The sequence below is a fragment of the Populus trichocarpa genome, chromosome 19 (genome assembly GCF_000002775.5).
Source record: "Populus trichocarpa isolate Nisqually-1 chromosome 19, P.trichocarpa_v4.1, whole genome shotgun sequence".
In the NCBI taxonomy this organism is placed as follows: Eukaryota; Viridiplantae; Streptophyta; class Magnoliopsida; order Malpighiales; family Salicaceae; genus Populus; species Populus trichocarpa.
Window position 1 is genome coordinate 10,060,042 of NC_037303.2, and position 143,609 is coordinate 10,203,650.

Genomic DNA, 143,609 nt, shown 5'->3' on the forward strand with positions numbered 1-143,609 from the left:
GGTGATTAAAATTTGGCATTGCTAAAATGAGATCAACCGCCTATCTGTTGACTTGTGCTTTGCAAGCTCCAATCAAGTGATAAGAGTCTTAAAAAATATACAGCCATATATGCTGGAGTAAGATTCAGAGGCTAGTTCACATAAGAACAACCATTCAGTCTGACAACCTTGTCCATTCACTACTAAAAAATGTAGTAATTAGCAACGGACTGGTCCGTTGCAAATAATACTAAAATCCTTTGCTAAAACAATTTAGTAACGGAATCAGCAACGGCAAATATCAGATGCAAATTTGTCGTTATTCGTTGCTGATTTCGCAGCAACGGAAATTCCATTGCTTACAATTAGCAACGGATAATCCGATGCTAACAACCAGCAACGGATATTCCGTTGCTAATTTTGGGAATCAGCAACGGATATTCCGTTGCTGAGTATATTATTTTTATTAAATTAATTTTTATTTATTTATTAAAATGACTTTTAATTTGTTTAATTAATTATTTATGGATATTTTAAAAGTTGTAGAATATATATAACCAACATAAATTAATATTAAAAATAATTGTATAACTAATAAAAAATGAAATAAAAATAATATTCATATTAAAAAAATTTAGTCAAACTTGCATTAATATAATTAAGTCGAAATACAATTAAAAAAAAATAACAAAAGATACAATCATGGTGTTGTTTGTTGCGCTACGTGTTCTCATAAGAAATGCAGGTTTCAACCAACTCGTTCTATTACTTGTTTCTTCTTCTGTATGGATACCTTTAGAAATCCCGAGGCCGCTAGCAAGCTCAGCCACTCCTGAAATCCCGTTACTTCTTTGGAAATGTTCGTTGAAAAAGTTAGATGTCAAGAAATTATATAAATAAATAAAAAGGATGTAAACTGCAAATTGAAATTCAAGCTAAACCTGCTGGCTTGAGGGTGATGCAGCATTACGAGGGGGCCTTTGAACCTGGGAAAGGGAAAAATCAAGGAAAGGAAATTGAGGTAATTATATTCTTAAAAGTGCTGGGAAGAGTTCCTGACAGAGAAGTTATCTTATGCTGTAAAAAACAAAACTAAAAAGGGAACATCAATCAAGCTATTAGCATGGAATAAAAGTCATAAAGAAATTCTTTAAACTTGTAAGATGGCTATATTAGATTATTCATGGACTGGAAAACAGGGTAAGTCACAATATATGAAAAATTGTCGACAATCTCTCATTGATGCTCGCAGAAATTTATTTTGGCCACAGGCAACAAATTTTCAAAAGTAAACAAACCTCTTGAGATCCAATCGAAGCAGGAGTTGATGGTTCACTTGATGGAGCAGGCAATGCCCCAGCCTGGTAAATAACAACACAAAAACTAGTGAAAACTTTAGGCACCAGAAACCATATTTGGAACATATGCAAGCACTTAAGCAAAGCTATTTTAAGCATGTGGCCTCTGGTTTGGGATAACAGAATGCTTCAGCCTGGACATGTCCAGTAAAAGTAATTAAATTCCAATCTTAAATAGATCTCCCCACTAACCAAGACGGTAAAATAGACAATATCTAGTTTAGAAATATAGATATGGTGTCTCCAATAACAAAAACAACTACTTTGTTTACAATGTTTTATCAGACACGTGCCCTAATGCAGAAGAAAAATATTACCTTTGATGAGAATGTTAGCCGTGAACTGGATGCTGAAGTCTGCAGAATTTGTGGACCATGGTGAACGGTAAAGTTCAGTAACAGAGTATTGAAAAGGCCAAAAGGAAACAAAAAGATGATGACATGCCTGGATATTCTCTTCAAGTAAGTTGTTTTCCAAACTGGAGGCATAGTCACACAACCTCTTTACTCCTTGGGTCGTAAAATCCTAAACATATATCAAAATCAATAACAGTTACCGCAGGTGCAATTAATAATATTTTCTGTTAGCACTGCATATGATGTTGGTATAAAATCAAAATTTATAACAGTAACCACAGGTAGAATAAACAACTGATAGCACTGTGTATGATGTTGATATGATAATTACCACACGTAGCGCAACAAACAATGTAGTGCATGCTCAATCAAATATTCACAGCAAGAAAAAAAGAAAAACTTGGACTGCTACAGAAGCAGAGCATCACAGGTTAACCAGTTGCTAGACTATCTAGATTTCAACAGCATCCATACACTCCTCTAACACTTAAAATTTATAGAAGTAGAGCACCACAAGTTAAAAAGTTGAACCAGAACGATAGCAAGTTATAACATCATGAAACACCTATGTGAAAGTGAAGAAATTGAACTGATACATAATTTCCATCAATCACTCTCTTCCAGACACATGAATTGCCAACATTTTTCCAATTGCCTAAAATCACTCAATTTGTGAACCGTAACCCTAAAAATTAAATTGGGGGTTTTCATAAATTTTCAATTAAACATGCATAATTAGGTTATAGATCATGGTAAAAACATTTCATAACCCTTATATTAGCGAATTAATAGCATAAAACCATTATTCAAAGTATCGATAAAAAAAAATTAGTACCTGTGTTCTTGAGTTATAGGTGAACGGGATGAATCTACAAGACAAAATAACACCTGAGATTGAAAAATTTAGATTAAAACGTTTTAGGGTAAGTTAGATTTCAACAGAGAGAAATATAAATCCTAAATTAATTACCTGAATTAATGAAGAAAATACTGCAAAACCCACCCCGTTTACGGAGAGAAGGGGTAAATCAGGATGTTCGTTGGTGATTATGCTGGGTCTGGTTCGATGTTGCCATGGGTCTGTGATTTTGATGGTTTACAGATAAAGATTGAAACTGTTAAGATGAAGGAGAAGAAGATGAAGAAAAAAAATTAGTGATATTGAAGACGAATGAGAAGAAGATGAAAAGTTTGGGACAAAGGAAAATCAAATCGATGAAGAGAAGGTGATTTTTCTACAGCTAAGTGTGTTATTAGGGACGAAGAAGATGGGAAGGTAATTAATTTTCAGCTGCTGGTTTTGTTGTTCTTTTACGTTTCTATGGGTGTGGGGTGGGGGGGAGTCGTCCAGGTGTAAAAACATTAGACGGTTGAGATTTTCTCTTATCAAAAGTAATCAACGGTTTCTATCATTTTAATTTTATATTAAAATTTAAATAATTATTTTTTCAATTAGCAACGGATTATCCATTGCAAACTTTACGTTGTCTTTAGCAACGGATTTTCCGTTGCTAAATTCTGTTGCTAATATTAAAAAAATAATATATGTTTAATCCGTTGCAAATCTGTTACTGAATTTAGCAACGAATAATTCCGTTGCTAAATTCAGATGCTAATACCCCTGTTTTTAGTAGTGATTGACAGATGGCCACGAGGAATCTCCAGAATTAAACATCTGGTAGATGAAAGATGGTTTAGTTTGACCAATTGAGGTAAGGAAACTTACCATCACTGTTTCTCCAGTCTTTCTTTTCTTCGATTCTTCATTAAAATCACTAGATGACAGTAAATTTTTCGTTTGGCGCTCTAAATTCCAGTAGTAACGATTTCTCTCTGAGTTCCTTTTTAGCAGATTCACTGCCTCTTCAGCAGATGTAGTAATGCCTCCATGTAATTTGTTAAGACGAAATAACCTTGACTCATATTCCTGACAAACAAATATAAAAATGTGATCACAGTGAATCCCCTCTCCCGCTTCTTCAACGTAATAAATAGTCAAACATCAAAGTAAACAGGCAGTTGACTAACATACCTGAAATGATTCCTCCAATTCACAATGAACACATGTGGGACCATTGTCAATAGCTTGGCATATTCGACAATGTCTCACACGTTCAATATCCTCTTCCTTTGGATTCGCCATTGTTTGATCAATTTCCAAAATTCGATCAAGTAACGTTTGTCTAGAAGCTTCCAATTGATCTAAATGAGTTTGGATGTGGTACTTCAGACCAGTAATGCTTCGTAAACTGAAGTGAGATCAGTATTAGTAAACTACCATAATTAGAATTGATATCCGGACCAAGACTGCATACCAGTCAAAGGTTTTCTAACTTAGCTTTGAAGTTCAATGGGGAGTATAAGTTAGCAAAAATACAAAGCAATTACATATTATGATCAAAGAAGTTGAAATAGAATGATATATTTATTCATTGCGCATATTTTAGACAATCACTAACCGTGATGCAATTCTTGATGATCTCGAATTGTTTAGAGTTCCGGAGACAGCCTCTTCAATCTTTCTTATCAGCTCACCTGTGGAATCCTTGTTCTGTTCTGCATGATTGAGAGCATCCAACCACCAAACTGTATGTAGATTTTTTCTCTCACCAAATGCATTACAAACCTTCAAAAGAATTATAATCTTGCTCAAGACCGAAAGACTGAAACCAAATAAGAAATGCAGAAAAAATAGACAATTTCTAGTTATGCCACCCCTTAGAATATGATAATCAATTCCTATGAAATAAACGTGCCATCTTTGTTTTAGATTTTTAAAATGAAAACAGTAATCAAGTTGTGGTCATCAACCGTAACAATGTTATCACCTTTGACAGAGCACACTAGAACATAGTGAAAAGCAGGCATTCTGCTTGCAGATCAATGAAAAGTCTGGTTCAAATTGTTAAAGTAATTCAGATCAAACATAAAAGGAGGCTACATTTCTCAATAATATGTTTTTATGAGTGCTTAAGTTAACCTAAATACAAAGGAATTATATATAGGTTAAACTGAAAATCCTATTCTATCCTTAATAAATAAAACTAGATAAATATTACTTAACATCTCCCATCAAACTCACGATGCGGCATCTACAAGCATCGAGAGTTTGCCAACTAAAAAACAAAAACGAGATATGGAATGTGTCTTGGTAAAGAAATCTGCAATCTGCAAGGAAGAATGAACAAAAGGCACAGTAATGGTGCCATGCTTGAGATGATGACGAGTAAGATGGCAATCGATCTCAATGTGCTTAGTTCGCTCATAAAAACCGAGTTGTGAGCAATCTGAATAGAACTCTGGTTGTCACAATTCATAGGGGTAGGATGAGAAAAGAAAACTCTCATATCAGTAAGTAACCAACGTAACCAAACAATCTCTTTGGTAGTAGATGTCATGACAGAAGCTGAAGGAAAGTTGAAATACCAGATTTTGCAGAAGCGGAAGACAAAATATCACTCCAAAATTTTTTGCAGAAACTTAACTCAAATACCAAATTGCAGAAACTGAAAAGAAGACGAAATACCAAAACAATTGCAGAGACAGAACAGAAATACCAAATTGCAGAAGCTGATACCAAATTACAGAAACTGAAGAGAAGATGAAATACCAAAACAATTGCAGAGACAGACAGAAATACCAAATTGCAGAAGCTGAAGGACAATCGAAATACCAGATTTTGCAGAAGCGGAAGACAAAATATCACTCCAATTTTTTTTATTTTTTTTTTGCAGAAACTGAATACAAATACCAAATTGCAGAAACTGAAGAGAAGAAGAAATACCAAAACAATTGCAGAGATAGAACAGAAATACCAAATTGCAGAAGTTGAAGGAAAGTCGAAATACCAGATTTTGCAGAAGCAGAAGACAAAATATCACTCCAATTTTTTTATTTTTTTATTTTTTGCAGAAACTTAACTCAAATACCAAATTGCAGAAACTGAAGAGAAGACGAAATACCAAAACAATTGCAGAGACATAACAGAAATACCAAATTGCAGAAGCTGATACCAAATTGCAGAAGCTGAAGAGAAGACGAAATACCAAAACAATTGCAGAGACAGAACATAAATACCAAATTGCAGAAGCTGAAGAATCTAAAATAAAGTTTCAGATATTAATTCTTCAGCCGCAAGCACAAAACTTGATCTTCATCCTCCATCTTTTAAGAGGTCAAACAACCCATGTCTGATGTTGTGAAAAATGAATCTGAAGTTAAGCTTCAAAGGAATGCATTGAGCGTGCTGGAACATCCTACAGGGAATGAAGTGGATGATGATAATGATTTTGATACGAGCAGTGACTCTGACATTGGTGAACATGATTTATACAAGGGCAGCGAGTTCCATAAAATTAACAAGTCAAGGGTTCAATCAACTAGGCTCTGATACCATGTTAAAGTAATTCAGATCAAACATAAAAGGAGGCTAGAATTCTCAATAATATGTTTATTATGAGTGCTTAAGTTAACCTAAATACAAAGGAATTATATATAGGTTAAATTGAAAATACTATTGTACCCTTAATAAATAAAACTAGATAAATATTACTTAACACAAATGACTAAGTAATACCTCACTCACCCAAATAGATGACAGAGGGTTCAACTACCAGAAAATAACAGATTAGGGCCTCTTTTTGTGTGAGAAAATACTAGCATGCAAGAAAACCTGGTAGACAATGGCAAATAGCATGGGTTTGAGTTAGAATCCTAAACACTGAATCATGATATACCATCATGAAAGGGAATTCCTATTACTCTCTTTGAAGGGGAATGGGTTTGAGGTGGGATTCTTTAAGGGATCATAAAAGCAGGCTGTTAAAGATTTTCTTCTCCTATATCAGTGTCTAATTTGTGTAGGAACTTGCTCGAATCAGAGTAGTGTTTGTGGGCAGAGAATGTGAGAACTGGTAGAAAACAATTCCTACTGACCAAAAACGCAGAGAACTTCTACATCTTGATGAAGTCCAATGAGCACAGGTTTCTGCTAATGAAATTTGTGAGTGGGGTGAGGTTCCTGAAGTTGTATATATCTATACCGGAACAAATACAGTTCCCTTCACTTTGGCTAATTATACAGATTTGGATTGGCTGCAATATAATCCAGCATGAGGCCAATCATGGAGGTTTAGTGTTGCATGAGCTAATTGTTATACACATCTATATAGTTTATCTGATTATTCAATAAAAAAAGGATTTCTAGATCAAATATATGTAGTCGTGAGATAAATCATGTAAACACGGCTCTATTTATGACATAACATTGCATTATGAGAAAGTTTATATCATGTTCCAAATGGAGGAAACATACCTGTGTGGATGATTTGTTAAAGTCTAGCTGAGCTGCAGAAAGTTTTGAACTAAACACAGACAAGTATTTCTGTTTGAAGTTCTCACACGCTGTTCTCAAATATTGAGTACTGAAGGATGTGGATGACATGTCATGATTATTTTAAGAAACAATTATTAAAACATTCCAATTACTTATTTATTTATTTATCTTTGAGTTTTTTTTATTTTTAATTCACACTAGAAAAAACTTTATTTTATTTTAAGAAATCAAAAAACAAATAAGAAATTGGTTAAGTTTTTTATTGTTAATTTTTTTAGTTATTTTTGTTGTTTTAAACTAATTAGCATGAATAGGTAAAAGAATTATATAAAAAAAGAATTAAATCCAACATGAACAAATAAAAATTACAAAAAATTAATATCGTTTGTTTTTAGTTTCTGAAAATAAAGTAAAAAGATTTCTAATTTAAATAAAAGGTTCGATAATAAAGTCTCAAATTGGAATCAATAAAAATATGTTATGTATCCCTTCTTCCCTACTACCTACAATTGTCCAAATCAAAATCATACAAATTTCCTTATCAAAATAGATATTATAATATCATCAAATCTATCTCGAGCTTATAAGTTAAGGTTCTCGAACTCGTGACTGATTTTTTTCAATATAGTTGATACCATCAGTACTACTCTTCAAAACATTTGTGCAAATTCACCTCTTTCTAAAACACCAACTACAGAGTTTGTAAGAACCTCTTCTGGAATCTCAGGACGTGCCTATCGCCTTCACGCCTATCAGAGTCATGCGAGAGGTCCTCTTTAAGATATTGAAGGAGACGACGGACATCGGCTAAGTGGGTTTGGCAAGGGGCCTACATAAACTGACTAACCTGTTGTACAACAAATGAGATATTAGGTTGAGTAATAGTCAAATAATTCAAACTTCCTACCAACTGTCGATACATGGAGGGATGAGGCAATAGATCACCATTCTCATGATGTAGCTTCAAGTTGACCTCCATAGGTGTAAGAACTGAGTTAGCATCTGAAAGTCCAGCTAAGGAAAGAAGCTCCTGGGTATACTTATGTTGATGCAAAAGTATGTTAGTTGGACAATGTTGGGCCTCAAGACCAAGAAAATACTGCAGCGGACCAAGATTTTTCATATGAAAGGAAGATTTGAGTTGTTGTTGAAGCTGCTCAATCAACTGGGAATCAGATCCTGTAATCACAATATCATCGACATATACAAGAAGTAGAACGATCCCAATATCAGTCTTGGGAAAGAAGAGAGAGTAGTCATACTGGCTTTGCGTGAAGGTGAAATCCAAAAGAGTAGTACGAAATTTCTCAAACCATGCCTGTGGTGCTTGCTTCAAACCATATATAGATCGCTTTAAGTGACAAACCTCAGTAGAAGAGGAAGAAAACAAGCCAGGAGGAGGAGTCATGTAAAGCTTTTCCTGCAAATCACCATGTAGAAAAGCATTCTTCACATCCATCTGACGAATCAACCATCCTTTCGAGACAACAATGGCCATAATAATACGGACAGTAGTCATTTTAGCCACAGGAGCAAATGTTTCCTCATAATCTAGGCCATATTGTTGTCAGTTTCCGAGTACCACCAATAGAGCTTTATGTCGGTCAAGAGATCCATCGGCACCCATCTTAATGGTGTATACCTATTTGCATCTAATAGGTTTTCCCTAGAGGGACAAGGAATAATGTCCTAAATATGATTATCCTGAAGAGCCTGAAGTTCATCTTGCATAGTTGTTGCCAACACTCTTGAGTAGAGGCCTCAAAATAAGATTTAGGCACATAAATAGTATTAATATTGGCCTGAAGAGCAGAATGTGAGAAGCCATACCTATCTGGAGGTTGTGAAACTCAAGTGGATCATCGAGGCTCTTGTAAAACAGGATTAGATGTTGGTTCAGAAGTAGAAAGAGGCAGTGGGTGACGTCGTTGATAGACAATTCCTGGCTTAAAATGATTAACAATGGTAGACACATCATCAAAAAATGAAGAAACGCAGAGGAAGAAACAAAATTGCCATGAGACAAAAAGAAATACTGATTTTCAAAGAAAACCACATTTCGTGAAATGCGAAACTTGTTATTTTCCGCATCATAACATACAAATCCTTTATGGGAATTACTATAGCCTAGAAAAGAATTATATATAAAAAAGAAGTAAATCCAACATGAATAAATAAAAATTACAAAGTTTGTGCAAAACATTTGTGCAAATTCACCCCTTTCTAAAACACCAACTACAGAGTTTGTAAGAACCTCTTCTGGAATCTCAGGATGTGCCTATCGCCTTCTCGCCTATCAGAGTCATGCGAGAGGTCCTCTTTAAGCACATCATATGTTGTCAAAACAATGTCAGAGTTGACAAGTTGACCAATATCGTACGCCTTCATACACATAAGTTTTTAAGGAACCTGGACGAGCATGCCTAAAAAAGGATAACAATTACCTAGTCAGTCCTACAATCTTGCTGCATCAGAAGAAAAAAAAAAGTACAAGACCACAATTCAATAAATTTCCAAATGAAAATGAAATTTTCCGCATCAAATATTCAATCCATATGTAGTAGGTAACAAATTCTTGAGTCTTCACCTAAAACAAGTGAACTGTTTATAAAATACAGAACACGCAGCCCATAGCTATCAATTTAGATTCCAATCTTGAATCAGATGTTAATACACAAGTTTGTGAATCCAGACATAAATAAGTAAAGTTTGTCTACTAATCTGACTTAAATGTGCACTTATGTACTTGAAAGCAAAAACACACACATGTTGGGTTTGTTGCCATTAATGTTCAGCAAATGGACGGCACCAACCGTTGACTATTGACAGCCACCATTGTTGAATGAGTTGGAGTTGGTGGCCACCAATGTTGACAACAAAGAAAGAAGAGTTGTCGTGGATGCCTATAAAAGAGGCATATTTTTAGAGAGCAAAATGTGCAGAAGGTTGTAAGAATATGAAGACAGTAGAGAGAAAGAGAGAGCTGCAATGGCAGCAGCCTTGCTGCCATTGCAGCAGCTGCATGTGTAGCAGTGTGTGAGAGTTGGGAGTTGACTTTGAGTGAAGTGATCCTCCTCCTCCATGTATTTGTATTATATCCTTTCTCTATCTCTAAATAATATGGACTCTCTCCCGTGGATGTAAGCGGTTTTGTCGAACCACGTTAAATATTGTGTCTTAGTGTGCTTAGCCTCCTTTGAGTAACTATCAAAACACCACTGGTCCGCGCATGGGGAGTCGGAATCCCGAACAATTGGTATCAGAGCATATGGTTTAAAGTGGTGTTTGATTTTTTTTCAAAAATAAAAGTTGTCCAAATTGTGTTTTGACAATACCACTGTGTAGAGGAGGAAGAGACGAAGCCACAGGTGAAAACCGCGTCGAAATCGAACGTTGGAAATGGCCGCACGCGTCATCATGCGCCAGCGGGGTGGCTGGCCACGCGCACAGACGCGCGCCACGCGTCACACGCGTCATCTTCGCCCGGATGGGCTGACCCGACCCGAATACCAGAAGACTCGACCCACGTGTCTGACCCGGATAATGATGACATCAACATGACGCAATTGGGACGTCATCATGCGCAGTAAGCATGCCAAGGATGACGTTAGCATTATGTAAATGTGACGTTAGCATGCACAGCAGGCTTGCCATGTCAGCGCCTAGTCATTTGACACGTCAGCACAGTAGGACCCATCGGCCACATCACCAAACTCGAGCCGAGCCGCGAGCCTAAGGACAAGATCCAGTGTAGCTGATCCTATGTGCAACCGGATCTGAGATTGAATCTAGGTCGTTCATCATGCCAGAATTGTTTTGATCAAATCTTAGCCGTCTGAAATGCGATTTGGACGATTTCAAACTTGTTTCTAGCTAATTTGATCGTTTTAGATGCAATGGTACGGTCCGATCATTGAGATTTGAGACCGAAAGTGGTGGTGGTGAATTAACAAAAGGAGATTGCCCAATCAGGAGGCATCTGAAGGTCATCGTGGTGGTCGATGGAGATGAAGAAGAAGAAGAAGAAGATGCACATGTTTACCCAATTGCATGAGCTGAACTGCTAAGTGGAAGAAATTTTAATTGCCTTGGTGGAAGGCAAAATTGGGACACTCTGGACACCCGATCATGTGGACAATTAGAGGTGTAGAGTGGAAACTGATGAAGACCAATCTTGACGAATCTAAGAACTGGTAGTCTCGCCAGATATTGAGAAATCAGGTATAAAACCAGGATATTCCAGATCACTTGTAAAGGAAAGCCGGGACAAAGTTAGCAAATGGTTGTGTATATGGAAAGACAGTATGATGGATAGATATGGCCTAAGAAGTTCTGTCTAGGAGATTGGGTTTTGAGCGGGACTAGTGTGACCCCTCCAATCTTTCTTGGGAACTTGCTTAGTGGAAGGATTATCCATACGGTACTATTTTCGTATATATAGCAGTTTGTAATGAAACGGATGAAGACTAGCAGGATGACGGCACAAGGGGAACAATTAAGTTCTATATGTTCAAGGATTTGATGGAGTGGTGATTTCTCCAAAGAAATTAGATTCGGTGACTGTGATTTCTCGATGGGAGAATTAATGAAGACCCTGATAATGGAAGAGAAATACAGCAAGGGGATAAAGATTGACACCCTATTTTGACTTGGACAAGTGTTGTGACAGGATGAGCTGCTGTCAAATATAAGCAAGGAATATGGAGAAATCTGGAGAACAAAAATTGCACGAGAGCACACAGAGATTGTGCAGGAGTACCCGTAGGATCCAACGAGGTACTATAATGAGACAACAGGCGCAAGGAGAAGAAGTGTTCCCAGATGAAGCTTAGAGCAGAGACTATGTGTGAAGGTTGTACAACAGGAAGTCTCTTGTGCTCTTGATGAAGACAACAAGTAAAGACTTTTCCAATGCATGCAAGGATGGAAAAAGAGCTGTTGTAAAAGCACCTAATTGAGGGGGTGCAAATGCCTATCATAAAAGGCGACCGCCTATGATGAAAGGCGAAGACACCAAAGAGAGTTGGTGTAGGTGGAGTTGTCAAGCAAAAAGGCGTAGAAGCTCCAAACATAGAAATCAAGGTGGAGGATTGCGAGGAGTATACCACAACTTTCTCTTTCTATGTAATCAGTGGTAATGATCTCCCATAGTGCACATGGTGGTAGAGACTTTTGGAGCCACTTTGAAGCATCTCAACTGAAGGAGGATGCGACCACCTATGAAAGGTGAAGACACCTTAGATGGAAGGTGTGTGAGGGCCTTGATATGAGCCTCAGTTCAGACCGCCCCATGACAACGGGCGAAGACACCTTAGAGAAGGTGTGAGGGCCATGATAGGAGCCCCAGTTCAGACCGCCGCTTGACGACGAGCAAAGACACCTTAGAGAAGGTGTGAGGGCCATAATATGTGCCCAGAACACCCATAGCCAATGTGATGGCTAGATATGAGTGGACAAATGTATAGCCAATGAAGTGGCTATGATGAGTATGAAGACAAATACAGGATTGACTTTGATGGATATTGCCCCCATGCTAAAGATCAATGAGCTAGAAGACATTTGCCTTGGACAATAAGTGGATGACTTGTGGAGCATTAAGACGCGACTGCTAGGAATGAGCAGTGGGCATGCGCAGGTTCCTGGAGCAAGTTGACTCTTGTCAAGGTGGTGTGCTCGGTGAAGGCATTGTAATACTCAGAGTATCAAGACATATATGGATCAACCTTTAATGGGTTTTCCCCATAGGTAAAGGTGGAAAGCTACCTAGACTCTTGAAACTAAGAACGAGAGACTCACGGAGAAGTAAGGCATGGTTCCTAGGGTGGAACAGAGGGCAGACGCAACTCCTGGATGAGTAGACTCTTGGAAGAGTGGTGAGCTCGTGATCATATTGAGATACTCAGATAATGACTGTCGCACTTGGGAATAGAAATTTCCATTTGAGGGGGTGTTGTAAGCCTTGGTGTAAGGCTTGATGAATCATTATGGACCGAGCATGGTTGATACGCTGGAAGGGGAATGTTGTGTCCTAGAGACAAGCGTTAACACTCTTCAGATGTGAAGTGGCAGACCATCTAGTTGTAGTGATCCTTTTGTGTGAGAAAAGGTGTGCTTTGGTGACTCTGGAGATTGAAAGGTGTGGCGAGTACCTGTAAACTTGGCCACAAACGCTCTCGGAATGGTAAGCTTGGAAGAGCTGCAAGATGCAAGCATGTGCTGAAGAAGCAAGCGGACAGTTGCCCCAAATGAATGGCAAAGGGGGTGATTGTTGGGTTTGTTGCCATTAATGTGCAACAAATGGACAGCACCAACCATTGACTTTTGGCAGCCACCATTGTTGAATGAGCTGAAGTTGGTTGCCACCAATATTGACAACAAAGCAAGAAGAGCTGCCATGGATGCCTATAAAAGAGACATGTTTTTAGAGAGCTAAATGTGCAGAGGGTTGTAAGAATGTGAAGACAATAGAGAGAAAGAGAGAGCTGCAATGGCAGCAACCTTGCTGCCATGGCAACAGCTGCATGTGCAGCAATGTGTGAGAGTTGGGAGTTGAGTTTGAGTGAAGTGATCCTCCTCCTTCATGTATTTGTATTGTATCATTTCTCTATCTATAAATAATATAGACTCTCTCCCGTGGATGTAGGCAGTTTTGCCGAACCACGTTAAATATTGTGTCTCAGTGTGCTTAGCCTCCTTTGAGTAACTATCATTACACCACCGGTCCGCGCATGGGGAGACGGAATCCCCAACAACACAGAGGTTAGACTACCATAGGGACAAAGTTAAATCTTTTGATTAAAATTTAAAAAATCTCATAACTACAGCTCCTGGCCAGCACTGGATTTACACGTCTCAGTAAATCTGTACCTAATAGATATTCAAGTTCTATTTTCTCATGGGACCTGGGAGTAATGTGGCACTTGGTTCAAGATTGAAATGTCATTAACATATAGCTAATAGCAAGGAAAAATCGTGTCACAAGCTTGAAAAAAAGTCAGTACACCCCTTCATGTTGAAAAATGATCGCTTGCATTGTCATTGTGATTGGTAAAGCCTGATATTTCTATTTCTTCCTCAGCCCAAAGAAATTATGGTGAAATAATGAATGAAAAAAGAAGAAGAAAAGCTCACATCCATATATATGATAAGCTAAGAATTTGGCAGTCAGTGCAATAAAACATGAAGGAATGCTGAAATTTGCATAGTGCACCAAAAGAACACAGTAAGAAGTTATACCGTGTGATTTCAGAATGCCATTGAGGCAATATAGGCGCTGGACAGACTATAAGAGTGGCACCAGTAGCTATGGGAGTGTCAGCCACTTCTACGAGTTCAGAGCACTTAGAAGTTAAGAGCTGGACAGACTTTAACAATTATGAGGGACTGATTAGGCATCCTTTCTTAATCTATGCTTTTAATAATTTAGCTGTAATTTGTCATTACATGTGACTAGCTATACCATAATATACTATAGAAAGAAAAAGAAATGAGAGAAAAATGTAAAATTTACTAACAATTGGATAAACCTGATAAATTGTTTATCAAACATTATTGTTGAATATGTATACGCTAAGTTAAATATCTCAAAAGTGGTGCTTCAATTTCATAAGCAACCAACCAATAGACTGTTCTTTGGGTTTGAATTTTCTAATGAAAAGATGGAAATTCATTTCATTAGAAAATTCAACATCAAGTTGGAAATTCATTGGTTGCTAGACTGTTCTTTGGGTTTGAATTTTCTATTGAAATGATGGAAATTCATTTCATTAGAAAATTCAACATCAAGTTGGAAATTCATTGGTTGGTAGACTGTTCTTTGGGTTTGAATTTTCTAATGAAATGATGATTTTGCCTATTGAAGCTCTTGTTTCAGTGATAACTTATTTCTAAATAATATCAGCCCATAAAAATTAACAATATAAAATCCAACTTCAACTTGTGAATATCCGTAATATTTACATAAAAATTAGTGATGTATATCCAACTTGATTGGATCATGTTTATATAATATATAAAATACTAAAAATTGAATTGAATATAATTATCCAAATATACTTAATTATGAACACCCTACTTACAATTCCTTAATTTCCTCAAGTTAATTACTTGATATTTGCATGCAATAACATAAGGTATACATATACGGATTGCAAGTCTCCCTTTGTTAATTTAGCAGGATTGGACATTCCATATTAGTATTTGCTCCAAGAATCTGTGAAATTAATGGGCACTATTAGGCATCTATTAGTCCAATGATAGTATTTTAAAAATAGTAGAATAATTAGCAAACATCCAAAGAGCCGAAAGCAAGCACAAACATTTTGCTAGCTAGCATACATAGATATTCTCGTTTATTTTCAAGGGAACACCTTCTTGAACATAATATGGCAAGATTTGTAAGAGACAAATGAAGTAAGCTATCAAGAACCGAAAGCATTGGCATCGTGGAGGCAAGATCAGTATAATAAGAAGGTGATGAAAACTAGCAAGGGAAACAATTTGGGAGAAGAAAACACTGTCAGCCTCGTGGTAATGTCTCCTCTCACTATATAACCAAATCGACACTTTGAATCTTACCTGCCCCCATTTGTAAAGCACCAAAAATCCCATTTAGATCATATATACATGCCTTTGATTAAGAGTTTGTTTTGCATCGCGGTGATAATTTAAAATCAAAATATTATCAAACCCTTCAAGCAAAGAAAAACAAATTCTAACGCATAAAACAGTGCCAACATAATTTGAAAGAAAAAAATTTCGATGAAAAATTCATATTACAAATAACTATTGTTCCAATTGATAATCGAATAGAAGTAGCTAGCTATACACTATGAGAAGAGATCTCCCAAACTTATTGTGCAAAATGCCTTAGGCAGTGGAGGCCACTTAGTTGTAAGCTCGAAAGAAATTTTTTCCATTGTAGGCCGAGATTGAGGATTGGCATGCAAGCATACAAGTGCAATTTTCATCATGTGGACAACGCCCTCTGCTGCTCCTTTTTTAGGAAGCGAGATGCGGTGGTCTAACACATCCTTCAATAGTGCATGTTGAGCAATCGGTGGCATCGACGATGATGACGAAGATCCTGGTGATAAGAGTGCTGAAATGAGATCGCCTGGGTGCCTTCCTGTCATCACCTCCATTGTTACCACTCCGAAGCTATAGACATCGCATTTTTCAGTCACCTTCATTGTGTAAGCTAGCTCTGCCAAAAAAAACTGATTATGCATGGTTTTTTTATCAAATAGTTGAAAGAAAATACTTTATAATAAAAGCTAAAAAAACACTATATATTATCTTCACTATTACACATTAGTAACTTAATGTTGAAATAAAGCTACGCACCTGGAGCAGTATATCCAAAAGTACCTGCAAATGAGGTCCAATTGGATGAGTCAGTCATCAACAGTCTAGCTGTGCCAAAGTCGGAGACGTGTGCTTCATATTCCAAATCCAGAAGGATATTATTGCTGGTAATGTCTCGATGAATGATCGGAGGAGAGCAAGAATGGTGTAGATAGGATAAAGCTCCACCCACCCCTTTCACAACGTTTAGCCTTCTCCTCCAATCGAACTCAATTGCTTGTTCCTCACTGGTTATAATCTTTCTCAAGCTTCCTCTTTCAATGAACTCGTAAACCAAAAAAGAATGCTTTGCATGTGAGCAAAATCCATACATTTTCACAATATTTCGATGTCGAATATTTGCCAACACACAAACTTCCTTTTCAAAAGCTTTAAAATCGGACAACTTTTCTGTTTGTGACCGGTGAAGTTTCTTCACAGCAACCACCTGTTCTGTTGGCATCACTGCTTTATAAACAGTTCCATATCCTCCTTCGCCAATGCAGTAGTTGGAGTTGAATTCCTCTGTAGCTTCGACGATATTCTCATACAACTTCTTCCCATCATGGCCCAATATCGTGAATGTGTTTCGATCTTGTTCATTTTCTGGCTCAGCGTTTCTCTTCCTAGCTCTTTTGCAGAGAATGAATAAAGCTCCAATCACAACAAACACTAAAAGCAAGCTTCCTAAAAGAGGGAGTGCAATCAAAACCACAAGTTTGTTAACAGTTTTGCTGCTTCTTGGAAGATTGCACGGCTTCAGACCACTGGCGTTGCCACATATACCCATATTATCCCTTAATGCCTCAAATGAAGCGTTGTGGAAGGCTTTGATATCGGGAATGGGGCCTTGTAGCTTATTGGATGATATATCCACAGTTGTTAAGCTTAGCATGTCTTTGAAAGTGCTCGGAATCCGTCCAGAAAGCATGTTGTGAGAGACATTCAGAGTTTCCAACCTTTGCAGTTGCCCAAGTTGCCTCGGTATCTCTCGAGTCAGGAAATTGCAGCTAAGATCAAGATCTTGAAGAGAAAGGAGAAAGCCTATCTCACCTGGAATGCTTTCTCTAAATTTATTACCGCTGAGGTTCAGCAACAATAAATTCGAGCATTCCCCAAGTTGTTTCGGAATCAATCCACTCAGATTATTAGATGCTAAATTAAGGATTTGAAGATTGGAAAGCATCTTAATATCTAAGGGAATGGCACCTGAAAGATGGTTGTTGTTAAGGAGAAGCTTGTACAACAACTTCAAACCCCCTAAATCTTTTGGGATGGCTCCTTTTAACTGATTTGATGACAGATCTATCAAGTGCAATTGAGTAGCCTTCCCAAGCTCTGGTGGTATCTCACCAGAAACATTATTGTTTGAGATTTTTAGGCTTGTCATGTTACGATAATCTCCCCATTTTGAAGAAAGCTCACCATAAAAATTATTGTAACTCAAATCAATATAATCCAGATGTGGATAGACACCAAAAACCTCAGAAATATTTCCTGTTAATTGATTCCAATCAAGGCTTACTCGGTATAAACTAGTGCAGTTTTTCAAGCTTTTCGGGATTGAACCTGAGAAATAGTTGTGGTCAACAATAAAGTCTTCCAATACTCCTCCATGGCATAAATCTAGTGGCAATTGACCCGTGAATTCGTTGATACCCAAAGACAAATACTTCAAATGGGTGAGATTGTTCATCTCTGAGGGCAATGGGCCGTGAAATTTGTTCTCATGTAATCTCAAGTCCACAAGGGATATAAGTTGTCCTATTTCTGAAGGAACACATCCAGATAAATTATTGTGACCTAGAAAAAGTTTAGTGAGCATTGTCATGTTACCAATAAAAGAATGGATGGTACCAGAGAGTTGGTTCCGGTAAAGGCCAAGAAAAGATAATTTTTTTAATTTTCTAATGGAATAAGGGATTTCACCAGTTAAAACATTATTTGACAAGTCAAGTTTTTTGAGAGATTCTAGCAACCCAATTTCCTGAGGAATGAAACTAGAGAGTTGGTTTCGATAAAGGTAAAGCAAAGATAAATTTCTTAATTTTCCAATAGAAGAAGGGATGGAACCAGAGAGTTGGTTCCTACAAAGACCAAGGACAGATAAATTTTTTAATTTTTCAATTTCACGTGGGATGGTTCCAAAAAGATAATTGTTCGGAAGGTCAAGACCAAAAAGATTACGGAAGGCCGAGAAGTTGAAATCATAAAGCGTACCTCTCAAGCCAAAGTCTGCAAGGCTCAAAATGGTGACGCTTCCAGAATTGTCACAGGTGATTCCAATCCAGTTAATGCAAGGGCTGATGCCGACCCAAGAAGAAAGGAGAGATTGGCTTTGGTTGTCAAGACTGGCTTTCCATTGGAGAAGAGCCTCAGCTTCTGTATTATTATTACCAAATGGTGAAGTTGGGGAGGAAGTGTGTTTAGCTAAAGCAAAGAAAGAAGAAAAGCTGAATATGTGAAGGAGCAAAAACAGGATGTGGAGAAAGGAGAAGAATGGTTTGTCTAGTAAGGACGTCGTCATGGTGTGTTTTTCAAGAGACATAGGATATGGTTTCCTATGGTAGATTAGGCTCTTCCATGGAGAGGTATTTATAGGCAGGAAAACATGATTGGAATTGTTTTTTTTTTATACAAATCATTGATTATTACATCTCTTCTCTAATAAGTTGAAATTAACTAGGCTAGTGATAGTGCATAAAATTTAAATAAATAAATTTATTAATATTTTCAATCCCTCTGTAAAATGAATTAAGCACTCACCCTGGCTTTAAAATAATTAATTAATCACTTGACCAATGTTGACTATGCTTGATTGAATTTTTTTTGTTATAGAAGATATCCTCTTTCTTCTCATTAAATTTTCCATCTTATCTTTTTTTCCCTTTTACTACTTCATATAAACACTACCAGAAATTCGCTTAATACCAACGGAATTACCGACGGAATAATTCTGTCGGTAATTTGAGGTCGCCATTACCGACCGAATTTAATCCGTCGGTAATTTCATCGGTAGCTAGCTACCGACAGCCAAATTCTGTTGGTAGCTACCGACAGAATGTTGAGAATATAAAAAAAAGGTGGTTCGCTGACGTGGAGGTTATTGCGGGTATTTTTTACCGACGAAATCACTGAGGGATTTAAAATGTCAGCTCCGTACGGTGACATGATTGATTCACCAATGAAAATGCCAACGAAATCACCGAGGGATTCAAAATGGCAGCTCCGTACGGTGACGTGCCCTATTTATCATCAGACGAGCCGACGAAATCACAGACGGAATAGGTCCGTCAGTGAAGCCGCCGGCAAAACTTAATATATCCCCTCTCTATCAACCCTCTCCTCCCCTATTTCTCCTTCTTCTTCTCCATCTAAACTCTCCCCAACTGCAAACAACCAGCCCCCACCCCGCCTCAAAAAAACCTCTCTCTCTTCTCAGCACAACAAGTCATATTTCTTGAAGTCTTCTTGTCACAACATCCATGTTCTGATTTACCAACGGATTTTTATCAGTTTTTGTAAGTAATTCTATCTTTTTAAATTTTAACATTTAAATGTGAATTTTATTGTTTTTTTAGTATATGTATTTTGTTAGTAGATGTACATGTTTTATTGTTATTTCTCAAACAAACTTGTAGTATATGAATGTATAATTTTATACTTGTTATGGCTTGTTTTAGATTTTGTAAGATTGTATTTGTTTGTAAATTGTTGAAACTTTATTGAATTACTGAATTACATGTGTTGTTTTGAAATAATTAATAGCTTGTTTAATGGGTCCGTTTTAATTTTTATCATCAATGGTATTGCGGAGTTGTAATTTCTGTAAATTGATATATATGTATTAATTTGTATGGACGTTGATAATTGATAATGAATATTTAATATTTATGAGAAGTTGTAAATGGTTTGTTGGATAATCTCGAGGTAAACCAATATTTTTGCAAATTTATTTACCTAACATAGTTAATTAATACATTTTTTCATCATAATTTTATAGAAATTCGATAGAAGTCATGAATGATCGTTCATGGATGTATCAAGATTCACCCCAAGGATTGCGGAGGATGGATTATTGTAACGGGGTTCAGGGTTTTATTAATATCGAGAAATTTTACTGGAGGAAGTATTAGGTATCCATGCAGGAAATGTTAAAATAAAAAGTATTTGCATTCATATGTTGCAACGATGCATCTTCTATACAAAGAGTTTATGGACAATTACCAGTGTTGGTATGCATACGAAAAAGTATTTGTTAGTAAGAGGAGAATGGGAGAAAGGTGGTTGTGTCAACTTCTAGTGCTAGCAACATGCATGAAGCGGCAAATGACAACACTAATCCTTACAGGAATATGGTTATGGATGCAATGAGAATGAATCAAGGTAATGTCAGTCAATGTCCAATTGTAGAAGAAGAACCTAATGCAAATGCAACTAGGTTTTTTGATTTGTTGAAAGATTCTAACGAACCATTATCAGATCACGGGTTAAGTGAGGCCGGGTATGACAAGATTATTGAATGGGCGAGAAGCATTTTACCTAAAGGGAACTGGCTGAAAGAAAAATTCTATGCTGCGAAGTCCGTTATGAAACCCCTCGGTTTAGGATACCAGAAAATTGACATGTGTCCTAACTTCTGCATGTTATACTCCCTTGAAAATGCTGAAATGACCGAGTACATGACATGCATACATTCTCGTTACAAACCCAGAACTGGTAGGGGAAAGACTCTAGTGGCATATAAAAAACTTAGATACTTCCCAATCACATCTAGACTGCAGAGGTTATTCATGTCACCAGGGACTACTGAGCACATGACATGGCACCAATCACATGATGCGGTTGATGGAGTGATGGTGCATCCTTCTGACGGCGAAGCGTGGAAACACTTTAACAGTGTGCATCCTCACTTTTCAGCTGAATCAAGGAACGTGCATCTTGGGTTGTGTACAGACAGATTCAACCCATTCGGGTCATTTATTGCTCCTTATTCTTGTTGGCCAATCATATTGACGGTTTATAACTTGCCACCGGGGATGTGTATGAGACCGGAGTTCATGTTTTTATCTATGGTCATACCAGGTCCAAGCAGCCCGAGCCGGAATATAGATGTTGTCTTCGACCGTTGATTGATGAGTTGGCATAGTTGTGGTCCTCCAGAGCTTTGACTTATGATATATCGAGGAAACAAAATTTTCTTATGAGGGCGGCTTTGATGCGGACTATCAATGATTTTCTAGCCATGGAATACTTTCTGGTTGGAGCACGCATGGGAAACTAGCATGTACATACTACATGAAAAACAATAAGGCATTCACCCTAACAAACGAAGCTAAAGCTTCTTTTTTTCTGTCACCATCGTTACTTGCCACATAATCACAGGTACAGAAAGAACATAAAAGATTTCTTTGTTGGCAGAGTTGAAAAGGATGTTGCATCCCCGCGTCTTTCTGGTGAAGAATTGCATGATGTTGTATCAGAGTACAGTGACATTATATTTGGTCTCCAATCAGGTAAGCAGAAGTTTCCTGGTTTTGGTTTGACCCATAATTGGTTAAAGCAAAGTATCTTTTGAGAGCTTTCTTATTGGAAGACCAATCTTCTCCGCCATAACCTTGATGTCATGCACATTGAAAAGAACATGTTTGAGAACATTTTCAACATCGTCATGGATGTGAAGGGGAAGACAAAGGACAACATCAAGGCTAGATTGAATGTAGCTTTGTTCTGTAACCGTAAAAATATGGAGTTGGTTTGTGATGAGTCACGAGTCACAAAACCAAGAGCAAGTTTCGTATTAGAGAAAAATGCACAACTACTAGTCTACAAATGGCTTAAGAGTCTGCGTTTTCTCGATGGACATGCCTCGAACATATCAAGGCTGATTAATATGGAGGAATGCAGATTGTATGGAATGAAGAGTCATGACTGCCACGTGTTTATGCAAACACTCATCCCATTAGCTTTTTGTGATTTGTTGTCAAATGGGATATGGGATGCACTCATGGAGATCAGTCATTTCTTTAGAGATTTATGCTCCAGCAAGTTGAATGTTGATCACATTGAGAGGCTTGAAACGAATATCGTCGAGACACTATGAAAACTTGAGATGATATTCCCTCCATCATTTTTTGACTCAATAGAGCATCTCCTCATACATCTACCGTTCGACGCAAAAGTTGGAGGACCGGTCCAGTATAGATGGATGTACCCATTCGAAAGGTTAGATATTACAGTTGCAATGTAATTCATATATAAAAGTATTTTCTTTGTTTTCTTTACTGAAAATATTTGATTAATTCAATGAAGGTACTTGTTCAATCTCAAGAAAAAGGTTAAGAACAAGGTGCATGTTGAGGCTTCGATATGTGAGGGCTATATTGTTGAGGAGATCTCAACATTTCTCTCGTACTATTTCAAACCTCATTTGAGAACGAGAATCAATCGCGTTCCACGACAAGATGATGGCGGTGAAGTGTCTTCCAGTGGGAACTTGTCAATACTCTCCAATCCTGGATGACCCACACCTAAAAATGTTGTAAGAGGAACATATTTGTCAGAAATAGAGTTCAAACAAGCACATAATTATGTTCTATTTAACTGTGATGAGCTAAGACCTTTTATTCAATAAGTGTATATATGTGTAATACTAATTAAACTTTGTCAATAATATACTGCTAATTATATATTGTTATATAATACACTCATTACCACTTACAGGGAATATCGACAATATATGTTGTCTAATAACTCACAGCTGACTGAATCCCAAATCTTTCAATTACAAGATGAACAATTTGCCACATGGTTCAGAACACATGTAAGCACTATCACAAACTCATTCTCACATGAAAAATTATTGTATGCATGTCATTACGTGATTCTCGTTTACTGTTCATTGATGTACATTATATACAAGGTTTATCAAATGAGAAAAAGTGTTGCTAAGTCATCATCTTCACTAAGCCTGGGCCCTGAAAGAAAAGTTAAGTGCTACAACGGGTATTTTGTCAATGGATATGTTTTTCATACTGAAGAATATGGGCATGGAAGAAAGACATATAACAACGGTGTTTATGTTAAGGGATCGACTAGTAGTGAGTTAGAAGTTGACTCCTACGGTAGAGTAGAAGAGGTCGTCGAACTGCAATATCATAGCGGGCAGAATAGAGTGTTTTTATTCAAATGCTATTGGTATGACACGACTGATAGAGAAATCAGAGTTGATCCACACTATGGTCTGGTCGAAATCAACTCAAAAGCTAGACTCCGCAACATAAACGATGTCTTTGTTTTCGCAAAGCAATGAGTCAACAAGTTTATTACACATACACCCCTTCTTTTTTAAAGGATCGATCAAGAGTGAATTGGTTGTCCGTTTTAAAAACAAAACTCAGGGGTCGTGTCGAGCTTGTTCAGGATGAGAACGAAGACACAAGTGTGCGAGATGAAGTCTTTTAAGTTAGTGAGTTGGTTGAACCATATCGAGTTTCTCCTTCGATTGACTTGGAAGAAAATTCAATTTTTTGCATTTTCGATGATAGTCTTATTGATGTTGACGCAGAGGAGTTGAATGTTGTTTTGAGCTCTAGCGGACAAGCAAATGTCGATGAAGATGATGATATCCATCTTGAAGATTGTGATGAAGGTGATGACTATTCAATTAACGACGAAGAAGAAGAAAATTCAGACTAACTATCAGAATGAAGCCCTGTGTAAAACATGAAATATGTGTTGTTTAAGCATTGTTGTTATTGTTTTGTGCGATGGACAGTTTAGCAATCAAAATAATTACTTGAAATGCCACTATCATCGACATCCATACCAACGGACAAACGTACGTCGGCATTTCACAGAGAGTTGAAAAATAATTACTTGAAATGTCATTATCACCGATGTCCATGCCGACAAATTCCAATCTGTCGGTATGTTGTCGACGAGTCACTATTACCGACAACATCATCGACGGACTGTGCGAATTCCAAAGAGCGGTGCATTAAATGCATCTCTGATCGTGTCATTTTGCCGATAGAATTACCGACACACCATAAAAAATATGGAGGGTAATACAAAACATTGGTGTGAAATTCAAAAATTACCGATGGATTTTCAAAACTTCACCGACGGAAAAAATTAAAATAATATTATTTTTAATTTCCGTCGGTAAAAATGCGCTATAAATCCTTGCGACCGCCCCTTTAGTTCATTTTTTCATCTTCTCCATTCTTCACCTTTTAGTTTCAATTTTTTTCCTCTCATTTCTTCAAGACTTTTACCTGCAATCTCTAACTAGTTTTCTTCTTAATCTTCATCAAATTAAAAGGTATGTGTTTCCTCTATTTCATTTTACGTTAAAGTTTTTTTTTGTTATGTTTTTCATTTTGGTGTATTTTTATAATGTAGATGAAGTCTTGAAATAAACACATTATTAAGGTAAGCATATTTCATTCCTAAAGTCTATAGTTTTTTTTTTTTAAATTATTCAATATATTTTATTGTTGTATTGGCATAATAATTGAATAATTTGTTGAATTATAATTGTTAATGTTGAATTTACCTTAGAATAAGTAATTGAATATGTTGGAATAATTAGTAATTTTACTATATTATTGCACGATTTGTGTTTAATTATTTGCATTAATTTTAATTGTTAGTCTAGAGTTTTGTTTTGAATTTATTGAATATTTTTTATTGTTTGTATTTATATAACGATTGAATAATTTGTTGAATTGTAATTGTTAATGTTGAATTTACCTTAGAATAAGTAATTGAATATGTTGGAATAATTAGTAATTTTACTACATTATTGCATGATTTGTGTTTAATTATTTGCATTAATTTTAATTGTTAGTCTAGAGTTTTTTTTTAATTTATTAAATATTTTTTATTGTTTGTATTTATATAATGATTGAATATGTTGTTAATGTTGAATTTACCTTGTAATTAGTATGAATGTTATATCTATAGATGTTATGTTATATACAATATTAGTATAGATGGAGTCAATTGGTTGTGGCTTTTGTCAATATTTGCAGGTTTGTGGATTTAGGTAGTATCCAGTATAGGGGAGGTGCTGTCGAATTTTTTTTAACATTCGAATTTAATTATATAATTATTCATATACAATTATGTAGATGCGTAGAACGAAAACCACAGCTAGTCGCTCATGTATGGTCACAGTTAGTTCTTTTAGCAGCGAGGATGACGTATCCTTAGGTGCCTCTCAAGAAGAAGCACCTATGCCACCTACGCCGTCAACCGATGGCCTCTTCCAGCGCGAGTTCACAGCGCAGAGGTGGCGTGCCTTCGCAGCAGAATCAATTCACCCGCAAGTACGAGGCACAGTGGAAGGACGACCTTTCAATGTAAGTTTGTTAAGGTTTTAGTTTTTTCTTTTAAATTATAACATAATTTATGAACAACTAATAAATAATTCATTAATTTATTTTATTTTTAGGTTCACAAACATTGAGGCTACCCGAGTAATATCATCGGCGTTTAAATTGTTGATAGAGATTCCATTATTTCAATGGAGTCAGGTGTCCAGACATCCTGAATGGATACCAGAAAATCGATGCATGGTTTAACATATTTGAGGTTGGTGTTAATTTCTAATTTCCAACTTATTTCTAATAATTTATTAATATAATTGTAAATAAATTATTATTTTTATTTATCTAATTATTTATATACAGCACAAATTCACCTGGGACAGGGCGCATGACAAAGTTGTGAGTAGGGTGTGGGAAAATCACGCGGCAAATAGGTAACATCGAAAACAATACAAGATTTGTTTGAAGGGATTTCGAGGCTGGAACGACGTGGCAGTTTGGAGAGATTTCGAACCGATATACATCCCGAAAGATATATGGCCACACTATCTTGAGCACGTGATATCTGAGCGATTCACACAACGCTCATAGTCCGGTGCTAGCAACCAAAATTGGCCAATTCATGGCTCGGTGACAACGCACACTGGCAGCTCCGTTCTGTTTGCTGCACATGCAAAATGGGTGGTAAGATTAATTTAAATAAAATATATCATTAAATTAATTTGTTGTTAATTAATCTTTTTTCATTATAGGTTATGTCTCTTGGACGTGAGCCGAGCCTGATGGAGCTATTCGTGGAGACGCACGTGCGGAGTCAAGACCGCCAAAAGGGGGCACAACAGTTCGTTGACAACCATTCTTAACACTTCGTGGTATGTTTGTTCAACTATTTTATTTTGTAAGTTATTATTTTTATTGAATTGAATATGATGATTACTTTTTTTTTATTTTCAGGAGACCTATAATAGCCGGTTGAGGGAGAGATATGGGGACGATCCTTTGACCCATCCGAAATTCGATTCGGATTTATGGATGGAGGTTGGATCGTCTGGTGGATCTGATAAAAATCAGGTTTACAGGCTCTCTAACAATACGACCGAGAACTTGCGGGCGGCCCATAGTGTTTCAACCGTTGGGAGCTCGCAATCAGTATCGAGCACCCAACTAAAGAGTTCGTGGCCTTGCAGCAACACATGGCTCAGCTCACTGAAAAATACAACCACCTATCAACGGAGTATGCACAACTCAAAGCGGAACATGCACAACAAAAAACGGAGTATGCACAACAAAAGGCGGATCATGAACAGCTTCGCGAAATGGTCATGAGCATGGCATCACAGAGTGGTGATACATGTTCGCCTCATCCTTTTTGGCTGTATAACCACCAGCCTCCTCATTCTCCTCCTCCTCCTCCAGCTCCACCTTTATATTAATTTGTAATAAATATTATTTACCTTTAATAGTTCATTTAATAGTTTTTTTAAAACACATTTCAGTTTGTAATGAATATTATTTAACTTTATTTTTTTTTGCTTTTGATGTTTAATAAAAATTTTATTTGCATAATTGATTTTTATTACCATTAATTTATATAATTTTATGTTATGTATTCTAAATAATTTTTTAAAAACATATTTAAAAATAATCACAGAGGGTTTTACCAATGGAATATATTCGTCGGCATTTGACAGTAGCTTCCATAGTCATCAACAACTTTACAAACAGATATATTTGGTTGGTATTTCACACTCACCGACAACTTTACCGACGCACTTAATCCGTCGGTATTTGACAGTACCTGCCACAATGATTGACGAATGTACAGACGGATATCTTCTGTCGATATTTCAAACACTCACCGACAACTTTACCGACGATATGTATCCGTCGGTATATCACACTATCACCGACGGGATAAATCCGTCGGTATATTTCAAGCGGGAAAATTTTTTTTTGCGCGCAATTTTTGTCTGTAAAACCATCGGCAAATGTTTTTTTTATGTTGCCGGCCGATATAGCGATGGATGGTGGTATTACAGACGGACGTATTCTGTCGGTAAGGACGTCGGTAAAAATAAATTACCAAAAACTCTTAATCACATACCGACGGAATATTTCCGTCGGTAAAACTGTGAAATCTTGTAGTGAAAGAAATAAAATAAATTGAAAAAGACCATGAAATGGAGAAAAAGATCAAATTACAAATAGATTTAAAATCGTAGGGATTAATTATTTATTTTCAAAGCTATTTCCAATAGCATCAAATTCTGATTTGAACTTTCTTTCCCCTTTCCATATCATAGTTTGCAACATTAACTGGAAAGTCCTACGTTCACATGCACACTGCCTCGTGTATACTATGAATGGATAAAAGTCTCTGCAATGTCAATGGTGACGAGCAGGCAGAAAAGTGAATAAAGGGTGATAAAAAGCAAAGAATTCTATGAAAGAAACTTTAATCTCGAAAGTTTTTTCTAGCAATTTGATCACTAATTCAATATATTCAACGGAAGATATTGTAATTGACGTCAGACAATTGTGGGTGTATCGCTTTGTAATTTCCAGTTCATCAATAATTTCTCCCCCCTTTCCATATTTTCCACTGAAAAGACAACGGAAAAGTGTCTGTGAGAGACTCACCAAATTTCCGTAACGGAGGGCCAACTTTGACGAAGAGACTGAGAAGACTATGGATCAGTACCCGTAACAACCACGGAACAAGTCAAACAAGTGTGGTGTGTAGTTTTAGTTGGTTAGATTTTAAATTTGTTTTTTTAGAGATTATTAGTTTGAGTTTTATAAATTTTAGAATCACTGAAAACTTATATAATCGTTAATTTTAGAGCCCGTGAGATTAGTTGAGGTGTGTATAAACTAGTTCGGACACCCACATTAATAATTAAAAAAAAAATATTATCCTTCAAAGAGGTTGGTTAAGTTCTTATGAATCCATTTTTCTGAAGTTCTGTTGGATCTTGTACAGACTTAGATTGTTGTTAAAAGTAGTTCGAAGAGGGAAAGCTGGAGTTGATGTGAATATCTTATCTACTGCAATGGTAAAAATTAAATTATTCTCCATGTATTCTAAACAAAAATGCTAATTAATTTTTTATCATATATATTTGTGAACTCATTTTCTTCCCCTTTTCATTTTTATATCTGATTTTCTAATTTTTGGTTTGCTTAGTTATATTATTATCATGTATGGACTTAATAAATTAATCACATTATAACGTAGTCTCTCATTGTATGTTTGGTTCTATTTATTAATTCATTGAGCTGTGAAAAACTCATCACTTTATCATTTCAATCTTTTCAACTATATATAGTGTGTGTATTAGCTGATCTGATGCAAGTTATTAAGAGTAGGTTTTTGTCTATACTCTAAGCTGATATACCCAACACCCTTTCATGCGGGCTATGACATGTATATATTTAAAAAAAAAAATTCAGGTTAACCCGAGTCACCGTGTATAACCTGGAATCCGGCTCCTTAACCGAGTTAATCCCAGGTTACTTTTGATAGCTATGATTACGAGGACACATATCTGGAGAAAGAGGGTTGGTGATGAATTATATCCTTTTTCCACCGTAGCATAGTCACTGGATCCTTGAATCTACCATGGGTATTGGGTTTAGGGCAATAAAACTGCAGTAGATAGGTTGGCTTGGTTTCAGATTAGGCTCAGCCCAAAGAAAAGGACTGGGATCCTGTTCTTCGGCTGATGAGCTTGCTTGAATTGAACTCGTGAAGTGGAGAAGACCATGCTCCTGGGGTGCTCGCGAAGTTCTGGAAAATTGTTTTAATAGGACAACGAAACATTGCCTTAGAAGTATCTATCAATAAATCCAACAAATCTGCTCTGTTTTGGAATCTGGATATACTCATGCATGTGATGGGATGGCATGCACTCCAAGAACAGATAAAATGCTTGTCAAGTTCAGGGAATATGCTTGCAGTAAGCAAACTCATCTTTAGGTCAGTTTTTTTTTTTTTTTTTTAGTTCTAATAAAATTATGTTTAGGTTTAAGATAGTGTCTTGACAGCACAGACATTGGAATGGGAGATTGCAAAACAGAGCTAGTTGTAATGAAGATTATGGCTATGTGTTTCTATACAAATTGACGATCCAGTTCTTTGAACAAAAGTAGACAAAGAAAGATGGTGCAAAGATTGAATGGGGTGTCTAATATCTGCCATTGGAGACTAAGGAGAAGAGGACCTAGCTTTTCTTAGCTTTGTCCTGTTATTTTTGTTTATCCTACGCAGCGAGTATACATAATGGCTAAATGAGCTGATCTACAACGAATTCCTCGTTAAATTACTCTCTGTAACTGACAGAGGGCCAAAAAATGGCATGCTTCACATATACACCAATAAAAAAAATCATAGACGACTATGCAACCTCTGTTAGACAATCTATGACGGACCGGGGAGACGCTCTCCCCTTTGGAGATGAAACAACAGCTGACGCTCTCCCCTTTGGAGATGAAACAACAGCTGCCTGTTGGAAGTGACGACATAGCCAGAAGATTGCTTAACTGCAATTCCATTCTGAGGTTTGGTGTTCAAAGAGAAGAACGATTATCACACGGAAATTCCTGCTGTATTTTCCTTCAGTCTCCTCTCAGCTGCTAGAGCAGCAGCCACGGATGGGGGCAGATGTCTTAGGTTTTCAGTTGGCTTTCCATCACTTTCTGGTACAGTGGATGGCACTGTTGCGAATAGGGACTCAACATCCTTAAGGGTTAACAAAGGCTGATCCTGATTCTTCGTGTTCCCACTTATGAATGAACTGGTGCTTCTACTTCTGTTCAGTTTATATATGCTCTCTTCCACGGTGTCTTTAACCTAATAAGATCATAGAAGAAAAGGGAGAAATTTTGTTAGAACACATAGAGACTATAAAGCAGAAATTCTAACAGATGAAATGAATTTTCAAAGTTTCGGACAACAAGCAAACTAGAAAGCATGAGATCGAAGAATTACACACGTGCACAACACAAAAAGGAATGAGATTGAAGAATTGTTAATAGAAACCCTCACGCTAGTCCTTAAAGAGTTCGTGCATGCTCCTTTTCATAGCATCAAATCCTAATATAATCACTAAAGAAGGGAGTGTACATTTAAATTCTGAAACAAATATAAAAGGCTCCATTCGAGCAACAATCGGATGGTTGACATGATAAGGATTATTATAAGTCTAATCTAATTACATATAGAAATTGCATGGATAAATGGAGAGCTAAATAGAAATGTAAATTATTTAAAAAAGGAACTCAAACAAATAGTCCCAAAATACCCCATGCTATTTTCAGTGTGGTGAGGTTATGTATCTCAAATGCATGTCTACTATATGCAATGTTCAAAAGAGAAAAAACACAAGTGTATAGCATCCAAAATTAGTTTAACAAAAAACAAAAAAAAACAGAAAAGGAAAAGGAGCATACTATAAATCGATGGACTAATGTCCTCTGTTCCTGCCCAATTCGGTGCACCCGGCTGACTGCTTGAGCCTCAGCTGCTGGATTGAGCAGTGGCTCCACAAGAACAACATGCTGTGCTTCTAAGAGATTGAGTCCATTGGCTCCATGCTGGATTAAGAGCAGCAACACTTGAATAGATTTTGTCTCTTGTTGTTGTCTATGAGTTCTTTTGGGACTGCTATTCTGCGCTCTGAATTCACTGATGGCAACATGTGATTTCCTGCATTTATGAAGTCACAACCAAAAGACATGATAAAAAATAAGTTGAAGTCTACAAATAGCTCAATCAACATTAAAATACCTGAAACGCACTTCTAACAGTATTTTTGGCACTGGGAAACAAAGAGGTATGCATACATTCAAACTCTTAAACTTCGCACAATACCAATTTTTACAGAACACCAAGTGTTGATCTACTATAATTGGATCTCTCTCTTCCCTCCCCAAGGTTAAATTACAAGATTTCAATATTTGCACAAATTATGCAAGGCAGTTATTTTTCATCCCCAATCTCCTTTTATTTTGTTCGTGATATCATTAGTATTCATCAACCTAATTTGTGCACTTTGCTTGTATAAGAATGCTGAAAACAGAAGGAACCACTTTTCTTGGATGATGTGGTTTCTTGATAATTTTGTTTGAGTTACCAAATTAAGAGGAATTTAACAACAATCTTTTGGCAAACCTGAAAAGCAAAATGAAAATTCTCCTGGATGGCATAGCCTTTTCTTTTGGCCCATCAAGGTCCATGAAGATCAGTTGAACTACAAAAAAAACATAAATAAGATGATCAAGAGATCTATCTACCTTCCTCCTTTCATCCGGATATAGGTGATTTCATTAGCATTGAGAGCATGCTCTAACACATCAAGGACATCATTCCAACTTGAGAATACGAGAACCTTTGCTTTAGGATCTGAAGACTTTATCCACAAGATTCTTCTAGTGACTGCTTCAACCTTTATGGTGCCAAAAAAGGAAGTGAACAAGGTTTATGCTCTGGGAAAAGGAGAAATACCTCGTATATAAATGCAAACAGTAACATGCTGTCTTAAGTGCACTATGTGCATGTTCCAAGACTATAAATTTGAATTTAAATTTGCTCAAGGCTTTAGATTAGGAAGTAAACCTTTGTTCCATATGAACCTTGAACAGCCAAAGACGCCTCAGTTTTTTCACAGCCTTGAATTGCATCCAGCATAGCAGAACTACAAGATTTGTCCCGTCTATCATCGGCATACGCAATATTCCCAAAATCAGTATGCTGCCGACATGTTGGGCACATTACCCATTTACGTTGGAACCTGTTATCATGCATTTTTCGCTCAGTCATTGCAAAGAAACCTGCAAGAAAAAAGCATGAAATGAAAATTAAATGGTGCTTAACCAGGGTGAAATATTTCATATGAGAGGAATCAACAGGTAATAAAGTCAACTCCAACATACTTAAGATGGTTGAGGACATCAAAGAGACAAGCAAGCATGCATGTCTGAGTACATGCATGCAAGCAATCATGTGCATCGCGCTCACACACACATGAAAGGGAGAAGTCTGAGGAACTGGTGGATCAAGGATGCTAGGACAAAGTATTCATCAACTGTGAATGCAGTTGACCCATCATATCAAGGTAGAAAAATTGCCATGGTCTCTCCTAACTTTTAAGTGACAAAATGCAGATATAGGAAGCAGGATTATCAATATGTTGTGCGACAATTAGGAGAAAAAGTAGTCTTTTATAAGATGGTTTCTTATCATGCATTGGCTTTTGCACGTACTATTACTGGCTTAGAAGGTCGGATGCCCAGTTTTAGCTGGATCCAGACTCCATATGTAGGATTGTTTGGTTTGTTCTGTTTGGGATGCCTATTGGGTCATTTACTTCTTTTTATCAATGTTTGTTGTATTAAATTCACACGAGAGAGCCAGTTCTAAAGTCGGTAAACTGAATGTTTGTTGTTCTAACACCATAATTATTTCATGAATGGATTTTAGGAAGTTGAAGAATCATGAAATGGAAAACAGTTAAAACTCACATTTACAGCAAGTGACGTGCCCGCATGGGAAAACCATCTTTTGATTGTTTAGCTTCTCTTGACAGATAGGGCATGCTTCCTCATCATCTTTTGGCAAATATTCACTTATCTTCTCTGTTGTCATTGGCACGGCAGCCATTTCTTCAGTTAATGAGGAATTATTTGAACTTTCAGATGTTGGTTTCTGTTTTGACTGTACCAAACCCTGAAAGTAAATCAGATAGTAAGATCAATGATGAAAAAGATATATTTTATTCATATACATACAGTAACAGAAAAGGAATTGAGTGACAAATGTCACCCAGCCAAGGTTTATTAACAATTATGCTGGCTAAAAAACCAAAGGTGTAAACACTTACAATATGATGAGGAGTGCACTAAATTAGCTGAACAATTTAAAAGTATCACTTAGAAAAGGCTAACAAACAAAAGGCAAAGAGTAAGGCAGTAACCAGCATTTCTTTATCTTCAAACTCTTTCTTTCTCAAAACAAGAAAACTAAAAAATATTTCAAAAGAAAAATAAAAGAAATTAGAACCAAATCGTTGCCTTAGGAAATGCTTTTAGACTTTGTTTTTGTTTTATATCAGTATGACATAATTGATAGTTCATAGTGCTTCAACCGAAAGCCAGATCACAGCCATTTTTGAAAAGAATCACCAATAAGGCTATATATGAATGTTAAATAATTAAAAGATGTGGACAAAGACTTTAGAAGCTAAGGTCATGTTTTCACGTTTACTTTTAGAAAATAGTTTTATGGTTCCCATATCTAGTTTTTCGCATTTATCCTAACAACATTTCTCTATGGAAAATTAAGGAAACATGTTCCAAAATTAGAAAATCTTATTTGGCTTACATTAGAAACAATAAAAGAATAGACACAAAATTCAGCAAACCAAACAAGTCCCAAAGGAGCACTTGGAAAAACAACTTTTTTGTGTTTTTCAGTTTTCTAAAAAACTACAGAAGAGTGTTTCCAAGAAAATAATTTTTAGTTTGAATTAGTAAATGTTAGAGAATAATATAAATCATATCTTGGGACCTCACCTAATAGCTTAAGCTTTTGGGTTGAAATGGTTCTTTGACGTGGTATTAGAGCCTTGATGACCAAGCGGTCACGAGTTCGAATCTCACCATCCCCATTTATTTGTTAAAAATTAAGCACAAGGTAATGTGAGTCTGTGCAAGTTTCAAGCCCAAAGGGCTTTCACTTGAGGGGGTGTGTTAGAGAATAATATAAATCATATCTTGGGACCTCACCTCACAACTTAAGCTTTTGGGTTGAGATGGTTCTTTGACAATAAACAAATTTTTTTTTCTAGAAAACTAAAAAATATTCCACAAATAAACATGATACATTTTTTATTCGTTATTTTGTAAGTTTCATGGGAGATGAGAAATGATGGATTTACAAATGAAAGTAGAGACAGAGACTTGTGGTCATGAAAATTCAAGCAAACTTCATCGGAAGATTTTACCTACAAAAAATCACTTAAAAAGAAAAGGCAATAAAGGAGACAAATTTTATCAATTTAATTTGGGAGAGAAGGTAAAAAAAAAATCTGCACAAAAACATCAACCTATTTGTGCAACATAGAAACATAATTTAGAGAAACAAAAAAAGTTCTAATCAAAATCCAAGACATTGAAGGAAGGGTATCGACTCCTATTAAAAATACCATCTCTCTTTTCTGGTGGTGAATAATGACATATAGTTAACACATAAAGGCAAATAACAATCTTGGAGTATGAGTTTTGTCTCACCATTTTTTTGAGGGAAAAACAAAAGAGGAAAAATACTCACATTGATATTGTTGTAGTGTTGTTGTGCATGTGTGTGTGGAGTAGTAGTAGTGGTAGTAGGTAAAACATATTAATGGAAAATCTCATTCCCATGAAAATCTCATTCCCATCAATATCACAAAATGCTTCAGTTTTAGTTTTTCCATAGGAATAGGACTAACTTTGATGGTTTAGGCTTATAAAAAAATTCACAACATTGGCATACAATAATAACCTCTTTTAGAAAGATGAATTCATAGAAAGTCAAACGAGAAAGAGAATAGCATTAAAGCACCTTAAAGTATCAAAGAAAGCACCAAATAATAGCATATGTCAATTACTTTAAATATAAAAATTTACAAGGCTATGCTGGTACCTTCAGATAACGAAGTTTCCCCTTTGTATGAGACAGCAAGTTCAAGGACATGAACTTTTCATTAGAGTGTAGCACGCTAGCAGACTCTAATTCATCTTCACCCAAAGCATCCATAGACGTATCATTCTCATTTTCTCTTAAGTGCAAACGTGCTGTTGCCATCTTAAGTTCATCATGAGCACGAAGAAGTTGAGCTTGAGCAACTGCCAAGGACCTTGCATGTCCATACTCCTTCCTCATTCCCTAGATGAAATAGAAAGAATGCCAGTTTTAAAATGCTTGCATTCAATATTATTAATGATTTGTTCATTCAATACAGTCCTAGTGTAGAAGTTTCCACAACAAAAAGAAAAAGAAAAAAAGAATCGATCAAGCATACCTCCAGAATGTGTATCTGCAGGCTGGCAGCAGACACAGCTTCATTTTCTAACTGGGCCTTGCAATAGCTCTTTATAACTCCAAGAATAACCTCCAATTCAGATGGCGATTTTGAAACCTATCAATAACAAGGGAATATATAGTAATTATTTGTGCTTGTTTCAGCATCACGTTATTTTCCCACAATAGAATTTGACAATACTAATTCCTGAAGTGCTTGCACCGAAAACTAAGATTATCAGTTGCCCCATATGTGTAAAATCTAATTGTGTTAACATAGAAGTAGCGCATACTATTGAACCCATCTGTCCACTATATATGACATGATTCTGCAGCCCATTTGTGAGCATCAGTTTTAGTAAATGTGATTAGGAGCGTGGAATGTACTAGAATATCCTTTCCATCCATTAACTTAAAGCTCTGGGTTGGACTTTGTAATAAAGACAGACTGGCAACAAAGATCAGTTGCTGGATTACACTGCCTATTCCTCATTTTAACAATTATGAGGGACTGATTAGGCATCATGAAAGTGACCTGATAGATGACAAAAACAAATATTTGATGACTTTTACAATACTTAGGACAGAGTTTCACTCGTTATCCAGTAAGTTTAATTCTTAAGCTACTGCCCCTCCCTGCATGTGCTGTGCCCCAAGGATTATAAAGAGGGGGGTCTAAAAACAACCTAGCTCACCACCACTGGTGATTAAAATTTGGCATTGCTAAAATGAGATGAGCAGCCTATCTGTTGACTTGTGCTTTGCAAGCTCCAATCAAGTGATAAGAGTCTTAAAAATTATACAGCCATATATGCTGGAGTAAGATTCATAGGCTAGTTCACATAAGAACAGCCATTCAGTCTGACAACCATGTCCATTGACGGATGGCCACGAGGAATCTCCAGAATTAAACATCTGGTAGATGAAAGATGGTTTAGTTTGACCTATTGAGGTAAGGAAACTTACCATCACTGTTTCTCCAGTCTTTCTTTTCTTCGATTCTTCATTAAAATCACTAGATGGCAGTAAATTTTTCTTTTGGCGGTCTAAATTCCAGTAGTAACGATTTCTCTCTGAGTTCCTTTTTTGCAGATTCACTGCCTCTTCAGCAGATGTAATAATGCCTCCATGTAATTTGTTAAGACGAAATAACCTTGCCTCATGTTCCTGACAAACAAATATAAAAATGTGATCACAGTGAATCCCCTCTCCCCCTTCTTCAACGTACTAAATAGTCAAACATCAAAGTAAACAGGCAGTTGACTAACATACCTGAAATGATTCCTCCAATTCACAATGAACACATGTGGGACCATCGTCAATAGCTTGGCATATTCGACAATGTCTCACACGTTCAATATCCTCTTCCTTCGGGTTCGCCATTGTTTGATCAATTTCCAAAATTCGATCAAGTAATGTTTGTCTAGAAGCTTCCAATTGATCTAAATGTGTGTGGATGTGGTACTTCAGACCAGTAATGCTTCGTAAACTGAAGTGAGATCAGTATTAGTAAACTACCATAATTAGAATTGATATCCGGACCAAGACTGCATACCAGTCAAAGGTTTTCTAACTTAGCTTTGAAGTTCAATGGGGAGTATAAGTTGGCAAAAATACAAAGCAATTACATATTATGATCAAAGAAGTTGAAATAGAATGATATATTTATTCATTGCTCATATTTTAGACAATCACTAACCGTGATGCAATTCTTGATGATCTCGAATTGTTTAGAGTTCCTGAGACAGCCTCTTCAATCTTTCTTATCAGCTCACCTGTGGAATCCTTGTTCTGTTCTGCATGATTGAGAGCATCCAACCACCAAACTGTATGTAGATTTTTTCTCTCACCAAATGCATTACAAACCTTCAAAAGAATTATAATCTTGCTTAAGACCGAAAGACTGAAAACAAATAAGAAATGCAGAAAAAATAGACAATTTCTAGTTATGCCACCCCTTAGAATATGATAATCAATTCCTATGAAATAAATGTTCCATCTTTGTTTTAGATTTTTTAAATGAAAACAGTAATGAAGTTGTGGTCATCAACCGTAACAATGTTATACTCACCTTTGACATAGCACACTAGAACATACTGAAAAGCAGCCATTCTGCTTGCAGACCAATGAAAAGTCTGGTTCAAATGACTAAGTAATACCCCACTCACCCAAATAGATGACAGAGGGTTCAACTACCAGAAATAACAGATTAGGGCCTATTTTTGTGTGAGAAAATACTAACATGCAAGAAAACCTGGTAGACAATGGCAAACAGCATGGGTTTGAGTTAGAATCCTTGAGTTAGAATCCTAAACACTGAATTATGAAATACCATCATGAAAGGGAATTCCTATTATTCTCTTTGAAGGGGAATGGGTTTGAGGTGGGATTCTTTAAGGGATCATAAAAGCAGGCTGTTAAAGATTTGCTTCTCCTATATCAGTGTCTAATTTGTGTAGGAACCAGCTCGAATCAGAGTAGTGTTTGTGGGCAGAGAATGTGAGAACTGGTAGAAAACAATTCCTACTGACCAAAAACGCAGAGAACATCTACATCTTGATGAAGTCCAATGAGCATAGGTTTCTGCTAATGAAATTTGTGAGTGGGGTGAGGTTCCTGAAGTTGTATATATCTATACTGAAACAAATACAGCCCTTCACTTTGGCTAATTATACAGATTTGGATTGGCTGCAATATAATCCAGCGTGAGGCCATCATGGAGGTTTAGTGTTGCATGAGCTAATTTTTATACACATCTATATAGTTTATCTGATTATTCAATAAAAAAAGGATTTCTAGATCAAATATATGTAGTCGTGAAATATAAATGTGCCATGTTGTCAACTCTACATTCAATGAAATAACCACATCCAGATATACAGATAATTTATGTAAACACGGCTCTATTTATGACATAACATTGCATTATGAGAAAGTTTATATCATGTTCCAAAATGGAGGAAACATACCTGTGTGTATGATTTGTTAAAGTCAAGCTGAGCTGCAGAAAGTTTTGAACTAAACACAGACAAGTATTTCTGTTTGAAGTTCTCACACGCTGTTCTCAAATATTGAGTACTGAAGGATGTGGATGACATGTCATGATTATTGTTGCCTTTTTTATTACCAACTGAGCAATTTTCTGATAGGTCCAGTGAATTCCCAGCATCAATGGTGAAATCTGAATCTTCACCACTAGCTTTTTGTTTCTTTGCATCATTTAGATCACATGTTTCAGATTTGTTTATCTTGGAAGCCTTTTCAGAGTTTCCATGCAACTGTTGTCCATTAGATGGGACTTCTGTTGAGTGGTCCATAACCAATGCAAGTATATCAGCAAGGTTGTGATGGATGTGAATATTCAATAAAGGATCTAGGCGGAAATCTTCAAGGTGTTCTTCAGATAGCGCCAGCGCTTCTTTGTACAATGATACTGCTTGAGGAAAGTTTTGCTCAAGTATTGCTATCCCCGCAAGGGCATTTAAAGCAACAACTAACTTCCTCAAAGCTTCCTCCCCCTCTATCTTCATCTTACCTACAAGAACCTATAGAAGGTCTCTATGAATAAAAAAAAATGAAGGAAAAAAAAACAACCACTAAAAATTGTTGGAAATTTGATGAACTCTTTTTAGTATTTAAACCACCATCAATATTTCCTCCATAGTCATGGGGGATTGTTGCAGGGAGCGAAGCCCAGAACTTCCTACTTGCGGGTGGCAGCAAGCTTGGCGAAGCTTCAAGAGCGAGTTGAGTAGCTTCGCCGCTTCTGCATGGGTTATCAAAGGATCTGTTGAGGCATCAGTTGATACACAACCTGGTTGAAATAAGCATGAAGATATTATAGATATGATATTATTAATACTATGTGCTTCTAAGTGATTTCAAGATGAAGATGCAGGATGACCATTAACAACCTGGGACCTTTCTTTTGACAACATCATCTTTAAAACTTCCAATAACTTCTCGAGCATAACTCACACAGGTTTCATGTTGCATCTGGTAAAAGTGTTTTTCAATTGCTGAAAAGGTGAGCCAAGAGACACACTCTTCCTGCGGTGGTAGTTGTAACTCATCAGCAACATGTATTTTAGAGGAGCGCCACATGATTTGTTTGAAGAATTTATGTGTAAATTCCATAGCATCTGCATCTCTCCTCTGTAAATATGAAGATGCAAACTTAAGAAGATCACTCAAAACAAAGATATCTGCAACTCAAAGTAGACTTGATACAACAACTCAAGGACTACAATCAAAGAAGCTCATGGAGTTAAAGAATCAACAGCGAGTAGTAAAATGGGGATGAGACTTTGAAAAGAACTGTTTGATTTCTCATCCGTATGTTTTCTTAGATGTTAAATAATGCAAAAAAGGGCATGTCTTAATACTCACAACCATAAAGTCACTAGCAAGCACTTGATTTTCAAGAATGTCATACCTCATATGGATCCCTTATAACATCAATCCACCACCTAGAAACATTGAAGGGACTTGCTTTCAAGAATCTTAGAAGTCCATATAAGTCATCAAGTTTACGTTGTATAGGAGTCCCAGTAATACACCAACGATGTTTAGTTGACAATCGAAGAGCCATTTCAGTGGCAGCTGCAGCATTACTCTCCACCATTTGAGCCTCATCCAAGCAAACCCTCCACCAAAATATTCTTGTTAGAATAGTTGGGGTAACAGGGTACCTACAACAATATGGCAAGTAGTCATACTCATATACTCGGTCCAAAGAGCACAGCTCTTACCTACCAAGAGCACACCCCCACCCCCCCTGAAATTGTTTTTTAGTGTGTGTTTGGGAACGCGGTGCAAACCGCGTTCCTTCAAATTTTGAAACTTTTTTTTTTTGCTTAAAATAAAAAAAAATTATGTTTTTAGATCGTTTTGATGTGCTAATGTCAAAAATGATTTTTTAAAAATGAAAAAACTTCATTTTGATGCATTTCTAAGCGAAAAGCACTTCGAACTGTCACTACTACCACAATCCCAAACACACCATCTTGAAGAAAGTTCAAATCTTTAAAACTTCAATAGACTACTAAAAAACGAATTCAATCTAGCAATACCATAGCAGACGTCGATGCAAAATACCATTTGTAAGACATATGTAACAACTAAACTTCAACCACAATTGCAAGCTACAGATAAAAATTTTGTAGAAAGATATAATCTAAGCTCTAAAACATTTGTGCAAATTCACCCCATTCTAAAACACAAGCAGCAAATATTGAGAAAAAATAAAGGTCACTTTATCAAAAAACAACAACTACAGAGTTTGTAAGAACCTCTTCTGGAATCTCAGGATGTGCCTATCACCTCCATGCCTATCAGAGTCATGCAAGAGGTCCTCTTTAAGCACATCATATGTTGTCAATACAATGTCAGCGTTGACAAGTTGACCAATATCTACTACAAATGTATTTGAAAGAGATGTATCTCGTACGCCTTCATACACATAAGTTTTTAAGGAACCTGGACGTGTATGCCTAAAAAAAGATAACAATTACCTAGTCAGTCCTACAATCTTGCTGCATCAGAAAAAAATGTACAAGACCACAATTCAATAAATTTCCAAATGAAAATGAAATTTTCCGCATCAAATATTCACTCCATATGCAGTAGGTAACAGATTCTTGAGTCTTCACCTAAAAGAAGTGAACAGTTTATAAAATACAGAACACGCAGCCCATAGCTATCAATTTAGATTCCAATCTTGAATCAGATGCTAATACACAAGTTTGTGAATCCAGACATAAATAAGTAAAGTTTGTCTACTAATCTGACTTAAATGTGCACTTATGTACTTGAAAGCAAAAACACACAGGTTAGACTACCATAGGGACAGAGTTAAATCTTTTGTTTAAAATTTAAAAAATCTCATAACTACAGCTCATGACCAGCACTGGATTTACATGTCTCAGTAAATCTGTAGCAAATAGATATTCAAGTTCTATTTTCTCATGGGACCTGGGAGTAATGTGGCACTTGGTTCAAGATTGAAATGTCATTAACATATAGCTAATAGCAAGGAAAAATCATGTCACCAGCTCAATAGTGCCAAAAAGTCAGTACACCCCTTCATGTTGAAAAATGATCACTTGCATTGTCAATGTGATTAGTAAAGCCTGATATTTCTATTTCTTCCTCAGCCCAAAGAAATTATGGTGAAATAATGAACGAAGAAAAGAAAGAAGAAAAGCTCACATCCATATATATGATAAGCTAAGAATTTGGCAGCCAGTGCAATAAAACATGAAGGAATGCTGAAATTTGCAAAGTGCACCAAAAGAACACAGTAAGAAGTTCTACCGTGTGATTTCAGAATGCCATTGAGGCAATATAGGAGCTGGACAGACTATAAGAGTGGCACCAGTAGCTATGGGAGTGTCAGCCACTTCTATGAGTTCAGAGCACATCTGGCAAACATGCTCCCCATCCCTCTCAACATAGCTTATTGTAGTCTTGTTTCTGTGCTTTTGTTCATCATCCACTGACATCTTCTTTTTCCCTCTAGGTGAATAACCAACACAATCTGCATGTTGCCAAGCATCACAAATGTCACACTGTACCCAAAGTCCTCTATATTTATAGCTATCACTCACAGCTCCGCAAACACACTCAACTCGCTCCCTTTTCAATCTTTTAAGATTAATCTTTTGATTCCCGGTATTTTGCCACGTGGGAGCAACAACTGAACCATCATCAGATGTAGACTTCCGATGAGCAAGTATGCAAGCAAGCAACTCAACTGTTTTCCCCAAACCCATCTCATCTGCGGTAGAAATAAATGATCAAAGTCAATAGACTAACATCATATCATGCAAGTGCTGACACAATTCTTAGAAATCTGTTTCATTTCCTTTTCTTCTAATGATGTCGAGCATAAGTCTTAGCTTGACAATATATTGTTGTCAGTTTTTTTTCTAGAAGGATCGTTGTCACATTTTCAAATAATAACAATTGTAATATTTGGGTTAATTACACCTCAGCAAGAATTAGGAAGAAAATGCTCAAGCAGAAACCAATCTTTAGCATAATCTTTGCAGAAACCATTCTTTAGAATATTCTTTCCTGAACCTCTCTCTCTAGGAAAGCCAGTGTAAGATTTATTATTTTGGAAAAACCACTTCAAGAAGAGTCAGAAACTAGGGAAAAGGGAGCTCATGTAATTCTCCACCCTTAAAACATTCATGGTCCTCATTCAGGAAGGATCAATCTAACAAGAAGTTGACTAGACTCAGAATAAAATATAGGCAAAAAAAGATCACAAGCGTATTACAAAAGATTTGACATATGTAGGTAAAGTTATAGCAATGGACTTACCAGCAAGAATTCCACCAGAGACATAAGGTGGAGAAAACTCAGGATGGAACGAAACATTGCCACTGTAGACAATTTATAATAAAAGTCAGAGCTTAAGCGAGTGACATACAAACAGAGACACAACACAAACACAAAGGGCGTAGGCCTCTGCAATTTTGTCCCCTTCACTACCCATGCTGATTTAAAAACATCATACCTGAAAGGATTATAGAACATTTTTGAACATGTGTCGAGAAAATCCACGGGCATACATAAAGGAGAAAAGAACTGGCTTCTTTCCTTTACACTCGAACTTTCACCTTTCTCTTGCTGTACCATCCAGTGAGCAGCACGACGCTGATATGGTCTCAAAGTGGGGAGCAAGTCAGGCAGGTCATCTTCAAGCATAGGATCCGATCTGCACAAAAAGATGCATAAGTGATCCAAGTCTGGAATGTGCAGTACATCATGAATCATTACGCTCTATAGAAAGAACAGGCACTCACTTTGACGGCTTAATGGCTTCATATAACCCAGCAACATCAAACTGGGCACGTTTCCCAGAGTTGGAAGTATCATCTCCTATCTCTGCAGCCATGTTGACTTCCATTTCTGTTGACTTAGCATGTCTATATCTAGCCTCTGAAGTCATCACTTCTGGACGTAACCAAGCCATAACATTCATCATGCTCTTCTTCCATATTTGTCTGGTACTTTCAAGAAGTGATTCACAAGCATCAAAAGCTTTCTCAAGTATTTCAACCCTCATCCTCAGGGGCGTCATCTTCTCTGAGAAATCAACCCCCAGAACTGGCCTCAAAGTCAAAAACTCCATATTTGTCAAGTGAACAAGACCAGTAATACCCTCATCAGGTCCATCAAAACTCCCTGAAAAAATCACCGATTCCACCTCCCTATCCTCCTCCACCATGGATTTCTCAATCAATTCCAAAGATATATCACTAGAAGAAAACACAGGCCAATGTCCTAACTTAATGCGAGAAAGAACAGACTGCTTGACATTGGACACACGAAACCTCAAAGAATACTTAGAGTCGTGATAAAAACCATCAGTTACTCGAAAACTAGAATACTCTTGTCTTAAATTCAAACCATGTAAAACAAGTTCAGAAGCATCACGGTGGTGATTCGAAGCCCAACTATTCCGTTCAACTTCGACAAAATAAGGCTGTTCATCAATACCAACTAACTCTGTTGGCTGAGCATCACTGGATGATGCTTTCCTCTGATTCTTCAATTCAGCAGAAGCAGAAGCAGCTGCATTGTTTTGTATAATTAACCCACCCGAGCGGTGAGGACGGGCTTGCTTCCTTCTACCCATCACTCCAACCAACCAACCAAACTAATATAGAAACAACCAATTCATGAAAGTGTAATCACAGAAAAGCAAAACACAAAGTTCGATAAATAAAACTTTAAAACTTACTGAATTGTCGTTGTTTCCTTTAAACAGATTCAGTAGGAGCCATACACAATCTGAATCTGATGAACCACAACATTAATCAATCAAACTGTAATATTTAAGGCATACGTCTCCCTCTCCTCTCCTCTCTCTTTACTCGAATCAAAAAACAGAGTCAGAGAGAGAGGCCGAGCCTTGCCTTGCCTTGCCTTCTGTTCTTTCTCGAGATAAATCATCACGCGCGAGTTTATTTATATATATGGGAACTAGCCGACATGTCGTTTAGAAAAGTCAGTAACCTTGCAAAATTACTTTTCTACCCATCAATAAAATAACACTACTCACTGTACTACTTGCCGTTTCCTTTCTTGCTTTGTCTTTTTTTGGCAAATTGTAAAACAAATACGAGGATGTACGGATTATTTAGGAAAGTGGTATAGATTATGTTTTACAGTGTTTTTTTATTTTAAAATATATTAAAATGATTTTAATTTTAATTTTTAAAATTTATTTTTAATATTAATATTTTAAAATAATAAAAAATTAATTTTAAAAAAAAATCATATTTTATCTAATGATGTTTTGATGCCCCGTAATCTCTTCGTATGACAGGCAATATATATATACTAGTTATATGACCCGCGCGATGTCGCGAGTCAATTTTTTTACATAAAAAAAATTAAAAAATATTAAAATCTAAATGTGTTAGGTTTTTTTGCAAAGCTATACCCAAGAGTCTCGGGTTTGGCTGCAACATCTGACCTAAGAGTGATATTTATAATAATAATAACAATATTAAACTTGCATGACCTAAGTTTAAATGGGTCTAGCTGCAATACCAGACCCAATAGTCTTGGATGTGGGTCTGGCTGCAAAGTCGTGTCATAAAAGTGTGATAATTAAATAGATTAATTAAAAAGAAAAAAACAAAGAAAAAAAACCAACAGGAAGAAAAAAACTAATGAAGAAAAAAAAATCCGAATTAACTGAGTTAACCAGTCAAACCTGAGATCCGTGTCATGAAAGTCTGATAACTAAATAGAAAAAAATTTAATATCAACAAACTAAATAAAAAAATTAATTAAAAAGAAAAAAAAGAAGGCATCAACCTTTTCACCGTGGACTGCACTGTGCAGTCCACCGTGAAAGGCATCAAAAGAAAAAAAAAAGCAAAAATAAATAAAAATAAAGGCATCAGCCTTTTCACCGTGGACTGCATACAATAGAAAAAGATAAAATCGGAAGAACAAAAATAATGAGGAAAAAGAAAAACAATCTGAATCAACTGAGTTAACCCACCAAATCAGGTTAACCCGTTACACTTGGGATTCGTGTCATGAAAGTGTGATAGCTAAATAGAAAAAGATTTAAATAAAAACAGGAAAAAAAAACAAAACAAAATAAAAACAAAAAAAAAAGACACTCAGCGTTTCATTATGCAGTGTACAGTGAAACACTGAGCACTTTTAATATATGTTATAATTATATATAAGTAAAAAAAAGATTAATTAAAAAGGACAAAGTAAAGAGAAAAAAAAACCTATAGGAAGAAAAAAATTAATGAAGAAAAAGAAAAAAAAAAGAATCAACTGGGTTAACTCGTCAAACCTGGGATTAATGTCATGAAAGTCTGATAATTAAACAGAAAAAAATTAATATTAAAAAACTAAATTAAAAAAATAATATAAAAAAAAGATAAAAAAAACTAAAGGCATCAGTTTTTTCACTGTGGACTGCACTGTGCAGTCCACAGTGAAAGGCTTAAAAAGAAAAAGAAAGAAAAAACAAAGGCATACGCCACGGGTTATTTTTTTTCCTTGCATAAAAAACTTCAAAAAATGCTAAGATCTAAGAGTGTTAGGTCTTTCAGCAAAGATATACCCAAGAGTCTTTGGTCTAGCTGCAACGTTTGACTCAAGAGTAATATTTATAATATTAATAATAATATTAAACTTACATGACTCAAGTTTAATTGAGTCTAGTTGCAACAGCGGACTCAATAGCCTTGGATGTGGCTCTGGCTGCAAGGTCGTGTCATAAAAGTATGATAATTAAATAGATTAATTAAAAAGAAAAAAACAAAGAAAAAAACTAACAGGAAGAAAAAACTAATGAAGAAAAAGAAAAAGAAAATCTGAATTAACTGGGTTAACCCTTCAAACCAGGTTAACTCGTCAAACCTGAGATTCGCGTCATGAAAGTTTGATAACTAAATAGAAAAAAAAAATTACGGGTTAACCCAAAATTAACTGGGTTAACCTGTCAAGCCCGGGAGACGTGTCATGAAAGTCTGATAATTAAATAGAAAGAAATTTAACATTAACAAACTAAACTAAATAAAAAAAATTAATTAAAAAGAGAAAAAAAAATTCGGGTTAACTCGCCAAACCAGGTTAACCCGTCAAATTCAGGATCTGTGTCATGAAAGTCTGATAACTAAATAAAATAAAATTTAACATTAACAAACTAAATTAAACAAAACAAAATTCATTAAAAAAAACACAAAGAAAAAAGCCAAAAAAGAAAACCATAAATGCATAAAAAAAAGGAAAAAGAACGAAAAAAAATAAAAACAAAAAAAAGAGCAATTTATAATTATAATATAATATAATATAATATAATATAATAATAATAATATAATAATTATAATAATTATTATATTATTATTATAATATATAAGTGAATGAAAATAAAAAGCGTGGGAAGCTACAGTGTTTTTCCACGTCTTTCAGAGTATTACTTAATATGAGGCATGAATCAAATACCCATGGAACAAATTTTATAAATACTATTACTCTTCTAATTTTTTCAATGGAGTCTCGTCCTTCCTTCCGTTTAATTACATTAGGTTTCATTGAAAAACAAATTAACAAAAGCATTAATAAAATATTGTAGCCATATTCTCATTATTCATTAAAATAGTAAAGTTATATTTTTATTCTTAACAAAAAAAATTGATAAAACTTGCAATTAAGGATAGAATTGTTTTTTCCAAATGATACATTACTCATTGCAAAATTAAGTGGGGAAAAATTGATCATGAGGCTTTTTTTTTATCACAATAAAATAACTATTTTTCTCTTAAAAACAAAAAATAAATGTTATGCTTTCGATGAAGATTCTTTAGTCTTTTCAAAACAAGTTACACAGTTAAATTATGATCATACCTTTAGAGTGTGTTTGGTATTGTGGTAGCTTTTGTGGTTGCGGTTTGTAAAAAGCAGTTTCATAAAAAGTACTTTTTGTGAGGTTGATTTTTAAAAAAATTGGTGTTTGGTAAAAACTGTGGTTGAAGTTGTGGTTTTAAAAAAAGCAGTTTTAGGTGTTTGGTTACAAAACTGTGGTTCAACAATTGTGGTTGAAAAAAAGCAGTTTTGTGTTTGGTAAAAACCGTGGTTCAAAAAAAAAATTCTTGTATTTTGTTAATATGGTTTGTGTTTTATATTTGATTGGAATTAATTAAAATGACATGTATAGACACGTATATATAATTCCAAAACATAGGTGTTTTGTAATTATGATTACATAACAAAATGAAAAATTGTCATACATTAATGTACTCTTTTATTGTTCCATCAAACTATTGGCAATTCCATCGCGTACAAAATCCATACGTGAAGGCCTCTATGAGCCTTGAACGGCCGAAGCCTGAACAGTATCAGGCAAAAAGTCATCTGGAATCAAATTGGGGTTGCGATCATACTCAGAAAAAACTGCATCATCTTGCGATCTCCTTCTAATATAATTATGTAGTGCCATTGATGCAACTACAATTTCAACTTGTGTTTTGTATGGATAAGCAGGCATGTTTTGCAAAATTCTCCACCTCTGTTTCCATACCCCAAAAGAACGTTCGATCACGTTACGTAGTGACGAGTGTGCACGATTAAACACTTCTTTCCGACCACTTGGTTGTCCACGACGTCTAAATTCTTGGAAGTGATACCTCTCGCCTTTGTAGGGACCCAAATATCCATACTCGTTTGGATATCCAGCATCAACCAAATAGTATTTTCCTGAAAAAAATAACATTGTAATTTTAAACAAAACTAAAAAAAATAATTATATTCCTTCAATTACCCAATCTTCAATTTAGTCAAAATCACAACCTTCTAGAGGTTTTGGAAAGTTGATAGTGCTATTGTCAATAGCCTCCAGAAAAATACGAGTATCGTGTGCACTGCCTTCCCATCCTGCCCACACGAACATGAATTGCATGTCGAAACTACAAGCGGCCATTACATTTTGTGTTGGTACACATTTTCTTCCAATAAATGGAATTTGATTTGCAGCTGGTACGCATGCACGAACATGTGTTCCATCAATTGCACCAACACAATTCTACATGCCACAAAAAAATTTATAGTACTCATATAAACATTTATAATATATTTCATACTCCTCCGAACAACTTAATTAAACTACTTAATTATATATATAAAAAAATTAATCTTACCTTGAAATGTGGCATAAATCTTGGATTCATAGCAATTTCTCTTGGTGTGCTCGTAAATTGTGGATCTACTGGTTTTATGATTTCTACAGCAAACAAACGTAATGATTTAAGCACTTCTTTAAAACATCTACTAACAGTTTCACCTGAATGCTGGAATCTTTCCTGCACTTGTCTATTTGATGCCCCAACTGCTATTGTAAATAGAAACATTGCCACCTTTTCAATAACGCTCATTCTTCTTGACGGTTTTAAGCCATGGTGTGTTTCCAAGTCGATGCACAAACTCAACAAAGTTGTTGCGTCCATCCTGAACATGTTAACACTTCGTTTCCAATGACCTCTTAAAACCTCTGTCAACCAACGCATCCCTGTGTTATAGGAAACCATACATGGTTCTTTATACATATAATTAATATAATACGCGTTTATAGCTCCAGCTGTGCATAAATTTAATTTTTCCCTATCAAAATGCCTCCTTATAATAAATGCATCGTCATCATCACTATCACCGTCAATGTCGGCATCATCATCATCGTCGTCGTCATTACTGTCGTCGGAGTCGTTTCCATTACTATCATCTCCGGCACCATCAACTGAAGCACCACTAACTCTACAACTAGGATAATTAATTTGATCTACAATCCGGTTCATTACATCATCATAATTACCATCGAAATCTTCATTAAATATGTTATTAAATCGTGGATCATCCATAACTTCAATTACATGGAAACAAAAACAAAATTATATGTTGTTAATAAAAATATTTAAATAATTAAATAACATTCAATAAAAATACTATCATAGAGTTGGTGCAACATAAGTTTTTTTCCATACCTGTAAAGCCAGCAAAAAAGAAGTATTCTACTTGCTTCCTTGTATTTGGTGCAATTGAAAGGTTTTAGAAGCTTGTTATAGAAAGCTATGTCATTGTAAAATATGATGTACACATTCCTCTTTATATAGAAAATTTCAATCCTCTTTACGTATATTTTACAATTTTTCAGCTTTCAAAATCAGTACATTCACATGTATGCATGTGCTGTAAAAGTAGCATATAAATCATCTTTTACAGCTCATATAATCATCTTTTACAGCACATGCATGTACACCATCCTGACATGTTTAAAGGAAAAAAAAACAGAGCTAAAACTCACTGAACCAGTAGGAAGACAAGCAACACAGAAAAGGAAGAAAAAGCAACAACATTAGTCCCATCACAGCTCACGGCAACCATGAAAAAAACACAAACAATTACTGCAAAAGGGGTTGCTTTTTCAGACCCACAAGCTAACAGTAGCTGCCCATTCCTAACAATTACAAGTCACTGAACCAGTAGGAAGACCATCAACACAGAAAAGGAAGAAAAAGCAACAACATTAGTCCCATCACAGCTCACGGCAACAATGAAAAAAACACAAACAGTTTGCAAAAGATGTTGTTGTTTCAGACCTCACAAGCTAACACTAGACAGCCAAGGCAAAAACAGTATGCAACACGTCAATCTCTAGCTAACCAATTGAAAAAATTACTGCAAATGAAAGATACACAGCAGCATGTATTATGAAACCTCATGGCAGCAAAGAAAGAAGGATCAACAGTAAAGGTAAATTATAAGCAACAATCTGTCATTTTTTATTTGCCTTGGTTCATTTTTATCCCCCCCTCTCCCATTTGGACAATGAATCCTAAAGGGGTAAACAATGCAGCAAATATCATCAAATATTCCCTCCTTCAGCACACATAAATGCTGCCTATTGATTCTTTATTATTATTACTCTCTCCATCTCATACAAAGCATATATCTTGGTTTCTCCTTTCATGCCTAATCTAACAGTTGCTAACAAATTGAAAAAAGTACAGCTAAGGAAAGAAACACAGCAGCATGTATTATTATTCCCAGCAGACCTCACGACAGCAAATACAAATATATAGTTAACAAATCAGTTAAGGTAAATTACCAACCAATTCCATTAAAATGTCAACCATTGAACATTGTAATTCATTGATAAAATACAACATTACAACCAACAATTTCTCATACAAGTCTGTTAAATCCCGTAAAGCAGTTTATCTAGAAAAAGTTCATCAATTACCGCAAATACAATGCCTCGAACAAACTTCGGCAAATGGAAACTACTCTTTTAAAAACCGGCATCTCATTACTCTGCAACAATAAAACAAAACATGTATAAATATTGTAAGCACTTGAACATACTTAATTGATTAACAGTTAATATACTTTAGTAATACCTTGTCAGCTAAGCACGTTTACTTCGTTCATACATTCGCTGCAACCATCGCAACTTCTGTTGCATATCGCCCATACTGGACCACATTTCTCTTTTCCTTCTTAGACTAAGATACTCCGTAGCGAAGTCATGAAAATCATCGTCAACTGAAACTCCAGGAATGGAGTGCAGCTCAGCCATGACCTCGGGAATACTACAGCCTTCACGATCCATATTAACAGACGTCGAATCACTCTTAGTTGACATACTCTCAAGTAGATGATTGCACCTTGTCAGCAACTTAACACCAATTCCAGATGTTTTCTTCTTTCTACCTCGCACATCATAATGATCTCGTTCTTTTCTTTTCTCGCCGCTTTTTGTATTGGTGCTGCTAGACATATGTATCCCTCCAACCATTCGAGCCATATCAGTCTGGAAATCTGGAATCACATCTTCCTCCGAATCACCGCTGCCCTCTTCCAAACCATCATCAGCAATGTCGGCATTGCTTGTACCAGGATCAACACCACTGCCAGCAGGTACACCTGATGAAGGAGCCCATGCAAACGCTCTAGTTGCGACAATGTTGGAATACATTCGGTCAAATTTATTCTTTAAAGACGGCTCAATACCGACATGTCTGAATTTTTTGGCTCCTCTAATTTCCTGCATATAAATTAAATAAAGTAATGAAGGATCAAGACTAGTAAAATTTTAGGGCTGGAATGTGAAAATAATAAAATAAATTGTGCCGATGACAAGGAATGTACCTGAATTTTTTGTTTCCATCACTAATCACTAGCTGCAATTGTGCCTAATTCACTATTCCAGCCAACACCGGTTTCAGAAACCAGCTTATTCCATATCCTCCAATCCTTTTTGCATCCATCCCATTTGTTTTTCAATTGTGTTTTAGTAAATGCATGCCCAGTTTGTTCTTTGAATGATGTTATAAGAAATTTCCACCCCGGTTTATCGAAATGAGTATTAGGTCTCATTCCCATATCAATTGCCTTAATGCATATATCACAAAATATATGCAACATTTCCTTTGTCCAAGCAGCCTTATCAGAAGATTCAAGACCTTCCATGATATCTTTTAAAACATTTAACAAAAGTTTGAAATGAATAAAAATGATATCAATTAAATTGTGGCACATAAATAAACCGTGGACTAACACAATAATAAAGCACTCAATGTTTAGCATTTACAAAAGCTGTGTGTTTGGCAAAAAACATTAACCGTGCATGTATGTCAATGAGAATGTTCATGTTAATTTGTAATGAAATGTAATTGCAACCCATAAATTTTCAACTGTTCAGAAACTCAGTTTCAGCCATAATATTTGAATGATCATGCAAAACTTCATTGCCAGCATGTTGTTATCTCATCAAAAATAGAGGGAAAAAACAAACAGAACAGAATTTATTTATACATTCAAAGAAACCCAGCTTTCTTTCGCAGCATGCAAACACACAAAACTAAACAAAAAAATTTGATTTATAAATAAAAGTAGTCCTACACGACATGCTAATAGGAACTCATTACGATAATTGTCAATTGACGAACACACGGTAATTGATCATGCAAGTACACAGACATGTAATTTTTCATCTAAAACAAAAGAAAATGAAGATGGAGATAAGGCAGGAACTTACCTCAGTCTAGCTCGTTTGGTGATCAAAAAATTTCTGTTCAAAATAGCTTAAAAAGTTACTGTAAATATAAAGTTCAGTATAACATGGGAATTTTTGCGAAAAAGAGAGGAGTAGAACAACTAATCTGCTGGCTACCGTAAAGGAATCAAGCAAACACACATAAAATTAATTTTTTTTCCTGGTTAAGGAATCAGCACAGATGAATTAGCCAGGGATAACTGTTATTTTTTATGTTTCTCATCATGCACAAAACAGAGTCCAGAGCAAGTTTTTAGCCTTCGAACAAGAAGATAGAAAACAAAATCTTGAAAAACAAAAAAAAAACTAAAACCATTCAAGCCTCAGACCGTCCTAGTTCATGTATTAACAACAGTTTAGGCAGATCGATAGCCCTGCTTTCAGTGAAAATCAGGGTTTGCATCATTGGCTGGCAGCACAGTAATTAAAAAAAAACAATGAAAGCTGAGACTTGAAGACATAAAAGCAGAAAGATAGAGAGCATCAGATCGGTTTTTTTTCAAGCATATAAATCATAAGAACCCAAGAGTCTGAGCATTCAACAATTAAAAAGATTCGTCATTTGCCTCTCCAGATTGAAAAAAATAAATTCAAAGAATTGTTTAAATCAATGCAATAATTAGAAGAGGGGAAGATAGAGGGGGTTTTTGGAGAAGGTTCACGGCGGTTTAGGGCTGGGTTTTTCAGAAAGCCATTAGTGTCCCTTTATAAAGATTTACAAATCAAAAATTTGTAATCGAGCATGCAGCAACAATGAAATTTTTCATCTAAAAAACTGAAAAAGAAGATGGAGATGAGGGAGGAACTTACCTCAGTCTCTGCGTTTTTGTGCTGCAAACCCCAGCGGTGTTGCAGCTGTGTTCTGCAAAATAAAAAACCCATTACAGAAATTAGATTTTGAGAAACATAAAAGAAATTGACAAAGGGAACGGACAGTACCTGGTATCTCGCTCGTGGACCTTTCCCGGGACCAATCTCTTGGTTTTTTTCTGCAATTGTAACAATGGAGGGACGGATCGGTGACGGGTTGTGTTTGAATGGACAGAGGGGAAGAAAAGCTTGTCTGGCGTTGGTGGTTAGGGCAAGTTTGGTGGTGAGAGAGAAAACCGCATGAAGGAAACTGGTAGATCAACACAACACTGCTTTCCTAGTGAATTTTTTGGGTTTTTTTTTTACCGTTGGGAAGAGTTTATTGCAAATTGATGAGGGTCGAGAGAACAGTTGGGAAGCAATTGGAAATCGTCGGTGATGAGAGAGAGCAGAAACACATGAAAAGCAAAAGATAATTGCTTTTCAATTTTTGTATTTGAAACGCAGTTTCTAATGGGACCCACATCAAATTAACCTGCGGTTTGTAGTTAACCAAACAGGTGTAATACTGCTTTTTTATTAACCGCAACCGCAGAAGCATTGCCAAACACTATCTTAGAAGAGAAAAAAAGGAGCATGCATAGAGGGGCTTCTTCTTCTTGTCCATTTTTTAAACAGTTAAATAATAGAATTACCTTTGGAATCTCGAAAAAAATACGATTGATTTCAAGAGTATTTTAGTCTTTTTATTCTGTGTTTTTTTTTGTTAATTTTGGATTTGATTAGGGGTTGTTTGGTAATTTTCAGTAATTAAATATTATTAAAAAAGCTGTTGAGGTGTGCAACGCAAGTGTCATTGTGTGAGGACCCCCACACCATTCGGTTACCAAAATCTTCCATCCATGGTGACGTTGGGAGCAATGAGTCGTTCTTTTTATGGCAATGTGGCACGTGCTTATGGAGAAGGTCTGGTTAGGTTGTAGTGAAGTTATTTTCTTTCCTCTCTCTTTTTTCTCTTATGCCATTGAAATTCACGTCAACCCCTTCCAAAAAACAATTGTGTCTTCCATTTTGTAATTTTATCGATTTTAGTCTTCATTCTTTTGATTGCTATTAATTTTGATTTCTATTCTTTTCTAAGTTTAGCTTTTTTTTCAATTTTGTCCTTGGGTATTTTATTTCATTTGATGTTTTTATTCAATTTGATCCTTCTACTTTTAATTACTTTATTTATGTGATTTTTATTATTATTATGCAATTTCATCCCTTACCATTTTATAGCATTTTTGTTTTTAATCCAATTTTGATCCTTATTATTTTGATGGATGTATTCTTATTATTTTCTTAATTTATTTTTTTATTTAATCCCTCAACATTTTATTTCATTTAATTCTTTATCTAATTTTGATCATCATTCTTTCGATTATCTTTTTTATTATCATTTTCTTAGTTTTTTTTTTCAATTCACCATATTTGACCCGTATTGTTTGGGTTTTAAATTGCTTTACGGTTGAATATTTTACTTCGTTATTGCCTTCCAATGGGGCAATCAATCTTGACCTCATAATCGAACCCAATTTAAGTTCGGCTTTTTTTAGGGGGTTTTTTATTGAATTTTTTTTTTTTCAAACTCATCATTTGACATATGGTTATTAGACCCTTTAGCTTCATTGTTTGTTTCACTTTTCTTTTTGTTGAGTTATCTTGGTCTCATATCTAAGTAACAGATCAGTCAAGTTAACCATGGTTAATTTAGATTTTTTTCCTCGATGTTTTTTTTATGAAATTAATTTTTTTACAATTTCATCATTTGATGTTAAATTTTTAGCCCTTAAGCTATGTGATTTTTTTCCACTTTTCTTTATGTTGAGTTATCCCGAGTGTAGGTTAATCAAGTTAACCCAAATTAGCTTGTATTTTTATCTCTATATTTTTTTTAATTTAAATTCAGTTTTTTTGTCCTTATTTTGGAAGTCTAATCTTTTTATCCCGATCTCATGTCATAAATGGCGAGTTAGTGGAGTTAAACTGTGTTGACTTGGATTTTTTTATGACTTTTTCTTTATAATTTTATCATTTTACATTAAATTATTTTTCCTTAAGCTTTGTTATTTTTTTTACTTTTCATTCTATTTGGTTATTCGAATGGAAATTTAGTAAAGTTAACCCAAGTTAACTTGCATTTTATTTCTCAATATTTTTTTATATTTAATTTTGGTCTTTTTTACTAGGTTTTTTTTGGAAGTCTATTTTTTTTATTCCAAACTCATGTTGCTGGTGGTAGGCTAGTTGAGTTAATTTGGGTTGACTTAAAAAAGATTTCATCATTTTTTTTATGACTTTTATTTTATTTTTTTCATTCTCATCATTTTACATTAAGTTATTTGTTCTTGAGCTTTGTTATTTTTTTCACTTTTCTTTATGTTTGGTTATTTTGATAGCGAGTTAGTAAAGTTAACCAAGGTTAGCTATAGTTTTTTTTATGTTTTTTTTTATTGAACTTTGGTTTTTTTAAGTAGGTCCTTCTTTTGAAACTCTTTTTTATCCTGATTTTATATCGTGAGTAGTGGATTCGTCAAGTTAACCAGAGTTGACTCGAGTTTTTTTCTTCAATGTTATATTTTTTTTCTTTTTGTTTTTATCTTTGACATTAAGTTATTAGGCATTGAGCTTTATAATTTCCTTTTGCTTTCCTTTCTGCAAGTCGTTTCAATCACATATTCAAGTTGCGTTTTAGTAAATTTAACCTAGGTTGCATCGGATTATTTTCGTTTGAATATCATTTTTTAATATTGAAAAAAATTTGATCCAACTCGCAGTGTAGCGCGAACCACCTATTTAGTTGAAACTAGAATAAATGTTATTAAACTTACCCAACATCCCAATGAATTACCTCAAGAGTTGTTTTATAATTGGATTTGAATGAATTAAAAAAATTAGGTGAAAAATAATTTAATTAAGCTTGGATAATCTGATAAATTATTTAACTTTTAATTTTTTTTTACAAAACAATATGTTTTTAATTTTTATAAAAATATTCTTGAAACAAATTCGTTTTAACTTATCCTATTTAATCCTTGACACAATTCTTGAACCGGATGAGGTACCAGGGTAGGTTTAATATTTTTGGCCAGAATTTGAATAAAATACTATTTTAATAAAATGCAATATAAAAGTACATAAAAAAATTCAAGCGAAATACGACTCTATTTCTCCCTGCCTCCTCCAACCCTTGTAACTTGTGAAACTACCATAGGTAGCCAAAACTACTTGTCCATCAAGACCGGGAACGACAACCCCTCGCCTGAACAGCCGCCATCACCTTCACAAAACCCTATCTGAACAGAAGCAGCCAACGGGAACAACGCCAACATTTTAAAATATTATTTTGAGTTGTATGAATACCCAATTAACAATCAGAAGAAGCAGTAATTAATTAATTTAAGAAGTAAGAGGAAGATGAAAGGAGGAAGGAAGAATATGAAGAGAGCAGCAGTAGCAGAGGAACACAATTTAAGTCTTGAAGGTGGGCAAAGCATCATGCAAGTTGTTTCTCTCAGGGGTTCCAATCTTATTGAGGTATGGTTTTCTTAGAACTGTAATGAGGAGCCCTCATAACACCGGAGAAATTTTTCAGGCAAAATCTATAATGACTGTTAAAAGTTGAGCAAATCTGAATACTTAAAACAAAATTAGTATTAGGGTTTCCAACTTTATTAACCTTTTTAATTAAGCATCAATTCCTGATGTAAAGATTTTAGGTTTTTGTCAAACTATGTACCTTGATTTCACAATGGATTTTTGTTTTTGAGATTTTTAGACTGTTAACTATAGACTTTTTAAATGCGAACCCTGTGTGTTCACAGCTTGTTGAAATTTCTTTAGGCGTAGCTAAGCTAACAACAACCAAAACTATTTATGTAATTTACCTTAGTTTACTTAACCTTCTTCTCCCTTGCCTCTTTTAGACAACCAAATGGGCTTTTGCCACGCTCTTGCATTGCCAAGCCATCTCTGTAGCGGCCATTGCTGGTCAACTCATTTTTAGTTAAGAGCAATTGTACAAGGTCAATAAAATTACAATAATGTGGAATGTGTTTGTAAATCTATGGAGTGGAGCAGCAATATCAGGTGCCATACTTGGAGTGGTGATGGGTTTTTCTTTTTAATTACTATTATGCAGGGGAGATGATGGATTGCTGCTACTATGTGAATACAACTTAGAATTTGCTTAACATTTGCTCTTTTTTCTTTTTTTAATTCCCTCTTCAAAATGGCGTTCTTTTTATTTCATAGGATGAGGAGGGTTTAGTGACAATTTGTGTTTGTTTTAAGGTAATGGATGCAAGAGGTGGGAAGTCACTAGCTTTGTTTCCGGCTAAATTTCAGAAGAGTATGTGGATAAAAAGAGGTATGTTTCAAAGAGAATTCAAGTCATAGTTTGACATTCATTTGGCCGTTTTAGTGAATTGGGTCTTGGATTGAATGGCTCTAATTTGACCTCCATTAATTGATTGGAGAAGTGTTGGCAGTATCTTAACTGCTTTGTTGTGTATGCAGGAAGTTTTGTCGTGGTTGATGAAAGTGGCAAGGAAAAGGCTTTGGAGTCAGGCAGCAAAGTGGCATGTATTGTTTCTCAAGTTCTCTTTTATGAACATGTCCGTGTGCTTCAGAGATCTCCTGAATGGTCACTTTTCTTCACCACATACTGCTAGAAATTGTCGATAACAATAACCTCTATGATACCACTTCTGCGTTTTTCTAGAGTAGTCAATTTTACTTCAAGAGTTGAACTCAACAGAGACATGCACACATCTTTTAATCTGAAGCAGCTTGTGTCGCCAATAGTTTAAGTTCAAAATATACTGCAAGCTTCTGCTAATTATTTGCTTGTGCCATGTGCTTTTCTTTCTCTTTTTATTGCTCCTATATCATTCAGGTTTTTTCACATATGTGTTCTCGTCCAATGCAGGCCAGAGATTTTCAAATCTACAGCTCTGGATGATTCTAGTGGAAGTCTGAACATAACCAATGGCCAACTTGAAGAGAATGAGCTTGAATCAAGTGATGATGATGGGCTTCCTCCATTAGAAGCAAATATGAACAGAATCAAGCCACCAGAATGGGAACAATCTGATACAGAGTCCAATTCAGGATCAGATACGGATTCTTAACTTTATGACATGTGAAACCCTTGCAGCGATAGATTCTTGTTCAACATTACATTACATTAAATGCTGATGAAGAAAAATGTGTATTTGTTGAAACATTGATTATTATTTGCTGGAAATTGGGTTTTTTAAGCATGCCCATGATGCTCAACATTAAGCACGTGAACTGAGCTGAGACTCGCAGCCTTCTCCGAGTCCAACTACTTTTCCATGTGAACAATCCTTGCAAAATCTGTGGCACGGTACGCAGTTTTTTTTGTTTTTTTTCAATGTATATAGTAGTGCTATATGCAATTGCTGAATCCAGCGTTTTATTTTTAAATGGGCATGGTGCTGTATGGAAGTGCTGCATCTCGTAATTGCTAGTTTGCTACCTCTCTCCAGCTTTATCATATTTATTGGGCTAAATTGTAAACCCACCCCCTCTGAATTGAAGTTCAAAAAACAAACACACGTAAAAGTGAACAAAAATATCTCTGATTTCCCACCCTAAACAATATGAATTTCTGAATATGCCCCAAAATTACTTCAACGAAAGTTCATAAAAATCCCATGCATTCATCTCATTACTTCGAGTATCCTAGAGTTTGGTTATATTTTCATCATTTTGTAATATACTTTAGAACCTTGATTAAATTAGATTAATAATGCTCTCATATATTTTATTTTCATACTAACATCGATAACCAACGTTGTCTTCTCCAAACTCAGCCCTTGATGACAATTATTCCCTCTCATAATAGTAGATAAATTTCACCAAAAATCTCAGCCTTTTGTTTTTGGTTTTTATTTAAATTGCGGACACAAGACTAGACTTCGGTCCTTATTATTTTTTAGTTTTAAAAATATTTTTAAAAAAAATTAAATTTTTTTTATTTGTTTTAAATTAACATGTTTTTTGTGTTTTTAAATTATTTTGATGTGCTGATGTTAAAACTGATTTTAAAAAAATAAAAAAATTATTATCTTAATGTATTTCTAAATAAAAAACACTTTAAAAAACAACTGCAACTATAATCCCGAACATCTAAAACACTCCACAAAAGAAGAATTTGGCTTGCGCGATTTCGTGGATTTTTTTTTATGAATGCATTGTGAGTTTCATTAGATAGGCGAACAAACAGTGAAAAAAACAGCTTAATCAATCAAATTTGTGTGAACCGAAATGCAATGGCTTCTTCATTTCCAAATTTAGCAGTTGAATAAATAAGAGTGAAACAAATAAGATAACATCAACAAGTTCACATGATGACAACATAAGGCAACGATAGAGTTTGAGTTGCATAAACTATCTAAAAGCAAGCCAAACTTTCTTTAAAAATCAAACCTCGAACCCTGGCTGCTGCGGAGCTCCACTTTCGTGTGTGTTTGTTTTCGTGGTTGCTTCTGCGTTAGAAGCAAACCATGAAAAATACATGTTTAGTAATATATAAACAGTTGTTTACTGTTTGTGGGTCCCAGTTAAATTTGTGTTGAAAACACAGGTGAAAGAAAAGCTACTCCAAGCTGCTTCTCAGCTACTGTAGCGGGAAGTGCAGAGTGAATTATAATTCACTTTGCATGTCCCATGACTAGTCTTCACTGTTCATGATCGGACCGGGTTCGGTTCGAACCTAAATGTATTAGACCGGGTCCGATCCAGAAAAAATAAATTCAATTTTTTTATTTTTAATTATGTTTTATTAAAAAAAATAGTGTTTAACATTATTTAATGACATTATATAAATTAGAAGGAGATCGCATAATGACATAACATTTGCAGAATTTGATAGTAATTCCAATTTTGTTCCTGATGATATTTTACCTGATTTTGTTGCACGCTTAAAAAACCATGAAAATTATGGTCCTTGTCGGATGAATTTCGTACGTGATAGAATTGTAGATAGTTTAATTGGAACAATAAAAAATATTTTATATAAAATATTATTTATTTCAAGATGTAATAGCAGTAGTTTAATTGAAACAATATTAATATATATATATATATATATATTTTTTAATTATTATAACCTCAATTTAAAAAACATTCTTAATCAAACACATTAAATTAGTTTTTGTTTAACATCAATTTCAATCACAGTTTTAACCAAACATATATAAATATCAAACTAACCTCAGTTAAAAATACTTTTCATAAAACAATTTTTTTCAAATCATAATCACAAAATTTTTTTATGAAAAAAGAAGAATTCCAAAAAGAAACAGAGGAGGCTGAATGAGAGCCTGCAGAGGAAAACGACGGAGGAACGGGCATGGAGGGATTCGTTATTGATACTCAAGCAACGCAAAAAATGCAGCTAATCTTCCTGAACCCTCTCAAAAGTGCCAAGATAAGGTTTCATTGCTAGTTGGCTGTCTGGCTCTCCTTCCATCTTTTCCCCTGAATTCAAAATTAGTTAAGAAAAAATTTTCCTTGCAATGATTTGACATGAATCAACATTTGTGTCTAGCTAAAATGAGAAAGAAGGAAAGGTTCAGTGTATTTTTTTTTTTCCTCTTTATACTTAGTAGTTTTATTATTTTATACCTGGTTTATTTATCATTATTTTTTATTTTTTTATTTTAAATATTTATCACTCTAGTCTATTTATATCATTTTTTTTCTTATCTTTATTTATTTGTAATTTGTTTTTTTTCTTTCTTTATACTTTTGTTTTTGAAAAATTATTATACAATGACTAAGAAAATAGTGTTTCACTGCAGCAATTGCAACATTATTCCATTCTTCTGCTACGTTAAAAATTAACTTGAAATCTTACATGTTTTTATTAATGCATATGATCTTTACTATATTTTATTATATATATGGATCAACTTTTTGATTCGTAATTATATTTGTTACTCAATGTTAAAAAAGTATTAATAACACCTACACATCGATGTTTTTGCGTTAGAAAAAAAAATTATTTGACCTGCAACGAGGTGAGTTGAATATATACATTAACACCTTGTTTTTTGTATATAGTGACACATATAGTTCTTGATGTATTTAATTAAATACATGCATAGGCTTTTTGATTTATAATTAGATTAAAAAAAAACACATTTAAAAAGCTTGCATTTATTTGTTTTTTGCCAAAAAAAATATCCGATCCCCGATGAAGCGCGGGTCAAATAACTAATAAAATCTAAAAGGTGTGGGAAGAAATCATTGTAGTAATCCAAGATAGAATTACCTTTTTACCATTTTCAAAACAAAATAAATAAGTACCTATTAGGGTAATATGGTCTTTTTACAGGGGCCCATTGATTATTACCATATTGATGGGGGGGGGGTAGATTGATCTTTTTGTATGTTTGATGTATAGTACAATGACTACATTAAAAATTGATGCCTATAGGTCTTTTCAATTTTTTATGCACAGTAAAACGCCTAAATTTACCCTAAAATATAAAATCTCATTCGCTTGTGTTTAAGGGAGCTTTGGTAATTTCATTATGGTGTGTGTGTGTGTGGTTATAGAGGGGCAACATAGTAATTTTAAAAATATAATATTATTTTTTAAAAAATATTGACGAGTGCAATGTACGTGGGCTCATCTCGTGCCATTCAAGTAACGCGTGGAAGGGCTTCAATTGGCTAAGTGATGGCTTTCAGGGCGGCCAAATAGTGGCTCTTAAGGCAGTGTTAAAATCTTCTCAGTCACCCCTCCATCTCTAGATGGCGTGTGTGGCTTATTGACCTCCGGTTTGGTGTTGGTGGACTTCTCTTTTTTCCTTTTCTTTCTCTCTTCTCCTTGGTTTTAACGTCTCTCTTTGCAAGATTTTGAAATAGCCTTTCAGTTTATCTACCCTTTAAATTTGATCCCTGTTCTTTTTATTACTATTTTTTAATTTAAAATAATTTATGAAATTATAATTTTTCTCAATTTCATCCTACTTTAATTTTTTCTATCTGCCAGATTTGGTCCCTATTTTTTTATTACTACTTTTTAGGTAATTTTTGTAATTGAATTTTTTTTTTACAATCTCATTCTCTTTCAGTTTTTTCCTTATCAATTTTGATTCTCATTTTTTTTATTGTTATTTCATTTACTTTTACTGATTTTTTAAATTGATATATTTTTTTAGTTTCATCATTCACCATTAAATTGGCTGGGAATTGAGATTCTATATTAAGCCTGGGTTTAGGATTTCACAGGGTGTGGGTTTAGGAGATTAACCTAGGTTTAGAAGATTTTTCCGAGTTTGATTTTTTTTTTTTTTACCTTCATGATATTTTATTTGGTTTGATTAAATATAAATAAAGATACAAGTCATAAGATTTCAGTATTAACCCATGAACCATAAAAAGTTTTCCCTCATGACTTGAACATTTGTTTTTTGAGTGTAAGGAAAAGTTTTGAGTGTAGCCCGTAACATGGTACAAGCCTCATAGCTAGTAGAAATATCTAAATTATGTAGGTTTCGTTGCAGCGATCCAAAATGCTTTTTTCCTTTTCTATTTCTATTTAGCCATGAAACTTTGTTTCTTTAATTGCATACTTTTATAAAAAATTATGAAGGAGGGATAAAATTAAAACAAAAGGGAATAAAATATAAAACAAGGCGAAAATGAGTGATGGTTTCAAAAATAGGGCAAAAAGTTCTTTTTGATCCTCTTACTCTTTATATGATAACTTTTTAGTCCCTCAATATTTCAAAAATTTAAATATGGTACAAAACTTTTCAATTTATGATTAAGATTCTTTTATATTAAAAAACATGCTAAAAAAGCATGTATATTAATTTTTTAATTAAAAAAAATTCATCCGACTCACAATGAAACACATGTTATTTATTTTTATTAGCTGAGAAAGAAAGAGGAACTAGAAGGTGTTTTAAGAGTTTTATAGTCAATTTGTCTCTATAAAACCTTAATAAAAGGGTTATATTAAAAAAAATCATATTATTTAAGAAGGTTGATTGTATCTTTTAAAAGATAAAAAATATCATTTTTTTTTTGTTGGAGAGTGTTTGTTTTGGGGCTTAAATACAAAATTAGCCAATTGGCTATAGATAAATTTTAAAAAATCACATTGGTTTACCAAAAAGTGTTAGACACGATTTAATATTATATTAGCTTTTGTTTTTTTTATCTAATCATATAGAAAAAATTATTTGATTAATCGAGTAACTTATGTTTTTTTTGCATTAAGCCTCACATATAATTGTATAATTGCATTTTAAACCTTGATTCTATAAAAGCTAAAATAACATGTGTTTTCATTCATGAAGACATGCTTTTCATTTATTTTGTATATAAAAATCCATTTCACAACATTTTTAATAAAATTTATATTTTTAAACCTACTTTTATAAAATCACAATTATAAATATTGTTTAAAACTTATTTTGTTTTAATCGTAATAGTTACCACATTGTCAATCACACACTTAATACCAAACGTTATGCTTTAATTTCTAGAAAGAAAAAAACATATTATAGAAAACTCTAAATCATGTGGGAGACCACCATGTGTGTCCACTGTAGACCAAGACAGTCTATTGTGGATTTGCACAATGAATTTTCTCATTTCTGAAGGCTTGGGATGGGGTATTTTTGTATTTTCACATGAAGTAAAATTATCATTCTACCCTTTATTGAAAAAATTAGATGCCTCTTATGTAAGTATATTTTGGTCTTTTTATATGCTCATTGATAATTAAAAGATTAAATGGGGGTATGCTAGTCTTTTTAATTTTAATTGTATAGTAAAAATACTATTGTGCCTCGAAGGTCAACAAAAATTAGACCGTTGACCAAGGAGTTTTTTGACATTTTACAAACTTTAGAGTAAAAAAATTAACCCTGAAGGTAAAAAAATAAATAAGTTATTGACCAAGGGAGTTTCAGAGTTTTCACTTCTTGAGCTACAAGAAAAATACACATGTACCCTTAGAAAAATAATTAAGGTCAGACCTTAAATTACAATTTGTCATATATTTTTTTTTCTTTTCCAATTCAATCTTTATTCTTTTGATTTCTCATTTTGATCCTTGGATCTTTTGTTAGAGTTTTATTGCTTTTTAATTTTTTCCTTAAATCAAAGTTTATTTTTTTCCTCATTCTAGCCCTCATTCTTTTGATTTCTTTTTCCTTTTGTTGATTTTTTTTTCAATTTAATCCTCCAATTTAATTTTTTTAGATGCACTTATTTTTTTTTAATTTTGATTTTCACCATCATTCTTTTAATTACATTTTTCATGCAGTCAATTTTCTTTCCAGTTACATCTTTCGATGTTTGATTTGTTCGGGATTAGGTTTCATTGTTTTTCTATTTGTCATGCTTTCAATTTAGTCATACGGGTCACAAGTTTTAAGTATTAATACGGCCAGGTATCCCTTTTCCCTCTCATTTTGTTTTACTATTTTATCATTTTATATTATGTTTTTTTTTGAAAAAATAGTTGTGGTTACCTTTAATTTCTATTCAATCAATTTGTCTCAATCTCATTACTTAGACCACAGGTTTTGCATGCCTTTTGTGGATGAAGTTTTTTTTGTAATTAATTTTTGTAGACTTTTTTTTTTTAATTTTATTTTATACAAATGAGTTTTGTTTTGTAAAAAAATAGTTATTTTGGAACAATATTTCAAATATATTCGGCCATGCATTTTTTTTCCTTTTATTTTATTCATCGGTTTCATATGTGTTTTTATTTCTATTATCTTTGATTGATTTTAATAAACATGTTTGGTGGACACAAACCCATAAATTATCTTGATTTACGTCTATCTCTCAGTTTTTTCATTTTCTCTTTTAGTTATTGTTAACTATTTATTTATTTATTTGCATAGATTATTATTGGATGTTTTGATAATTTTTTTAATTTACATTTATAATTTTTTTTGTAAAAAAAGCACATCAAAATACCCTTTGTACTCAAGTGTTTTTCTTAAAAAAAAAACTTATGATCTGTTGCGAAATGCATGTTAAATCAAATTTTTATTTCTCTTTGATTGCTTTTTTTTTGCCCTCATTTTTTTAGATTATTTTTTCATGAATTCATCTTTGATCTTTTGATTTGTTAGGGATTCGACTTCGTATGATTTTATTGTTTTGCAGTTGTTTTTTCTGGAAAAATATTGGTTTGGTGATTATCTTCAATTTCTTTTCTATGTGTTTATCCCGATCTCATGATTTAGGTAACGGGTTTTACATGTTATTTTTTTTAATATAAAGTATTTTTAGAATTGTTTTGTTTGTTTTTTATTTTCAAGATATTATTCTAATTCATTTGTAATTTTTTTTTATTTATACAGACGAAGTTTGTTTTTCAAAATAAAAAATATTCATTTTTAAATAACATTGTTGATTTGTTTGGCATTGTGTAATTTTTGGAGGACGTGAGTTTATTCAATCATTTTTATTTGTATTTATCTTTTAGATTATGAGTCTTTTAAAATGTGGATTTATCTTTTATTGATTTAAATAAAGAAATTAAGTGAATTAAATTGAGTGAATGTTACATTTTGTGTGATTGAATATCTTGATTTTTATTTATTTTTTAATTTTTTTATTATTATTATCGATGATTGTTTTTTATTTATTTACATATATAGTTATTGATTTATTTAGTTAATTACTTATATTGACTTTTAATTTACACTTTAAAGTTTTTATATTAAAAACACTTGAAAGCAATCAACATGCCCTATATTGTTTTTTAAGTAAACCCCGGCTTTCTATGAGTTAAATAGCTAATTTCTCCCAAACAACTATCTTATTGTTAATTTGTTATATAGAATTATTGTCAAAATAAAAACAATCAAAGCAGATTATTTATTAACAAAACTCAAAATTAATAGGGTATTTAAGAGTATGATAACAATTCTTTTTAAAATATTTTTTATTTGAAAATATATTTAAATAATATTTTTTAATTTTTTAAAATTATTTTTGATATTAATAAATCAAAACAATATAAAAATATAAAAAATATTATTTTTTAATTTTTTTAAAATGACAAAACAAACGTAATCTAACAGCAGTGAGAACAAAGTCAAGAACCCAAATTGCAAGTAAAGCTGACACCTCTTGTCAAATGTCATTGAGGGACCAGAATCTTAACAGTCATGGAGCCCAAGCATCGATGATGCGAAGCAACTTTTCTTTTCATAACATCAGTGGACTGCATACAAGACGTCAAGACAAGAACCCAAACCTGTGTGAGGGCGAGCTACTTCCTGCCACGTGGCCTCCTCCCTTTCATGTTTTTTCCCCCTCCTCAACTAAGCACGGTCGTGCTGTCCATATTTGGTGCCGAATAGATATTTCATATTTCTGCAAGAAGGAAAGAAAGAAATGGCGATAATTTCTGTGTCAGCACTAAGAGGGGCTCGGTTCCCTCTCTTTACCAATAATCCACAACCATTTCCTCAGGTGATTGAATGTTTCTCTTGATATCTAATTTATTGATTATTTGATATGTGGGTTCTTCTTTTACCAATCATTCTTGTCTTGTCTTGACAAACTACTTCTTTTTGTTTCAAAAGTTTCCAATTCCAAGCAGGAGATCAAGTAAGCTCAATTTTCGCTCAAAGGGTTTTACCCCTTTTGCCCGGTATGCTCAATCACAGCAGGATCTTTTCTCTTCTCGCCTCCAAGGTTGGTTACTATCACCTCAATGGCCACATAATGAAATTAGGAATTACCCGTTTACGTTTACCTATATATTCCACCAGTATATAAAGTTTTAATGAACTTGCTGTCACTTCTTCTGGTTTTAGCTGTAATTATACTTCGTTATTGAAAACTAATGTATGTTATACTATCAGACGGTATTGAAAACTTGCCCAAACTTGTGGAGGATATTGTTCAGACATCTATCAATACCGGTCCACGTGGAGCCCTAAGGCTGGCTCAAGGTATTCAAGCATTTCTTGGAGTTGGTGGCGAGTGGCTGGCAGATGCATCAAAGGTAGTTTGCGCTTCAGTAGTTTTCTTTCGTTTTTACTTTGACACAAATAAATAATAAAACACTTCTAGTTTTTCTTACAATGTATGGATAACTATCTCGTTTGCAAGCACTTCTGCTTTTCTTGTAGCATGCCTGGAAACTCATCAGAGATGTAATTTGTTGATTTGTTAGTCAATTGATTACATTGTGAGAACTGGTTAAGCCTACGAGATTGTAGAAAACTGAACGATTATTTCTAATATGTTTCTTTTCCTTTCGACAAGACTCTGGTTGTCGAGGTTGGAATTCCTGTCTTCTCCTGGAACTAGAGTTAATTTTTCTGACTGGTAGCAGTATTGCTCGTGCGAACTTGACTGTGAAACTCTTCCTTTTACAGCATATTTATCTCTTAAATTCCATGTATGGCCTCCAACATAATGCAACCAAGTTCTTCAGTGATTCCTGTGGTCAGGACTGAGAGGTTGAAGGTTAATCCACTTAGTTGAATGGGATCAAGCATGGCTTACAATTGCAGTGGGTGATTAAGACTCAAGGATTCTGTTTTAACATAGTATAACCTAGCTGCATAGTGGATGCAAAATTATCCCAGGTTCAGTTCCTTCTGGTACTACATCATTTAAAGCGAAAATATGATGCAGAAAGAAGGTTGAAATTCTTCTTTCAACTTACATCATTCCTAGTTGCCATTCTGTCTCATATGATGATGGTTTTGGGACTTCATTTTTCAGTCTCAGAACTTTAACTATGAGAGATCCTTTTTCCTAGATGTTTTTCCAATCAGATTTTGGGTGGGCCTTAGTAAGATACCGTTGCTAGTTTCTCTCTCAACTGTCCTAGGGTATTACTTGGATTCTTATTTGTTTTTCCACTAGTGAGAATGACTGTAATTTTGCATGACATCTATATTTAGAACCCAATGCTTGCAAATTATATTGTCCGTAGATGCTAATGCATTAAACTCGTGTAAGTTCTTACGCTACCTCTATATTGATGTTTCTTTGCAATTCATTTGGGAAATCCATAAGATGCTTCCTTAAGCTAGTGCCCATTCTTTGCAAATCCTGTGGCAATATGCAGATTGTTGTTTCGTGCATTGCCTATTTCTATTGAGTTGCAGTTCCTCTAGATGGCTACTGGAACGATATTATTGTCATTGTAAAAGAAAGGGTATACATGCATCAATGATTTTCTGATGGCAACAGGGAATCTATGGAAGCAATTATGGTATATGAAGCATGACAGAATAGAGGATTGGTTGGCATTATAAAGATATTAAACCTCATGGTTATATCACAATTTCTTACATTTTTTTTTTCTCTTTGAACTTTAGGAAACAGAACAATGAAAAAATGAACATTTTGAGGAAGAGTAAATAGGTGACTATCAGCGCATAAGAGTGCAATTTAGATGAGCATCTATTTAAAGAAAGGCCTCATTTCATTTGGATCAGTTCTTAGAAGAGAGCTGAGGATGTGAAATTTGTTCAGTTTGTTGCTTGCTTTATATATTCCTTTTTACTTAGTTTTCTTTCTCCAAATCCCATGGATGACATCACTATTAGTTTAAGTTCTGATAGAAGCGTCTTTTTGTATGATAGGTTAAAAAAAGTTGTATAATTCATACTATTTTTTGACCTCCTCATCCCTCTACTATTTGCAGTCTACAAATTCTTCTGCTGGATTACCAACCCAAATGCAGCTTGGATTACTTTCTCCACAATATTTGAGGAGATTGTTTGAACGCATGGGAGCAACCTATATTAAATTAGGTCAGGTAAGTCATAGTATATTTCAAAAAGTTTCTTTTTTTTATTGTTCAATGCTGCTTGAGTTTGTCAACAATTTTATTCCTCTTATTCAATAAAAATTAAATCTTCTATCCTTGTTTCCATTACACTTCTTTTTAATCTTCCTGGCAGATGCTATTTTTCCACTAATGCTTTCCTATCATGTGTTTTGCTAGTTCATAGCATCTGCACCTACATTGTTCCCAGCAGAATATGTACAAGAATTTCAGAACTGTTTCGACAGAGCTCCATCAGTTCCTTTTCAAGAAATTCAAGCAATCTTGCGTGAGGAATTAGGAAGACCAATAGACAGTGTGTACGAATATGTTGACCCAACACCAGTTGCCTCGGCCTCAATTGCACAGGTAAATACTCTTCTTCCCTTTCCTGTTTCACATCTATTTTGTGTATTTCCTTGGAGTGCACTATCCCTCTCTCATATTTTCATTTCTTACTCATATTTTTGACATGCTCAAAATTTGAATATTATGCCCAGGTTCATGCTGCAAGGCTCAAGGGCTCTCAAGACAATGTAGTTATAAAGGTCTTGAAACCTGGAATAAAAGATATCCTAGTGGCAGATTTGAACTTTGTTTACATTGTTGCTCGCATATTGGAGTTTTTAAACCCTGAACTCAGCCGTGCATCACTGGTATGATGTTTGTTCATCAGTTTTTGCAAGTGATGAAATTAGTTGCTGTCTTGAGAGTAAACTTCTACACTTCCAAGTCCTTTTATCACTATATTTTCCCAATGTTGAAATCCTAGAAACTTTAAGTGTTTATCCATCTTAATGACATACAAAAAGATACTTATTCATCCAGTGGCATATTGGGGTTTTGCATTTATTGACCTCCCTGATGTATTATTGTGGAGGAAGCAAGCATATATTTGTTTCTGAGTGTGTCCGTTAATTAAATTCTTGAAGTTTCTTTTCGTTCGTAAGTCATGTCTCCTCTCGGTAGGTTGGTATTGTCAAAGACATAAGAGAGTCCATGCTTGAAGAAGTCGACTTTTATAAGGAAGCTGCAAACATCGAGGCCTTTAGGAGTTATTTGGAAGCTATGGGACTTACAAGGCAAGCTACAGCTCCAAAAGTATACCAGCACTGCAGTACCCAGCGAATTCTTACAATGGAGAGGCTATATGGAGTGCCTCTCACTGACCTGGACTCTATAAGCTCACTTGTTTCTAGTCCAGAGACCAGTCTTATAACTGCCCTCAATGTGTGGTATGACATCCGTGATCCACATGCTTGTGAGATTTCATGTTAATCTTAAGAATATCATATCAGGTTTTTGAATGTAAAACTGATCATACGAAATTTCTTGTCCAGGTTTGGTAGTTTACTTGCATGTGAAACTTTCCATGCAGATGTTCATGCCGGCAATTTGTGGTTGTTACGTGATGGCCGCATTGGGTTTCTTGATTTCGGTAAAATTTTTATGTGCATCAAGTTGATTCATGATTTAGTTTCCAAGAAATACAGTTTTAGGCATCCGTTTTACTGAATGTTTGTGCATAGCTTGTTATACTCTACATTGAATGACTGGATTTCCAACTCATTATTGGATTTGATTACTAGCGTATACTGGTTACTTAGAGGACCTTGTTATTACAGCAAATGGTTACCTAAGTAGGTTTTCTGCAAATCTTCCCTGTGCTAAAGTGGCCCATCTGCTACAACACTGATAGAATAATAGTTGAGAATTTGAATATCATTGTTGACTTCTCTCTTTCTGAATTTCATCAGAAAAGTAAACATGGAAGTTCCTTTTTTTTCAGTTTAGAGATGGATTGACGAAGGTGGGACTCGAACCTAAGGCCTTGCCCCTCTTGCTTTTTGTAAGAGTGCTACTTGTGCTTCAAGGTCATTGGTGACATGGAAGTTAATCTTGTATCTTTACCCTAGCTTCTGAAAAGACATGTCTGTCATATTGATTGGGGCCAAAGGATCATAAACGATTATTAGATGATATATTGTACCGTGTAGAACTATTTCTGCAGATTCATGGTGCATCCCTTAATTGCAGAACCTTTTTTAATGGGTCATTTATACCACTTAGTACTATAGATCTAATGTAAATGGTACCTCAGGTTGGTGATGGTATGATCTGGAGCATTTACAGCATATTTAATGAGAGCTGACCAACTATTTACATGAATTTAAGCCATCTGTCATATAACTCAAGTAGAATCCAATCTACAGGAATTGTTGGTCGCATATCCCCAAAAACATGGACTGCTATGGAAGTGTTTCTTGCATCAATTGCAACTGAAGAATATGAGTCAATGGCATCTGCCTTGATTGAAATGGGTGCCACAAACAAGGATGTGGATGTTATGGCCTTTGCCAAAGACCTGGAAAAGATATTCTCATCAATACAGGTAAACACCAATACTCTAAATACTCATTTTTTGAAATTTATTGGAACTGCTTTAAAACACTCTTTATTACGCTAATGCAGGATTTGGATACTGACTTAATCGTTGCAACCGCCAGGGATACAACTACAAATGCAACTGCTGTCTCTGCCAATGTTGTTGTTGATGAGAGGCAGATGAATGCACTCTTTCTTGATGTGGTAAGCTGATCTCATTAATTACTTCAACCAAAATATATGACGAGTTAAGTTTGAACATTTTCTAAATAGATGCAGCGCAAACTTAGTCAATGTGATAGATTACAATTTTCCTGGCAATTAAGTTGTGATGTTAGGACAGTGTTCCTCATACGAGACCCCTTGATGCATTAACAAAAAACTAAATCTCCTAGCAAAATTATTGTGCACCTACGTAGTGTAATGATAGAATTGCCCTTAAATCATAAAACCTTTGAATTAGGTATTGGGGTCAATACAGTCTTCAACATGATTCAATTGTCATTTTCAATTTCTGCGGGGACAAATTAATCTTTTTATTTTTTTTGGCACAGTAAAATGACTTAGTTACCTCTAAAATAAAATAAGAGGTTTTTTTAGTCTTTTTAATTTGTTTAGCACAATAAAATAACTTAATTACCCTAAAAGACAATCTACTAAACTATCTTTCAGGGGCTTTTTCATCTATTCATCCTGGTTTTTTTGGTCAGTATCAAGTCATAGTTGACTTGGGGGTATTTTTTGTATTTGAATAAATATTAAATATTATTAAAAAAAAACATTGCATTCACTAGTAGGGCTGTCTAGTTACCAAACACTATCTTCCGCGGTGGCGCGTGTGGCCAACGACCCTCCAGTTTGGCGTTGACGATCCTTTTTTTTTTCTTCATTATTTTCTCTTTTCTCCTTGATTTCCATGCTTGCCCTTTCAAAATTTCTAAGCAACTCTTGTTATTCCTTCAAATTTGTTCTCTGTTTTTTTATTACTATTTGTTTTATTTTGAATAATTTATAAAATTGGAATTCTTTTTCTTTTTCATCCCTTTTTCATTTTTAATTTTTTAAAAATTTGGTTTCTATTCTTTTGATTTCTATTTGTTTTATTTGAGATAATTTTTTAAGATGATATTTTTTTTTACAATTTCATCCTCCTTAAGTTTTTTCTTTTTATTAAATTCTCATTATTTTGATTGCTATTTTATTTATTTTGACAAATTTCTTAAATTGATTTTTTTTCCTGATTTCATCCTTCAACATTAAATTGATTGGGAATTGATCTTTTTTATTGAGTTCTAGAGATTAACCTAGGTTTATGAGGTTCGCTTGGGTTTGCTTGTTTTCTTTTTCTTTTTTTAAGCTCATGTTTTCTCGGTTTTATCATATAACATTTGTTCAATTGGAAATTGGGCTCTGTTACTTTTATTTATTTTATTTCTATTGAATTTTTCATTCATTTTGAAAATGATTCGGGTTATCTTGGTTCTTTTTATTTGTTGTCCTTTATTGAATTTACTCTGTCAAAGTTTTTAAATTGATATTATTATTTTTTTATTTTATATTTCAATATTAGATTGATTAGAATTATTTTTTCTCAGTTCCATCCTTTAAAGTTTGAGTTTTTTTTATATCGAGCTTCATGATTTCTTCAATTTCTTTTTTATTCATTTATCTTAGTCCCATCACTTAGATCACATATTTGGCTGGTTAGCCTGAATTGATTCAGTTTTTTTAGGATTTTTTTTAATTTAATATTTTTTACGTTCTATCCTTCAATATTGAGTTTTTTTAGAATTAAGTTTCTTAATCTTTTCCGGTTTGCATTTTATTGAGTTATCCATGATCCAAGTTGCAGAGTTTTAGTTGGCTTGTCCGGTTTGCTTTTTTTCTATCCTTTTTTTTTAATTTGATTGGTTAGAATCTTAGTTCTGTCACCTTTATCATTTCGGTAAGTGTTTTTTTTTACAGGTTCCATGATTCTTTTTTGTTTAAATTGGTCTATTTAATGTCATTATCTGTTCTTTTATTATCTAATTAAACTATACTGACTTTTTTTTTTCAGCCGGGTTTAAGTCCCTAGTCACTTTTTTTTTTTTTACTTTTTTAAAACATGCTTGAGTCACTCGGGTTTTTTTTTTTTACCGACAAAAATGTTCAGGCCCAAGGCGTGGTGCGGGCCCAAAAAACTAGTTATCTCTATAATAGGATGATAAAAAATGCATAAACCATCAAAATGCCCACTGTTTTGGCAGCATTCAACAGGTCTGCCCTTCTCAGGATTTTGTTTAATTGCTATACCTGTTACCTGCAAGTGATGTTTGCAGAAGGATGGTGTTAGGTCAGGGTAGATCCTTACTTTTAGCTATTTACCTATGGATATAAAAAAGTAAAATTTCGTTTTGGGAAATCAAAGGATGGGATAATTTTGGACAAGAAAATCAATATGGCTTACGATAAAAGACATCCATCCCAGAAACTGTATACAAAGTTCAGTATAGACTGGTCAGTGGAGCTTGCAAAATTTGCAGAAAGTTCTGAAGTAGTTGCTAAGTGTAGTTACGAAGACCAATTATTGAAGCAATCCTGATCCATGGCACCCTCTTCTTCTCTCAAATCATTCCTCTCTCTTGTTCTATTACCAATAACCCATGTTTGATATTTTTTGGCTTGCAACAGATTCGGGTTAGTGAATCATATGGACTCAAATTTCCCAGGGAGTTTGCTCTTCTCATGAAACAGCTTCTGTATTTTGATCGGTACACCCGATTGCTGGCCCCCAACTTAAACATGCTTCAGGACCAGAGGATTTCCATTGTTTCAAATCGAGGAAGCAGATATAAGAACAGCTTCAGATGAATTTTGCATGTGTAGATAAATCTGCCAAGGGCTTTATGCTTGCCTCACCTTGTTTTCATTTCCTTGTAAATACAACCAGCAGAAAAGCTGCAAATCGAAGTTGAAGTCGCAGACAATCAATAGGAATTGGATCTCTCCACACTACAGAAGAATGCACTTTTACATTTTCAATGTTTTTGGTATTGAATTCGGAAGGAATGTAATTCTATAGTTGATCTTTTATTTCTACTTCAAAAACATTTTGCAGTGTTTTAGCTTCCTAAGAAGCCTTAGCTGCTCTGCATTCAGACTGCAAAAGGTGATAAGCGTATGGAGTTCAACTTGGTACGGCCATGCATTATCTTGATGGGGGTAATTAAAGGGCATTAGGTGGCAAGTATGCACTTAAGCAAATTGAATTTTGATCCATTCAAATTTGTTTTTATTGTTTTTTGTTTTTAATTTTTTTATTGATTTTTTTATTTTATTTTATTTTAATTGAATTTTGTTTTCAATTTTATCACTCAATATTTTATTTTAAATTATTTTTATATCAGATTTAGTCTTTATTTTTTTATTATATTGTTTTTAATTTTATTCCTCAATATTTTATTTATTTAGAATTTTCTGCATTATTTTTTAGGATTTGTTTTTTTTAGGTTGGTCTTCGGTTTATGACCAACATGAGTTTTGAAAGTTAACACGAGCTTGTTTTGGATTATTTTTAGGTTTTTTTTTAAAATGATTTTTTTTATTTAATTTATTTGATTCATTGAAAATTAATCTTTGTAATTTTTTTTTTATTGGGTTATTCGAATCTTGTATCAGGGTTGCAGGGTTAGTGAGTTAACTTGAGTTTGACTTGAATTATTTTTTTAATTAAATATTTTTTTTCTATTTTTTTCTTTAAAATTAAGTTGTTAGAAAATTAAATTTTATAATTTTATTTAGTTTGTACTTGATGAGCTTTATAATACTTTTTTGATATTTTGTTTTTTTATTTATATTATTTAAATGTTTTTTTATATTTTGTTTTTTTTATTTATATTATTTAAATGAACCGAGTTTATTATAATGGTAGTTAAAAGTGGATAAATATGTTGATGTTTATTATTAGCTTGTCAAAAAGAAAAAAGATACAGAAACGCTACTGGGTAATAGGGAGCATCAAGAAGCACAGCACAACCTTGCGAATTACAAAGTCATCTTGTGGGCTTCACCCTGGAAACACGAAGAAATTGCATTAGCAACCAACAATTCATGGTGAATCAAAATCACATTTTTTTTGGTTTCTACGACGAGATAGAAACGGATGTGAAGTCATGGGAGTGTTTTTGTCCATACAACAACAGCTGGACATTCTTGCTCAAGCTAAAATCCGTCTGTGCAATCTCCTTCAACTGGACATGCATGCAAACCTGCTAAACTCATGACGTTAAGCTCAAGATAGTCAAGGACAAGGAGCATGGGGAGATTTTTAAAAGTTGTCTGAGTACATCAAGCGCTTTGAAGAAACTGAGCATTCCTCACGAGTGACGACCTTTATGTGATGATTTCTTTGTCCTTTTCTTCTCTGAATAATATACATGAAATCCAAAAACTTCGTTATACAGGATCAGTTTTATAATACAAAAATAAACAAATAATTACTGCAATCTTCTCTTCTGAGAACCTATACTTGGAATTCAAAACTTGTGTTTCTACTTCTGTTATATATACTACTGATTCCAAAGCAATGAGGCGAGTCCTATTTCCTGTACTATAATCAACAACATAATCAAAGTACAACCTATATGTATCTATACAAGCCAGTGCTTCATGATAAATATGTCGTGAGTTGCTCACTTAGTCTTCTGTTGGATAGTACCAACTTGAACAAGATGGTTCATAACCATATATCAGTCGACTTGGTGAGGAATAACCCATGAGTCGGTGAAGTGGGGAACCTCCTCCTCCTTTCCTTGGCAGCTCCTCAATTTCTGAAGATACTTTCTTTGTTTTGGACATGCTAGAAGAAGGTCCAGATAATTCATGCTTTTCCTTGAGATTCTTCCGACGCTCATTCAGGCTGCTTTCAGCTGAACGTAATGATGTCTGGACAGGATCCCCATCAGTGGAACCGCTTTTACAGAATGGAAGTCCATAATCTTCAGAACATGACACAGGATCCATGTTGGGACAATTGCTGGCATGAGAAGATGAAGCTGAAATTCTCCTATGAAGACCGCCACTATGCTCATCAACCTCACTTGGTGGAGGTGCATCAGCAGTCGGTGTATATGGAACTAGATGAGTCCTGCTTATAAGTGAAAATCTAAGTACTTCCAAACAGACACCACATCTTAGCTGGTGGTACTTCCTTTTAGAAAGAAGAAAATCTGCAGGTAGCTGAAGCTGTTTGAAGCAAAAAAAACATGTTATGAAAGGGGCTCCACCTGCCAGGGGCAGGAGGTGCCGCTTAGCCAAGTGATGTTTCTTCGTTACATACTTCTTTACCTCCTGATCCCTACGCCTGTGGTCATCAGAAAGTGTTTCACGCCTATATATGGAAAACTCAGAGTCAGCATGCCGTTGTGGAGTTGAGGGACAAGAACCATAGGAATGGTAAAATTCGACATGATCTTGGGCCTTGCAAAACACTCTATTATGATGAAGGTTAGGTGGAGGTAGTTGTGCCAAGCGACAGTCTTGGGGACAGCAACACAAGTGATCAACTTGGTTTCGATTGCTTGCTACCTCTGCTGAGAAAGGTATTTGGGAGTATTTACTCTGTTGATGCCAGTTGCGCCCCCCTCTGAATCTTCCAGGATAACTCAGATAGTCTAAGTCATCGAAAATTACCTGCTCCAGATGATCATTGTAACTGGGATTATGGTCCTTCCAAGTGACCCCTGGAGCAACCCTCCCTTTTTCCTTTCCATTCAGAACGTTAACTTGATCCTGCAATTCATAAATCATTTCCAACAGTTTCATCTTCTCCTGTTCAGTGTATGCAGCCTTTTCACGTGAATGAAAGTACGGATTGGAACGGGATTCATTGTTGTTTTGATTGGAAGGGCTCCCATTATCATAGCCAGCCAAGAAGTCTCTTTGATAGAAAGGAGCCTGAGATGGATATTCATCCTTCTCCAGTCTTCTCCAGTTTCTAGCTGGATGGGCAACCCTTGTGTGCTCTACCAATTCATCATGATTTAGTTTGCTGGATTTCAAGGCACGGTGATTATTATCAGAAATAATTGATGTATGATTCTTCAAGTGATGCTGCATTTCCAAACTGCTATTCGCCACGAACTTTTCGCTTCTGGGTCTCTCATTGGAAGCTGCATGATTTGCTTGCTTATGAGTATTTCTAAATGGATGCTTGGGTCGATCAGGTAATTGATCATCTGTTCCTTCATATGAAGAGACAGTGTCATCATAGTAAGCCCGAGAGCTTCTGGTGGCTGGGGATTTAGACAAGTCTATAAGACTGTCACTTAACTCAGAGCTGGGGTCAATCAAATCCATAGTTTTGAATGTATCTGTACACTGTACACGGTCAAAATCATGGCGACCTGTTTCATGAAGCTTCTCTAGCTGTTCATTTGGCGAAGTTACAAAAATGTCTGATGAAATGCTTTCTCCTGCAGGCCTTTGAGCAGCGACAACTGAAGCACCCTCCTTGTCAACTGACTTCTCAATACTTGATTTTATGAAATCAGAACCACTCTCTTTGGAAGCATCTAGTAATGCTTTTGCTCCTGCTAATTGTGAGCTTTCATTACTGGCTCCAGCTTCTGATTTTTCCCCTTCCACTGAAGACAACTCTTTGTTCTCAAGAAGAGCAAGTTTGGTGAGTGAACAATCATCGTTGGAAGTTCCATCACTATCACTGTGAGCATCTAATTCTGCTTTTGTGGCTGCTAATTGTGAGCTTCCATCACTCACTTCAACTTCTGATGCTGCTAGTGGGGATGGCTCTTCGTTCTTGAGATGAGCACGTCTGGTGGGAGAACAAACATCGTTGGAAGTTCCATCACTATCACTGTGAGCATCTAATTCTGCTTTTGTGACTGTTAATGGTGAGCTTCCATCACTCACTTCAACTTCTTTTTTTGCTCCTGCTAGTGGGGGTGGCTCTTTGTTCTTGAGATGAGCACGTCTGGTGGGAGAACAAACATCGTTGGAAGTTCCATCACTATCACTGTGAGCATCTAATTCTGCTTTTGTGACTGTTAATGGTGAGCTTTCATCACTCACTTCAACTTCTTTTTTTGCTCCTGCTAGTGGGGGTGGCTCTTTGTTCTTGAGATGAGCACGTCTGGTGGGAGAACAAACATCGTTGGAAGTTCCATCACTATCACTGTGAGCATCTAATTCTGCTTTTGTGACTGTTAATGGTGAGCTTTCATCACTCACTTCAACTTCTTTTTTTGCTCCTGCTAGTGGGGGTGGCTCTTTGTTCTTGAGATGAGCACGTCTGGTGGGAGAACAAACATCGTTGGAAGTTCCATCACTATCACTGTGAGCATCTAATTCTGCTTTTGTGACTGTTAATGGTGAGCTTTCATCACTTCCAGCCTGTTCAATGCTGAAATCCAAGGAATCATTTTGATCACTCCTGTCATCTTCTGCTTCTGTTGATAAGTTCACACTTCCAAGTTGCTCATCACTGAAAGCTCCAGACTCATTTTGTTGAATCCCACCTTCATTGACTTCAGCTTTTGGTTTTGCTGCCGCCAGTTGGGACTGCTCTTCATCAAGTTTGGTAGGCGAACAAACTTTATAGGAAAACCCAGCCTGTTCAACATTGCAATCAGAAGAATCATTTCGATCACTCCAGTCATTTTGTGCTTCAGTTGATATGACCCCCATACCTCTAAGTTGCTCATCATTGCAATCCCCAGATTCAATTTGTTGGATTTGAACTTCATTGAAAATTTCAGGCTGTTCATGATCACACTCTGGAGATTCATTTGAATCATTTCCTGTTTCCTGATCATCACTTGACAAGCTTGTGCCTATTACCTTCAAATCAACACAATCCTCAGTCTCATTTTGACCACTCCCATTCTGTTGGTGTTCATTGGATGAGCCTACACCTACAACATGCTCATTATCAGAGTCCCCTGGATCATTTTTATCAATCTCATTCTTTTGGTTGTGTGATGAGTTCACACCTCCAGGTTGCTTACTATCAAAATCTCCAGAACCATTTCGATCACTTCCACTCCTTTGCAGTTCTTCTGGTAAGTTTGCACCACTGAGATGATCAAGATCAAAATCGCCAGATGCAGCACAATCCCCCCCATTGAGTTGGTCTGGAGAACATTCCCCAGGGGAAAGAAAATTTTCTTCATGATTTGAGCTGCTGGATTCCTTAGCTTCAGAAATATGATCTGATCTATTTTTCTGAGCAGCATCTGTTTCATGCAGGCCAGAAGTTGCGACTTCAGGGTTACTTTTTCGAATTTTCACTGCATGAAGGAAAAGAAGCGATTAAACTATCTACAAATCCAGATTGTTACAATGAAGAGCAACTTCAGTAAAACACGAAGAGAGATAAAGAAAACAATCTATGGATGGTAAGAATAGAACAACTTAGGTGTATAAGACGAAAATACTCTTTAATTGTTAAGGAAAGCATTCTTGTACTAAAAGAGCTAGTCTAGCACTGGCTTAGTGCCATCAACCTGGAGTATTGGCTATTAAAGTATCGCCCAAGGAACCTATAGAGTTCATCAGAATGTCTATCATAGGAAAGTAGCATTCATGGGTCCATGCAATATGGAATTGATAATTGTTGAACCTCTTAATCTTTTATAATCAGAACTTAACCAAGTTGAATATTGTAATTGAATTTCTATATCAACTTGACCAATCCAAGAAGAATACTATATTACCATCTCTTATCTTATTTAACAATTTAATGAAAAAGATCCAGCATATATTATCCAAACCACACATACAAATTAAAAGGGTTGTACCTTGAAGATGTGTGCCACAGCCACCACATTTGTAGACTGGAATATCTTGTGGCTCCACAAGAACCTGCCGACATTTAGGACATCTGACAAACCGAATTTTAGCAGCTGATCCACTGTTCATGTTCCTCCAAATACAATTGTAAGTAATCCCAGGTTGGCCTTCCACTCCTAATCTTTGGTGTTGCAAATACCAATGACTAAATTGAATTGTTAACTTGCTGTAAGACTTCAGAATCTGCAGACAAATGAAGAAAGATAAGACAGGTGAGGTCAGCACGGATTAGATATCTAGAGGGGATTGTCCATTTTCAAGAATGCCACCAAAAAAGAGGGAGAACATCTTATTAACATTGAGTTCTAGAAATAGTTTTATATTTACAGAAATGACGTTCTTGAAAATAAGACATGGCTTCAACAATACTCGAGGAATTGCAAGATTTCGCTCAGAGCCTATACTAATGCCGAAAATCATGCAAGTTGATATTTCATTTTGCATACAAAGTTTTTTAATTACAAGTCAATAACTTGATGCAATCCAAGGTTAACAAATTCAATAACCTGATGCCATTTGTAATTGTATGTTTCTCTCAACCTAAACCACATTCTGATGCTTTCTGGAATATTTTAAAGAGAAAACCCCTTTATTACAAAACATGTTCTAAACCAATGAAACTAGTCCAGTTACATCCATCATGTTTCTCCAGCAACAAGAGAGTGTGAATTTTGAATCAAAACAAGCGATCAGAACAAGGTGAGACTGAAACCTCATTTGGTTGGGAATGCTTACGCCTTTTACTGCATTTGAGTAGTAATTTTAGATTCAGCTAAATCCTTCTCAGAGAAAGAAAGAGAAATGCTTTCAAATAATCATAGCAAAACCATGCATAAGAAAATCTAGCCAAACAAGACAACTTCTCTTTTTCTGTGAACCGGTGGATAGAAATTGATTCTTTCCACGGATTTTTCTTTAAATAAGGAATGGTGGCTGAAGGCGATTTAATTAACCTTGAGGAAAAGGGAAGATCTATGAAATTAACCTCATCTATACCAAAAAAAAAAAACCAAGGGAAAGAAAAGAAAGAAAAACAAGAAGAAGAAGAAGGGAAGCAAAAAGAGGACAGAAATGAAGAAAGAAAAACAGGGTTGCAAACAGGTCACCACGATCACGATTCTATATTAAACAGCAATCTATGGCAAGACAGCAAAGCAAAGAAGAAGAAGAAGAAGAAGAAGAAGAAGAAGCACAACTAGAGCAGCAGCAACTAGACATTCAAGCCTGATGTTAGAAAAGAAATGACTATATATACGTGTATGTATTATCACAGATCACAAAGTTTTGATCAAATTGTCAGCAAATATAATACATCAGCAACCAAAAAAACTAGAGTACTCACTACAAACCATCAATTAGATAACAAATGAACTGCAATCATACATACCTAAAATCCAAAGAAAGGATAAACGTAGAAACTGAACGAACTCAAAAAGAAATGAGCACCAGCTTAGATCAGATACACTAAGAAAGACCCACCAACCCTTTAATTATGAGTAAGATCCAAAGAACTCAAGAGAGAATAAAAAAGGTGGGCAGAAAGCACACAGCATATGTAAATCGAAGTTGAAGCAGCATATAATAATTGTCCAAGCAAAAAATAAAAATGGGAATGAAGCAAGTCTATGCAGAAAGTTGACTTGAGAAATTACAACGAACCTGCAAGGGAATTCAAGTTCTTTTCTTGACGTCAAGGTTTCCAGTCACGACTCACGAGCCTTCACCTCTCTTCTTTCATTTTTCCCTTTGATAAACGCTCGCTTCCTTCCCAGTAACTGAGATTTAGACGGACAAAATGAAGACCATATGGTCCATATCTCTCTGCAACTTTAGCTTTAACTTTAACTACTGGTTATGCCTTGTTTAAAGAAGTCTCGGCCAAGGGAGGTTTTTTTTTTTCCAGTCAACCCCTGACCCTCCAAAGCAAAACAACAGAAGAGAACCTTCTTTTGATGATGTCATGTGTCTCTCAAACTTTCAAAGTTTGAAACTTTCAACGTAATAATTATTAATATTAAAAATTATTATATTAAAACAATACAAAAATATATATAAAAAATTATTTTTTCAAGACAACAATAAACCACTACCTCAAAGTTATTTCCTCTTTCTAAAAAGCTTATGTGGTTATAATTTTGAAAAATTAAGTTTTTTTAAAAAAATAATTATGTATTTGGTAAATATTGTAGTTGAAGTTTATGTGTAACAAAAAAACATGTATAATTTTTTTTATTTTTAAAAATTATTTTAATATCAACGCATCAAAATAATTTGAAAACATAAAAAATATATTAATTTGAAATAAAAAAATATTAATTTTTTTTTCAAAAGCGTTTTTGAAATGCAAAAATAAACAGAATTTTACGAAACTCAGTTAAAAAACATGTAAAAACTGCGTTTCAAACTCAATTTTTTAGTGGATCCCGCAGTACAAAATGCAGTTTGATTTGTTACCAAACACCTTGCTGCGTATGTTGCATCGTAAATGCAAAAGCAGTTGCAAAACAAACGCAGGCTAAGAAGGTGTTTGAGAATGTGATAATGATTGTTTTTTAAAGTGTTTTTTTTTTATCTAAAATAATTAAATAATATAAATAAAATTAAATTTAAATAATAAAAAAAGCATAAAAAGACAGTGATTGTTTTTGTCTTGTCTAAAATAATATTTTTTTTATATTTTAAAAATTATTTTTAACATCAACATATTAAAACGATTTAAAAATATAATTTAACTAAAAAAACTAAAAGGCAGTAACTGTTTTTGTCTTGTAATTTTTTTTTTCTCTTAATCAACAAGACAACTTGCACGGTCAAGACCATAATTTTGACAGTTTGGGTTTTGTTTTTGTTTTTCTCTTACAGTATCTCAACGCCTCCGCACCATTTCCCAATTAACTCTTTGTTGTTATTTGCGAAGTCATGAAAACCAGCTCGGCGCTCGGGTCATCAGTTTGATGACTTATTCTTGGTCCATTTTAATTAAAATTAAATATTTTAATTTTCATCTAATTTAATTTTTTTATTTTAACTCGGTGCAGATGAAGTTGCAAATTAATTGAATTACGGATAAATTAATCAAGTTTAACTAGGTCTAATATCATTGACTATTTATATTTATTTACTACTTTCTTATAATAATAAATTTCAATTTTGTTCCTCTAATTTTCTAGGAAGACAAACAGAGTAATAAATAAATCCAGACAATCTCGTATGGATAAATGATTACCCTTGGATTTTAATAAAAAAATAATAATAATCCTGTTGGTGTCATCAAGTGAAAGTAGCTCTTTGGTTTCAACAGGGCTACCTCCTTTAATGTGAATGTGAAGTACACAAATATGATTATGTAATTATTAGCCTTGGTGTCAGCGCTTACATATTATTTTTTTATATAAAAAATATTGTTTCGATTTTGAAATGTAGTGAAAAAATATTTTAAAAATTGATCAAAATAAATTTGTAATCATGCTAATTAGATTTTAATTAACTTGGAATATTTGTCTAAACAAGCGGCTCATATCATGTGATTGAAATAACCTGATAAAAAATAAATAGAATTATAAAGCCCTTTTATTCTAAAAAAAAACAAACATGTGTTAATTCTTGTAACCCGAATCATTAGATCCGAAACACCCGATCTAAAAAAATCATGAAGTTCAATTCTCAATTAATTATATATTAAAGGATGAAATTAAAAAAAATCAATTATATATAAAAGGATTTAAAAAAAAATAGCAATTAAAAGAATAAAGATCGAAAACAAAATTAATTTTATATTTAACTGAAATGTGAAATTGAAAAAAAAATCAATTTAATAAAAGGATAAATTTTTTTAAAAAAGAATGAAACTCAAAATTGACATAAGAATAAAAACAATGTTGTGATTAAATGATAAAATTGAAAAGAATAATAACTTTTACAAAAAGATCAAGAAAAAAAATTAGAAATCCAAATAATAAAGATCAAATTGGAGAATATAATATTTGATAAATTGGGATTCAATGATAAAATTGAATAAATAAATAAAATAAGGACTAAAGTTGAAATATCAATAACCAAGAAGGTCAAGCTGTAATTTTCAGGGAAGAAGAGAGAAGAATGAAAAAAAAAAGGTTTATCGACGACAAATTAGACTACCAACGAAGAAATGCACCGCACCAACAAGAAGATGACACAACAACACTTTTAACGACACAACGGAAAAACATTTTTGAAAGTCGGGTGTGCCACACACGCATGTCCTTTTTTTAGCTAAATACAAAAGAGCTTATGAGCTGACTTTCTAATTAAAGAAAAAAACATTGTGAAAAAATAGAAAATGCCCCTTGATCTTAGGCTTATTTTTTATTATTATTTTAAGGGTATTTTTGTTGTTTTACTGTGTATTTTAATTGTTTATTATTTTTTATATTTGGTCAAATACCAAATTGCTCCCCAGTTAAATTGCAATAACAAAAAACAATTGTGAAAATACAAAAATACCTCTTGACACCAAGTTTATTTTTTTTCCAAAAGTATTTTGATCGTTTCACCATGCAATCAAGATGAGAAAATACTTATTTGTTGCTAGTCAATTTAAAAATAACAAATGGATCATGTGAAAAGATTTCATTATCCTTGAAAGCTAATGCAAAGTTTTTTGGGTATAAAAGCAAAAGCATCATTATATTGTTTTAGTAAACAATGTTAATGAATCTGGAGCTACAATAATTTCCAAATTTCAATTAGGGTTTGTTAATATTCTTGATTTAGAAAAAAAAATAGTTTTAATGCGATAGATTTATATAAAAAGAAAGTAATTTAAAGAAAATATGTATTTACAAGAGTATATACTTAACTAAGTGGTTAAAAGCTAATTAATTATTGATCCAATACTTAACCATGCTTACATTCTAACCAAAGTTACTAGAGAGTTGACTGTGCATGTAAATTTCAAGTAACCCCATGGAGATGGGAAGAAGAAGTAATAGGTTTGACTAGACTACATGTCATTGGTTTGACTAGACTACACGTCATTCTTGGCCAGCTGCATCCTGCCAAGGGGCACGCTGCGAAGATCAAAGTTACTTGCCACCTTTGATTTTCAAATTTTGGAGTCTTAAAAAGTATTGTTGTTAAAAAAATTATTTTTTTAATTTTAAATTATTTTTTTGATATTTTTGAATTATTTTGATATGTTTATTTTAAAAAATAAAAAAATATTTTTTTAAAATACAAAATATTTTAAAAGACAATTACTACAGTATAATTAACAAATACCTTCTCTTGGAAAGTTTTGGTGAGTAAAATTTAACGTGTGGAAGTTGGATAGCAATAAATGCAACGATGCCAACCCGAGACTCTGGCTGTTTGTGCTAACTACTATCGGATGATTAGGGTTCAACATTTGGAAATAGATAAATAAAAATTTATTTAGTTTATTCATTTTAATTGATCTTAATTAAAATCAAATACTTGCTAGGTAAGGCATCCCATATATATATATATATATATATATATATATATATATATATATATATATAAATTAATTAATCTATTCTAATTAATTTATATTTTTTAAAAAAATTAAAGGTAAAATAAAGTCAAACAAATGGACCTAGGTAAAGGCTACCTAGGTCAAGCACTTTTAGCCTTTTATTTATTTATTTTTTGCTGGAAATAGTGTCCATCCTATTTAAAAAAAAATACAAATAACACGTTATTTGTAATCTTAGTTTTTGACCATTGAACATGGTGTTGGATAATTGGTCACAAGTTTTTTGAACCAATATTTTAAATTTATTTTCACTTAAAAACACCTAATGAATATCTTATGATATCAATAAACTAAACAAATCAACTAACTAAAAACACAAAATCAATTTGAAAGAAAAAATTATCTCTCAACCCCGATCTAGTTTTTCTGGCAAGATTAAGGGGGGGAAAATACCTTAATAGAACTTCTCTTGTCGAATGCAATTCGTTAATACTGAAAATAATTTTTTTATGGCTGGAATGTGGTCAAATGACGTCTTTCTCTGACTTTCACTATTTTCTAGTGACTTTCTCTCTCCTCTTTCAAATCAGGAATTGAGAAATAATAAAAATAAAATTTTGGATTAAAACAAAATTTTAGAGAAATAAAGGGAATGTGTCAGGAAAGAAGGAAAATATGAGGACCAAAATAAATGTTTTCATGTTAGTTTCAAACGAACACGTAAGTTTATTATATTTTATACTTTGATTCTCTTTCTTTCAATTATGTTTTTCTATAACAATTTAGGCATTGATTTAGCTACCTTTGATTTTCAAAATTTGGAGTTTGGTATGGGTTAATAAATCATTTCACTCTGTTTATTTTTTATTTTAAAAAGTGTTTTTTGTAAAAGTTTTTACTTTTTTATTTTAAATTAAATTTTTTGATGTTTTTATATTATATTTGATATAATGATGTGAAAAATAATTTTTTAATATTTTTTCAAGTAAAAAATATTTTAAAAATAATTACTATAAAATAATTAGCTTCAACATTTGAAAATAAATAAATAAGACATTTGAGACTTCTATAGCGACCACCATGGTGTCTTAACCGTTTGTGATTTTTTTTTTTATGATATTTTCAAGTGAGTTTCCCAACATAAAAATTCAATTTATATTTCTACTACACTCTAATAAACACTCTAATAAAGATAGGCTATATCAAGAGATTCATGAGAATTTATTTCTCACATACTATTTTAAACTTAAATTTGGAAGCGTATTCCCTTAAGCATTTTGTCATCACCCCCCCCCCCCCCCCACGCACCCACACACACACACACATGCTATTCACTTGGCATATGATCGGATCAATTTTTTTAATAATATATAAGAAAAAAATACAAGTGTTTTTCATATGCTTTTGATATTAAAAAAATAAATTAATCATAAATAAAAAAAATTAAAGTATTCTTTTAATTAAATAAATTGAGAATCATTTTCGCTAATAAACATAAAAAATAAAATCGTCATCAATAATCAAAGACTGAACTAAAAAATTAAGAGATAAATGTAAATCAAGATATTGTTTCTTGCAAAACAAGCTTAGTTGCATTAATTTTTTTTCTTGGAATTAATTTTTTATTTAATTAAACGATAATAAAAACAGTCACACACATTAAAGCGATTTAATAAAATCTAAGAAAAAAAAAAGATTTTGCAAGGATATGTAAAAAGAACACCAACTGATATTAGAAAAAAAAAATGGTATTGTCTTATTCGAAAGGCAAGCAAAAATTTACCAGCATTTAACCAAAAACAAAACTAAAAAGTTGAGAGTTAGATGCAAATCAATATATTTGATCCCGGAATGCAAGTCACGAACCAAATTATCTTTAATAACTTTGTTCCTTAAAACCAAGTTTTTATTTAATCAAATAATAATAAAAATAGATACACATAAGAAATCAATGGAATAAAATCAAACAAGAAAAATATTATATAGGATTGCATAAAAAAACCCTTTTAATATTATAAAAAAATGTTGGAATCTTATTCATATAGCAAGTAAAAATTAAGTGATATTTTATTAAAATACCATAAAAATTTGTTTAGTTTATTCATTTCAATTGATCTTAATTAAAATCAAATACTTGTTGGGTCGGACATCCCATTTATATATTTAATTAATCTATTCCAATTAATTTATATTTAAATAAAAAATAAATCAAAGGTAAATAAAAGGGCCATTCTATTTTTTTAAAAATAAATACAGATGACAGGTTGCATGCCATCCTAGTTTTCGACCATCGGACATGCTGTTGGAAAATTGGGCGTTTGGAAGTTTTTTATTCCTTAGTAGTTAAGTGTGCGGGACGATATTTTTTATTTTATTTTAAATAAATGGGTTATTCCTTTACTTTATGGTTACCTCTACGTGGAAAGAATACACAAACACAAAGGAGCCATACCTTTGCTTTAATTTCCTTTACTTTATGCTCAGTTGCATGTGGAAAGAATTATTAACAAACACAAAACTTTTCAATTATCTTTGCCGCCCTCTCTCTATATAGAGCCGAGCACAAATGGTAAAAAATAGAAAACAAGAACACAAAGGAAAATTAGGCAAAGGCTGAGGCAGAACTGCAGAGATTAATTTATTTTCGATCAAAACAAGGTAATTAGTAACCCAAAATTACAATTTAATTTTTCTCTTCTTGTTTTGGGATGTTTGTTAAGGATTTGGTGAGTCTCTCGTGTGTGTGTGTTGAATATGCTAGTTTTGCCTTTATTTTTTAATTATTGTTATAGATGCTTTTTTTGTCTAATTAATTGAATATATATATATATATATATATATATATATATATATATATATTATGAGTTTGTTTCGATTATTTAGATATTGTTTTATGTTTTATTTTTGGTTATATATATTTAGTGTAAGTTTTCTTATTTAGGATCTAATAATTTCATTTTTTTAATATGTTAATTTTGCTTTTATATGTTAGTTTCTTTCTTTTTTTAATATGTCAATTTAGCTTTTCTATGTTAGTTTTGTGGTTTTTATTTTTGAGTATTGGGTCAAATTTGTTTCACTAATCCATTAGATATATTTTATGGTTTTTGTTTGGTTTACATGTAAAATTTTATTTTTTATTTTGGTTATTACTTCAACGCATCATCATTTGTGTTCATTTTTAAAACATGAAACAATAAAAAGATTTTAGGTTGAACCATGAAAAAGATAAGAAGAATTGATTCTTTTTTTTTAGAAAAAAGAAAAAATATTGATTTTAGGTTTAACTATGAACACAATCTTGCCATAAAAAGATTCAGTAACAGTTGAGCATTACTACTAGGTTGATATATTTATAGTTACCATTGATCAACAATTACAAAAGCTAAATAATAAATTTAATGAGTAGACTATCGACCTTTTTTTGGTCGAGCATAGCTTTTGATTCTACAAATACCTAAAAATTATTCAATGCTAAAGATTTATGCTTGCTTATTGACAAGATCTACCTTAAAGATTTTTTCTGACCAAGAAAAAATTTATTTGAGATTTTAGTTGCAACATTATGAGATTAAATGTAAAATTCTCAATTATTATCAGGAAGATTTACAAGTTTTATAAACAAATGTATACTTAAAATTTCACCAAAATTTATGAAGAAATATTGACATAGTTTTCCCTATAACGGGAAGTCCCAAGTTATCGACTAAACTTGTTTCACATTCCAACACAATTTTATTTACCTGATCTAATCATCCTGTATCATTACCCCTATTAATCAATGTTTCTCAAATAACTTTATCCATACAAATATATACAACAATTATATACATATATTTACTGAGTACAATGATTCCATATCCTTAAGAAACTAATATTAAATACAATATATATAAATGTCAGAGTTAATTTATGTTTACATGCTAAGCTAATTAATATTCCAGTTCAAAATTTATATTGTGGATCTAGCCTATAAAATCAAAATATGCAATTAAATAATTTACTATAATTATATTACATTTAAAAAAACTAAAATTGATAAGTGAATTACTGTAGATTGTGTCTAAAATTACTATGGATTGCGCTGCGCTGTTTTTCTTGGAACCACATGTTATTTATCTGCCAAGCTTTGATAACTGTTTTTTTGCTTCTCTAAGGTAATGCTTTTTAGAAATGATAAAATTATTTGATTTATCATTTTTAATTTGAGCATGTTTTCATTTATTGTTTCCCCCATTCATTTTAAATAAAATATTTGCAATACATGCCCCTCAATTGACACTTCATATATTCATTTCGTTAATATTAGCTTTGTTGTTTTTATCATTGCTCCTAATATTTTTTTTTATTAATCATTTGCAGGACAATGGCTCTACCTATAAAAGAGATTAAAACATACCACTTCTACCCTTCATTACGAGCGAGGGCATGTCGTGTTTGGATTTCTAAATTTAATGGCCAGCCAAGAAGTTTTAATTGTGTTTTTGTTGATAATCAGGTAAAATTTATCATGAAAATACAACCACTAATGAATCTTATTTTCTATATATTTAAATGTTTGAATAATACATCTCGCTTCCAAAAAGTACATTTATCTTTTATTCTATACATCTTTTATATGCAACTTTCATTTTTACAGTGGTCTACAATAATTGATTATAATATATGTGCAACTTGTTTGGAATAATGCTTTACCTTAAACTAAAGACACGTTTCTTAACTTAGAAAATCTTCCTTAAAATTCATAGGCTTTATACCTAACAACCAATTTACACATCGTAAGAAATATTAAGTCATAAAATCTCTTAATTTCATTATTAAAACCAATCTTTTGTCTTAATGTTCCTGTGGTACCAATACCTTGCTTCCAAGGTCAAAAAAACCCTTCTTTAAATAATTTACAAAACCTTATTACATATTGCATTGAAAATTCTAATCCATTTGGTTGTTGACATGGTGAACAATTATTTTTTTCCATTCCAATATTAATCTTCTTTTTATATAGGGTGGAGCTATTCAAGGTTTAGCTAAAGCAAGGGATCTCCCAACATTTGCAGCAACAATTATTGAAGGAAATCACTATGAAATCAAAGGATTTTATACTTATGAAAACAGAGCAGTAAACATAGTAGTTGCTGCCAATAATGCTATAATTGATCTCAAATCTAACACAAAAATTGCAGCCATTGAACCTATTCAACCTTACGTTCCTAGATACTACTTCAAATTTATTGACTATGCAAATATTATCACCAATTCAAAAGGATCCAGAATTCTTACAGGTTTGCCATCTACTTCATTCATTTATCCTGTTATAAAACATTTCTATTATTTAATTCAATTTGACAAGATCACTTAAAAATACTCATTCCTATTTTTTAAGATGTCATTGGAAGACTTAAAGCATTGCAACCACTCGAACAAGTTATGGTTCGTGGAAAGATGCTCGAAAATAAGAGAGAATTCATGCTTGAGAACATATGGTAAGTTCAAAAATAAAATGCAATTACTTCACTTCTATCAAACTTATTGATCAAATTTGTTTTACTTTCTTTCCAAGTGGAGAGGAGCTTCACATAACTCTTTGGGGCGATAGTGCCCAAGACTTTGATGAACTCGCTCTTCGCAACCTACCATCTCCAGTCATCATTGCGTTTGCTGGATTTCGTGTCACAGAATTTAAGGGTAATTTCAACTTCCATTTAATTTTTTTTCTTAAAAAAAAATCTTTCAGATTTTTATTGTCATTCTAATCCAACTAATCCCCCTTTCATTTGATTAAAAAAAACTCTTTTGTTCACAAGGAAAACCAAATCTTAACAGTACAGATGCCTCTCTTTGGTACTTCAATCCAGACATACCAGAATGTTCAACATATAAACATTTGTAAGTTATCCCAACATCAACCATCTCTCTTATGCTTTACCATTCTCAAATTTTTTCTAACTAATTACTTTTTCATCATATTTTAAAATCAATTGTGCATTCAGCTTTGCACAACTATCTGTTGAAATCCAACAACTCCCCTCATCCTCGAATGCTGTTTTATCGATAGAGGAACAAATCAAAGAAAATAGGAGAACAATACATGAGATTCTTTGCATGAACCCTTATGAGCACAAGGTTATTTTTTTCACCCCTCTATTATTAACTTTGATAACATACTTTAGCTTCTTCATATAATTAGTTTTTCAATTTCATTTAACCACATCCATGTAACATATATTTCCTTTATGCTACCAGCATTTGAGATTCACTTGTCAAGCTTTGATTGTTGACTTTGATTTTTCCAATGGCTGGTGGTATCCAAGCTGTCCAAAATGCAACAAAAAACTTAGTTGGGGCGAAAACATTTACACATGCGTGGATCATGATGCTATCACCTCTCTTCCAGTTCCATGGTAACTCATCTAATTTCTCAACTAAGACAATATTAAGTTGTTAAATAAAAAAAAAGCAAACAATTGATGTTCCTTATATACATTATCATAAACTCCTTATTAATGAACATGTCATCAATTTTATATCATAGGTTTCGCTTAGAATGCATTGTTACTGATGGAGAAGATGTCACTAATTTCCTTCTATTTGGGAAAACTGCTGAGAACTTTTTTGGATCATCAGCCTACCATTATGTCTATGATAAAAAATTTATTGATCCTTCAGTTATTCCTCCTGCCATGGCAGCAAAGTTAAACAAAAGCATGATTTTTCAGCTTCGTTTTGGTGCTTTCGGATTCACCACCAACAACAGATGTGAAATTATCATTACTAATATCTTTGATGACACCACAAATAAGAACATCCATCCTCTAGAGACACCACTTATAGAAGCTAAATCATCTACTACATCCAAGACATCTACTCCATTAAGCTCTACAAAACAGGTTCTTATAGGTCCATGTACTCCACAAAATACAATCACACAACTCAAGATTGCTTCTAGTTCCTTGAAGACACCATCCCGGAACATATCGCTAAACAAGGAAACAAGCTTGAATTATGAAGCACGACGTGCACTTGATTTTGAAGCTACAACACAGCAACTTAGGCAAGTTTACCTTTCCTCACATACTTCTTTTACATTTTTTTTTTTTATCTTTGACACATGCTAAATTAGATGGTTCTTAACCTATGATTCTTCTACCATGCATCTCTTTAACTCCTTGATTAAAATAGTATTGACGATCAGTGTGGCAACGTAATTGAAGCTGAAGGAAGCCTGGGAAACATAGCTACATCTGATACATTTGATCACTTACTTCCACATCTGAAAAAACAACGAACAAAATCCTCATCATCCTCAAAGGTTTGATTTTAAACCTCACATTCTTTCATTACTTCTTATTATTATTTGTGATGCTATGCCTGCAACTTTTTACTCTTATTTTACATTACAAATCATTGTCTGAGGTATCCAACATGCCTTCCATGTGTTATTTATTTTCTGATTTTATTTTTCTTTTATTGTTTTACAATTACCTCTTTGTCTTCACTTGACAGCATATAATAGATGTGCTATTATCTTCTTTACATGCTAACGAAAATATTGGATACAATTCTTAAAAGGGAAAAAATCATTCCCTAGCTAATTTATATATCAATATTAATAATTTTCTTTAAAACCAATGGATTAGTAGTTAAAGATATATGTATATTAACAAGAATATGATATAAAAAAACATAATTATTATGTGCACGCAACAAATATAGTCAAATAAAGAAGAAACAATTGCAACTATAAATGTGCATATGTTACTTAAATTTAAAGGCATGAAAAATGTAATGAGAATTGCAACAAATATGATTGTTTCCTTGGTGGACGCCATAAGACTTGGAATCAATAGGACTTTAAAGAAAGTTTTATAATGGCCATACAAACTGTACATACAATAACGTGAAAAAAATAAGCATGCTAAAATTTTATTTTCTTGTCTCATCCACACATTTAACTTCATCTAATTCACAAATGCGGACAAAATTTTCAAATTTTTGTGGAGGCTATTTAACATGTCCAAAAAAAAGAAAGACATTAACTAAAACATCAAATTATAGCGAAAGTTTTTTCTTTTATTGTACAAATTATTTTTCCATGTTATTTTATGTTACACATGTCTGCAACACACACCTTTCACACATCCTTTCTTTTTTTTTTGACACAATTTATTTCATTATCTTTCCATCGCAGGAGAACTAGCAATTTCTCTAATAATGACTTGGATTTGGATTTCTACAACAAGAAGATAATTGCTACCTTTGCAATTTTGATATAATTTGCAAACAACACTGTTCTTTAAATGCCCAACAATCTAGCAACTTATTTGCACTTTTGCTATTGTTTATAACTTTATCTATATTATCAAACCTTTGATACTAGACTTGCCTACAATTCTCTTTATCATTACCTAGCAATCTTTTTTTTTTTTTTTTCCATGGATGTTATTTTTGTTCCAACAAAAAATATTGCACCTCCATACACGCAACCTAGAATCGCCCGCAGCAAAGCGCACAAAGTCAATCCATCCATCTATCTAGCAATATACTAAAAGCGCCTAGTACCCTGGGTGCCTAAGTTTGCCTAGGTCTGCTGAACATCGCCTGGAGTTTGCAAAGCCCCCTAGACAAGTTTAATAATATTATTAATATGATAAATAATATTATTTGTATTATATTGTTATTATTTTTATTATAGTTAATATAATAATTAATAATTTTTTTAAATATTATTAATCTTGAATTAAAAACAACCATTTGATTTGAAAGATAAAATTACAAATTATTGTTGTTATTATTATTATTATCATCATTAATAAATTTAAAATAAAATATTATTACTACCAAAGAAAAACCATATATTTAATTTGAAGGATATAATAATAATAATAATAATAATAATAATAATAATAATAATTATTATTATTATTATTATTATTATTATTGAAATAAAATATTATTACTACCAAAGAAAAACCATAGATTTAATTTGAAGAATAAAATTATCATTATCATCATCATCATCATCATTAATAAATTTGAAAAAAAATTATTATGCAACCTTAAACTTGGCCAACTACCAAGTCCAAGTACCTTGGACTTCACTGCCTGTCAAGTCCATGTGTAATGGGTTTAGCAAGTGTGTTAGATCTACGATACCTTAGACTTGGTCGTTTGCCAAGTCTAGGGGCCCCTTAAACTTGGCCAACAATCAAGTGCAGGTACTGTGGACTTGGAGTCCAAGTACACTAGGATTTGGAGTTCAAGTGTAGTGAGTTCAGCATGAGTGTTTAACCTATGCTACCTTAGACTTCGGCTCCTGTCAAGTCTAGGTACCTTAGACTTGGTTGCCTACCAAGTCCAGGAGTCTTTTGGACTTGGCTGCTACCTTAGACTTCGGCTCCTGTCAAGTCTAGGTACCTTAGACTTGGTTGCCTACCAAGTCCAGGAGTCTTTTGGACTTGGCTAGCAGCCAAGTCCAGGTACTATGGACTTGGAGTCCAAGTGTAGTGGATCTGGCAAGTGTGCTGGATCCACCCTGCCTTGGATTTGGCCCCTCTAAAGTCCAAGTTCTTAGTCTTGGTGCCTGCTAAGTCCAAGTGTAACTTGGACATGGACACCTACCAAGTCCAGTTAACTTGGACTTGACCGCTGCCAAGTTTAAAAGTAGTGGTTCCGGCGTTGCAGTCAGACCCAACGCTTTTGGATCTTAGATTTTTTTTGATATTTTTATGAGAATAAAAGGTGGGCCCGCGACGTAGCGCGGGCCACCTAACTAGTATATATATAGTCCATCTAAAATATACCAATATGAATGTCTATCATTGTTATCATTAGTCTCCTAATTCCGGGAGCGATAAGTCAAATATTGAATAATGTCGATATCAATAAATTATATTGAAATTGTTGGTCTTCTAATTCCAGAAGCGACAAGTTAAATCTTGAATAACGCTGATATCAATAAACTATATTGATATCATTAATCTCCCGATTCTAGGAGCAATAAGTCAAATCTCGAATAATGTCGATATGGATAAATTATATTGATATCATTAGTCTTTCAATTTCAGGAACGACTAATCAAATCTCAATTAATGTTAATATCAATAAACTCTATTGATATCATTAGTCTCCAAATCCCAGGAATAACTAATTAAATCTCAATTAATGTCGATATCAATAAACTCTATTAATATCATTAGTCTTCCAATTCCGAGAATGACTAATCAACTCTCAATTAATATTGATATCAATAAACTCTATTGATATCATTAGTCTTTCAATTATGGGAACGACTAATCAAGTTCAGAAAGTGTCGCTATTAATAAATTATATTGATATCATTGGTCTTCCAGTTTCAGGAATGACTAATCAAGTTCAGAAAGTACCAATATCAATAAATTATATTGATATCATTAGTCTTCCAGTTTCAGGAATGACTAATCAAGTTTGGATCTCATTCAATTTTTTTTTCTTTTTTTTCTTTCATCATCTCCAAATCAAATTTCTATCAATATCAAATACAATTATAATAAATTTGCATATTATAATTAAACAATGCCTTAAATAATTATGCTATAGGTTAGGAACCTACCTATAGTGTGTGATGTCCAAACTCTTACTCCACATTGTGGCCTACTTTGTGAGGCCCAAACCCATGTGTATAGGATGGGCTCAGACCCAGCCCAACCTGATTTGTGTGGTCAGGTAGATGGCCCTACAAACCCTTTTTGTTCTTTTTTTTTTGTATAAGTGAACTAGACCTAGACCAGGCATACCGGCTGAGCTTAAATCCACTCAATATAATTTGGTTATTGGTCTAGCCCAGTGATCAAATTGATAGCATCCACAGAACATGAATTATTTCACGTTCTGCATGCTTGTTGTAACAATAAATTAAAGAAGATAAGAGAAGGAAAGTTACCTAGGCTGGACAGGGCGTTGCTTACTGGTAGAGCTTCAGTCGTGGTTTGGTGTATAAGACGTTGGAATGCTTTGGAATTACTTAATCTTTATTAACTCAATGATGATTTATATACAGCCATGAAGAGTGCAACAAGAACGCATGATAAGCTCTCCTAACAACCTGATGACAGAGGATTAATTCAAATTCAAACTGTAGAGTCCTAACAACATAAATATTCCTGAAGACCAGCACAGAATCCTAACTATACAACATCAATATTCCTGAAGACCAGCACTGTGAATGTTGCTTTTTGACATCCCTCCTCAAGATGGACGACCTTGAGTAAGTCCAATCTTGTCCTTGAGTAGTTCAAACTGATAACGAGGAAGTGATTTTGTCAATGCATCAACGAGTTAGTCATCAGAGGAGACATGACAAACCCGAAGAACTCAAGACTAAACTCTTTCGTGGATAAAATGGAAATCAATGGAGACATGTTTCATCATTGAATGAAAAACTGGATTTGAACTTAGTTGTGTTGCACCAATATTATCACAATAAATAATAGGAACTTGATTAACCGAATATTGAAGTTCATTCAATAATGAACATACCCAGCTGATTTCTAAGGTTGTGTCAGCCACAGAACGATATTCAACCTCCGTTGATGATCGAGCAATTGTTTGTTGTTTCTTGGATGACCATGAGACAGGATTCCGACCTAGGTATAGAATGTAGGCACTGGTGGATGAGAAGTCATCCTTGTTCCCCCCTAATCTGCATCTGAAAAAGCATGCAAGTGTGCAGGTGATTGATGATGCAGAAGAAGACCTACATTACTGGTGCCTGAGAGATAACGCAGTATGCGTTTGACAAGTTTCCAATATTCTTCAGTCGGCTTGTGCATGAACTGGGACAATTTGTTCTTAGCGAAAGATAAATCCGGTCGGGTAAATGACAGATATTGAAGACTTCTAACAGTGGCGTGATATGCAGATGGATCAGGGAGCAACTCACCCATTGCAAGAGTGGGAGGAGGACCTGGTGGCAATGGAGTAGCCATAGGCCGTGAGTTGCTCATGTTGGTACAATGCAGGAGATCTTGAATATATCTGTGCTGAGAAAGCACCAACCAGTGAGGATGTGATTGAATTTCCACACCAAGGAAATAAGTCAGAGACCCTAGATCCTTCAGTGAGAACCGCTTGGCTAAGTTTTGAACAAGGAGGTCGACTGCATGCTCATCATCACCGGTGATGATAATGTCATCCACACATACCAATAAATATAGAAGATGTCCATGATGTTTAAGAATGAACAAGGACATATCATTTACTGAATTTGTGAAGCTGTTATCAATCAGAAAGGAGCGAAGTTCATGGTACCATGCTCGTGGTGCCTACTTTAGCCCATAGATGGCTTTACGCAACTTGCAGATGAAATGTGGTCATTCTTTGTCTACAACACACGCTTGGTGGATGAGAGCATTAAACTCATCCTGCATGGCATGACGCCATTTAGGTTCCTTTAAAGCATTCGTAACAGATGTGGGCTCCTGAATATCAGTTGAGGGAAAATGTGTATGAAAGGTGAGTTTCCTGGTAGGTTTGTGAATATTGTTCTTTGATCTGGTGGTCATGGAATGAGAAGGTGCAATAGGTGGAGCAGGGGGAGGGTGAGTGTTTAGAGGGGATGGTGAGGCGGGTAGTACAGAGGAAGGTTGTGTGGGTTGCATGGTAGGAGGGTTGTTGTTGGCTGTTGTAATGGAGCTGCTGACAGGGTGTGCTGTAGAAGGTGGAATTGCAGGTGGCTTGAATGGGGGAGGCATAGAGACAGGTGCCACGATAGAAATAATATGATAGAAATAATAGGAGGTATCCATGTTGGTAGAGAGGAAGAGTTTGATTCAGACTATGATTGTAGTAAATTAGGATATGAAAAAGTGGACTCATCAAACTGAACATGACGAGAAGAAAAAAATTTGGAAGACTAGGGATCAAAACAGATGTAAGCACTTTGAGATAAGGAGTAACCAAGAAATATGCATGGTTTGGACCGGACATCTAGTTTATGAGCCGAATATGAACGTAGCCATGGATAACACAAGCACCCGAAAATGCACAGTTTAGCATGGTTAGGAGATTTTTTAAAGATAAGTTCAAATGGAGAAAAATATTGTAATGACCATGAAGGCATCCGATTAATGAAATAAATGGTAGTGGAAAACGCAAATGACCAAAATTTTTGAGGTAATGAGGTATGAGTGGGAAGTGAAAGACCAGTTTCCACTATGTGTTGATGTTTGCGTTTAGAGATACCATTATGTTCAGGTGTGTGTGGTGCGAAAGTATGATGAGAAATGCCATGTAGTTGAAAAAAATCTTTGAGAGCTGTAAATTCACCTCCATTATCGGAATAGAAGGTGATGCTTTTATGGTTGAAATAATTTTCAACAATGGCTTTAAAGCGTATGAAAGTGGGCTTGACATCAGATTTGTGTTGCAAAGGATAGAACCATGTATAACATGTAAAATGATCTATAAAAACAATATAATATTTAAAGCCATCAATGGAGTACATAGGAGCAGTCCATACATCAGAGAAAATTATTTCTAGAGGAGCATGAGACTCTAAAGTAGAAATTGAAAATGGAAGTTTGTGACTTTTGTTACATTGACATGCATTGCAGGAAAATTGTTTTGTCATTGAACAAATGTTTAGCTCATTTTTGGAAATGATAACATTGAGAATAGGTAACGATGGGTGACCTAATCGAAAATGCCAATTTATTGGTGCAATTTTGGAAATAGAAAAAGCAGTTGGAGAAGAGGATGTTGTATTGAACCCTGACCATTCATAAACGCCACCTTTGCTCTCACCCTGAGCGCGAACCACTCCCGTTAGCAGATCCTTCACAAGAAAACACCAAGGGAAGAATTCAATAGAGACATTATTGGTTATACAAAACTGATAAATAGAGATAAGATTTTTTTTAATGTCAGGAACACAAAGAATGTTCTTGAGATTAAAAAAAGAGGAGTCTGAATGCAGAGTTGAGGAGCCTGTATGAGTAATGCGTAAACCTGTACCATCTCCAATCATAACATCGTCTGAGCTAGTATATGGAGTGTGAAGAGACAGATTGTGGAGATCAGCGGTAATGTGGTGAGAAGCACCACTATCCAGCAGCCACGAAGGAGTGCTGGTTACATTGCTGGTAGGAGTGCTGGATTCATTGCTAGTTACAAGATGAACCTGTGGCTGCCAAGGGTTGGAATTGTTGCTGCTTTTAGGAATAACTGTTTTTTGAGGGACAAACCTGAATGAGGGGCATCGTTTCGCCGTGTGCCCTTGAAGGCGACAGACCTGGCAGTATCCCAGGTAAGGACGGGGACCAGGTCGTTGATGATGAAATCCCTGATTATGAGTTTGTCTTTGTGGTCTTGAAGAACTGCGGAATGAAGTGCTCCACTGTGGTGAGGGAGGAGGAGTATATTGGCCAAAAGAGTTCTGAGATCGATATTTAGAACGATTAACTGCTGCATTGGCCGTAGGAGAGAACTGTAAAGAGGCTTTGTGTGAAGTATTTAGAGAGGCTTCAAACATGAGTAATTTTTCATAAAGCTCATCAAAGGTAATGGAGCTGTCTCTTGCTTGTACAACACGCACAAGTTCTTTATATTCATCACCCAATTCTTCCAAAATTTTATCTATGATGTCCTCACCATCAATGAAAGCACCCAGCATTGCTGATTCATCTGCCTGTGCTTTAATAGAGTGAATGAAATTAGAGATGGAAAGAGAGCCCTTTGTGAGAGCTTTGAAGCTGGCCTTGACTTGCTTGATGCGGCCTCTAGATGGGGTGACATATGTTGATGCTAAAATTGTCTAAGCTTGCTGAGATGTAGTAGCACAATCAATAAACGGGATGATAAAGTGGTGAATAACTCTAATGAGATCATTTAAGATGAGTTGATCCTGACGTATCCATGCATGGTAGTCAGGATTAAGAGTGTTTGAGTTGTCAGTGATGAGATATTGTGGTGGACAAGGTTTGGTTCCATCAACGAAACCTTGGAGATCATAGCCTATAAATAGTGTTTGGAATTGCAGCTTCCAGGACAAATAATTGGAGTTGGTGAGCTTGAGAGAAGCCTGTGTCGTGACATTAATGGTCACCAGGTTGGGCAAATTGGTGTGAAAGTGGCTGGTGCTATTTTGATCAATCATGATGAGAAGGATGATGGAAGAAATAAAAAAAATTGAAGATGCTCTGATACCATATAAGACTTTGGAATGCCTTTGAATTACTTAATCTTTATTAACTCAATGATGATTTATATACAACCATGGAGAGTGCAACAAGAACAGATGATAAGCTCTCCTAACAACCTGATGACAGAGGATTAATTCAAATTCAAACAGTAGAGTCCTAATAGCATAAGTATTCCTGAAGATCAGCACATAATCCTAACTATACAACATCAATATTCTTGAAGACCAGCACTGTGAATGTTGCTTGCTAACATGGTGTAGGTGAGGCTGGTGGCTGAGAAGGAACTATTGTTGCTATGATAAGAGATGAAGACCTCTAGTGCTAGCCCTAATTTGCTGGAGTTGAAGGCGTCAGTCTGATGTTGAAACCAACTTGCCAATGGGTTAATGAGCTGGTTGAGTCCTTGTTGCCCACGAGAGTTTGCTGCTACTCAAGAGAACTCTGTTGCGGTTGGGACTGCTAAACAAATGCTGAGGGAATATTGCACTATTATTGCTGTTGTGAGTTAGTGGAGAAGATGAAAACGTGGCTGTGATGATTCTTAATAGGGTCTCTTATCATTAATTGTTTTTTTGCTAGAATAGGGAGTTATAGTTTTTGGCTGGAATAAGAGAGTTGGTAGTTGTTTTCGCAGTGTGTTTTTCGGTATCTAGCTACCCCTTTTTTTGAACTAATAAGCTCTTATTTATTGATGGATCCTTAGAGGGATATTAGCTCTCCTCTTGGTTTAAATCTTCTGATCAATCTTTGCAAACTAACAAACTTTGTACCCTTTCATCAGGCTATCAAAGGTCGACTGAGTCAGGGGTTTTGGACGTTCAATGCAGCAGATCACAGGCGACAATCTAGAAGGAACCATGCTAGGGACATAATATAACTTCAGGTATACTAGAGGAGTGTCTCCTTTTGTCTTAGCTGAGGCATGACAGTGCATTTAATGGCTCTATAAAAGGGTCTCCAACCAGCTTTTTCATGGGAGAAATGAAGGAGAAAATGAACAGTGGTGCCAAAACAGCACAATTTTGTCCATTTTAATTCATTCCTTCTTTATTTGTGATGTAGTCCTTCATCTTTCAATTTTGTTGAATTCAGCTAATTTAGGTTAATTTCTAAAAATTCCTTTCGATTAAGTCCTTGGTCATGTTAGTTTCGACCCTCAATTATCATTGCCTTCTACAATATGGCCCTTGATCTCAAACTTCTTTAATTTGGTCCTTAATTAAGCCTCAAACTTCTAATTTCTTCAATTCCACCCCCATTTGCAACTTGAATTGGATCCTCAAATTCACATGCTTTTTGCAAAATGATCCTTGGTCTCGAATTTGATTTTCCTGCAATTTTATCCTCGATTTCACCTAAATGAATCTGGAAAAATTCAATCTGGTCCTCTAAAATTTCAATCTTCTCAATTAAGCTCAAATTAAGCTTTCAAACTTATTTTTTCACCAATTAAGCCCCTAATAAAAATTAATTTGACCTATTAAAAGCCCATTTAAGTCTTTGCACTTAATTAATTCTTTTAGTTTGACCCAAATTAATTCTTAAACTTAATTAAACCTTTAATTAGGCCTGTGATTAAAAATTAATTTTTATATAAATTCATCCGATAATCATTTAATTTAACCTTGATTTTTGCATTTTCTTTCAATCTTGGGTACAATTGAATTCCTGATGTTGTTCAAAATCTCAGTTTGGTTTCTCAATGTGTTTAAAACCCTTATCAGTTTATTCTTACCAAGTTGTTAGTCTTTTATTTTTTTGTTTTATTTTATTTTTTGTTTTTAATTTAAAAAAATAATAATTTTAAGGGAAATCCAAAATTGGGTTATGACATATATGATGAGTTCTAATTTGAGCGAAAGTTCAAGTGAACATCAGTGGATATAAATCACACTTGCCACCTGAATCTCTTAATCTAATCCTAAAGAGGGATAAGCTCGGGTCCAGAGCTTTTATTGATTTTTATGAAGTGTGTGAAAACTTTAAAAAATAAAATTCATGCACATTCAAACTAACATATTAAAGTTAATGGATAAATAAAATTAACATATAAAATTAAATAACATAAATGAAATAAAAATAAATGCTCAATAATAAATGGCAAGAAAGACATTAAAAGAGAAAACACATACACATAAGCTTGACCCTAGTTCTTAGTGAAGTCATCATGTTGTCATACTTAGCACAATGTTTGGACTTTCAAAATAAAAGGGAAATTGGAAAAATAAAGAAAGAGGAGTTGCCACCTAATAATTAAAGGAAACTCAGAATCCTAAAATAAACATTGATTTTAAAGATTCAGATAAGAGGTTGATTATATTTAAGGGAAGATAGACATCACATTTACCATATCTTTTCAAACAAAATGTTACCTTTACTATATGCTTTCTCTTAAATTATATGCATTTAACTGTCTAAATTATTTTTTGATCTTATTTGCAATTTATTTCTAATGTCTTTTGTGAAAAATTCAACACCCATTCCTAAAAATACGAGACTCGTCGATTAGACCATTTACAAAAAAATGATGTCCGTACCTAAATACAGAAGACTCATCGATCATGCTATTCATAATATTAGATGTTTATCCATAAAAATAAGAGACTTTTCAATTAGACCATTAAAAAAAGAAATTTGATGCTTGTCCCTGAGAGTAGAAGACTTGTCGATTAGGCCATTTAAAAAATTTGATGTCCATCCTTAAAAATTAGAGACTCGTTGATTATACTATTAATGAAATTTGACTTTCATTCCTAAAAATAAAGGACTTATCAATTAAACCATTCAAAAAATTTGATATCCATCCCTAAAAATAAAAGACTTGTCGATTAGACCATTCACAAAAAACTGATGTTTGTCCCTAAAAATAAGAGACTTGTGAACATAATTTTTATTCTTGTTTGAGAAATAAATATTTACACATTCATGCATGCACAAAAAAATAAAAGCATAATTTTATGAAAAAGATGTTGTAGAGCTTAATAGCCTTCATCGAACCTTGTAGATAGCGCTTAATACTCTCATCTTCTTTTTTTAGTGATGACAAACAATGTTATAGAGCTTTTCTTCATCAAAATGCTTATGCTAAAATGGTCTATGAGATACACACATGGATCATCAAAACTAAGGATAAAATTAGGGTTTAAGTTATGGTATCAGGTTTGGGCCATCTCCTAGAAGTTTATTGGCATAATCTTACATATTACATTAAAGTTTTACAATATTAGCTAAGCTACTATGAAAATTTTGCAAGGTTAGTCAAACTATTATAACTATCTATGTTCATTTTAATGAAGATGAAGTCCTTTTAAAAATGAGTATTTCGATAGTGAATAGACCTTTACCTATAAAGGTCATATAATTATACCTTTTAGGTTCATACCACTACAAATCTAACTTTCACACAAGCCCACTTTCTATTAAAACTACTCAATAAAGCCTTTGATGAAGAATGATGGTGGCTCATCTTATGGTAATGCTATTTAATCCTCAACCTTTCCTTTGTTGCATCTTGAATATCTACTTAGAGAATGCCCCTCATAGCAACACGAGCTATTTTTACAGGGGCTCTGAGAATAACAACAGTATCCTCTCCAAGTTTTTGCTATGTTATTTTGCTCTTACTTCTCCTTGAAAAGGAGTTGTCTACATATGTTAAAAGGTAGATGTGGTGATGCTAACAAAGGCACCATCTACTGTGGAGATGTAAGGCCTTTAACTACTCATGTGTGCTACTCTTGTGTGGCCACAACTAGCATTTTTAGTAGCTGAGTTAGATTTTAGAGATCTTGGTACATTGGTGGAGCTAGAATTGGTAGTTAGAAGGGTTGTGACTCTTCCAAGCCTAGGAATTTATTGGCTGTCAACCATGGAAAGAAACAAAAAAAATGTGGAAATACGAGAATTAATGAAACTAGTTTTTTTTCTTAAAGTTAATTTCTCATAAACGAAACCATTAATGAGGTTTTTGAAAACCTCCAAAATATTATGATCTTTCTAAGGCTATTGTGAATTGAAAGGCGTAGGAGGCTAGGCTTGAATAATTGAAAGTCCTACAAAGTAAGTCCTTCTAAAAGATTTGCACCATCTGATTTCTAAGTCAGTTTATGTAGAATACGAGAGCCTTGTGAGGTTGAGTATGTGTATGTTTAGTTGTGGAGTATTTAGGTTTGAGAAAGATGAAGAAGATGAAGTTTTTTTTCCCTCTGGAAGACGATCCTTTACCTTGGATTCTAGGCTATTCATATAACCTTGAACCCACGTAGGTGTGTCCATGCAATGGTAAGATGACGAATGTGCTTATCACCTATAATATTAGATTACATGGGAACGAAGGCCTAAAGTGGCAAGGGGTCACTACAAATGCAATCCCAGTTTTGGCTTGAAAAATTGAAAAAAAAAAAAAATTTCACAGCCGGAAAAACCCAATAGACTGAATTCATTCATTTACATGTGTGGAAAGAATGGATTAACATGAAATCAATACTCCCTCAAATCAAATCAAATGTAGTTCATAACAAAAGGAAAAATAAAGTAAATGGGAAACGTCCAGCTGGTAAAGACGAAGCAAGAACAGTTTCGTTAGCCTGTGATTTGTCTTTATTTAGGCCCACCATGCTTCTTCATTCAGGAAATTCGTTGTCCACTGGCATGCATTGAATGTGAATTTGGTGGGATTTTGAAAATTTTGAAATGAAAGGGCGGCAACCTGGGGGACTCCACCCCATGAAAACTGGCAGGAGTAGATGGGTTGAGGGATTTATGTATTATATTGCTTCTCTCACACTTTTCTCTTTGTCTCCATTTCCTAATCCCTTCTCTCTCTATCTCTCCCTCTAAAGGCAAAGAAAATAGAGGCCCAGAAAAACCCTTTTCAGTTAGTCAAAAGGATTTGTTAAAATCAAGGCCACATCCATCGCTCCATTCTTATCATCTTTCTCTTGCTTTTTTCTTTTTCTTTTCTTGCAGTCAGTCAGTCCAAGATCTTGAATTCTTCCCACCAAGGTCAGTGAACTGCTATGTCCCTTTTAACGTGCATCTTTTTTTTTTTATATATATATATATTCTCTGTAAGAGATGCTTGCAACGATACCTTGAATTCATGGATGAACTTACCTGATTTATTGATGTTATTCAAAGCATGATTTCGAGATTATTTACGGTTTCCGATTTCTGTTTTATCTGAATTTTAAAACAGGAATTTGTTTTTTTTTATTTTTTTTAGAAAAGGTTAAAACCGACAACCCTATAACAACTTCTGGACTGAACTTAGTGGCAAGGCTTTGCCGCATGTTTTCTTGCTGTCTTAAGAGTAGTTTTTTTATAACACTGTTTGAGTTTGATGGCCAAGAAACACCTGAAGGGCCTATTTCATTTGTTTTAGAAAGATCAGTACCAGTAGGTGGAGGGTGTGTTTCGCAAATTGTAGTTCAGGTACTCTGTTTCTTGTTAGTAAGATTACAGATCAGCCCGCTTTTGACCTGGTTAGTGTTATGTCCAGCCAGTCTAGGATGAGCTTTGAAAGTGATAAAGCATTGGTTGGAGTGAAGAGTAATGGTAGAGAGAAATGGAAGACCTAATTGTTTGCCCATTTAGTAAAAATGAAAAACAACATGGAACTTCTTGTTGTAGTTCAATTGATCTTCCACAGCATGTTTGGTTTTTCTTCTTGTTTCCAACTCTGAAAAATAACATAAACCTAATTTACTCTGGAGTTTGAATTATTATTCTTTTAATTGGTCTGATTGTATCTTTGTTTTTTTTTTTTTTTTTGATTCGCAACTTCTTTTTCTTCCCAATCGTAACTGTTTTTTTAGCTCTCCCGTGCTAACAATTTAAGTGGCCGATTCAGAACCATCAATCCTATCAACTTTTTTTTAGAACTTGTAAGAGATTCGGCATTTCTGTGAGTGCAACTGCATTACATAAATCACAATGGAGCCCTATATTGAAGTGCACTAACCTGTTTCAATTGCTTATGAGCCTATTATGTTCCTTGATCATCCGATATGTTCTTGATTCACACTAGTTGACTTCCAATACTCATTTGCTTGGATGAAATTGAACAAGGTTTTGTTTAATTTATTGGGGGATTTTAATGGTAAAGATGTTGATGACAGAGATGGAGCGGAGTGTCAAACAAATGCTGAAACTGATTGAAGAAGATGGTGTATCTCTTGCAAAGAAGGCTGAAATGTGTAGGCAGACCAGGCCAGATTTGATTTCAAAAATTAAGGAATTCAACAGCATGCAACAATCATTGGCTGAGTGCTATGAGTACGTGACAACTGAATTAACCAATAGCATACCATCAGAGTTCGATGTGCAGGGTGTTGACAATTCTGAATCAGGCCATGGCCATGACCCTCCTCTGCTGACTCCCGATCAGAAGCTGGGTTTTCACAAGGCTAGTAATCGAGCCCCTTCTGTCAGCTCCCATGGTGCTAGCTCTGATCTTTCATTAAAGGAAGGATCTGAATCATTCTCATTTTCATCATCAGATTCTGAATCAGAATCTTTCAATTCTTCTGGGAATGCCTACTATAGCCTCCCAGTGAACACTGATCGTAGTGAATTGCACAAGAAGATTATTGTTATGGGGACTGATCTCTCAAGTATGGAAGAGAAGCTCCGGATGCATGAAGAAGAGAATAGAGATAGCATGCTGAACGGAGAGGAAAATAGAAATTATGAAGAGCTACTGAGTAGAATAATCGGCTATGAAGAAGAGCTGAGGCTTACAAAGGTAAAACTCCAGCTATCAGAAGATGACGTTACCAGGTTGAAAATCGAGCTTGAGAAGAGTGTGTTTTTTAGGGATCTTTCAGGGACTTTGCAAGCTCAGCTTGAATTGGCACTTAAAGACATCCAGATGAGGGAGGATGATCTTCAAGTGGAAAGAAAAAGGGTGTTGGAGCTGCAAAAGAAAGTAGCTGAAGGTTCAGAAGAATTGCAAGGTCAGCTTAAGGTGGCTGAAGAAGAAATAACAATGCTGAATGCCAAACTCAATACAGAGAGCAGGCGCGTTCTAGACTTGCAGGAGAGGATCACATGCTACAAAAGTGATCTATCTGATCATGATCATGAAATCAAGGCATTAAAAGATGCACAGGAAAATCTCTCTGTGGAGAAGGCACACCTGCAATCTGAGATACTTGACCTGTCCGAGAAACAGAACATGTTGGAGGTAAAACTGAGAGAATGGGATTTACAAGGAAAATTCATGGAGGATAAATTGAGGCAATGTGAGGCTGAGAAAATGCAAATGAAAAATTTGCATGATGCCCAGGAGATTGCTTTGCAAGGGGAGATCAGTCAGTTGAAGGTGGAACTAATTGACCGAGGTGAGCATGTGGAAGTTCTGAACAAAAAATTTGACAGCCTCAAGTCTAAATACGATATGCTTATGGCCGAGAAAGATGGGATGAGTGCTAAAGTAAACACACTCATTGCAGATGTGAATTCCCGAGACAATCAAATAAGGCAAATGGAGGGGCATCTGCAACAGTTGCATACTGAACATGAAAAATTGATTGCTGGGTCTCAAAGTTCACGGAAGCTAGTGGACGAGTTAAGATTGAAAGTAGTGGAGCTGGAGAAGGAGGTGGACGGGCAGAGAGTCGAGCTTTCAGCTGTGGCTGAGGAGAAAAGGGCGGCAATTCGACAACTATGCTTCTCTCTGGAGCATTATAGGAGTGGGTATAAAGAACTTCGTGAAGCATTTCTTGGGCACAAACGGCATTCAGTCATGGCTTCATAATCCCATTACTGGTCCAGTATTGTTTTCATTGCTCAACTATGTTATGCATTACCCCCTTGTGGTCTTGCACTTGTTCATGTAAACTTTATTACCTGTTCTTAAACTCTCGCTTGAAAGCTTTGGACATCATATTTTTGGTATTTTGGCTCATGATTGATCTTATTTTGATGGTTATGGAGAATGCTCAGACAACATTGAAATCGATTATGCGGATTCGATTCTGGACAACTTTGGACCTGTGGCAGGACATGAGCAAGTTTATGCTTAGTTCTTGTTCTAAAATATATTTGCTAAAGTACCACCAAATGTTCGTGATCATAACCAGGATCATGACCATTAAAGGTTTGCAATGGTGCAAACTGTGAAGCAAGGGAAACTGATTCATAATCATTCAAGTGCATTACTAATTTATATCACATTAATATTTATGCATGCATTTTTTAAAAAAAAAACTAAAGGTGAAAGAGATTTTACTATAGCTCAAGACTCAGTTTCCTACTCAGTATAAAAGTGTAATTACGATATCACTCTGAATAAAAAAAATTTGAACTAGATATTAAAGGGTAGAACGGTTTTTTATTATGATACAATTGTTTTTTTTTTAATTGTATGGAGTTAGATTGATAATTATGTTTTATTTTATATAGTAAAATTACTAATTTATATCTAGAATAAAATAATTTAATACCTACTATTTAGGGATATTTTTGTATTTTTACTTTTTTGGAATAATATAATTACTTTCATGCTTTTAAGACAAAACCAACAAAACTCACCTATGGGCTTTTTTGTCATTTTATATTGTTTTTGCTGTAAATTTCAAGGGTACTTAGGGACATCGATGTAAATTATATTTATTAAATATAATTTTAAAAAATAAGTTGGCGCGTGTTGAGCACATGTAAGTGTGTGGACGACCCCTGCATTATCTGGGTGGTGCATGGTGGGTCGTTTGATGACCAAACATTGCCTTTAGGGGTGACTTTTTAAAGGGTCCTAGCGCCCCGACTTGATAATACAATGCATGTTCCAAGATTCATAGCGGTTTGGCTCTGATGATCATTTCTTTTCCCCTTTCTTCTCTCTTTCTCTACCTAGATTTTCACACTAGCCCTTTAAAAATTTAAAAACAACACTTTAATTTGTTGGTTCTTTAAATTTAGTCTCATTTCTTTTTATTATGAGGTTTGTTTTGTCATCTTAAATAATATATAGAATTTGGTTATTATTCTTTTGATTACTAATTTTTTTTTTGGAATCAGTTCTTAAATTGATTTTGTTTTACGATTTCACCCTCTTTTGCTTTTCTTATCAAATTTAATCCATTTTTTTTATTGCCAATTTTTTTATTTTAAGTCATAAATGATTTTATTTTAAGATTTTCACCCTCCTTTGTTTTTTCCCTATCAAATTTATTCCCTATTATTTTTATTGCTATATTTTTTGCTTTGACGAGTTTTTAAATTAGTATTTTTAAATGGACTCATAATAAACTTATTGATTGGATTCGGATCCAAGATTTCACGGGTTGTGAGTTTTTAAAATTTGATCAGGTTTGAGATATTTGCCCGGGTTTACTTGATTTTTACAAATGTTTTTCAATTTTTCCCCCATGTTTTTTTTTAATCTTTAAAATTTAATCTTTATTTTTTTAATTGTTGTTTATTTTATTTGGCATCATTTTTTATTTTTTCAAATTTGCATCATCATTGAGTTTTTTCTATCAAATTTCACCGTCATTATTTTTATTGCTTTTGCAAGTTTTTTTTACCAATCTTATCCTTCAAAATTAAATTGGTTAAGAATTAAGCTTTTTGATATTAATATTTTGTTACTGGTTTTTTCTTTTTGTTGTTGCTTTTTTTCCTTTACAAGTTTTTTTATTAATATTTTTCTGCGATTTCATTCTTCAAAATTAAATTTATTAAGAGTTAAGTTTCTTGATTGAATTTAGGCTTAGGATTTTACGAGTTGTAGGTTTTAGTGATTAGATAAGGTTTTGAAGGCTTTCCTAGATTTGCATGGTCTTTTATATCTCTTTTTTTAGAGCTTATTTTTTCTTTTTTGTTTTCTTTTCTTACCACCTTTTAATCTATAAATAATCTATAATTTTTTTAATCTTTTAAATTTGATGCTCATTCTTCTAATAGCTATTTATTTTGTTAGGATTATTTTAATTTTTTTTAAATTTCATCATCATTCTTGTTGCTTTTGCAAGTTTTTTTTTTAATATTCTTTAATGATTGCATCCTTCAAAATTAAATTGGTTGATAGTTAAACTTATTAATTGAATTCGGGTTCAAGATTTAACAAGTTGCAAGTTTCTAAGAGTAACTCAGGTTTAAGAGATTCACTTGAATTTATTTTGGTTTTTGTTTTTTAAATTGAAGTATTTTTTATAGTTTTTTTAATTTTTATAGTTTGTTTTTTTGTTAGGTTATCATTGAGTTGTTTAATAAGTTTTAATATGATTTTTTCTAATCTAGCTTATAATAAACGCAATTCAGCATACTTTTCTTTTAGTGCAGTACCAGATCGTTAATTGTAACTCACAAGAAACGGCAAAAACTATTACTGGTGCTGCCCAGTAAAGTGTAAACTATGAAAAGTGTATCTTTTCTTCATACTGGAGTCTCCACCGCACACTGAAAACTATTACTATAATCGTAGTGGTGCTGCCAGCTGCCAAGCCAGCAGTTGCTAGTTGACGTATATGAAACGTTGAGAAGTGAACTTTTCCTATCGGCTATCAGAAAATTTCAAGTGAAGCCACATTGCATTGGCATGGCCGCGTTTACACTCACCCACCACCACCACTTCGGGCGTAAAAGGTGGTTCTAATTAACCACATCCAGTCGTCCAGATGGGCCTCCACCACCATATGGCGTTTGTTTCTCTTTATTATTATTATTATTATAGGGAAAAGGTCTATCCATTTCCTGGACAGTAAAGTCCCACCTGGCATGCACTGGCTTTGTGGTTACCCAGTCAACCTTTGGCTTTTCTTCCCATTTCCCCTGTTGTCCGTTGACATGGAACAACGAGTCACCAACTCAGTTGCTTAGAATCTTGATGAGGTATTTTCCATCCAATATTGACATCTAGATCTCTGTAATGATAACCCTAATTTTTTTTTTTTATTATTGGGTGCACATCGATGGTTGCTGCTGTAAAAAGATAAAAATGCATTGTTTTTCAATATAGTTAAATTATTATTTATATCCTTTCTAGTGGGACACGTAGAAAGGAGATTGCTTGATGGAGGATATTGTTCTTGCCTCTTTAGCAAGTGCTAATAAACGAAACTACAATTATACAATGTTCTTGCCGTTCGTGGCTAACTAATTAACCTCCCATCAAACTTTGAGCAATAACGTGGAAAATAACTAATTGGATTTGGCCCTTGACTTCTTGGTTGAGATTGCTTGGACTCCACCAAGGTGTTTTTCAAAGCCATAATCATCTCATACCAACTCATTTTATCGGCATGAATAATAATGAATAGCTTGTTTGTAATGTCACAACTCTTGCGAAAAAGTTCCTTGCATTTTAAGAGCTCCATTTATTGGTTTAGATTACTTGCTTGCTTAATTAAATTTTTTTTTATAAGCATGTAAGCGATTCATAGACTCAAAAAATATTTCAGGGTTCTATAGACTTATGATCACTACCAGTTGTTTGACTTGCTTTATCTTTTAGTCTTTATTTACTGTATTTTTTTACTTGCTATTTTTTTATTGTTTTGGTGGGGCACCCTTATTGGGTTTTGACTTTGTCATTTTGATTTTGTTTTAGACTTGGGCATGCCCTTTCAATTTTTTATTTTCTTGGGCTCTTTTGTTTTTTGTTTTTGGATTTCTCAAAACATTTTGTTAACATTTGATCTCCTACTTGCTCTCAGTGTGGGGTGCGATCTTAGTTAGAGTTTTCACGAAAACAAAATGTTTTTAGGCTTAAAGGGGACTATAAGGGATATATTTGTTTTTGAACGTGAAAGGAATAACAAAGAAGAACTTTCATTATTTCAAGTGCAAATAGTTAAGAATGATAATTTTGGATCTCGTCTAGTGTTTTGGACTTGCAAAGAACTGTGTTTTGCAAGTTTATGACTATTAAATCCATTACACACCATTATTTATAATGCTAAAAACAGCTCGAGAGACATAGTGTATAGGAGTTAAAGATTTCTGATTTTGTCTTTTTGGCTTAGTTGATCACCTTAAAGAGAATTCATTGATTTAATTAATTTGTTAATTCATTTTCCATCCCATTCCAATAAATAAAATGCCAAACATTATTTTGAGTACACATCAAATTATTTTATGAAATATAAAAGTAAGTTTAATTTTTCAAAATTATTTAGCAAAATAATTTCACAAAATCGATTTGATGGTGTGATTTTAGTTAGTATTTTCATGAAGAAAAACCTTTTTAGACTCAAAGAGGACAAGGGATATATTTGTTTTTGAACATGAAAGAAATAAAAAAGATGGCCTTTCATTATTTCAAGTGAAACGATAAATTTGGACCTTGTCTAATGTTTTGGACTTGCAAAGAACTGTGTTTTTTTAGTCTATAACTATCAAATCCATTACACACAATTATTTATAATGCTAAAAAATAGCTCGAGAGACATGGTGTATGGGAGTTAAAGATTTTTTATTTTGTGTTTTTAGCTTAGTTGATCATCTTAGAGAAAATTGATTGATTTAATTATTTTTTTAATTCATTTTCCATCCCATTCTAATGAATAAGATGCCAAATGTTTTGAGCAAATATCAAATTATTTTCTAAAATAAAAAAGAAAGTTTATTTTTTCAAAATTGTTTAGCAAAATAATTTCACAAAATCAATTTCATCACAAAATTGATTGATTTAATTATTTTTTAAAATCATTTTCCATCCCATTCTAATGAATAGGATGCCAAATACTGTTTTGAGCAAACATCAAATTGTTTTCTGAAATAAAAAAGCAAGTTTATTTTTTAAAAAACATTTAGCAAAAGAATTTCAAAAAATCAATTTTATCATAAAAGTTTGAGTTGAGCCTTGAGATCATGCAGAGTTATGAGGGTTTTTCTAGAGTTTCAAAATGATGGGATGCCCTCTAGCATCTTGCATGACACATTGTAGAGTTCAATCATTTGCCATTATATTTATCTAAACATGGATGAGAATAAAATGCCAAATTTCACTTTCATAACAAAAACATCTCTTGATTCCATAACAACAATGAGACAAAGAAAATTCATACTTCATTAAAAAGATAAGATTCAACTCCAAAACATACAAAAACAATAAAGTTTTAAATATGTACAAAAAAGGTAATATGATTGGATTTGCAAGGTTCGAGACTCTCGTTTCCCAATAGTTTGCTATGCCGTATTTATCATTCTTATCTTTAAATGATAACCACTCGTTCTGAATCAGGATGTTAACCTGATTCTTGAATCATTAAGAATGATGAACCTGAAATTTACCAAGCATATAATAATCAACATAATAATTTATTTATTATTAATATTATCAATGATCTTTATATTTTATAAGAAATAAACAAACTTGCAATTCTAACCAGATTAATTGATAGGATTTGCAAGGTTCAAGACTCTCGTTTCCCAATAGTTTGCTATGTCGTATTTATCATTCTTATCTTCAAATGATAACCACTCGTTCTGAATCAGGATGTTAACCTGATTTTTGAATCATTGAGAATGATGAACCTGAAATTTACCAAGCGTATAATAATCAACACAATTTATTTATTATTAATATTATCAATGATCTTTATATTTTATAAGAAATAATCAAACTTGCAATTCTAACCAGATTAATTGACAATCTGTTCAATGATCCATTTTTATTCCAATGATCATATCTCATTGTTGAATCGTTAAAAATTCTTTCTAAAAATTCTGTTTCTTAACATAATAAATCGACCAGGTATTTATCAAACAAAAGTTTCTGATTAAAATTCTACAAGCTTGGTGTTTCCCTCACTATTAATAATTTATAATTTTCACGAATAGATACACTTTAATTCAACACTTCTTTTTTGAAAATCAATCAATCGTATTTCTATTTTCGAATGACACATGAATTCTAGTATCTTCACCTCGATACTCTTGAATCCAACATTCTCCATTTTGAAAGCCAATTTAGTCTGATATTCTTTTCTAAATACCATAAAAATATTTTATTATCCTCTCTATGATGCTTTTTTTCAATTTGGCATTCCTCATTTTCAAAGCCAATCCAATTCAGTATTCTTTCTTGAATACCATAAATATATCAGTATCTCCTCAATATACTTTTAAATTCGACATTCCCCATTTTAGAAGCCAATCCAATATGATATTCTCTCTTGAAGATGGTTGGAAATAAGATCTTTCTTGTCATGTCTAACCTACATTTCTTCAATCAATCAAGATAAATGCAAATGGACTTCAATGCTGACTTCCATCCAGTTTTGATGCTTGATTTTATGGATGTGTTTCCTATTAGGGTTGTTGCTGCTCTTCATAAGGAATATCTAGTTGAAGAGTCCAAGTTAGATATCTAAACCTCTTTCCTCTATCTCCTTTTACTTATGTACACAAATCAATCTTATGAGGTTTATCCATGTAACATTTATTTTGTTTTATTTTATAAATTCATACTTCATTAAAAAGATAAGATTCAACCTCAAAACATACAAAAACAACAAAGTTTTAAATATGTACAAAAAAGGTAAAATGATTGGATTTGCAAGGTTCGAGACTCTCGTTTTCCAATAGTTAACTATGTTGTATTTACCATTCTTATCTTCAAATGATAACCACTCGTTATGAATCAGGATGTTAACGTGATTCTTGAATCATTGACAATGATGAACCTGAAATTTACCAAGCATATAATAATCAACATCATAATTTATTTATTATTAATATTATCAATGATCTTTATATTTTATAAGAAATAATCAAACTTGCAATTCTAACCAAATTAATTAACAATCTATTCAATGATCCATTTTTAGTCCAATGATCATATCTTATTGCCGAATCGTTAAAAATTCTTTCTAAAAATTCCATTTCTTAACATAACAAATTGACCAGGTATTTATCAAACAAAATTTTCTAATTAAAATTCTACAAGCTTGGTGTTTCCCTCAATATTAATAATTTATAATTTCCATGAATAGATACTCATTAATTTGACACTTCTATTTTGGAATCATATTTCTATTTTTGAATACAACATGAATTCTAGTATCTTCACCTCAATACTCTTAAATCCAACATTCTCCATTTTAAAAGCCAATTTTGTCCGATATTCTTTTCTAAATACCATAAAAATATTAGTATCCTCTCTATGATACTTTTTTCAATTTGGCATTCCTTATTTTCTTTGAATTGTTTGAATTTACTATGGATTTGTGTTTGATTTTGTAAACCCCCGGTTTTAATTTTTCTGGGTATTTAAAAGATGAGAAATGTAACCAATAGTAAAATGGGTTAAATTAAATTAAAGAAACCTAAATCAAGATAAAAATAATGAAATTAATGAAATGAAAAGTGAATATAGTATTAAATTATTGAAAAGAAAAACATTTATGAGGACAAAATGAATACGTAAGATCAAGAGAGGTCAATATTCAAATAACAGAAGGTTGAGAGTTTATGTACAAATGATAAAAAGGGGTGGGGATAAATGTGCAATTAACAAGATGTTAGAACTATAAATATCATTCTATTTTCTCTCTTAGAGGGACTGGCAAGAGTAAGAGAGAGTTTAGAGAGAGGCTGGAGAGAAGACATATTGATGGCAGAACATCTGACAACTATATCTCCGCCGAACATCCGACAGCTATAACTCCATCTTCCACCGTTGGATCAGAACGATATTCAGATATGTTGTTCTCATCCATATAGTGTACATTGTCACTGAAGGGATTTTCTATATCAGTCCCCGTTTGAGAGATATCAAGGGAGGAAAATATCTGGAAAAATACACTTCTGGACAGTCTTCTTTGCTGTCTGTTTTCTCCTTCGGCCACCGTTGGATTAGGCTATAATTTGGATATTTGTTCTTCCTGATTCTGTCTAGATTCTGAACGGTGGAGATCTGAAACAAACATTCGGTATAGAAGTTGTGTATCTCGCACAGTAGGTCTGCAAGTTTGAGGTCAGTTTGGTTAAACCCATATTTTTGGAATTTCACCATTTGATGAAGTTAATATTTGGATATGTTATACTCATAATAACGCATTATAACTTCACAGTATAGATTGTTTGGAATATTATTCGTTTGTTATTTATGGTTGATTGAAACTGTTGTCAAGGATTGTGTTTAGAAGAATATTGTTCGGAAAGTTTGTAAAATCGATAAGAATGTTTTATTTTGACGTTAAGAGGGAAGATTGAAATAAATAAGATAAATTGGCTCTTATAAAGATATTTTTTTGACACTCTTAAATGATATGTGATATGGCCAGGGGTTGAGATAAAAGAGAAAAAGTTAAATTGTGGATGTTGTGTGTAAATGGAAAGGTTGATGAATCTGGACAGATTCGTCTCCTGACTTTTGGAGAGAATTCGAGTAGGAGGATGAGAGAATTAGGATCAAGTTTCTTCATAGTAATTGTAGTTTTGGATGTTAGCTAACTAAGAAAATTGGTCTTGCTCAATATGGAGCTATAGAACCCCAGCTATGGGTCATCAACTGAGATTGGGTCCTGACAGACCCTGTAGGGTAGTGTTTGTTGATGAACAATTTTGACTATCTCAGAGGTAGAACTGGGTTCTCCTTCCTTCAGAGAACTTGTAGCCTCGTGTATTAGCTTTCCAACGAGACTAATCTCGTTTGAAACGGAGTTCTATAACTCTAGATATAGTTAAAAATCTGATGAGTATTTAGACAGTAACAGTTCAATGTGTGGACAGTAACAGTTCAATGTGTAGACAGTAACAGTTCAAAGTTAGATAGTAACGGTTGGACAGTAACAGTTCAATGTATGGACAGTAACAATTCAAATGTCTAGATAGTAACAGTTCAAAGTTAGACAGTAACAGTTGGACAATAACAGTTCAATGTGTAGACAGTAACAGTTCAATATCTAGACAGTAACAGTTGGATAGTAACAATTGGAAATTGGACAGCAACAGTTCAAAGTTAGACAGTAACAATATACTTTCACGTGAATACTATATAAAAGAATTGAGTCATACGAACACTTGCACATTGAGATACTAATTCTGAAAATATACATGATATATGTATGTATGTTATTATGAGGAAATGAACATGCTTAGAAAGTAACATATGAGTAATGAATGAATATGGATTCTTTGTAATATCGGCCTGAAGGAATGATAACTATGGTTGGATAAAGGATGACAACATTAATGGGTGTAATGAGAAAAAACATAAGATATAAAGAAAGAAATGATTTAAAGAAAGTTTATTAGCTATTGATATGATTATTATAAAACATATCCTTGAATGAGGAAAATTTATGAGATGAGTTTGTGACTGCAGGAGGGACCACCAGTGTGGTGCAACAGCAGCAACAGGGGAGCACAAGTAGAGCTTCTACTGCAGGTAGGTGACTTTCACCTTCCTTTTAAATAATGTTAAATAATGAAAATACTTTATCATGAATGTTACTCTATTGTGTTAATTCAGATATTAGACTGTCAAATGCTTAAATGTTAACAAATGATTAGCTTTGGCTAATGACATTCGAAGGGATGGCCGGGATAAATGAATGATTAACTTTGGCTAATTGCATCCGAAGGGATGGCCGGGACAAACAATTGATTAACTTCGGCTAATGGTATCTGAAGGGATGACCGGGACAAATGAATGATTAGCTTTGGCTAATTGCATCCGAAGAGATGGCCGGGACATACGAATGATTAGCTTCGGCTAATGGCATCCGAAGGGATGGCCGGGACAAACAATTGATTAGTTTCGGTTAATGGCATCTAAAAGGATGACCAGGACAAATGAATGATTAGCTTTGGCTATGCATACGAAGGGATGACCGGGATGAACAATTGATTAGCTTCGGCTAATGGCATCCGAAGGGATGACCAGGACAAATGAATGATGAGCTTTGGCCAATTGCATCCAAAGGGATGTATGGGACAAACAATTGATTAGCTTTGCCTAATGGCATCCGAATGGATGACCGGGAAAAAGGAATGATTAGTTTTGGCTAATGGCATCTAAATGGACGACCGGGACAAACGGCTGATTAGCTTTGGTTGATGGCATTCGAAGGAGATGGCCGGGGTGAGTGAACAGTTAACCTCGACAAATGATGTCTTAAAAGAATGGCCGGATTTAAGATTATGGTTGATTGTAAGAATTGATGTATATATATGTACTGCAAGTTGTGTATACCAAGAACATGAAGGAACTACAAATGTCACGCTTCGAACATGAGATAATGTTAATGCTTCATTAAACTGCCATACCATTTTCTTATTATTATTATTATTAAGTAATTGCATTCTTGTAAATGTTTTGTACTGCAGTAGGGACGTCATACCAACAAGGTGCCTAGGAAACCCAATATACGGGAACCTACTTTTGCAAGGAATCATGTAGTTGCATTCTAAATCATGATGTATTTTATATGAATCAATATACTGAATGTATAACTATTATTAGATCCTTTTAGATTAAATTCGTGATGACTATTTATAGGATAGAATACAAACTCATGTCTATGCATGTATATTTTAAATGCAAACTTCTAATCATGCAAACATAATATTATGTGTTTATGTAAGATTCACTTTTAAATGAAATGTTGATTGTTGTTGATGTATGGATTGTATATTGATGATGTGAAGGGAACATGTTCGCCGATTACCGACACGATGTGTGTCAAGTACAAAAAAATAAAAAATTTACTGTTGTTTTGGGCTTGAAAAGTCGTGTTGTTATAGATTTCATGCAATTTATCTTGAAAATATTAATTAGATTTGATATCATGAATTATATTTAATTTTAGTGAATTATGCATTGCATTAAATTTTGAGAATTGTTTTTGAATTTGCTATGAATTTTGAAAATTAGGGTTGAGTTAATGCAATTTAGTTAAAATTATATTCAATTGATCGAAATCAAATTTGTTTCTTTTTTAACAGAATATCTCATAACATCTTTATGTTATGTTATTATGGTGGCATTATTATTCTTAATGTGAAAAATAGTATCATACAATGGAACTACAATTCATTAATGTTATAGGTGAAAATAATTGAGATTTGTGTTTCGAGTGGTAAGCCTGATGCTACTTGTGATTATAAAATGTAAGAATTTATTGCATTTGATTATTATGGTTATTTGCAGGTATTTTTAACTTGGATAAAATTTTGGGTAGAGCTCCTAAATAGGAAAACTATGCTGAAATTTTATGAAAATTGAAAAATTTCTTACTTTATAAAACCATTAACTAAATTTGATGTAAGATTAATAAACTAAATAACCATTGAAATTAGATTTGTTATGTTATTCAATGATAAATGTCATAAGAACCCTTCTTGTTAGATTTAGATGCAGGAGAATTTTGTTGCTGAATTTAACTGATGTCGTAGTCTTGAACTGTAAAATTTAACCGATATCGTGGTTTAAAATCACAACATTTAATAGATATCTTGTTTTTCAACCACAACTTATATTCGTTACTGTTTTTAAATACAATATTAAATTTTTGTCATGTTTCATTTCAAAACCCTGCTCAATTCTTTTGGTAATGTGTTAAATCACCAAATCATTTTAGATAGTATGCTAATAACCTAACATAGCCCTTTTCTAGCTTACTATTATTTTGTGAGTGGTAAAAAAAAAAAAAAAATTCACTTTGCCCATCACGTGAAGATAAGTGTCAAGTGATGGGTAAAATATCACTTTACCCATCGTGTGAAGATAAGACTTAAAATTGGAGTGATTGGACAAAACAACTGCGGTAGTTTATCTTCTTTTCGATCCATTATTAAATTTATTACACGTGCCCGACAAAAAAGAGATAATAACATAAATGCCCCTGCTCAATTTTGCCTTGCTGGACTTTACTGTTCTGTCCTTCTTTATTTTATAAATTCATCTCATCTCTCATCTTTTGTTATTTTGTTTGATCCGATAATCTGCCGGTACATCCTTTCCTCCAATCATTAACAAAAGATTGGATGATTTTTTATTTTATTTATTTAGCTTTTTTTCAAGTAAAGGCTTTTATTAAATTATTTTTTATGTATTTATTTTTTTAAGATATTATTCTTATTCATCCATATTTTTTTTTATGTTTTATATATATGAACACTATTTTTAAAATTAAAAAAAATATTTATTTTTAGATGATATTTCTTATATATGCAGAGCTACATACTTTTTTTTATGTTTTATATAGATTAATTCTATTTTTAAAATAAAAAAATATTTATTTTTAGATAATATTTATCATATGTATAACCTTATATAGTTTTTATTTTTCCTTTTATCTAATCAATCAATTTCATGTGTGTGCACTACCAGATTTACAAGTTTTACCAACGAAAATTTAAGTCGGTATTTACACTAGCAGTTCATTGGTATGTATGTTACCGACGGACTCACGGACAAAAACAGTCCATCGAATAAAATCTCATCGGTAATTTATGATATGTCGGTAATAATTATATCAATAAATTTATAGATGGACGAAACACGCAAAAAAATTAACTTGTTTTATTTCGTTGATATCTCTACTGGTAAATTTAACATATCACCGACAGGAAAACCACATGTGATGCCATCCATGCTTTTATTTTTTCGTAGGTATATCCATCGGTAAATATAACATATCACTAATAGAATACCATTTTAATTTCATCGATGAGTTAACAGTAGCAGCGATATTTGTAGTAATTCTTTTTCAATTCTCTCGAAAATATATTGACAAAATTGTTCAGTCGGTAATATTTAAAAAATATATATTTTTTAAAAAATATATTGAACAAAAGTAGAAAAATAAAATAAAATAATATAAAAATAAAATATTTATTACAAATTTAAATATTTGTAAGTTCAAATACAATAAATTTTATCATCCGCTTTGCATGTGAGATGAATGGAATGGAGCTACTGGTATGCGTGGTAACGAAACCGTGAACACGCTGATTCCAATTTTCCACATCAGACTGTGAGCATCGCTTGAAACACCTGGACATCATGTGTTGAATGTATTCCTTCCATACAGCCTTTGACATGTATACCAATATAAAATCCTTCCAAACTGCCAGGTCATTCCATATTGAAAGCTCTCTTTCTTTCTCATATTTTTTTGTTTTCTTTTGTACCTCATACTAAAAATCATGCAACTTATACGGTACAAATTAATTATCTATTAGTAAATGAAAAATAAAATTTAATATTTGGAATAAAAAAATATCCTGAATTCGATCTTATCTAATTGCAGCGTAATTCTCTTAAACCCTCATCACAACATTATTTATCAGCTCTCTCCCATTCAAATTTTCCCTTAAAGTAAAAATTTATAAAAGAAAAATTTCAGTAATTTCAATAAAGGGTCCAAATTAACATTAAAATATTTAAGTTAATAATAACCCTGAACCTTGAAAACTATGCATCGATCTGCAATTTCCATTTAGGACGTTTGGAAATCTAGCTCCATTAAAACAACAACATTCTCATCAACGATTTAAAGGCCGTTGTTATTGTTCTTGCAACCTTGATGTTTGTAAACCTAAAATTGAATTCGTTATATGAAATTATTTTTTAAAAAATTATTAAAATGTCGTTGTGAAAGCAAAACAAACTTACATTGAAATGTTATCATTCCACTGGGCTTTATACTTACGAGTAAATGGATCCTGCTGTGATGGGAGCCTTTCTTGATGTTAATCAACCAAATATTGCCTTACCTTTTTATGATGTCCTACTTGTACCTGATTTAACAAAGAATGTACCGTCAGTAAGCTAACTAACTATCCAGTTTTCAATTAATTATGCATTTTCTAATGTTGAATTTTGTGTTAAGGAATGAGAAATAGGACAACAAATGATCATAGGAAAGTGCAAAAGAAGCATAAACACCTATGTGATAGTTGTCAGTTAAGAAATCTTAGTTGATCACCTTTTTTTCTTGTTTTGAACATTTAAGTACTAGTACCTTTGAAAAAATTCATTGTAATTTACGAGGACTTACTCATGTTTTGTCAATTGGAAAATTTAACTATGTTTCATGCTTGGTAGATGATTTCTTTAAGTATACATTAATAATTCTTTTACAACATAAATCTAGTTTTGTGAGTGTAAATTTAGAATTTGAATAGAATGTTTACAAATAATTTTATAAACAAATCAAAGTGTTTCACTCAGATAAAAAAGAAGAGTTCATCAATTCAAAACTCTCATTTCATTTCCTCATAGGCATCATCCATCAGGTATCTTATCCATATACTTTGAACAAATAGGTTTGATTGAAAAACTTCATAGAATGATAAGAAAGCTAGGTATGACTAAGTTGTTCCATAGTGATATTCCTTTATTTATGATGGTAGAAACATTTACTATTGTCATTGATTTTATTAATCACTTACCTTCGTCAACTTATAATTTTTAATCTTTTTTACATTGCATGGTGTTCACCTTATTTTTTCTTCGCTTCATGCTTTTGGATCTAAATTCTTCCTTTACACTTGGGACACATCACAATTTAATCCCAAAACAATTCTTTGTATCTTTGTAGGTTTTAATGACAAATGACAAACATAAAGGATACAAGTGCTTTAACTTTACAAGCAAAATGTTTTTTCATCTCATGACAAGTATTTTTTTATGAACTTATTGTTCTATACAACACTAAAAATTCCAATACTATAACTTTATCACCACATGTTATAAGTATATTTTATTAATGGCTGCCTAATATTAATTCCACTGAAGAAAATCCCTTACTAATATCGACCCCACCATGCACGAGTTCTTTGCCCACATAAATTATACCTACATTAACTTCTTTATTTATTAATGCTTTTTTAACTCGTTATGTAGGTACAAGTTTGTTTCCTCATGTTGTTCGTACTTCCAATCACGTGGGAACATCATCCACTACTCAAAATATTGCCACTTCACCATAGACTGGGCTATGAGAGCAAAAACAACCATAGATAAGTCTTTTAAAGAAATAATAACTTTCATAATATGAATTTAGATTTTGTTAATCACCTGTTCTATTAGAGATGTTATCACTAAATTGATGGTATTGATTAAACATAAAATTTTTCTCCTGTTGTTGTAAAACCAGGAACCATATAGATGATCATCACAGTTGTACTTGTTCAACAATGGTTTATTCATCAACTTGACATTAAATATGCATTTATGTGTGGTATTATCATGAATGGTATTTATGTATTTATAGAACAACAACATGGAATGGTTGATATACATCATCCAAAGCATGTATGCAAACTTCAACAAGCTCTATATGGACTTAAACAAGCATGTTGTGCTTAGTTTGATCGATTTAGTACTATTTTTCTCAAATATGGTTTTTGTTTTGTTGTTAATTAATCCATTTTTGCTCATTTTCCACTCTTATCATGGTTCACTCATTCTTCTCCTTTATGTTGATGATATCCTTCTCACATGTTCTATTATAACACTTGTTATAATTTTTATTAATTTTCTAAGATGTGAATTTGTAATGAAGGACTTAGGATTGATTCATTATTTCTTTGGTGTTGACATCTCATAAACAACTAGTGGTCTTCACCTGTCGTAGTCTCATTATGCTTTTACCAAACTTAAACATGCCAACATGGTAGATTGTAATCCTATGGATACACCTCTTGAAGAAAAGATAAAAACCTCATAACATGACACACCTCTAGAAGATCCAAGCTATTTTTTGGGACTTATTGGTTTCTTATAATACCTTACACTTACACACCTAGACCTCCATGACAATGTTAATTTTATGTCGCCATTCATGCACACTTCAGATACTACACACTTAGAAACGGTGCATCCTATTTTATGTTACGTCAAATGCATTATCAACATAGGTCTGCATTTCTTTTTCTATATTACACTTGATCTTCTTGCTTTTTCAAATGTAGATTGGGAAGGATGTCACACTACTAGACATTCCACTATTAGATTCTGTGTTTTCCTTGGAAACAATCTTATTTCTTATTGTGTAAAAAAGCAACATACAATCTCTCGCTCCAACACTAAAGCTGAGTACCGCTTTATGGCCAACACCATATCTGAGGTGACATTGATGACTTTCATCCTCAAAGACCTTCACATTCCAGTACAATCTCCACCAATACTCTACTGTGATTATCTTAATGCTCTCCATATGACAGTCAATCCAGTTTTTCATGCTCGTAGTAAATATATTGAATTGGACTATCATTTTGTGCAAGAACAAGTTGTTATTAGACAACTTGTCACCAAGCATGTTTTCACTAATAATCAAGTTGTTGACCTTCTCACTAAACCAATGTTAAAAAAATGCTCTTGTTTATTTTCAAACCAAACTCTACCTCCATACTCGATATAGTTTGCAGGAAGTTGTTAACACAACACACTCCAATCATGGCAGCTATTGTGTGAAGCAATGGAGTAATAAGGTAACTCAAGATTCCTAGAGTAATAAGGCTTATATTAGTGAGAAATGTTAGGTGATAAAGGTGTTTCAACAATAATAAATTCTAGCCAAAATGAGAAAATAACAACTATACAGTATAAAAACATTGGATCAAGATCAAGCAAATCATCCTCGGAATACTGTATGGAGACAACTTTAAGTCCTAATTTATTAGAAACACGATTTTCAAATAAATGAAAAGAATGCTGCCCTACTGCTTTCTTATGGAAAGATGGTTTACAGCCTGTTGTATATAAAAAGAACGTGAGTCTACCTACTACTATTGATGGAGTGTTGCTCAGGGTTCTCTAACAATAGAATAAACATAGAATTTTTCCTTCTGCAATTTCAAAGTCGTCTTTTTGTTTCCAGTTTTTCATGCGATCCCTCCTCCAACGCAAGCTTCAGCTTTCTTTTTTTGCGTTTTTAAAATCTCTTATAAACTCTATGAAATCCTTTGATTTCGATTTTGACAGGCTCCTACTTTTTTCCTGTTTGTCATAAGCATTTATTAGTCAGACTAAGAGGAATTAATTTCCTCTGTCCTCTCTTCGTCTTGTTTTTTCTTAGCCGGGGGAAACATCACCGGCCCGGACAGAATCTCTCTAAAATATATCTTTAATTTTCTTCATTAGATAAAATATTAATGTCGTGTTCATAGCACTGTAAGAAAACTTTATCTGGGGAAAAACCATGCAGAGTGCCTACAAGACAGAATTATTGCTATTAATAATGCCGTGAGTCTTGACCATTTCAGAATCTGTTGCTTTTATCCAATATTTGCCATTAATGTCATTATCATTAGTGGCATCCAGATGATATATGATTAATGGGTGGTGGTGGTTGACATTTTCTATTATTAAATAGCAGATGACAAATTAAAAAAGGATATAACCTGACCCGGTTGAGAAAACTACAGCTTACCTACAATCTGTTCCTAATTTTGAATGGAATAAATTGGTTTTTCTAATTATATGTATCAGTAGGACATTAACATTTTTTTTTTGTATTTGATTTTGTTTTCGATTTAACCATTCAAAATTGGATTGAATTGGATTTTATAAAAAATTTTCTTATTTGTTTTATACGGGGGTTATCATGGTTTTATGACCCGGATTGCCGGTTAGACCGCTTAAATTGAGTTCTTTTTATCTTTTTTTTAAGTTGATTTTTTTTGTAATTTTTTCCTTCAATATTAGTTTGATTAGAAATTAGACTACATAATTTATTTTGGTTTGTGTTTTATGAGGTTATTCTGATCTCATGATCCAGGTCAGGGTTTGGTCGGTTGACTTGCGTGCTTTTTTGTGTTTTTATTTTTTTTAATTTCACTATTTAATATTGAGATGATTTGGAATTGAGTTTTATAATTTGTTTTGATTTACTTTCTATGAGATTATCTCAGTCTTATAACTCATGTTTGATAGGTTAACCCAAGTTGACTTGATTTATTTTTTAAGTTGGATTTTATTTTCAAATCCATCATTCAACATTAGGTTATTGAGAACTGAGTTTAATAAAAAATATATTTTCTTTCTATAGGGTTATCAGAGTTTTACGACCTAGGTAACAGATTTAAAATATTAATCCAAGTTGATTTAATATATTATTATTTTAATATTTTTAAAAAATATTATCCTATTTTTTAAAATTAAATTATATTTTTATCGGTTATTAAGGTTGTTTTTAAATTTATCAAATGATGATATCAAATTAATCATAATATAATTTAATTTTTTTACTAGAAAAACACTAATATTTTATTACAATAAAATAAACTGATATAACAGATCTAACATGCAGCATGGAAATAATATAATCAATCATTGATCAGAACAGAATGAAGAAAAAAAAAAGTGTTTCTACATTATTCAATGGCTCGCCTTCCGATGAGAATTTAGATTTCAGCAGCTATTTTAACCACTACTGCTAGGCTTTCTTTTAGCTTTCCCGTACATGCTGCCCTAAACCCTAGCCTACTCTAGTCCTCCGACGAGACCACGCATCACTGTTGAATTGAGACCCATTGGTAGGCTTTACTAGCTTATTATTTCCTAATCATGACTGAATGATTAAGGTAAAAATAAAAAATATATCCCATATTCCTCGTGGGCAAGCGCCAAACAGCCAACAAAAGTATTTGCATGTGGAGTGTATTTTGAACAACAGGTACAAAAACAAGTTTTTAGACAGTTTTAATTATTATTATTTTTTTAAAAAAATAGCATAATTCAATGGGTGAAGTTGTTGAAAGAAATAAAATTTATTTATTTTTAATATATAAATTGTGCTGGATAATTTTTTGAGTTTGTGTTGTTATGATCAACATCACAACCTCTAAAAGAAAAATTATGAAGACACAACCTTCATATACCAGCAGATATATCAACTAGGCACATAAATTCAAACATGGAGCATAGGTAAAGAATTTTTTTTTTTGTTAGTTCTTTGCTTTTTAGTGCTATTGGTAATGGGAAAATAAGAAACTTGTTCCATTAGCATATAAAAAATATATAATGTACTGCGTGAAAGGTGTGAATGAACATTATAATATAATTATGAGAGAAACTAAAAAGGTGGTTGTTTTATTGTACTCCCTCTCCTAGTTATTATAGAGATAGAAAGAGATAAAAGTATTATGGATTGCACTTTGTATTTACAATGGGATACAAAAATATACATTTTGGTCCCTTAGTTTTAGGTGTTTACGTTTCAATCATAGAACTTTATTTTTCTTATTTTTCAGTTCTTTGATGTTAGAAGAGGAGAGAGAAATTACCAAGAAAGGAAGAGTGAGAGAAATATTTTCTAACTACAAAAAAATTGATCTTAGTATTAATTGGTTCTTCATGGAGGGGGATCTCAATAGAGGTTGTTTGGGCCTTTAATCTTGTTGAAAAACATATACCAAAATCCCTAAATCTTGTGTTGATTTGGCTTAATTTTGATTTTGGAGATTAATTAGAGGGTGTTTTAGAGTTGTAAATTCAATTATTGTGGTTTTTAAGATTTTTTTTGGGTTTTACATAAAAAGAGGTTGAAATTTGTGTTTTGGAGTCTAAAATACCTTGACCTTGAATTTTTAGGTCAGAATTTGTTGTAGTAAATGATACGTTGGTTGCCTAGACAAATAATATGTCATATAGTCTCTCTCCATCTCTTTTTTTTTTAATAAAAAACTAGGAGCACTGCCCTATCCTTTTGGTCCCAAGCACCTATGATTTTTTTAATAGGTTAGGCGCATCGAATTGGCCTTCCAGACCAAGAAGATCTTGGTTTTTTAAAATGATCAAACATGTGGCTTGGCTTTGATTCTTTTAGCCTTTTAACTTTTTTTTCTTTATTTATTCAATTCTTTATATTTTATATTGAAACTCCCTTTAAATAAATATATTAAATTGATATTTAAAGATCTGGTTATGCCATAATTTTCAAATAAGATTAAAGCTTTTTATGATAATACTAACAATTATTTTATTAATAATTATATATAACCCTAATATGTAGATTTTTTTTAAAATATTACTTATAAATATTCAATGAGAATAAAATATCTATTTTTACTTTTTTTTTTATGTAAAATTTTTATATAGTTTTCTCAAATTAATTATTCTTATATTTTTTTCATACAATCAAGTTAAAATTATGAAGGCATGAGATCTATAAGGGTTCCATGCAAGTGTGTTTTATAGAAGGGTTAAATAAGAGTTTATGGATTGAAAGCTAGACTATTAGTAATAAGACTCATTTTAACATGGTAAAGAAGGTGCTAATGATCTCTAGTTCTTATCAGTGCTTCAATGGTGATCTATATAGGCCACCCAATGAGTAAGAGTCCCTTCTAGGCTAGTAGTTTATAATAAAGAGTTGATTCAGATATGTTAGTTTGTCAGCAAGCTGGCAAAGAAAAGAAACGTTAGTCAATCCAGCTTAGATCTTATCTTTTAACCTTAGGAAAGTGGCGCCTTATGCAAGCAAGCTTATTATTATTATTATTATTGAAAGTTGTTTTTTAGACAATAAGAATATTTTAAAAAAATCATACTCCTATTAAAAAAAATATGTTCTGTCAAAATAATAAAATAAATACATGAATAAGGAATAAGAGTTTTGATTAAAGAAATATATTTTCTTTCTCGGTTTAAATCATTGTAATTCTTACAAATATTTATTTTAATTGTCACAAATTCAATAACAAAAATTAAAAAAAGAACCCATACTAGTGCACATGCAAACTAGCTAGAAAAGAAATTAATAGAGGTTGATGTTTTACTATACACCCATCTCTTGTTCACCTAGAGATAAAAGTACTAGGAGTTGCACTATACATCCACAAATGCTTTTTGTATTATTCATGGGGTGTGGAAATATACATTTTGCTCCTTGTAGTTTTAAGTGTGTAAGTTTCAGTCATATACATTTATTTTCCCAACATTTTAGTGTTTGAAAGTTGAGAGAAAGTCATTAAAAAAGGGAAAGGATGAAAAATATTTTAGCCAACCACATGCTAACAAAAAAAGATTGATCTTGGTATCAATATGTTAGTCTTGGAGATGAGAGTTTAATGAAGGTTGCTTGAGCCTTTAATCATGTAAAAAAAAAAATCAAAATCCCCAAAGTTTGTTTTAATTTAGTTTAATTTTGAGTCTTGAGACTAATTAGATGCTATTCAGGGTTTGCAATATAGTTATTATGTTCGTGTTTCTATTGCTAACACCTTCTGTTCATTCTTCGATAGTTTGTTAGGGACCGATTATTTGATAAGGCTTCTATCTTTCATGTTCAAGCATACAAGAAGAATGAACACAATGTAGTACCATAAAATTAAGGTAATTATATATCTAAACTGAAAGACAAAAATTAAAATAAAAGATATTCATCTTTCCCTGTAAACTAAATACTTTATCATACAAATAATATCTTGGTTTTAGTTTTTTAGGTGAGTGTGGACAAGTATGTATGTACTTGGAAAAACTCTTGTTTGGATCTGAGAGCATTTACCCAAGGTCTTTCGCCTTCACTCATCAATCATTTGACCAATGCAAGTAACACATTTTCTTTTGCTACTGTTAGTGTTACATGCTTTAGATATGCATTGCATAATTATCCACATTTTAAGAAAGATTAAGAAATTTAGGTTTAGGGAATAGTGACCTGTAAAATTAACAATGGGGTTCGTTTCACATGTTCAAATAAACGAGAATAAAAAAAATTTCACTACCAAAATCATGAATTCGATGTTGGTTATTTTTTTTATTAAAGAAGAATAATAGAGTTTTTAGGGTCTTACAATCTTTAGGATTGATATTGCACATTCATAAATTTAGGTTTTCTAAAGTTACACAAACACTAAACAACCGATAAGCAAATGAAGAAACAATTTTTAACAATTTCACAACGCACTATCAAAGATTTTCAAAGCTGTAATTTGAAAAAAAAAAAATATATACTTGTTTATTGCTTATTTGAGGAAGAAACATGTATGATCTTCCACAACCTAGAAGAGACAATCACGTTGATCCATAAAATCATGTGAGAAATTGGTGTTAATTAAAAAAATATATTTTTCAATTTAGAAGAAAGGAGATTATCTTTCAATTTTTTCAGTTAAAGAGAGAGTAAGAGAGAGAGAGATGATATGATATGATGTTAGTGTCCAATAATGGTTATAGTATATATGGGTACTACCAAAATCATGAATTTGATGTTGGTTATGGTAAAAAGATTAAGTGTTTTAGTATTTCAAAAATTGTTGGTTATGATTAAAGGGTTGTGTGTTTTGGGGTATGATTTAAAATTGATATCGAGGAAATTATGGTGGGACTTGGGAAAGCATGCCAAACACGGCTGCAGTTGGGATATTTGGTGGTATAAGATAAGCATGATCAAGTGGAAAATAAGGTAAAGGAGCAGCATGAGTTGTGTCATTTTAAGTGAACTAGGGGCAAAAAGGCCTCTCATTTTTCATAAACTTCTAGCTAATAAGTGTGATCAACTATATGATGTAAATTTTACTTATTTCTTGCTAACACTTCCCCCGTTAATTTCCTTATTATTTATCCCAACATTAGTACCTTGCTCCAACTCATTCAACTACTAATACAATATCTATAAAATTGATACGTTTCCCGATAAGTACTTATAGAAAGGGTTTTTAAAGGAATTGATGAAAAAGAGACTAACTTTTTTTTTCCAAGAGAGGAAGCTAGATTTGAGCTGCAATTTCTCATCGATGATATGAATATTTTTTAATTTCTATACCAAGAGAGAATCGCACCACTTAAATTTTCATAGAAGAAATGGATAAAAAACTTTTCATCATTGATTACTTTAACCATTTTGCTACAATAAATCCTCAAGTGAGTTTTAGGGCATTCAATACTTATATACTTGGAAAATTAAGGCACATTAAATTTACATGGGATGAGTACATCTGGCATCAAACACATTTTAAAAGCCTTCATGGAATCATATAGATTTATGCCTTTGATTACTCTCAATCATTCTTTAATTGCCATGAGTTTTTCAAATTTAAACTTTTCTTTAGGCTTATCATTCAAAACTTCTTCTACAATAGGTTTTAGAGAAGGGTTAAATATCACTTATTGATAGGTCAATAACACTAAAAGAAGATGAGTAACTTTTAAGATTTGAGCATTAGGAGCTAAGAGGATGTGTTATGGGGTGTGCACTTTTAAAGCATTCTCTTTATTGGAGGGCCCTTCATCGAATGACCTTGTATGAAGGTTTTGTTCATGTACACTAGTGCGCCTAATTATCTCGCTTCTCATCAATTCCATATCTTTATAATAGTTCTTCTCTAAAATAGTTGTTCTTTTATCTTTCATTACTTGGTTCGATGTAGTTTTTCAAGGAAAATTAAGCTTTTAAATTGTACTTTGTGTTTGTTTCCCTCTCTTTATAAAGAAACACCAAATTGATATGTATGAATATGAATATTCATAATAATAATAATAATAAAATGATTGACTGGATATAGAGTAGCCTTTTGTGATAGATAATAAAGATTTTGAATCTCCCAACACTATAAGAAGTTTGACAATCGTTTTAGTATCCTAAATTTTGAGAGAAATTATTCTTTTATGGCTAGACATGAGCCACTTCATCATAAGCTCCTTGTTTTCATCTTCCAACTTTGCATAATGGTTGTATCACAAATTATTGAATATATTAATCCATCCATTTTGGAAAGAAAAATTGTTGTTATTATTATTATTATTATTTAGTGACAAAACTCAATCTTTCAAGGACAAAACAGAGAGAAATTGTTCTTTTATAGCTAGACAAGAGCAACTTTATGATAAGCTCCTTGTTTTCATCTTCCAACTTTGCATAATGGTTGTATGATAAATTATTGAATATATTAATCCATCCATTTTGGAAATAAAAATTGTTGTTGTTATTATTATTATTATTATTATTTAGTGACAAAACTCAATCTTTCAAGGACAAAACTGAGAGAAATTATTTTTTTATGGCTAGACATGAGCCATTTCATCATAAGCTCCTTGTTTTCATCTTCCAACTTTACACAATGGTTGTATGATAAATTATTGAATATATTTGTAAAGAAAAATTGTTATTATTATTATTATTATTATTTAGTGACAAAACTCAATCTTTCAAGGACAAAACCCTTTTAAATATTATATTGTCCACGAGTTGATTATTTAGAGAAGACAACATTTTATTTTCATAACCTCTTGATTTAACATAATTGCACTCTTTAGAGAACAAAAATTTAAAATATTGGGGATAGAACCCTTTTAAGAATTATACAATCTTTAAGTTTGCAATTACCAATTGACATCACACAAAGAATCATATAACACACCATTGAAACATAAGTCTCATAATAATCCAACAAGCATAAAGAAACATTAGATACATAATAAAAACCATTCAACATAGACAAACCAATATGAGCAAACATAATGTCCACACATAATAAATCATCCATATATTCATTATTTTTAAAAAAGAAGCAAATCAACACATTTGGGTTCAAAATTGACCTTTCAGAGTTGCTGAAAATTTTAAAGGGCAGTGTTGATGACTTGAAATCAGTTGTGGCATGTGGAAGTTAGTGGTGATGCATGGCAGTAATTGGTGGTGCGTGGAAGTCAAGCAATGATATATGACACTGGTTGATGGCTCTTGAATCGATGTTCTGGCTGGAAAAGAAGCACGTGGATAGGCAGATTAGTTGTGCCTCCTCCTCCTCATATCCACAACAAGATAGAACGTTATTTAAGGAGAGAGAGTGAGCTAAAGGGAGCTTTAGTTGCCTCCTTACTCTGTCGAGTTAAAGTTGTTGGTTTTAGGGATATTGTTGGGTTTATCGATGTTAAGTTGGTCATGGTGGTAGCCATTGTGAAGTGGAAAGGTTGTTGGATGTGAGGGAGAGGAGGAAAGAGTTGGAGGGTGTTGTGTGGTGAAGTGGTCACTGCTTTACTATTGGAGTTGTAGGGGAAAGGTCACGGTTGTCGGAGATGGTGGCAACTAGAAGGGAGAGTAAGCAGTGGTGACAAGCTTGAGTCCAAGGTTTCTTTCTCCCCTCGTGTTTCTCTCATTTTTGTTTGTTTATACGAGACAATTTGTTTTTGAAAAACAAAAAGGAGTGTTTGTTTTCTTTTGGAAAGAAACCTTGGTGTATTCAGATTAATATTTTTTGTGTTTCAAAAGCGTTTTTGAAAAAAATTGAATTTTTATTTTATTTTTTTATTTACTTCAAATTAATTTTTTTTGTGTTTTCAGATCATTTTGATACGCTGATGTCAAAAATGATTTTTAAAAAATAAAAAAAATATTATTTTGATGCATTTTCTGATGAATAAGCATTTTGAAAAGTAATCGCAACCACACTTTCAAATTAAGTCTTTGGCTTGTCAAACCTTTGGAAGGAAAAAGAAAGAAAGAGAGCTCTCATTTATTTATATTGTTTTGGATTCTCTAAATAAAAAAACTAATTTGAAAAATAATATTAGACAAATTATATTGTTTTCTTCTTGATTATGGTTTTTATTTAATCAAGTTTCATCTTTCAAATTTGTAGGATCTCTTTCAATAATTTGTTAATTTAGATCCATCCTCTAATTTATTTTTCTTTTTTTTGTATAATTTCTCATTATTATTTTTTAGTCTCTACTCTTCTTAATTCATTTTTGTTTTCACTCTCTAAATTTTGTTCTTATATATGTTTTCCTCTTTTTTATTTATATTATCCTTCGCTAGCCGATTGCTTTCATTTACCGTTTTCCGAACGCGGGGAGATGAGAGGACCTAGAAAATTTTAACTCGTTTCTGAATAGTCAATTACAAGAACAGTGCCGGCCGGCAATATATGAGTAAGGAAAAAATATAAAAAATATCTTCAGATGAGCAAAGAAATTGTCAAACACCCGACAATTGCACTTTCACAATCTATTTTAATCGACCAGACGTAAGAAATACAAAAATCCCTGCTGCCCTGTTGAATGACAAATCTCCATTTCCAATGCTTCGCAGGTGTGTGTTTATGGTCCATCCGATGGACACAAAGGCTAGTGGAGTCACCGGCATGCTCGAGTATCGGTATATATGCGCATTAACAGTGGTGCTACAAATGTTCCTTGCTGCGTGGGGCCACCTTCGAAAATCTATAGCCATAGATCATCCTAGGATGGTGAGCAAGTGCTCATGATGATACCCCTGTCATGTGGGGTCTCCTTGGAAGATTTTGAACCATTGATTACGCTAAGAATTTATACAGGCGAGCATGATATTAATCACTGCGTATTGAAAAAGAAGGGACGGAGCTTACCATATATAAAAATTATTTTTTAGGCTTCCAATAATGATTAGGTAAAAGCAATAAATCATTACCTTCTATGACTACTGGCACTATAAGAGCAGAGAAGTATGTATTCTCACAAAAGTCTACTAAGGCAGTGATTTGAGAGTTAGTAGAATTTGACAAAAATATTGAGGGATAGCCATGGGAGAGGAAGTAACTAAGATGGGAGAAAATGGCCCCTTATCAGCAAAGCTGCAGCAACCTACACACTTTGTCCTGGTGCATGGAATAAGTGGAGGGAGTTGGTGCTGGTACAAAATCCGGTGTCTCATGGAGAATTCAGGCTATAGGGTCTCCTGTATTGATCTCAAAGGCGCTGGCATCGATCCGGCCGACGCCGATTCTGTTCATTCCTTTGATGATTATAACAAACCTATAATGGACTTCATGTCTTCCTTGCCTGATAATGAGAAGGTCCTTCAACATATCCATGGTCTTTTGTGTCCATTAACGTGCTGCGCATATATATATATGACCGATTTCTTAATATATGATTGCTCTTAATGTTTACAGGTGATACTGGTAGGTCATAGTGCCGGAGGGCTAAGTGTAACACAGGCAACTCACAAGTTTGCAAAGAAGATCCGGTTAGCCGTGTACTTGGCTGCCACCATGCTCAAGCTGGGATTCTGGACAGATGAAGATATAAAAGATGTAAAATTATTTCATCCATCCATCTCTCACTTTTCTTTTCGAGTTTCTTTCATATACCTCTGAAGAATTCATAAATGTTGGTGTGTGTGATATGATAATGGCATAAGGTTATTGTCCGTCAGTCCCACAGCCCACATATATGCTATCCAACTGTATTCACAAAGTATCGGGGTGTTATCCACTTGATTTCACCGTGACAAATCTAAATATTATCCATAATTGCCGGCTCTTCCAAATGAAAACAAATTAGCACTAGCTGTCCTATTATACTCCAATTGAGAGAGTAGAAAATCTATAAAAATATTTTGATAATTAAGGTGGATAGAGTCGTCAATGTTGCACCCCTCGTCATGCTGCATCAGCACACCCACCTAACGTTACAAGCTACCTATATAGCGTGAATTACTTAACATAAGTTCGATGATGCAATGGCAAACTAGCCTCTCTAACAGGAAGTCACAAGTCACAAGTGGTGGGAGTTTTCCCTAGTCATTTAGCTTAGTTTGCATATATATGGAAAGCAAGCACATGGATCGAAAATCAAAGGACATATCACGTTTGTGCTTTTAAAAATCTCTTAAAAGTATCATTTGTGGCCATGCTAAAAGATGTCCATTCTGAAAAGCGCTTCTCTCCTTTTTCTTTTTCTTTATCTCATTTTCCTTCCCGGGGAGGCAAGGAGCATGGGGGGGTTTAGCCGACAAAGACGCTGTGAAACTACTTTGCCTTTTTCCGTCATCATACAATGAGAACTGTCTTCAATGCCTTGGAGATTTTTGGAGCTGGAGAAGACACTTGAACAACCAGATTGTTTTAATATAATGGCAACTTTGACACTCGTTCAGTCTACCTCCTAGCTACGAGGAAAATGATTGATTAATTTATGAGCTGATTATCTTATATGCCTTCAAAGTCATGGCCATGTTCCTTGATGTCAAATTGCAGGGAGTACCTGATCTATCCTCGTTTGGGGACGTGTATGAGCTAGGATTTGGATTGGGACCAGACCAACCTCCAACCAGTGCCATTGTCAAGAAAGAATTTCAACGCAAAATCATTTACCAACTGAGCCCTCAAGAGGTACTGGTATTTCAGTACCAAACTTGATTATGTTTGGAGCAATCATTCAATATTTCCTGCTTCGATACATTTTCTCCCTATTTTTTTACCAGCAATATAGTTTTTCTGTCAAGTTTTGAAGGCACCATATAAAAGGAAGCTCCCTTATCTTTCATAGTTAACCATGATGACAAGTGGGTTTCTTCAGGATTCAACCTTGGCTGCCATGCTTTCGCGACCAGGACCAATCCTAGCATTAAGGTCTGCAAGATTTAAGGAGGAAAACGATGATATCGACAAGGTGATGCGAGTATACATTAAGACCACGCACGATCATGTTGTCAAACCTCACCAACAAGAAGCAATGATAAAAAGGTGGCCACCATCTGAGGTTTATGCACTGGATAGCGACCACAGCCCGCTCTTCTCCACCCCATTTCTGCTCTTCGGTTTGCTTATCAAGGCAGCAGCTTCTGTTGGATGTCACTAATAAGAGAGTGTGAATATCCTCGTGGATTGAATACACCTATATTCTTCTTCTATTTTCTTGATTGTATCCAATAATTTCCAAGACTCTCAGCTTAGCTAGCAATCATACATGGAAAAAAAAAAAAACATGAACATGATATGAGAGTATATGTTTTCCATTTAGTGGGAAGATTGTGATCCTATTCTAGTGTGCTAGCTCCCCAAAAATTTGCAAATATACATTTCAAAGCTGCATTTCTTTTATAAACTTTGAAAGACTTGCACACTCCTTGATCTCCAATTGTTTAGGCTGAATGAACTTATGCATTTTCTTGTGTTGAGCTCCTATCATCTGCTGCATGAAAGGAACCAGGTGGGGTTGCTGGTGTCTCTCTCTTTAGCCATCAAGATTTAAAGTTCAAGTAAAGATATAATTAAGAAGTGCAAATTCTTCTAAATATTTTAGTTTTGATATGAACATCGTGTCTTTAACATAACTGAAGAGATAAGCTTAATTTCAAAGCGGAAGAACTGACTCCAAAATACACTTAAGTATAATACTTGTAGTGTGAAACAAATAAAATCAAATAAATAACTTTGTATACACAAATATTTTTTCAAAACAATCCTTACGTGAGGACTAGTCCGTTGTCCCGCGTATTGAGGCCGGCGGACCGGTTTTTAAAATACATAAAACAAAATGTCAAGATTTTGAGGATTTTTTTAGAAGTGATATTAAACCCTATAAACTAGATTACCGATAATAATATTATTTAAATTTTAAAAAAGTCAAGATGAAATTAAAAACTTATATAAAAAAAATTAAAATCAATTAATTTTACATAAACCATAATAGAATATATCATGAATACCAATTCAAAATAAACAAAATGCTTAAAAAACAATCAAGAATTACATCTCTTTTAAAAAGGAATTGAGACAACATATTTGATCAACTTAGACTTCATGACCTAACATGTCAAACCTGCGATTCGGGTCATGAAATCTAATGGGTTTAATTTTTTCTTTTTAATTTATTTTTTTACCTAATTATAGAAAAAATAAGAAAAAAATTATTTTCAAAAAGCTAAAGAATGAAACTTAAAGAAAAAAAATTAAAGTTACAAAAAATCTAAAAAATGACTTAAAAAAACAATATTGATATGGTGACATACTAAAACAGCTCGGGTCAACCTACTACATCTGTAACCCGGATCATTAGATCGTGATAATAATGTAAAAATCAAATTTGAACAAATCAATCACATAAAAAAATACAACATGAATTCAATCAAACAAATTTAAAAACATATTAAAAAAAACATATTCAGACAATAAAATATTTGATCAACCTGAACTTTGGGGATTAACCTGTCAAATCTGCAACTCAGGTCATATGTTCGACTAAGTTTAATGATTTTTTTTATTAAATTTATGTTTTACCTAAATATAAAATAATAAAATTAAAAAAGTAAAAGGCCAAAAACTAGTCTAATCATGTGTGCCTGGTCATCTACAAAAATGAGTTTAGTCGTATAGGCCTTCCAACCTAGCCCGTGCACTTGGGCTTAGTTTTCTATTTTTTGTATTTTTTATTCTTAAAACAAAATAGTGGACAATTCATTGTCTACTGTTTGCAAAATCCAACGATTAAAGGGTTGTCGAAAAATTCAGCCTTCAGTTTTTTCTTAGAAAAAAACCTATTTTTCAACTCATTTATGACCCAAAACATATAAAAAAAACACCTTGATAAACCTATTTATAACCTCCAACAATCTAAAAAAATAGCTCAAAAATCCAAAATCAACCTGAACCTGAAAATCTTCTCGCATGCAAATCTACCTTTCAGGCAAGGAGAAGAAAAAATAACATCTTGGTGAAACTCTCATCATCAAATGGAACCTATTGACACCCAGATTGACTATTTTTATGGTCGGAATCGCCATCAATGATGACTTTCTCTCTCTACACTAGAATCTATAAATTAGAGATTGCCACTAAGTGAGGATGGTTGATCGATTATGGTGCCTGATATGACAAACTTTCCTTCATCATCATCAAAGATGGATGATGAAAAGGCTGAAGTTTAAGGCCTATTCATCAAAGTCAATTTAGAGACTGAAGACAAGCCTAGAATAACCTATATAGCTCCGAATTTTCCATAACATTATCATAAAAAAATTGGTATCATTACTCCATACTTCTAAGGATTGTTCCACTTGGGATTATGATAAGATGCCTAGGCTAAACAAAAGTTTGGTCGAACACCCATTATCAATCAAGCCAAGTAAGCAACCTTCTAGAAAAATAGATTGAATATTAGAGGATTGATTCATTAGGCCAACTAGATATGTAGAGTGAATTTCTAAACATTATGCTAATATTAAAAAAGAATAGCAAACTATGAGGTTGTATAGATTTTAGAAACATTAATCTTGCAACTCCAAAGGTTGAATGCCAATAATTGATATATTGATCGATTTAGCAAAAAAGAAGAAGATATCTTTAACTTTATGGATGACTATTAAAACTATAACCATATCTTCATTATAGAAGATGAGGTTTTAAAGACCACTTTTATTTATCTTAATTCTCTGGGAATGTATGAGTGGGTAGTAATATCATTTGATTTAAAGAGAATTAATGCTTTTTATTAGAGGGTCATGAATAATATCTTCAATGAAAGTGAATTAATCATAATATAAAGGTTTATGTTGATGATATTACGGTAAAATCAAGACTTAAATCTACCCATTTATATGAGTTATGTTCTACGTTTAAATGTATGTGAATGCATAATCTCAAGATGAATCTATTGAAATATGTCTTTAGAATGTAGGTAAGGATTTTTTTGGGATTTCTAGTACATTAACATGCCATAGAGGTAGACAAAAACAAAGCAACAACGATCATGAAAGTAAGATCTTCACAAACCAAAAGTAATTACGGAGCCTTATTGATAAAATCAGTTCTCTGATGAGGGTCATATAAAACATTTTAGAAAAGATCATGTTATTCACTGAACTCTTGAAAGGAAATAATATTTATAAGCTTTAATGGATTAATAAGCATCAAAATGCCTTTTAAAAAATAAAAACTTATATAGTTTAACATTATTATATATTGGCCCCATCAAGACTTAGAAAACTTTTATGTTTATGTTTATATATTTTGGCTATATAAGGGTTGATTGACAACATGCTAGTATAAGAAATGAACCTAGACATAAATAATTTGTGTATTATATCATTCATGTTCTTAAAAAGTTTTAAGAATCACATACTTCAATAACAAGCTTTATTTATCCTTATATTTTCCATGTGTTAAGTTATGTTGGCATATATTACTAGTTAGTGTATATGTAATCTATAAAATAGATTTAACAAAATACTTGTTGTCTAAACCTTTCTTAAGATAAAATAATTGTTCTCTAAAACTTTCTTAAGAGATCGCACTAGCAAATGAGCATTAGCATTATCTGAATTTGATTTACAATATATGCCATAAATTGTAGTTAAAGGCCAAGCTTTGACTTATTTCTTAGTTGATCATCCCTGTCTTGATATCAACCACAAGGTAGAACAAGGCATGGATATTATTATTACAGAACCTATTTCATGGAAATTATGGTTTGTTGGATAAAAAAATCAATAATAAGGCCAACACACAGGTGGTAATAATTTCTTAGTAGGTCATAAGATGAGCTTATCATTTTGACTTGATTTTTCTTCTACTAATGATGAAAATGAATTTTAAGCCTCAATTATAGGTTTAAAAATACTTCTGAATTTATAAGTGTAAATGTTGAAAAGATTGAGTTTGATTTGTGAATGATTATTCGAGATGAAAATGTTTAGATTATTTATCCAAATTAGATATAGAATTAGTCAAATTTACCTTATAGGATAATTATGTAGTTTGTTAAGATAAATTATATAGGAAGTTCATATAGAAGATAAATACAAGTTATCTGAAGATAACTGTTAAAGAAACATTTTTGTGAAACATAAATAGTAGTATGTTAATAACATAACAAACTAGAAAAAAAAGTAAAGATAATGTTCTTATTCTTATCATAAGGATGTGTATATAAGGAAGGATAATCTGAAGCATTAGTAAGGTAAGGGTTGCACTTGCAGCATACTAAGTATGCCCAACAAGCTAAGAAGTTATAGAGAGTTTTGCAGTGTATACTTTTGACACACGAGCGGTGTGAAGAAAATTCTCAAAGAGAATTGTTCGTTGAAGAGTTGGAGAGCTTATAGACTCCTAGGGAGAGTTTCTGTGTTAACTGTTAGCAACTAGATATTCTAGTTAGGATAATAATAGTTTAAAGAACTTTATATGTTGTGGAAAGCTGCTGCAGTAGATGATAAAACGAAGTGTTTGTCTTAATAAGTAAAGTGATATAGTTACAAAGGATTTATATTCATAAATACTCATCTTGTAATCTTCTAAACTAGTGAAAGTTGTCTATCATGGGTTCGGCTTACTCAGAGGGTTTTTTTTTATCTCTTGAAGAATTCTTTAAAATGTTTTCCCTTCATAACCAAATAACTAGTTCATTTAAGTTTTTCATACTTATATTTATTTGGTTACTAAAGTGTTAGTTGTTCATTTAACATATAGTGGGGAAAAATGGGATTGTCAAATGGTATCAGAGCAAGTTCGCTTATTCTAGACTAAGATCTATTTTCCTTGTGGAATATGTTAATATTAATTTAACCACCGCAATTCAATGGTAAGAACTATGCCTACTAGAAGGTAAAGATGAAAACTTTTCTCAAATCACTAGACAAGAAAGTCTGGCACTCAGTTAAATATGGATGGACCAAGCCTGAAACTCTTTTCAGCGACTAGACTAGAGATGAATCCACTGATGGTAATTGGAATAATAAAGGCCTGAATGTCATATTCATGGCGGTGTCTTTTGATGAATTTAAAAGAATCTTCATATGTGAAATAACCAAGGAAGCTCAAGATATTCTTGAAATTATTCACGAGGGGACCAAGATGGTGAAAATTTTCAAATTACAAATGTTAACCTCAAGATTTAAGGAGATAATAATGTTAGAAGATGAGTCTTTTAATGAGTTTTATGAAAAACTTAACGATATTGTAAATTTCAGGTTCAATCTAGTAGAAAAGGTGGAGGACTCACGAATTATAAGGAAGATTCTAAGATCTCTGCCTGAAAGATTTGACCAAAAGTAATAGCCATAGAAGAAAGTGAGGATCTAGAAACTATATGTGTTGAAGAATTGATGGGTTTCTTATAAACTTATGAATCTACCTTGTCTCATCAAAAGAAAGGTAAGTCCATTGCTATTAAATATGTTAAAAAAAGAACATGTTTATTCTTCTAATGATGATCTTAACAATGAAGATATAGCTCTTATAGCTAGAAAATTTGTGTTTTAAAAAAAAACAATGGAAAAGATAAAAATGGCAAAGATTTTGCTAAAAGAAATGAGTCAGAAAATAAAAGTAAAAGTAAAATTGAATCTAAGAAAATAGTTAAGTGTTTTGAATGTTCAAGATATGATCACTTAAGAAATGAATATTATAATTTTAAAATAAATAAAGTAAAAGCCCTTAATGTTATATTAAATGATGAGTTTGATTCTGAAAATTCTAATTCATCATCTGATAATAAATTTGCTTTTTGTCACTTTTTCTAGTTTTTGATATGAACCAAATTTTCACTATATTAAGTGGTTCTGAAAAAAATCAAATTAAT

The 143,609-nt window shown here is 33.5% G+C and overlaps 11 protein-coding genes and 2 non-coding genes across 17 annotated transcripts; 5 read left to right on the top strand and 8 right to left on the bottom strand.

Annotated features, from left to right (window-relative positions):
• Positions 1-674: 674 nt before the first annotated feature.
• LOC127904757 (uncharacterized) lies at positions 675-7,142 on the bottom strand. The gene is made up of 11 exons (XM_052449392.1): positions 7,008-7,142; positions 4,153-4,319; positions 3,726-3,942; positions 3,420-3,620; positions 3,313-3,352; positions 2,529-2,581; positions 1,782-1,862; positions 1,655-1,693; positions 1,278-1,340; positions 921-965; positions 675-828 (listed from the first exon to the last, which is right to left on the bottom strand). The coding sequence occupies exons 1-11, from the start codon at positions 7,134-7,136 to the stop codon at positions 823-825; spliced, it is 1,041 nt and encodes a 346-aa protein (XP_052305352.1). The 5' UTR covers positions 7,137-7,142; the 3' UTR covers positions 675-822.
• An 8,593-nt stretch (positions 7,143-15,735) lies between these two features.
• LOC7498102 (MDIS1-interacting receptor like kinase 2-like) lies at positions 15,736-18,918 on the bottom strand. Its single transcript, XM_052449423.1, has 2 exons — positions 16,374-18,918; positions 15,736-16,233 (listed from the first exon to the last, which is right to left on the bottom strand). Exons 1-2 carry the CDS (start codon positions 18,898-18,900, stop codon positions 15,857-15,859), a joined length of 2,904 nt encoding a protein of 967 aa, XP_052305383.1. The 5' UTR covers positions 18,901-18,918; the 3' UTR covers positions 15,736-15,856.
• Positions 18,919-29,776: 10,858 nt separating this feature from the next.
• Positions 29,777-44,717, bottom strand: LOC18108340 (uncharacterized). Of its 2 annotated transcripts, none has more exons than XM_024590984.2 (20): positions 44,524-44,717; positions 43,583-44,439; positions 43,294-43,494; positions 43,098-43,159; positions 42,084-42,546; positions 41,060-41,260; positions 40,204-40,459; positions 39,683-39,923; positions 39,413-39,582; positions 38,738-39,313; positions 37,468-37,634; positions 37,041-37,257; positions 36,735-36,935; positions 35,770-35,886; positions 35,391-35,633; positions 33,230-33,434; positions 32,325-32,539; positions 32,003-32,154; positions 31,160-31,415; positions 29,777-30,560 (listed from the first exon to the last, which is right to left on the bottom strand). In XM_024590984.2, the coding sequence occupies exons 2-20, from the start codon at positions 44,416-44,418 to the stop codon at positions 30,297-30,299; spliced, it is 5,043 nt and encodes a 1,680-aa protein (XP_024446752.1). In that variant the 5' UTR covers positions 44,419-44,439; positions 44,524-44,717; the 3' UTR covers positions 29,777-30,296. The 2 variants fall into 2 exon arrangements, 1 of the variants encoding a protein (XP_024446752.1); XR_008058179.1 differs by lacking the exon at positions 29,777-30,560 and adding an exon at positions 31,881-31,959 and having other exon boundaries at positions 31,269-31,415; positions 32,098-32,154.
• Positions 44,718-48,123: 3,406 nt separating this feature from the next.
• LOC18108341 (protein ALP1-like) lies at positions 48,124-49,606 on the bottom strand. The gene is made up of 4 exons (XM_052449393.1): positions 49,377-49,606; positions 48,956-49,262; positions 48,609-48,840; positions 48,124-48,515 (listed from the first exon to the last, which is right to left on the bottom strand). The coding sequence occupies exons 1-4, from the start codon at positions 49,604-49,606 to the stop codon at positions 48,124-48,126; spliced, it is 1,161 nt and encodes a 386-aa protein (XP_052305353.1).
• A 1,610-nt stretch (positions 49,607-51,216) lies between these two features.
• LOC18101985 (uncharacterized) lies at positions 51,217-52,280 on the bottom strand. The gene is made up of 2 exons (XM_052449394.1): positions 51,993-52,280; positions 51,217-51,855 (listed from the first exon to the last, which is right to left on the bottom strand). Exons 1-2 carry the CDS (start codon positions 52,278-52,280, stop codon positions 51,217-51,219), a joined length of 927 nt encoding a protein of 308 aa, XP_052305354.1.
• A 906-nt stretch (positions 52,281-53,186) lies between these two features.
• Positions 53,187-53,276, bottom strand: LOC112325391 (small nucleolar RNA snoR20a). Its single transcript, XR_002979446.2, has one exon. It is a non-coding gene; the product is annotated as a small nucleolar RNA snoR20a (small nucleolar RNA).
• A 70-nt stretch (positions 53,277-53,346) lies between these two features.
• LOC112325390 (small nucleolar RNA snoR64a) lies at positions 53,347-53,421 on the bottom strand. The gene has a single exon (XR_002979445.1). It is a non-coding gene; the product is annotated as a small nucleolar RNA snoR64a (small nucleolar RNA).
• Positions 53,422-56,863: 3,442 nt separating this feature from the next.
• LOC18108343 (uncharacterized) lies at positions 56,864-59,110 on the top strand. The gene is made up of 4 exons (XM_006371246.3): positions 56,864-57,255; positions 58,012-58,087; positions 58,237-58,363; positions 58,649-59,110. Exons 1-4 carry the CDS (start codon positions 57,136-57,138, stop codon positions 58,848-58,850), a joined length of 525 nt encoding a protein of 174 aa, XP_006371308.1. The 5' UTR covers positions 56,864-57,135; the 3' UTR covers positions 58,851-59,110.
• Positions 59,111-66,884: 7,774 nt separating this feature from the next.
• LOC18108344 (uncharacterized aarF domain-containing protein kinase At5g05200, chloroplastic) lies at positions 66,885-75,016 on the top strand. Its single transcript, XM_024590886.2, has 11 exons — positions 66,885-67,212; positions 67,326-67,437; positions 67,608-67,750; positions 69,410-69,523; positions 69,713-69,901; positions 70,033-70,188; positions 70,502-70,767; positions 70,873-70,970; positions 71,746-71,924; positions 72,005-72,121; positions 74,591-75,016. Exons 1-11 carry the CDS (start codon positions 67,135-67,137, stop codon positions 74,768-74,770), a joined length of 1,632 nt encoding a protein of 543 aa, XP_024446654.2. The 5' UTR covers positions 66,885-67,134; the 3' UTR covers positions 74,771-75,016.
• A 1,316-nt stretch (positions 75,017-76,332) lies between these two features.
• Positions 76,333-82,648, bottom strand: LOC18108345 (uncharacterized). 2 transcript variants are annotated; one of them, XM_024591360.2, is made up of 3 exons: positions 82,427-82,648; positions 80,716-80,950; positions 76,333-80,205 (listed from the first exon to the last, which is right to left on the bottom strand). In XM_024591360.2, the coding sequence occupies exons 2-3, from the start codon at positions 80,834-80,836 to the stop codon at positions 76,595-76,597; spliced, it is 3,732 nt and encodes a 1,243-aa protein (XP_024447128.2). In that variant the 5' UTR covers positions 80,837-80,950; positions 82,427-82,648; the 3' UTR covers positions 76,333-76,594. The 2 variants fall into 2 exon arrangements, with proteins under 2 accessions (XP_024447128.2, XP_024447129.2); XM_024591361.2 differs by lacking the exon at positions 82,427-82,648 and adding an exon at positions 82,155-82,315.
• A 6,115-nt stretch (positions 82,649-88,763) lies between these two features.
• Positions 88,764-94,619, top strand: LOC112325373 (replication protein A 70 kDa DNA-binding subunit C-like). Of its 2 annotated transcripts, XM_024591886.2 has the most exons (11): positions 88,764-88,901; positions 90,606-90,741; positions 91,249-91,525; positions 91,627-91,726; positions 91,804-91,928; positions 92,048-92,129; positions 92,234-92,366; positions 92,487-92,644; positions 92,776-93,294; positions 93,423-93,552; positions 94,432-94,619. In XM_024591886.2, the coding sequence occupies exons 2-11, from the start codon at positions 90,610-90,612 to the stop codon at positions 94,438-94,440; spliced, it is 1,665 nt and encodes a 554-aa protein (XP_024447654.1). In that variant the 5' UTR covers positions 88,764-88,901; positions 90,606-90,609; the 3' UTR covers positions 94,441-94,619. The 2 variants fall into 2 exon arrangements, with proteins under 2 accessions (XP_024447654.1, XP_024447655.1); XM_024591887.2 differs by lacking the exon at positions 92,234-92,366 and having other exon boundaries at positions 92,555-92,644.
• An 11,346-nt stretch (positions 94,620-105,965) lies between these two features.
• Positions 105,966-109,328, top strand: LOC18108346 (protein NETWORKED 4A). Of its 2 annotated transcripts, none has more exons than XM_024591848.2 (2): positions 105,966-106,423; positions 107,526-109,328. In XM_024591848.2, exon 2 carries the CDS (start codon positions 107,526-107,528, stop codon positions 109,176-109,178), a length of 1,653 nt encoding a protein of 550 aa, XP_024447616.1. In that variant the 5' UTR covers positions 105,966-106,423; the 3' UTR covers positions 109,179-109,328. The 2 variants fall into 2 exon arrangements, with proteins under 2 accessions (XP_024447616.1, XP_006371311.2); XM_006371249.3 differs by having other exon boundaries at positions 105,969-106,423; positions 107,539-109,328.
• A 26,357-nt stretch (positions 109,329-135,685) lies between these two features.
• LOC7494638 (methylesterase 17) lies at positions 135,686-137,972 on the top strand. The gene is made up of 4 exons (XM_002325581.4): positions 135,686-136,102; positions 136,202-136,342; positions 137,288-137,422; positions 137,610-137,972. The coding sequence occupies exons 1-4, from the start codon at positions 135,830-135,832 to the stop codon at positions 137,889-137,891; spliced, it is 831 nt and encodes a 276-aa protein (XP_002325617.2). The 5' UTR covers positions 135,686-135,829; the 3' UTR covers positions 137,892-137,972.
• The last annotated feature ends 5,637 nt before the right edge of the window (positions 137,973-143,609 follow it).

What these genes read in the sequence shown, in the direction of transcription:
- LOC127904757 (XM_052449392.1), bottom strand. Translation starts at nt 7,136, where the DNA reads ATGTCATCCACATCCTTCAGTACTCAATATTTGAGAACAGCGTGTGAG. An exon ending in TTAACAAATCATCCACACAG is followed by an intron (nt 4,320 to 7,007) that starts GTATGTTTCCTC and finishes ATTCTTTTGAAG; the next exon opens with GTTTGTAATGCATTTGGTGA. An exon ending in TCATCAAGAATTGCATCACG is followed by an intron (nt 3,943 to 4,152) that starts GTTAGTGATTGT and finishes ATCTCACTTCAG; the next exon opens with TTTACGAAGCATTACTGGTC.
- LOC7498102 (XM_052449423.1), bottom strand. Translation starts at nt 18,900, where the DNA reads ATGACGACGTCCTTACTAGACAAACCATTCTTCTCCTTTCTCCACATC. An exon ending in TTTTGGATATACTGCTCCAG is followed by an intron (nt 16,234 to 16,373) that starts GTGCGTAGCTTT and finishes TTTTTTTGGCAG; the next exon opens with AGCTAGCTTACACAATGAAG.
- LOC18108340 (XM_024590984.2), bottom strand. Translation starts at nt 44,418, where the DNA reads ATGGGTAGAAGGAAGCAAGCCCGTCCTCACCGCTCGGGTGGGTTAATT. An exon ending in TGTCAAAAGAAAGGTCCCAG is followed by an intron (nt 39,583 to 39,682) that starts GTTGTTAATGGT and finishes TATTTCAACCAG; the next exon opens with GTTGTGTATCAACTGATGCC. An exon ending in AATTGGAGGAATCATTTCAG is followed by an intron (nt 36,936 to 37,040) that starts GTATGTTAGTCA and finishes TTTGTTTGTCAG; the next exon opens with GAACATGAGGCAAGGTTATT.
- LOC18108341 (XM_052449393.1), bottom strand. Translation starts at nt 49,606, where the DNA reads ATGAACCGGATTGTAGATCAAATTAATTATCCTAGTTGTAGAGTTAGT. An exon ending in GATTTATGCCACATTTCAAG is followed by an intron (nt 48,841 to 48,955) that starts GTAAGATTAATT and finishes TGTGGCATGTAG; the next exon opens with AATTGTGTTGGTGCAATTGA. An exon ending in CTTTCCAAAACCTCTAGAAG is followed by an intron (nt 48,516 to 48,608) that starts GTTGTGATTTTG and finishes TATTTTTTTCAG; the next exon opens with GAAAATACTATTTGGTTGAT.
- LOC18101985 (XM_052449394.1), bottom strand. Translation starts at nt 52,280, where the DNA reads ATGGAAGGTCTTGAATCTTCTGATAAGGCTGCTTGGACAAAGGAAATG. An exon ending in GTGAATTAGGCACAATTGCA is followed by an intron (nt 51,856 to 51,992) that starts GCTAGTGATTAG and finishes ATTTATATGCAG; the next exon opens with GAAATTAGAGGAGCCAAAAA.
- LOC18108343 (XM_006371246.3), top strand. Translation starts at nt 57,136, where the DNA reads ATGAAAGGAGGAAGGAAGAATATGAAGAGAGCAGCAGTAGCAGAGGAA. An exon ending in GGGGTTCCAATCTTATTGAG is followed by an intron (nt 57,256 to 58,011) that starts GTATGGTTTTCT and finishes GTTTGTTTTAAG; the next exon opens with GTAATGGATGCAAGAGGTGG. An exon ending in GAGTATGTGGATAAAAAGAG is followed by an intron (nt 58,088 to 58,236) that starts GTATGTTTCAAA and finishes TTGTGTATGCAG; the next exon opens with GAAGTTTTGTCGTGGTTGAT.
- LOC18108344 (XM_024590886.2), top strand. Translation starts at nt 67,135, where the DNA reads ATGGCGATAATTTCTGTGTCAGCACTAAGAGGGGCTCGGTTCCCTCTC. An exon ending in TTTCTCTTCTCGCCTCCAAG is followed by an intron (nt 67,438 to 67,607) that starts GTTGGTTACTAT and finishes TTATACTATCAG; the next exon opens with ACGGTATTGAAAACTTGCCC. An exon ending in GGCTGGCAGATGCATCAAAG is followed by an intron (nt 67,751 to 69,409) that starts GTAGTTTGCGCT and finishes TACTATTTGCAG; the next exon opens with TCTACAAATTCTTCTGCTGG.
- LOC18108345 (XM_024591360.2), bottom strand. Translation starts at nt 80,836, where the DNA reads ATGAACAGTGGATCAGCTGCTAAAATTCGGTTTGTCAGATGTCCTAAA. An exon ending in CTGTGGCACACATCTTCAAG is followed by an intron (nt 80,206 to 80,715) that starts GTACAACCCTTT and finishes TCCTTCATGCAG; the next exon opens with TGAAAATTCGAAAAAGTAAC.
- LOC112325373 (XM_024591886.2), top strand. Translation starts at nt 90,610, where the DNA reads ATGGCTCTACCTATAAAAGAGATTAAAACATACCACTTCTACCCTTCA. An exon ending in GTGTTTTTGTTGATAATCAG is followed by an intron (nt 90,742 to 91,248) that starts GTAAAATTTATC and finishes CTTTTTATATAG; the next exon opens with GGTGGAGCTATTCAAGGTTT. An exon ending in AGGATCCAGAATTCTTACAG is followed by an intron (nt 91,526 to 91,626) that starts GTTTGCCATCTA and finishes CTATTTTTTAAG; the next exon opens with ATGTCATTGGAAGACTTAAA.
- LOC18108346 (XM_024591848.2), top strand. Translation starts at nt 107,526, where the DNA reads ATGTTGATGACAGAGATGGAGCGGAGTGTCAAACAAATGCTGAAACTG.
- LOC7494638 (XM_002325581.4), top strand. Translation starts at nt 135,830, where the DNA reads ATGGGAGAGGAAGTAACTAAGATGGGAGAAAATGGCCCCTTATCAGCA. An exon ending in CAGATGAAGATATAAAAGAT is followed by an intron (nt 136,343 to 137,287) that starts GTAAAATTATTT and finishes GTCAAATTGCAG; the next exon opens with GGAGTACCTGATCTATCCTC. An exon ending in ACCAACTGAGCCCTCAAGAG is followed by an intron (nt 137,423 to 137,609) that starts GTACTGGTATTT and finishes GGGTTTCTTCAG; the next exon opens with GATTCAACCTTGGCTGCCAT.